Source organism: Dendronephthya gigantea, unplaced genomic scaffold (genome assembly GCF_004324835.1).
Source record: "Dendronephthya gigantea isolate DGI-Jeju-01 unplaced genomic scaffold, DenGig_1.0 000083F, whole genome shotgun sequence".
Lineage (NCBI taxonomy): Eukaryota > Metazoa > Cnidaria > Anthozoa > Malacalcyonacea > Nephtheidae > Dendronephthya > Dendronephthya gigantea.
The window spans coordinates 752,731-896,909 of record NW_021163093.1 but is presented as its reverse complement, the minus strand read 5'-3'; the positions used below and the strand labels follow the sequence as shown (position 1 = coordinate 896,909).

General features: G+C 36.3%; 11 protein-coding genes and 1 long non-coding RNA gene across 13 annotated transcripts; 1 reads left to right on the top strand and 11 right to left on the bottom strand.

Moving 5' to 3' along the window:
- The first annotated feature begins 5,413 nt into the window (after window positions 1-5,413).
- LOC114533044 (tetratricopeptide repeat protein 28-like) lies at window positions 5,414-12,632 on the top strand. Of its 2 annotated transcripts, none has more exons than XM_028554623.1 (2): window positions 5,414-5,428; window positions 7,836-12,632. In XM_028554623.1, the coding sequence occupies exon 2, from the start codon at window positions 8,114-8,116 to the stop codon at window positions 11,672-11,674; it is 3,561 nt and encodes a 1,186-aa protein (XP_028410424.1). In that variant the 5' UTR covers window positions 5,414-5,428; window positions 7,836-8,113; the 3' UTR covers window positions 11,675-12,632. The 2 variants fall into 2 exon arrangements, with proteins under 2 accessions (XP_028410424.1, XP_028410426.1); XM_028554625.1 differs by lacking the exon at window positions 5,414-5,428 and having other exon boundaries at window positions 7,851-7,899; window positions 8,052-12,632.
- Window positions 12,633-49,368: 36,736 nt separating this feature from the next.
- Window positions 49,369-59,657, bottom strand: LOC114533026 (latrophilin-like protein LAT-2). The gene is made up of 10 exons (XM_028554600.1): window positions 59,607-59,657; window positions 58,933-59,196; window positions 58,293-58,700; window positions 57,778-57,939; window positions 52,461-52,685; window positions 52,184-52,346; window positions 51,627-51,763; window positions 50,244-50,513; window positions 50,012-50,081; window positions 49,369-49,634 (listed from the first exon to the last, which is right to left on the bottom strand). The coding sequence occupies exons 1-10, from the start codon at window positions 59,655-59,657 to the stop codon at window positions 49,597-49,599; spliced, it is 1,788 nt and encodes a 595-aa protein (XP_028410401.1). The 3' UTR covers window positions 49,369-49,596.
- Window positions 59,658-65,139: 5,482 nt separating this feature from the next.
- On the bottom strand, window positions 65,140-71,314 carry LOC114533025 (adhesion G-protein coupled receptor D1-like; the record flags this gene model as incomplete). The annotated part of the gene is made up of 5 exons (XM_028554599.1): window positions 65,140-65,267; window positions 65,651-65,714; window positions 69,696-69,965; window positions 70,784-70,920; window positions 71,227-71,314. Coding segments are annotated over 5 exons (687 nt in total), but the record flags the coding sequence as incomplete, so codon positions are not given.
- Window positions 71,315-71,966: 652 nt separating this feature from the next.
- LOC114533024 (adhesion G protein-coupled receptor B3-like) lies at window positions 71,967-74,751 on the bottom strand. Its single transcript, XM_028554598.1, has 7 exons — window positions 74,679-74,751; window positions 74,471-74,596; window positions 74,120-74,172; window positions 73,186-73,449; window positions 72,571-72,978; window positions 72,065-72,226; window positions 71,967-72,008 (listed from the first exon to the last, which is right to left on the bottom strand). The coding sequence occupies exons 1-7, from the start codon at window positions 74,749-74,751 to the stop codon at window positions 71,967-71,969; spliced, it is 1,128 nt and encodes a 375-aa protein (XP_028410399.1).
- Window positions 74,752-76,110: 1,359 nt separating this feature from the next.
- Window positions 76,111-85,212, bottom strand: LOC114533021 (adhesion G protein-coupled receptor L3-like). Its single transcript, XM_028554597.1, has 12 exons — window positions 85,095-85,212; window positions 82,458-82,832; window positions 82,100-82,152; window positions 81,143-81,406; window positions 80,505-80,912; window positions 79,953-80,114; window positions 79,497-79,721; window positions 79,240-79,402; window positions 78,921-79,057; window positions 77,742-78,011; window positions 77,338-77,410; window positions 76,111-76,946 (listed from the first exon to the last, which is right to left on the bottom strand). Exons 1-12 carry the CDS (start codon window positions 85,165-85,167, stop codon window positions 76,819-76,821), a joined length of 2,331 nt encoding a protein of 776 aa, XP_028410398.1. The 5' UTR covers window positions 85,168-85,212; the 3' UTR covers window positions 76,111-76,818.
- Window positions 85,213-88,959: 3,747 nt separating this feature from the next.
- Window positions 88,960-92,251, bottom strand: LOC114533020 (latrophilin-like protein LAT-2). Its single transcript, XM_028554596.1, has 8 exons — window positions 91,976-92,251; window positions 91,423-91,584; window positions 90,968-91,192; window positions 90,710-90,872; window positions 90,243-90,379; window positions 89,860-90,129; window positions 89,472-89,529; window positions 88,960-89,087 (listed from the first exon to the last, which is right to left on the bottom strand). Exons 1-8 carry the CDS (start codon window positions 92,249-92,251, stop codon window positions 88,960-88,962), a joined length of 1,419 nt encoding a protein of 472 aa, XP_028410397.1.
- Window positions 92,252-93,868: 1,617 nt separating this feature from the next.
- On the bottom strand, window positions 93,869-106,017 carry LOC114533019 (adhesion G protein-coupled receptor L2-like). Its single transcript, XM_028554595.1, has 12 exons — window positions 105,818-106,017; window positions 104,072-104,452; window positions 103,627-103,679; window positions 103,042-103,305; window positions 102,347-102,754; window positions 101,538-101,699; window positions 101,161-101,385; window positions 100,590-100,752; window positions 100,202-100,338; window positions 99,821-100,090; window positions 99,441-99,519; window positions 93,869-94,257 (listed from the first exon to the last, which is right to left on the bottom strand). Exons 1-12 carry the CDS (start codon window positions 105,888-105,890, stop codon window positions 93,869-93,871), a joined length of 2,604 nt encoding a protein of 867 aa, XP_028410396.1. The 5' UTR covers window positions 105,891-106,017.
- Window positions 106,018-109,046: 3,029 nt separating this feature from the next.
- LOC114533018 (adhesion G-protein coupled receptor D1-like) lies at window positions 109,047-112,639 on the bottom strand (the record flags this gene model as incomplete). The annotated part of the gene is made up of 8 exons (XM_028554594.1): window positions 109,047-109,177; window positions 109,704-109,788; window positions 110,041-110,310; window positions 110,906-111,042; window positions 111,452-111,614; window positions 111,692-111,898; window positions 112,008-112,166; window positions 112,520-112,639. Coding segments are annotated over 8 exons (1,272 nt in total), but the record flags the coding sequence as incomplete, so codon positions are not given.
- Window positions 112,640-112,820: 181 nt separating this feature from the next.
- Window positions 112,821-114,350, bottom strand: LOC114533042. Its single transcript, XR_003688020.1, has 3 exons — window positions 114,302-114,350; window positions 113,362-113,618; window positions 112,821-112,927 (listed from the first exon to the last, which is right to left on the bottom strand). It is a non-coding gene; the product is annotated as an uncharacterized LOC114533042 (long non-coding RNA).
- Window positions 114,351-114,480: 130 nt separating this feature from the next.
- LOC114533017 (fibrillin-1-like) lies at window positions 114,481-116,696 on the bottom strand. Its single transcript, XM_028554593.1, has 6 exons — window positions 116,662-116,696; window positions 115,897-116,192; window positions 115,241-115,363; window positions 114,840-114,962; window positions 114,634-114,756; window positions 114,481-114,539 (listed from the first exon to the last, which is right to left on the bottom strand). The coding sequence occupies exons 1-6, from the start codon at window positions 116,694-116,696 to the stop codon at window positions 114,481-114,483; spliced, it is 759 nt and encodes a 252-aa protein (XP_028410394.1).
- Window positions 116,697-122,548: 5,852 nt separating this feature from the next.
- On the bottom strand, window positions 122,549-132,125 carry LOC114533016 (adhesion G protein-coupled receptor E1-like). Its single transcript, XM_028554592.1, has 21 exons — window positions 131,990-132,125; window positions 130,355-130,489; window positions 130,015-130,137; window positions 129,822-129,944; window positions 129,549-129,671; window positions 129,337-129,459; window positions 129,141-129,263; window positions 128,854-128,976; window positions 128,654-128,776; window positions 128,457-128,579; window positions 128,267-128,350; window positions 127,648-127,748; window positions 127,260-127,517; window positions 126,069-126,470; window positions 125,603-125,761; window positions 125,291-125,515; window positions 124,827-124,989; window positions 124,294-124,430; window positions 123,440-123,709; window positions 122,810-122,891; window positions 122,549-122,712 (listed from the first exon to the last, which is right to left on the bottom strand). Exons 1-21 carry the CDS (start codon window positions 132,123-132,125, stop codon window positions 122,549-122,551), a joined length of 3,300 nt encoding a protein of 1,099 aa, XP_028410393.1.
- A 1,083-nt stretch (window positions 132,126-133,208) lies between these two features.
- LOC114533015 (adhesion G protein-coupled receptor E2-like) lies at window positions 133,209-137,952 on the bottom strand. Its single transcript, XM_028554591.1, has 8 exons — window positions 137,871-137,952; window positions 136,367-136,735; window positions 135,468-135,599; window positions 134,997-135,119; window positions 134,492-134,614; window positions 134,129-134,251; window positions 133,434-133,556; window positions 133,209-133,363 (listed from the first exon to the last, which is right to left on the bottom strand). Exons 1-8 carry the CDS (start codon window positions 137,950-137,952, stop codon window positions 133,209-133,211), a joined length of 1,230 nt encoding a protein of 409 aa, XP_028410392.1.
- Window positions 137,953-144,179: the final 6,227 nt, after the last annotated feature.

The window sequence follows — 144,179 nt, the reverse complement described above, 5'->3', positions numbered from 1 at the left end:
TTAAAATATTTTTCTTTCGTAGAAAGGTAAGCATTCACGTTTTTTATTCTGTTGTCTGTGTGCCGGTTACAAAATTTGTACTTTAGTATACTTTAGTAATTCCTTTAGTTTTTTCTTCTGGTTTCTTAATTGTGATAGATTTTTAAATTTTTTTGTGAAATTGAAAGTTTGTTTATTGCCATCGCAGTCAAGGAGTTTAGATGCCTTGCTTAAGCACTATGTCTATGTCGTTGTAAAATCGTCTTGTAAAATCGTCTGTAATTTCTCCATTGTTTTGAATTCCGGTATGTGTCTGATGTTCAAAGGAGCATTTTCTCCCATGCAAGGATTTTCGGGAAATATAAACTCGTCAAATCTTATTAGGATATGAACTCGTTTCACAATTTCTCTGTGACACCTCGGTATGTTTGTATTCACAAAACAAGCCTTCAGAGCAGTATAGTATATGTCATGACAGAACAGTATATGCCATGAACTAGATTAAAAACAGTAGACACTCAGTGAAGTAGCCTCAAATATTTTCATAATTCGATCAAAACATTTGCAGAAAGTGATTCTGACGAACGAGTTTGCAATACGTGGGTACTATTCACAGTAAACTTCCTTGAGAATCTCCGTCCTCAAAAAACAGCTGTAGGGCAGTTGTAAGAGTGTTAATTGATAGGTATACGGTCAGCCTCGTACCTAGGCGCTTTATTGGAAAACATAAAGGCTGCATTCAGCGTAATATAGAGATCTGTGGCTAAAATGTGCGAGCGCGCAGGGGTGCTTGGGGAGGACGCGACGGGAGAACGAAGCGCCTGGCAGAATATGCAGATTTCCGGCTCCTTTTTTGCAAGAACAATTGAAAGATAGATTAGTCTATTCATCGAGGCGAGTTATTTGTTTTATACCACACCAAATAAAACACCAAAAAGATCGTTGTTTTTGAATAAAACGTTTGTGTTTATGAATAATTCCATGGGCCTTATTCGAGATTCGTGATCAAATGCGTGCAAGTACGATTCAATACTGTTACTGAATTTTGTGAAAACTCCTCTCGAGTAAACAAACTTTTCGTTGTTCGCATGCAGCAATGTGGATCACCCTATTTCTGCATACCTCGGGATGATCCTGGGGTGCAAAAACATGGATGTAATATGCATGAGAAGTATTACTCGTTATAAATTGTGAAAAAGCACAATACTTAGTTATTTTAAGTGAAAAACATTGACCTTTAACCAACACTCTATAGCCAGGTGGAAAAACAACATCTGGATTTTTCTTGGCATATCATCTGAATAAAAAGAAGAAGTATGATAATTATAATGATTCGAGTCTTCGTGCCTTGTACAGAAGACCACGTCCCAAATTAGCAAGCAGTCATGGTCTAACTTGTCACGCGAGAACATTCCGTATGCTTTGAAGAAATTTCAAACTTTAAAAAAATCAGTCAAAGAAACTTCAAAAGGAAACCACGAGTAACATAATCACGAGTTGCAAAAGAATGCAAAGTTGTCAAGTTTCTGTGGAAAACTTTGGGGATTTGCGCGTTTCAGCGGAAACGGGGCGCACGATTGTGTAAAATACAGAAAGACAAGGTGGAAGATGAAAGCCAAACATTATAATTATCAATATTACCATGTTGTTTACAGTGACTGAAGTAAAAGTTAATATTGATCTCTTGCACCTAAGATTATAACATGTTTCTTTCAAAGGATTGAAAATGACTTCTTATATCAAAGCAAAGGCAGTGCTATAAATGGACTCAAAAGGCATGAGTTTATTTCTTCAACTTGATTATCGTGATTATGTTCGAACTGTATTTCAAGTGGAAAAGGTGGTATATTGTCTCATGAACTTCACACCCTGAAGCGAACGAAACTAACAAAAAGGATGTACGTGGACAGTCCACACGATGGTTATAGGAATGTTGGTGATAATTTAAATAAAGATATACCGAGTTAAGCTTAGCCTTATCAAATGATACGAAAGTGGTGGAAACAGAAGTTTTCCTGATAAACTTTTTAGTTTATTTGCTTATTAAGTTACGATTTGACACCTCGCCGTACATTTGATAAACATCCTAATCATTCTAAAATCACCTATGATTTTGGTCTTAATTGAGATCTAAACTTATTTGAAGTGAGAAGTTGATCAATTAAATAAAAAGTAAAACAACACGAAACATATGCAACGAAGAAAAATGACAATATATCAGGAACACTTTTATTACATCAGCAGCTGCAATACCCCACGATCTTTAGCTTCCTAACACTATTGCTGAGCTCTACATTATCCTCCATTTGTTTCATATACGGAATTTTCCTTTTTTTTTATACTTCATTACGACATTACTTTTATTGAATACAAAAGTATAAAATAGTATAATCAAAAGTAGTTATTATCATTTAACAATTAGTAACTATCTTAGCATAAAATTGGGACTTTGGAAGACCAATGAATTAGATTCAATTTTAGTCGATGACTATAATTTAAATTAGTCCTAATTAAATCAGACCTGAAATCGATGAAAAATTGATTTATTTGCCACCGTAAAAAATGTAACCATGCATGCATAATTATAATATGATTTGAATAATTACAATATATTGTTGTTCCAAGAATCAAAATGGTTGCTTTGATGATTCAATATATCATGGTCTAATGAATCCCGACCCATTTACGATAAACACAGCCACTGTCTTCCATCCGACAAATCAGCCTTCCTATTATGTATGAGCCATCGATTGTTTAATTAAATGTTTCATATAATATTAATAGTGTTAAAATAAAGCCCACAATGCTGGCCCACTTAAACGGGATTTTCATTAAAATCTGTTCAAAAGGCAATGCTTTAGTTAACTACCCGTCATGTTCGACTTAACGTAGTTTTCACAGGCGAAATTTTTCAATTGAACGAATTTTTCGATTCTTTTCAATTGTGACCGGTCAAGGGGATCCGCTACGCTAGAATTCTTACAGCGCTTATGTAGTTTTTCAAATCGAATAAAGGCGATCCGTCATATTTTAAAATAATTCCTCATGAATACTAATTTCAAGGAAGTTCATAATTAATAACCAGGTTTTTTTGAATTTAAAAGTAGTTTGAATCCGCCTAGCTGTGATTATTATTGAAATAGGGGAAAAACTATTGGACATGATATTTACTGCACACATAGTAGCGTCAGTTAATAGAATCTCCATAGAAACTGTCTTCTCGCCAGCCGCAATCGCGACTCAAACAGATTGACACGTTTAACGCTTTATATCGATCTTACAACAAATTTTACGAAGACGGAAGGAAGATCTAAGGACGATCTGCAACCGCCCGCAACTGCATGCTAAAACACATTTGAAGGGTTTGGGTAAGAGTTGTGTATATGGAATCAAAGTGTGACACCAAGTATACGTTTTCAAAACTGCAAACTTGTGGACGCGATTTCCATTCTAATATTTTTTGCTTTTATGTAAGAAAAGGTGGGGGGAATGTTTTCCTGTTTCATCTAACTATTTCAAGATGAATTGCGTGAGTATAGTTATAAGCAGCATCTTAAATGTCTCATCAAGTGTCAGGTATGTTAATGGATCATCGCATTGAGCGTGAAACACCGTGTAGCGATGAAAATATTTTAAGATTAAACATTTATATATATAGTGGATCGAAAAGGTTGTCTGAAAATAATATATACATATATACAAATAGTTGTAACAAGTGACCACTGACTGTAACATGTCCGACAACTATTTGTATATATGTATATATTTTCAGACAACGTTATATCTATATAAATTCAAGAGGCAGGACCGTATCGTAGCCAACCGCGTAGCGTATTCCTTTGTTTCAAAGACATTAGTTCTACCGAGTGCCCAGCAAAGAATTATAATACGCTACATGCACAATTTCTAGGTTAGATATTCAAAAAATTCTGGCTATTCACTTCATTTTAACTCAAATTCACCTGCTTTAAAGGTAAGTTTTGACTGGATGTAATTAAAACTCACAGCAGGCGAGATTTGTCGTCGCAAAACAGCTCGCGCGAATAAGGGTCCATTATTGCTCAAACTTGTTTTCTATAGTAAATCTAGTTTTCCAAATCTTGTGATTTCGATATCATTATTCGTTCCCCACGTTCCGAACATGTACGTCGGTTCTCTTTCCCTTTGATTTGGTCGGTTAATGCGCAGGTTATTTGACTTATTTTGCTTTCTTTCAATATTTCATTTGAGCTATTTTTGAGTCCGCTAATTCTGACGTCCATGTGACATATAACCGACCGTGAATGTGTAACGCAAGTTCTCCAATCGTTCCTCTCGTTCGTTTTCAACATTCTATGAGCTCTCCGGCGGCAGCCATTAAGGTCTTTGTTAATAGTTTTACGCCCACCACAACAAGACTCCATATATAACCTAATGATGCTAAAGCATCTGTATTCAATGCATAATTTTCACTTGTCGAGCTCAAGCACGAATCGCCCAACTAGTTTCTCGTGAAATCTTGTTTCCAATTCTTGAAAGTTTTGTCATTCATTGTTTGCTATCATTCCAAGGATGCGCGTTGGTTCTAATTCCTTTTTTTGTCTTCTAACAGCATTGTCTGAATTTATCATCAGCTGCTTTGCTTCTAGTCCAATATTCATTTTGAAATCTTTCATCTCGACATCAGTAGACAAGGTCAATCTAACATGCGGAATTGTTCTCCAGAGACCGTGGGTAGGCAAGTGAGCACATGCCATCCGAATTAATAATTAATATAAGCTACACAACAAAAATATAAGAAAGCTAGCTAAATTAATGCCAAAAAAAATGTGAGCAAATTAATTGAAAAAAGAAGCTTCTTAGAATTTGATCGTTCAATGCTTGGCAATGCGAGATCAATAAGTCGGAAACTGAGCATATTGGCTTTCCCAACGTACATTCACTCGCACGAGCTCTTTTCTCCGAGCTCTCACACTGTACACCTGTCATTATCGACATCCAATGTGAATGATGTAACACTAGCCAGTTCTCTAATGGGTCTGTCGTTCGTTTCAACATTCTAACGATGCTTTCGACTGAAGCACAAACGTCTGCTTTTTCTAAGAATTCCTGTCTGATGAATCCCTTATTTCCTTTAATATAAAAACTTAATATAAACCATCTTAATATAAAAATTCTCATATATATACCGGATTGCAATCCTCGAGGATGGTAAAAGGCAAGTAGGATATTAAGTAAACCTTATTGTATCGTGGTTATGCTGAGGTAATCCTTTTTAAAGTTGAGACCGTATAAAAAGCGAATATGAAGCATTACGCTTTCGCATAGGGTGAAACCGCAGTACTATGGTACGTGTGCTAAAAAACCATCATGATAAATAAAAATCACTGAAACGAGCTGCACCGTTGCACGAATAAAGGTTGCGGAGCAATCCTATACAGATTGTAGGGATAACGAACTACCGCGACAGGTATGATAAGCAATATATATTCTACCTTTACAAAGAGCCTGCGTTCTGTGAATACTATTATATCTGCACGTATACAATGCATGATGCCGTGCATTGCCGTCTAAATTAATAATAGCCCAACTTATGATCTAGGTAAACAAGAAGGAAATTAATCACCACAGGCGGGTACAGCTGAAAAGAACATACGCGATTAGTGTAATTGCCAAGTTTGGCTGCAAAATGTCATGTAGTACGGAAAATATAGCGAAGTAGGCAATTTTAAATACTATGCTTGCAGTACAAAAGTGGCGGAAGTGTTAAATACACTCTTCTGACCATAATAGAAAAGTACACGTTGAATGTTGCTAACTTCGTTTAGCTTATCTTCGGTACTTATAAATTCAGGGCCGTAACTAGAACGATAATTGGGGGGGTGTTTATCATAATCAGTCTTGCCCAACGGATTTCTATTGTAAGCTATTGCACTTACAAAAGAAACCCGTCGGGCAGAACTGAATATATGAATAAACACCCCCCAATTATCGTTCAGTTAAGGCACTGTTTATAATATTTCGCAGCTAAACTAGCAAGTTTTGTACGCCCTTCTTGGATATTCCCTTCTTGCGCCTAAATCAAAAGTTGGTCTATTACGCAAGTGGTCTATTACACGATAACTTCTATCAGAATGCAAATATTTCGCTCCAACGAAACCATGTAATATGACACGCTTGCGGTTGGTGCCCAATGGAATGTGCTTGGTTATAAACTGTTGCTCAAACACTAGCTCATTGTTTAGTTTTAGAATATTAACGAATGTTTTGTGCAATTGTCTGCACTGTATTCGGTAGTAAAAACTTTCTTACTTGGAAAGGAAGGATAAATTTTGCCCAAGGTATCTTGGTCGCGTACATTCTTATTAAAGTGCAAGATTTCAAACCATAAGTTGCGGTCGGCCGGATTGGTACGAGTAAGACAATATGATAAACAATAAGCGTCTCTTGTATTAAACATGACAAACGATTGATGCAATTAAATTTTCATGTCGGTTCCCCCTCCGTATGAATGAAAAGCAATTTAGAATCAAAATAGTTTTGCTAAATTTTCTCCTTTCACTTTGTATGCCAGCGATTCTTTGAAATATTTCGACCAATAAATAATGATATGCATGCACTGTCTCGAAGACTAAAATAGCGAGCTTTAGCAGTGACTACGAGTACGACTACGAGTACGAGATTCGTCATTCTCGTGCGTTGTTTGCTTACGCTATCAGTCAAAACTCGTAATCGTTGGGCTTTCGAGTACGAAGTTCATCAAAAAACTCGTACTCGAAAGCCCAACGACTACGAGTTTTGACTGATGGCGTAAGCAAACAACGCACGAGAATGACGAATCTCGTACTCGTAGTCGTACTCGTAGTCACTGCTAAAGCTCTCTAAAAACAAGACGGTTGCTAAGCGTTGTACTCGAGCTAACGAGTTAATTCCTATCGATGTTTCGGCTATCGATCATATTGATTCTACTGCATACGTCAATTTTATGTGAAATCGTTTGAAATCTGTCTTGAAGATTTCTTCAATCTCAAAGTAAAGCAAACAATATTGATATCAAACTCGCGGTGAGTGGGTGAGAAGAACTTATGTTTGGCATGTTCTGCAAATTGCACTTTGTGCATAAATCCACGGTACTGCGTCATTAAAAATAAACATGGCACGACAGACTGTGCTTTCTCTTGCAATGGTTTGTTAAATATGTCGTACTCAATGTATCCATATTTCACACATTAATCTCTTCGTATTTAATCACAAACATTCCAAAATCCTTTTACGACTTTCGTCATGTGGTCTCATGTTACAACACATTATAATTATCGCATTGACGTCCCCAGCTCTTTTGGCTCAATTTTTTCGAACTTCAGTGTCCCTCAATTTACTATACAATTCTTCGTTGACTACATTTAATAAAGCCCGGGTCAAACGAGCATGAGAATTGATGAGAGTTGAGAAGCGAGAGTTGATCATGCAGATCATAGAGTAAAAAGAAGCGAGGCTACTATACCGGTGTCTAATCCTCTAGTTGTTAAGACAACTAACTTTGCTTGACTTAATGACTGATGAATAATGTTCAGATTTACTTCAAAATCCAAACGCGTTTAGACGAACTTTCCACCAACTAAACTGCAAAGGGCCCATCATAGCGAGGCTGCTATACCTAAGGCTAGTCTCAGAATAAAAGAGACCAAATACTTTAGGCCTGGTTAAATAAAATTCTTAACTTCGTTTGAGGTATTTTAGTCGCACGGTTTAAGGAACTTCCTTGACTAACTAACTGCCGCTAAAAGTTAACTACCTTTCTTCGGCTGGCGACAATCGTCGTAGGCATATGTTCACATGTAAAGACGTCCATCTTAATAAAAATTATATAATTTCAGACTGAGGAAGGCAACTTTATGCTGAAAAAGATAGAGCAGAAAAAGAATCCGAGCCACAATTAAGGTATTGAATATAAAAACCGTTCATAGAAAAAGTCACCACCAGTTGTAATCACGAAATATATAATTGCGTGCTAAAAAACACTACCTGATTGTTTTTTTCTTTGGTGTGATTATAAGAAGAGAAATCAGTATTATAAAATATTTCATATTCAGGACTTAGGAAAGATATAGAAAACACGCAAATGCATTAAATGCCAAAATAAGCTTGCTCAACAATGGCAGATCGTGCTTCAGGAAGAAATGAAGAGGTACTTCGCAGTATCGATTTGGGCCGTACTCAGGTGAATTTAGGTGACTATACCAAGGCAATCGATTATTTCCGAAAATCTTTACAGATGGCAACGGCGGTCGGTGACCAAGCAGGTTTGGCAGAAGCCAATTTCTATATGGGTGATGTTTACCAAAAATTAGAAGACTATGAAAATGCCGTCAGCTGTTTGAAAGACAGCTTAGATATTAGCACGACTATAGGCAATCAATTATTAATGGCAGAAAGCAATAGCGCTTTAGGTAGTATTTATGGGAGTTGTTTAAAAAAGTGGGAAATTGCAATTGAATATTATAATGCAGAATTAGGGTTGGGAGCAACCATTGGTGATCAAAAGCAGATAGCAAAGGTTAATTGCAATTTGGGCGTTTGTTACCATGAACTAGAAAGAAATGTAGATGCAGTTCAATGTTACAAAGAAATGTTAAGACTTATGAGTGCGATTGGCGACCAGAAAGGAATAGCTGAGAGTAATAGCCGTTTAGGCGAAATCTATCTTGGTTCCAGTGACTATGAAAAGGCATTTGTTTATTTTAAACAAGCATTAAACATATATAACGCTCTTGATGACAAAAATGGAATTAAAGATATCAGTATCAATTTGGGCCGTGTTCACCTAAACTTAGATCAATACAGCGAGACCATCGACTGTTACGGAAAATCTTTAGAGATGGCAAAGAGGGTTGGTGACCAAGCAGGTATTGCACGAGCCAATTGTCATTTGAATTGTGTTTACCAAAGATTAAGAGAGTATGAAAAGGCCAAAAGCTATTTGGAAGACAGCTTTATAATCGGCACGGCCATTGGTGATAAGTCAGTAATGGCACAAATCAATTTCAGTTCAGGTAATATTTTTAGTTCTTTCAAAAAGTATGAAACTGCAATTGATTATTATGAGAAAGCATTAGAATTTTACACAGCAGAAGGCGATCAAAGCTCAGTAGCCAGGATCAATAACAGCTTGGGATCTTGTTACATTTCACTAGGAAATTTTGATGCCGCTTTGATTTATCACAAAAAGAGTTTAAACTTAGCCAATACGACTAAAAATCCATCAGCGATAGCACAAGCCAATAGACACATCGGTGTTGTATATAGACTGTTGGGTGATAATGAAAAAGCGATTGAACATGGTAAAAAAAGTTTAGAAATAAGCACTGTTATTGGCGAGTCGCTTCTGATATCATATAGTTATCATGATCTTGCAGATGTTCATCGGGGTTTAGGAGAATATAAAGTTGCATCAACATATTTAGTAAAATCTATTAGAGTACTTGAAAAGCTGTTCCAAAATTCAGTTCCAGATGAAAACAAACTCTCCTTCACAGGAATATACTCTAGCACCCATAGAGATTTAACTAGTTGCTTTGTTTCTCTGGACCGCTATGAATCCGGACTATTAGTGACTGATCTGGGTAGAGCTAAAGAGCTCCATTTTTATATTGAAAGAAAACAAAATTATTTAGATACAGAATTGTTTCCTAACGCACAATCTGTATGGAATAAAATCGAGAACGGGGAGGAGAATCTAGAAATAGAGCGAATACAAAAGATTCTTCGCGTAAAAAGGGATGAAACATCAGTTGTGTTATTTTCCTTTGAAAGTGAAAGTTCTCTGAATGTTTGGGTTTTGAATAGTGATGTAACCTTTAAGCGCCTGATGTCAAATGAAGCATTGAATACATTGGAGTCCCTGATGACTCAGTTTTCCACAAATACAAGTGTCAATATCAATCGAGATTCTTCATTTTTTAAACTTGATTCACTTGCGAATGAACATAGTTTTCATAGTCACATGAGCTCACCGCCAACCAAGCCGTGTAAAAGAAAAAAGCTTAAAACCTTGCACGCAAAAAATCCGAGCGACGATCATTTCAGTGAAGCTATTTTAAAAAGACTTTTCGATCTTCTCATTCAACCAATAAGAGATGCCGTAAAAGGAAATAAGCTCATTATTGTTCCTGACATGCAATTGTTCTTTATTCCCTTTTCTTCATTGATTGATGAAAATGGGAGGTATTTATCTCAGACTTACAGCATTCAAGTAACGCCCTCATTACACACTCTGACGTTTACGAAAGAACAACCCCATGACTCTGAACTCGGTTTTGCGTTGTTTGTTGGCAATCCCAAAGTTAGGAATGCTTCTTTGCATGGCACAGATTTCACATCTGCTGACCTACCCAAAGCAACTGAGGAAGTTGCAAGTCTTTCGAAGCTCTTCACAGCAAGGCCTCTCGTAAAAGCTGAAGCAAAAAAACAGGTTATTCTCGGACTTTTAAGTGATGCTAGTATAATTCATATCGCTGCTCATGGTGAACCGAAGAGAGGTGAAATAATGCTTGCTCCTGACCTATCTGCAAATGAACCATCTTCTTCTCTTCCTAATTCAGATTCCTATCTCCTCACACAGAAGGATATTACGAGTATTTCATTGCGAGCTCGCTTGGTTGTCCTATGCTGTTGTCACACAGGGCAAGGTGAGATTTCTTCAGAAGGTATCATAGGTATAGCTCGGTCTTTTCTTGCTGCTGGAGCTCGCTCTGTTCTCGCCACACTCTGGCCCATTTGTGATGACGCAACAAAGGAGTTTATGGAAGCATTCTACAACGAACTGCTCCAGGAAACACCAGTTTGTGAAGCTTTAAGAAGGGTAATGAACCTCTTTCAGAAACACGAAAGAGAATATTACCGATCCTTTTTTATTTGGGCTCCATTTACTCTCTATGGAGAGGATGTGACGTTTAAAAAAGGCGACATTGAAAGGATCAGAGAGAAATCCAGTGAAACTCTACCCGAATGTGGTTTTGCGTTGTTTGTTGGTAATCCAACGTCAGACTTGCCTAAAGCCACTGAGGAGGTTAATTCTCTTTCAAAGCTTTTCAAAGCAAAGGCTCTCGTGGAAGGCGAAGCCAAAAAACAGGTTTTGCTGGGACTTTTGAGCGGGGCAAGTATTATCCATATTTCTGCACATATTGAACCTAAGCAATGTGCAATAATGCTTTCTCCATGTGTCTCCTCAAATGAAGGTTCTTCCACTCAGGATCTTTTAACGCAACAGGATGTTAAGGGTCTTTCTTTGAACCCTGGGTTGGTTGTTTTATGCCTATGTGATTCTGAGCAAGACGAAGTCTCTCCAGAAGGTGTTGAAACTTTAGCTCTGTCTTTTCTTGCAGCCGGAGCTCGCTCTGTTCTTTCCACACTAAGGCACAGTGACGATGACGCAACAACGGAGTTTATAAAAGAATTTTATAATCACTTACTGCATGAATCATCAGTCAGGGAGGCGCTAGAGAAGACAAAGAGAATCTTTGAAAAGCGCGATGATGAGGCGTACCGATCCTTTGTAGGTCGTTCTCCGTTTACAATCTACGGAGAAGATGTGGTGTTTCAAAAACATGACATTGAAACGATAAGAGAGAAATCTTTTTCTTCTGGTTTTGTTGTATTACCATCTGATGAGCTTACTGGTTCGTTTGAAAATCTTAACAAGCAAGATAAACCATAGTATAGGTGATGGTTGTCTATTCTGTAGTTCATGTTTAGGAAGGTTAATTTTACAGGTTCGGCTTAATATAATAATTTGTATGTTGTTTGATTCTTTTGTCCTCGCTTATACAAAAAAAGTCAGAAAGGGAGAGTATACCGGCTGCAAAATTTTATATAAAATTATATATTTTACTCAATCATGTAATCATGCGCTTAGGTTTGTATGAAATTCAAGATGTGAATTGCTAACGTATCCAAATAGTTCACAACCATAGTGTCATTACCTCAACCGGAGAATATGTAAGCATCTGGGTTTTATGTTTGTGTAAGTGACTTAAGTGTAAATGAATAAATACTAAGTGTATTTATTACAAATTTTGTGAGTGAATTTCTCTATCGGCCATTAAAGAATTGATTAAAATTTCGTTAAATTTGGTTATAGATTTTCTACCTTTCTACGGCTCTCCAAATGCCTTGTAGTACAAACAGAAATAGCTACTAAATTTATGTGAAATTTCTTCTGACCACAATTAACAGCTTTTTTCCAGAGTTTGGTGTGTGTTAGACAACAAGCGATTAATTCTTTGGATTAGGATCACAACGCAAAGATCTTTCTGGTTTGTTGTGTAAGTATATAATTCAACCTTCAACTCAGATTTAGTTTAGTAAACCTGCCTGAATGCAGGTGCATAGGCACTGCGCCCGCGAAACACTACTCTTGCGGTAAAGAGGAGAGGTTTTCTTGTTGCATCATCACATAGCTGATGAACCAATTCATGAATTGGAGAATCGAAGAGGCTGCCATGCTGCATGCTACTCCATCTGGATCATGTTTAACTACAATTCAATGCAATTTTCAAAAATGACCTAATGTCTTTTTCAACATTTCAAAGACAAACGAAATTGTTTCGTGCGTGAAATTTTTCCCTGAGTTTCTGCTCAATACCATACAATGGTATAAATAATAATGAATGTTTACGAGGGCAATGGTAAAGAATATTTTCACGAGGTGAAAGATGGATTATTCCATTCATTGAGGAGAATTATTTGTTTTATACAACACTAAAAAAACACCAAAAATATTTAATGTTATTGAAAAAACAGTTTGTGTTTATGAGTAATTCCATGTTCGGATTCGTGTGTTATCAAATGTGTGCAAGTACGATACGATTAATGCTGTGAGTGATTGAATTTTGTGAAAAAGCAACTGTGCATTGACAAATTAAAACTTGCACGCCTTGACGGTGCAATGGAAACATTCATTGCACCGTCAGCAGCTAAAATGGAAAAATTTTATCTAATGCCACGCAACCACAAACACTGAACCAATTGAAAGACATAAAATGAATGAGGTACTATTAAATAACTTTCAATGGAGGATAATGAAAAAATGCTCGTGAACAACGCTAGCTCTTCGCTTCTTCATATTAAGAAGAATTTGATTACTCGTTTTATAATCCCGGAAGTCAATACTCTTCTCGAGTAAACAAATTTTTCGTTGTTCATTTGAGCAGTGTTCTGCATACCTCGGGAAGGTCCTGGGGTGCAACTCCAAACATGGATCTAATATTAGTGAGAAGTAGCTATTACTCGCTATACATTGTGACAAAGCACAGTGCTTAGTTATCTTAAGTGAAAAAACATTGACCTTTAACACAATATCTATACCGGTGGAAAAACAAAATATTGATTCATTGGCATATACAAGAGAATAAGAAAGAAGAAGTATGATAATTATAATGATTCGAGTCTTCGTGCATTGTACAGAAGACCACGTCCCGAATTAGCAAGCAGTGATTTTCTAACTGGTCACGCGAAAACATTCCGTAAGATTTGAAGATATTTTAAACTTTAAGAAAATCAGTCAAAAGAACTTCGGAAGAAAATCACAAGTAACATAATCACGAGTTGCAAAGCAATGGAAAGTTGCCAAGTTTCTGTGGAAAACTTTGCGGATGTGTACGTTTTAACGGGATACAAAATAATGTGGACACCGAAACACCTAAATTAAGAACGACGAAGTTACATGAATTAAAAACAAGAACTAGACGTACGTAAAAAAGGAAAAGAGACGCGTGATTACGTAAAATACAGAAAGATAAGGTGGAAGATGAAAGCCAAACTATAATCATCAATATTTACCATGTCGTTTACAGTGACTGCAGTAAAAGTGTATACTGATCTCTTTCGCCCAAAATTATAACACGCCTCTTTTTAAAATTGAAAATGACGTACGTCTCATAGAAAAGCAATGGCAATACTATAAATTGATTAAAAGGATATGAGTTTACAACGTGTATATTTACAACTCGATCATCGTGATTATATTCGAACAGTATTTCTCGTGGAAAAGGTGGCATATTCTTTAATGAACTTCACACCCTGAAGCGATGGAAACTATCAAAAAGGATACGTACAGTCCACAAGATGGTTATAAGGAATGTTGGTCATAATCTAAGTAGACATATAGAAATTAGCATAGCCTATATTAATGATACGCAAGCCGTTGTAATGGAAGTGTTCTTATACATAAATCAATTAGTTTATTAATTTACTATTTTGAAACCTCACTATACATTTGATAAACGACCTCATCATGCTAATTAAGCCCTAAATTAAGCACTCGTCATGTCTAATTTAAGCACTCGTAATAAAGTTATTCGAAGTGAGAAGTTGATCAGTTAAACTAAAGGTAAAACGTCGCGATACAACCAAGAAAGAATATATCAATATATCAGGAACACTTTCATTACCACAGCAGCTGCAATACTTCACGATATTTAGCTTCCTATATAACACTACTGCTGAGCTCTGCATTATCCTCCATTATACGATATTTTCATTTTTTCATATTTCATAACCACATTACTTTTATTGAATACAAAAGTATGAAATAGTATAATCAAAAGTAGTTATTATCATTTAACAAATTAGTAATATCTTAGAATAAAATTGGGACTTTAGAAAACCAATGAATTAGATTCGATTTTAGCCGATTATTAAAATCTAAATTAGTCATAAATCGGTCGTAAATGAGTGAAAAAATAATTGATTTCTTTGTCTATTTTTAGTCGTATTGTAGATCGATATAGCATCACCGTAAAAAATGTAATCATCCATATAATATTATTCGAATAATTACAATATATTGTTCTTTCAAGAATCAAAATGGTTCCTTTGATTATTATATTTATCATGGACGAATGAATGCCGACCCATTTACGATATCTTCAAAACACAGCCACTGTTTTCCGTCCGACATATGCGCTTTGCATAAGCTATCGTTTGTTTGATTAACGTGTTTGATCATGCGATCAACGTGTTAGATTTCAGTTCCAACGTGACCAAATGTCGTGTTTAAAATGAGGCGCTATCAAATAAAGGAGCCGTGGGTACAAATAACACCAAAGATGCTGGCCTACTACGTTGAACGCGATTTTCATTAAAATCTGTTTTAAAAATGTGCTTTTTTATGGCTAATTAATAGCAATTGTTTAGATTAACTACACAACTGTGACCAAACAGTGTGAGGTTAAGCACTGATATTGATTGATCACAGGAAAATACAAACGATAAGGGGACAGCAGAAGCCATGCAGGTCTTGCATAAAATAAGTGTACTCTGATCCATCATTTTCAGATGTTTCATCACAAATCACAAATGAAAAGAATATTGTTGCAGAGAAATTACTGAATAATATCCCATTGACATATGCCATATGCACGCACGGCTTTCTATTTTTCAATACTTTCTCTTCCGATTCACTAAATTACTAATATTCGATTCCATACTTTATGAAGCGCAAAGTGGCTATTTTTTAACCTGGTAGTTTTTGGCGATCGCATCATTTTTGTTTTCGATTTATGCATGATATAAATACTGAATTCCCCCAGGGAGAAATAAAGTCTTTAATTGCGCATACATACAGTGTGTTAAAGAATGCGTACACCACTTGAGTTCGAGTTGCGCATGTATTCTTCGGTTGTTTTTTATTATTCTGTACGTGCAGCATTAAAACTATCTGTACAGCAGATAGTTTAAGGTTTATCGCTGCCGTTCACAGAGAAAAATTGCTGGTCAATAAATAAAGCGAGGGAGCATATACTTAGTATACCCGAGCAAACAAATTTTGAAATGACAAAATTTGACACCACCAGTCGAATAGTACATTTCGCAGATAACTTCGAAGAATTCGCTACTGCATTTTGCAAAGATTATTCTGTACCTGTACCAAGAATACCCGTTTAAATTGTTATGTACCTGTACCAAGAATACCCCGTTTAAATTGGTTGAAGGTTTCATCAGTTGGGATGAGTTCAGTCAGCCTCGTCATTGTGTAGAATTTCTTTATTCCATGCACCAGCGCATATGGAATGGTACCAAAGCAGTTTTGTTTCCTTCCAACGCCAAGGTTAGAATTAAACCACCTGTTAATTTTCAATATTCTTTATTTATTATGTAATTTCAGCTGCTGATGTGCTAAGCATCCAAAACTTTTTTGGATGGAACTTGCATTCAAAAAATGAATTATTATTTATTAGACTCTTGTGCCCAGACCTTGGCATGCCAGAAACTTGAAACCAAAAGAGTGCAAAAATAAAATGAAAAATGGTTATATGTACTCCTATAATGTTTTTAAATGTATAATAAGACAATTATATTGGATTTGGTTTTTCTATGAAATCAAGAATTATTCTGACATGGATCAATGTTATCAGCAAAATGATCTCGGTCAAATGTTATCTGCATCATTATTGGCATTAGGTAATTGACAATCACATATAGGAGTCCATTGTTAAATACAAAAAGTTGTGATTATGCAATCACATTATATAAAGGTTATTCTATAGCTATAAGACTAATCCTAATCCTGAAACAAATCCTAACCCTAATCTTATATCAGTATGTCTACTTTGTAAAGCCATTCCTTTATCCAGGAAAGGAAAACATTAATGACAAGATTTCTCTGTTGAAGGTAAATTTTGTAGTTTGAACATTCCAATGTGTTCCTAAGGTAGCTAATATATAGAACTCGTTTTTTATTATAAAAAAACACAGTAGAGAAAAGAAAGGTCCAGGTAATTTCCATATTTACAACCGAATAAGGCAGCCTAAGGTTGATTAAGCTCTGATAACTCCTCACCTAATTATTTTTAGGATAGATTGAATATATCCCTACTTAATTTTATCTGTGCTCAGCCTAGTGTAATATACAAAGCCGAGCACATACAATTTTACTAATGTGACTGAATTTAGCAGATCTGTGTCAATTAATTGATCAAGTGCAATGTAAGTAGGGCATATTGTTTATTAACTCTGGTTATGAGTACAAAAGAATTACACAAGAAAAGTATATATCATAAACAATACACCAACACAGTAATTTCATTGCCATTTATGCATGGGATTGGTGCATTTATTAAATATATTAATTGTGATAAAATAATTTAACTTTGGATTTTGCAATCGCAGGAGTATACTTAAATATAGGTCATTTAACAAATAATAAATTAAGTGCAAGACTAATTTGACAAAGACAAGAAGTGAAGAAGATTAGTGAACATACCTGTTAAAACAAGTTCTGACTGTCCTGCCCAGGCTGTTTGATCACATGAAAGGATAGCATTCTGTTTGTTGCATGTCTTTTGTATCTGAAGCTTGCATAATGATAAAAGATTCTATTTGCTGTTAGATTTCATTTCACATGCACGTGCGAGAATAAATTCAAAATTATGGCGGCAATCTCACTTCCACCTGCTTGAAATTCCTTAAAATGCAAGTCTAAAGTCTAAAGTTCCTTAGCTTCAGTAAAATTTGCCTAAAACTGTGGGCGGATCTAGGGGTTGTCTCGCCCATTTTAAGCTTTCCGATTAGCTGGTGAAGGCCAAATACTGATTTTTTATTAGTTTGCCTTATTTGTCTTAAAGGAAAAAAGTATCCTTTTCAGTAAATAACTAAAATAAGGAATATTAAAAATTTCTGGATGTTCGACAGCGGATGTTTTTTAAAATCTGTTGGATTCTACGGCTCGATCGCTCCACTTATACGAATTCATATTTTTATTTTACAAAATGGCATTTTATTTTAACGATTTGAGGTTCCTGCAAAGCCCAGTACAGATCTTTGTTAGGAAGCTCACGCTCAGGGCCTTTTTTAATAAATTTCGAGTGGGTGGGCCATTGGCAAAAAAGGGCTTCCCCACTAGCGGAAAGAAGCAGGAATGTCGATCATGGCCGAAAGCTAGGGGGCACCCGGGAGATTTTTGAAACCAGTATAGTCAAGAAACGCCGTTTCCTATATTCTGAGCCTTCAAATTTATTCTAAAAACTGTATTTGTATCTCAGATAAAAATATGGAAAACGCACAAAAAATACAAAGTTAACTTACGTCTTACCAAAAGTAATATCAAAGGTACAACATGTGTGTCAATATCAACAGGGAGTAATGGAGTGTATATTTGACAGTTTAGTGTATTTTCCAGTCTGAAGAATATTTTCTTTAAACTGGATAATCTCTGTACACTCAAATATCCATGTATATTTGTAAAGGTAAAGATGCATTTGAAATATTGTACATTACAACAGAAAAATGATTGATCATTGATGAATCTATTTGTCTATTTAAGCCGTTTTTGTGCTCGACTGTCTCGACAAATAACATTCGTCGAGTTACATTCGACAAAGGTTGGGTTACAGAATACAAGAGTGCTAATAGTAATACACTGTCGCAGAGCTAAATTATTCAATATTCTTCATTTTTTGTTAATATCTTTTAAAAAGGGGATTTTCACTGGGGGGCCAAAATAGTGAACTGGGGGGCCAACATGGAGGGTGGGGGGGCCTTGGCCCCCCCAGTATATATGTTAAAAAAGGCCCTGCAGTCACGCTACAAATAGCGAATATGTCCGCCCTAGAGGGCCATTCCAAAAAAAATCCACACACCCCCCGTTGACGAGGTTTTTAAAATTTCACCCCCACGGAAGGTTTTTTTTGCATCACCCCGATCGGAAATTCGAAAATTTTTTTTTACACCCTCGGAAATATTAAGAATTTTGAATTTTTATTCAATTTTTTTATCCCCCCTTGGAAATTCTCGTCAACGGGTAATGTTCCCTTGTATGGGTACATTACCCGTTGAGTAATGGGTACATTATTCCCTTGTATGGGTACATTACCCGTCGTTCCTTGGGTAATGTCCCCTCAGATATTCACGTCGAATGGTTAAAGCTCCCTCGGAATTTTGAAATTTCACAGCAAAACCCCTTGGAAATTATCGTAAACATATCCAACTTTTCGTACTTTTCGTATCACTCCTCGGGAAATTTATTCGAATTTTAAATTATTTTAAATATCTTTAATAACCCCTCGGAAAATTTATATTTCGTTTAAGCCCTCCGAATTTTCGTCAATATTTACTCTCTTTATAATTCTAAAATTTTCACCCCCTCGGAAAATCTCGTTAAGGGGGGGGGGTGGATATTAAATGAATGGCCCAGAATATGTCGAATGTCTTTCAGACTCAGTTGTCGAGTGTTGAAATATGGATAATTTTGTTGCTTCTTGTGCTCGTCAAAATGAGAAATCTACTGAGATAAGGTAAAGTTTCATGTCGATGTTCACGTAAACAATACTCCTTTAAGTTCATATAAGCTATAGTCCTATAATTTGCTATGTATATTTGAGCGTGCATGGCCTGTATTAGCATTTAATATACAATCTTCGTGCATTGGCCTACTCACGCGATTCGGCGATTGTTCAAAAACAATCACGTCGTTGCCTGGCGACAGATTATGGGTATCATAATTTACTCTATTCGCAATAGACCATGAAAATCATGGTTTATTAAAAAACGACAGCCTGCACTGGCTGCAGCGATCAATGAACTCAGATTGTATAATGTATATTAAAAGTGTTTAAAGGTGTATATTAAGAGAGTTTATGTTCGTATTTTCTTTACAAAGAAACGCACTTGCTGAGCATACAATGAACTCGAAATTTCAAGATCGATAAAGATATTTTGTAAAGAGCGAGCAAGCGAGGTTAATAAAAAGTTTATTATATGGCATAAGGTATGTATTTGCACTTGAAAGTTGAAACAAACAAGAAATGCCAACCTCGTTCCCGGGGTCTTCTGTGTTCAAGCCGCGGTACAACGCAACGAAGAGTTTCTTCGTTGAAGAGTTCATATTAGTAGCCCAGGTACGCATTTGATAAAAACAATAACAAAATATTTAATCATTTAGTGTACCAAAACTGTCTGGAGACGTCTTATTAATTCAAAATCCATTAAATTTTCTCTTGAGCATTTATTTGTGCTTTTTTCATTCAGAATTTCTTTGTTTTTCATCTCGTAATTGATCCCCGGTAACGCCGGTCCATTACGGGAGAGTAATGGACCACTGAAAATTCTTCTCAGCCAGTCACTGAGCTCCATTTCGATTCACCGGAAGTGACGCTTGCCATATAATAATACAGGATATTCGGTATACAGGATGTCGCAAAGAACATGCACACACGGCGAGGAAGCACAATTAATTGCAATTTTTCAACAGATTGGTTTAGTTAAATAATCACCTTTGCAATTTTATTACAACAATGTATATATTCGAACCAGCGAATTATTAGGTAATTTGGAGGAAGTATATTTTATCAGTGTGGAAGCATTACAATTAAAGTTCCATTGAACTCACAAACTTCCGCTTTGCGATGCTATTTGCATAAGTTACAACGAGTCATTGTAAATATTATAAAAGAAGCAATGGACGTGAGTTTCAGAACTTTGAAACGCTTGTTCCTATACATAATTCGCTATGGCGAGGAATGCGATTTGCCACTTGCCGATGTTGCGAAAATCTTGCGAAAGTACAGCGGAAATAAGGTATGAAACTGGGAATTTCAGAAATTTTCCAATTTCGTATGATATCAGTTGACATTTATTATTTACATTCGACTGCATTTCATATATATTGGTGTGTTATCCTGGTATTATTGAATAGGAATTCGTACGCGTGTTTTCACGAATTTGGTTTGTGTTATTTCTACATGCACATGCATTCTCGTGAAGTATATTTTTTATAATGCAATCCAGAATTTCTCACGAAGCCCAGTTCACATTACACTCAATTTGTCGACCCGACACGGCTAAAATATTATTGGTAGCCTGAAGTAAAATTGGGTACGGACACCAAATTTAGCCGTGCCGTGCCAATAAATTGAGTGTAGTGTTAATGGGGCTTGAGATGGACGATGAGGGGCGTCGCGTCTGCATGTAAAAAATCAAACTTCTCGATGCTCGATTCTCGATTCAAGTTCTTTATTAGTTATCTGTTAGTACGTGTAACCTGCTTTACAATACCCTGAATCATTGTTATTCCATGTGCTCTGTAAAATGTGCCTCATGCATCCGCTGTGCGCTGCCAGCGCTGGCTTCAAAGCAGTGGTGTAGCCAGGAACAGTTGATGGAAAAATGAGCCAACTATCGCAGTTCTCCGCTGCAATCGAACCTACGCTTTTGCGATGCAGGTGCAATGCTCCTAAGAATTTACCTGTATTTAAAAGCCCGTTTTCATGAACGAAAAACTGTTTTTTTTGTCATTTTACCTTCCCCTAAATATTTTATCTCATTTTTGTTGATTTGTTTTGAATCTCTGGGCACTGCACTTTAAAAAAGGGTTTTCACTTATTCTTCATCACTCCTGAGCAAAACTGTGGCCATTTTGTTTTTGCTACTCACTGTATATTGAGCTGATATAGCGTGGGTATCCCGACCAATCAGATTGTAGAATAGCCCATACACAGGGGTAGCGATATGTAATTGCTGTTGAATAAGTTCTCGCTCCGTTGGCGCCCGTGGGTCTGAAAAATTGGAGCTGGGGACGACGAATGATTGTCAAAATCGGCCGTGTTATCAACAAAACTTCCTCTGAAATAGCCAACTGCATGGAAAAATTCCTTGTAAGTCGCATTTCTCGCCGTTCCGTGGAAAATATTTATCTTGCCTAAATATTTATCACACCTAATAATTATAACGATCTTTTAATATTTTATATAGATTTACCTAGAGACTCTAACTAGAGACAGATTATCTGTCTGGACGAATGATCCGTCTGACAGATCATTTGTCTTAGCGTAAGCACACGACGAACTATTTAGAGGAATTATGTAGACAAATATCAGTGTCAAACGAAACAGAATCGCGCGTCTAGAAAGTGCACGGGAGCTGGAAAATTATTTGCTCGTGTTTACACACAAACGGACTAGAAAGCGAACTATCTTTCGCTTGCCCGAGTTCGTCACCGATTATTCGTATCTACAATTATATATATATATATATATATATATATATATATATATATATATATATATATATATATATATATATATATATATATATATATATAGTTAGTATAAATCGAGCCAACATTGCTGCCCCAAGCTTTCGATTGATTATCATAGTTTTTCTTGTTTGAATCTCGAGTGAATTGATTTGATAATTTCATTTAAGAGCTTCGACAATACGAAAACGTTGCAATTGCTGAAGTTTCATCGAAAGAAATTTACGGTAAGAAGAGTCGAAGGCGAATATTTCGTGGAAGCCAAATCTCCATTGAAGTTGTGCGATCGTTTCATGTTTTCGCTTACGAAAGGACGCTGTAATCGTCGTCCGTGCAACAAGTTACATATATGTCGTTGGTTTTTAGAAGGGTCGTGTCATTTGGGAAAGGAATGCACGAGACCCCATGGATTAAAACATGGTGTTAAGAAACATTTGTTGAAACAACACAACATGGATAATTTGACATCGGTTATTTTGAAGAAGTTGTTTCAAAGGGCTTTAAAAAAACTAAAAACTAAATATGCAGCAAAAATGTTGGGTCCCAGGAGTTGCGGGCTTTATCGCAAGGGTAATAGATGCAAAGAGGGAGATAAATGTAATTTTTTACATGTCTGTAAAGACTTTATTGATGGTATTTGTATGTCTGAAGATGATTGCGGTCTGTGCCACAGTTTCGAGACGAAACACGCTAGAAAAGTGTTGGCCTCTCATAATTTGAAGCATCTTCGCAATGAAGAGGAAATTATTTCTGTTCTAAGAAGCAACGTGAAGCCATCATCTGTAAAGACACCGCAGCCCAGAACGTCTAATAAAAAGCCAAAGCAAACTTCGCTGAATAAAAAACTATTTTCGCATTTGATTTCCCATGGTCATGAATGTCGTTTGCCATATCCTGACGTTGAAAATTTTTTGCGAGGATTAACCGAGGATAAGGTAAAGGGTTAGGTTTTTTGTAAGTTTAGGTTTATAGGTTTTTTTAGGTGTTTTTTGCCTTTTTCGTCTCTTTCGTCTTTTCTTTCGCTTGTCCGTTTCATCTCACACATGGGCTTTAAATTCTTTTCAATGCCAAGTGACAAACTCAAATATTGTCTTTAATAGCAAGGAGGAATTTCGTTTTAGACCAATTAGCAAATTTTTGTACATTTTCATAACCCAATCAGAATTCGTAAATATCGCGACTACATTATTTACCATTTTACGTGAAGGATAAAAATTTAGATTGATTCGCTGAATTATCCTAAAAATGTAAATAAATGTTTCGATTGGTTTAAAACAAAATTCCTTCATGTTGTTTTTAAACGAAATTCCTTCATGTTTTTTTTTCATCTTTCACCAGCTCAGTAAAACATATATATAGTTTCCGGTCTATATTTTACCTTGTCCTTATATTTTACCGTAAGACTGTAAACTCACGTGTTATGAATCTGTATATCACCCCCCAAATATCAAGGTCTATATGCCGGTACTTACGCCATATTACGCACGAAATATTTTCTCTTTGAACCCCTCTTAAGGCGGATTTCCGCTTACAGCGAAATCGTTCGCTAGCGAAATATTTTTATATTTTCTTTTGAATTTTCACAGCATAAATAAGCAGCGACTTGACTGTTCTCAATTCAAAAGAAAATATGCGAATATTTCGCTAGCGAATGATTTCGCTGTTAGTGGAAATCCGCCTTTAGTCCCTAATTTGTTAACCGGAAATCACGAAGTTCGTAACATAAATAACTCGCAACAGCGACTAGGAATTGATGATATTATTTCACTTAAGGGCTTTGACAGTATGAAAACGTTGCAGTTACTAAAGTCCCATCGAGAGGAATTCACACTAAAAAGAGTTGAAGACGAATATTTCGTGGAAACTAAATCATCATTAAAGTTATGCGATCGATTCATGTTTCCATCCCGGAATGGCCGTTGTGATCAGCGTCCATGCGACAAATTACATTTATGTCGTGGGTTTTTGGAAGACTCGTGTGATTCAGGAAGAGAATGTGAGAAACCTCATAGCTTCAGCAATTGTGAGACTAAAAACTTACTGATTCAGCACAATTTAGATAATTTGACATCGGTTAATTTGAAGAAGCTGTTTCAAAAGGCCTTGAAAAACGACAAAGATAGATATTCAGCTAAGAGGCTTGGTCCCAGAAGATGTGGGCTTTATCGCAAGGAAAGTACATGCCCAGCAGGAGATAAGTGTAATTTTTTACACGTCTGTACAGACTATATTAAAGGCGTCTGTATGTCTGAAGATGATTGCGGTCTGTGCCACAGTTTTGAGACGATGAATGCTAAAAGAGTCTTGGCCGCTCATGATTTAAAGCATCTTCGCAATGAAGAAGAAATTCTCTCTTTCCTAAGAAGAAATATGGAACCGTTAATGGGAAAAGAATCTCAGCCTCGAACGTCTAGTGCCAATGAAAACGTTGTGCAAACGCCCTTGGAAGTAAAACTGTTCTCGCATTTGATTTTAAATTGCGATAAATTTCGTTTACCATTCGCTGATGTGGTGAAATGCTTGCAAGAATATACCGGAGATGAGGTAACGCAGTTGAATTTTTCAAATAGAAATTTGAGTTATTGATGTATAGAATAAGACATTTATAGGTATTAAGTATATACTATATGTAATGTTTACAACACGACCGGCCGTGTTGTTTTGAATATAGGCTATATTTCTAATCAATAAGATTTGAATAAATATGCAAGTCAGTTACAAACACTGGTGGTTGTATTTTTCCGATACAACCACAAGTGTTTGTAACTGATTTGCGCTATTTTATTATACGCACTCTTACTAGTAAACACTTATCAAATTGTTCGTTACATATGCTATATCCATCCCAAACTCTCAGGGTAAACATTAAGATATGACTTAGGCCGCATTATGGTAAAGTTTGGGGTAAATATAGTTACTAGAAATGTATTAAAAGTATATCTAAGTTTGCGTTACTTTCCTTTGTCCCATAAAATTTGCATTTCTTAGTGTAACATTGTCACACTTTAGAAATTATTATCAATCAGTTCCAACACCCAAAAATTATATATTCCTGATGCTGCCAAATCTCAATTGATAAAAACGATAGTATTTGCTTTATAGAATAATGGATTTACAGAGGCATAGTTGACTAAAACGTTTTGAATTCATTCATTCACGTGCACCAATTGCAACTGTGATTTATTCTCTTCTATTTTAAGAAATACGACGCGGAGAAGACCCAGACGTTCGTCGACTCCAATTCTGAAAAGTTTACTGTTCAAACAATCAAGGGTAAGCAGTATATTGGAATCAAGACTTCACTAGAATTGTGCGACTCGTTCATGTTTCCACACACCAACCAAAAGTGTTCTCCTGATTCTTGCGCGAAGCTGCATGTATGTCGATTTTTCTTGGAAGAAAAATGTGATTTCGGGAAAAGATGTAGAAAACCGCACGGATTTGATAATAAAAAAGCTCTAGAATTGCTTATGCAGCACAAGTTGGATAACCTCTCTTCGGATGTCCTGAAAATGCTATTTCAAAAGGTTTTGAAACAACACAAGATTAATTACAGAAGAAGCCATCCTAGTGTTAATGCCAGTAAACAACCTGCAAGGCACAGTACCGAAACCACGCCTAAATTCCTTACTCCAAACAAACCCAATAAAGAACCACCAGAACGAGACAGACAGTGCAATCTTTGAGTGGATGGTAATTATACTTTTTACCCAATACTGTATCGATCTGGAATAGTGAGGAAATACCTCTTTATTCGAATATTTTGTTTTAGCGTTCTTTCTTTACAAGGTGCTTTCTTTACAAAGGTACACTCTTTTGAAATGTTTTTGTTCAAAAGGCTATAGTGGCTTGTGTGAAACGGTTCTGGGTATAACAATGGTAACCTGGTAGTAAATAAAGCGCTTTTTGCCAATTGAACACAACCTTCAGTTGATGTACTTCATAAGACGTCATAGATGTCAATATAGGTTCTGACAAGACACAGTTTGAGACTCTATTTAATAACTTTGTATTCCATTTACTTACTTAAGACGTAATAATGTATAGTATACTATATATTTTAATAGAAGCTGTCACAATATCCTTGAAAAGGACAGGTGGTCTGTTAGAGTCATGCTAAAAAGGAGGTTATATAGCCAGACTTTCCCGACTGCGCGTTAGCTACAATGCCGGTGGCATTCTATGTTTTTAAATTTGTCTTTCATCAAATAACATCGTCAATGTTTTTGTTTGTCATCTAAAATGGCACAAGCATATAAATACGCTATAAGGCGTTGAAGTAGTTGAACAGTATACGGGCGTTAAATAGTAAAAAAACTGTTCAATTATATCCTGTCGTCCCCTTTGAACAAATTTTCCAAAATTTTAGCAATTTTTTGTCTAATATTCCGTATATAAGAGGATTAATCGAGCACGATCCAACAACTCTTAAAATAATAGCTAAATGCCATGTCCACGGATGCTTCTGTAGTATACTAGCTTGCCCGGCAACATGGAAACCAAAATATACAGAGATGGGAAGATTTCCAACTGCATAGCAAAGAATGGTGCCGAAACAAACAAGGAAAGTTCGATGGTTTTTAATATAGTTCACAATTTTTAAGGACGCGCGAGAATTACTTTGTGCCACTGCATTCGAACCTAAGCTCTTCAAGTATTTGTTTTGGTTTACGAGTGTCCTATATACTTTAGAATACAACACAGCCATGACTACTGTCGGAACAGAATAAAGGAATATTAGGTACGCATGGTAGAGCCCTGTATAGATCGTATGAGCGGAGAAGTCCTTCCTCAGAAAACATAGCGTTGTACGTACTCCGTAGCCAGGGATGAAGCCAAGAAAGTATCCTAAAGCGCAAAAGGTTTTTAATTTCCCTCCGCTAATGTCTGGCTTTAATGGATATACTGTAGCGTAATAACGAAGAATTGAAATCATTAACATCATATATACTCCTGCGAGATGAAAGATAGATCTGATCTCAAAAGAAAGACAATAGGTTTTGGTATTAAGCTCTCTTTCACCAAGAAAGACCTGTTGTCTGACATAGGTGCAAATGAATACAACCAGCCATCCCAGATCACAGACAGCAAGGTGTAAAACAAGAAGGTAGTAGTTGTTCTTCAAAAGTCTTCTTTGTCTTAATATAGAGATGATGACCAACATGTTGCCGAGAATTCCAAATACAATAACTGAAGTCAAACAATATTTGTACGCAGCTGTAGTTTCCATCGTTTCAGTTTGTCATTAAAATTTTGAAATTATTCATTTGCGTACAGTACATTTGCGGTCATATACGGTGTTCATCATATATATATTAGGAAAACGACTTCCTGTGACCGTGTTTTCATTGACCAATCAATTTTTGCCTTTTTTTGGCAACTCGTATTGGGCAATGAGGAAGGAAGTCATTTATTGATGTGTCAAATTTAGGTTTGTTTCATGCATGAACCAACCTTACTGGTCAATGAACGAGGGTTAAGTAAACAACAGTCATGTTAGCTAATGAACTGCTTGCAGAAGAGCTTTCGCAACGCTTTTATTGTTGCTGCCGTAAACATCTTTAAGCAATATCAATGACGACATATTCCAGATGTATTCTACCAATAAGAAGTGAACACGTAATGCCCACACGAGATGCGGCACTCGTAAAAGTAAGCAAAGTTCTTTAAGTAATGCCACCGTTTATTAAACGCTGAAGGGAAATAAATTAATTATTACTCCGGCGTCAGCGACGGAGTTAAAAATTCGCCTCGGTTTTGTTTTGCAAGCGTGTAATGGCTCGAAATATACTAGTATTTGAAATGTGTATGTGATCGCATTTATCTACTCCCTGTCTTGTCTCTAAAGAATTGTGGTGCACAGCTTTGGCTAATTCTCCGATGCGCGATTCGATTTTGCTCGCATGATACGGCAATTCCTCCAAGAGGAACAAATAAACCGTTCTTTTGATGCTGTTCGAATAATTTTAGATTGAATTGGGGTAAGAACATATTTAGTACATGTAGATTCTGGTCCTATTTTAATAATACCGCTGCTATTTCGCCGTTTAACAAGATGTGGCCGTGTATGGGCGCGTTGACATGTCGTAGTTTGCACAGGATTGAAAATTTAATATATAAGCGCGAATTCCAAAGGCAAAGTGTAAGACAAAGTGAACGTATCATACGGCTTATTTACATTTTTGAACAATTGAACTTCTATACTTCTCAAAGTACGATGTGCTTCTGATTTTCGCGATCGAACAACATTTAGGTTCGCAAGGCATCTAAATGAAAATGAACTGTATTGTTTATGTTCAGAAGCTTTATATTGAAGACTGGTACGTGCGCGGCACGCCGGAGTTAATGCCAGAACAGGCGTCTTGTTTATACTATCATGTCTTACCCAAGTTTATATAGGCTATGGATGATTTAATGAACCGCCTTTTAAATGCTAGATTTGTTTTCAAAAATTTATAAGATTTCAAAGATAAAAACTCGCAACCGAAAAGAACTTTAAAACGAAGAGAAAGTGTAATATGCATTCGAAATGAACAATCCCTAGTACCTTGAGAACTGTTATAATAATGGTATAAAATGCTTATGTGGACTATCTTTAGCAATTTGTATTGGATTTCAAACTACGCATGAAAAAGATAATACGCATTCATAAATTTCTAAACTTATTTAAGAGTAATACGCGAACTATACTAACATGGCAGTCCCCATAACCAAAGCAGGTTGCCTGTGGGAGTCATGCAAAAAAGGAGTTTATTCAGATTTTCACTCCTAAATTTTCCCTCCTAAAGCGCTTTTTGCCGATTGCACACTACCTTCCATTGATATACTTGATAAGACGTCATGAGAGTCAGTATAGGATTCCGACAATAAGACACAGGTTGAAACTGTATTTAACAACTCTACTGATTCCATTTACTTATTTAAGACGTAATAATATACTATATTTTAATAGAGGCTCTCACGATCTCCTCAAAAAGGACAGGTGGTCTGTTAGACTCATGTTAAAAAGGAGGTTCTATAGTCAGACTTTCCCGGCTGCACGCCGGCTACAATGCCGGTAGCATTTTATGTTTTTGAATTTGTCTTTCAAATAACATCGTCAATGTTTTTGTTTGTCATCTAAATGGTACAAGCCAATAAACACGATATAAGGCGTTGAAGTAGTTCAACAGTATACAGAAGGCGGTAACAGAACTGCTCAATTATTCTCTCGTCCCCTTTGAATAAATTTTCCAAAATTTTAGCAATTTTTTTTCTAATATTCCGTATATAAGAGGATTAATCGAACACGATCCAGCAACTCTTAAAATACTAGCTAAATGCCAAGTCCACGGATGCTTCTGTAGTATACTAGCTTGCCCGGCAACATGGAAACTAAAATATACGGAGATGGGAAGATTTCCAACTCCATAACAAAGAGTGGTGCCCACACAAACAAGGAAAGTTCGATGGTTTTTAATATAGTTCACGATTTTTAAGGACGCGCGAGAATTACTATGTGCCACTGCATTCGAACCTAGGCTCTTCAAGTATTTGTTTTGATTCACGAGTGCCCGATATACTTTAGAATACAACACAGCCATGACTACTGTCGGAACAGAATAAGGGAATATTAGGTACGCAAAGTAGAGCTCTGTATACATCGTATGAGTGGAGAAGTCCTTATTTAGAAAACATAGCGCTGTACGTACTCCGTAGCCAGCGATGAAGCGCCAAGAAAATATCCTAAACTGCAAACAGTTTTTAATTTTCGTCCGCTAATGTCTGGCTTTAATGGATATACTGTAGCGTAATAACGAAGAATTGAAATCATTAACATCATATATACTGCTGCGATATTGAAGATAGATGTTATCTCAAAAGAAAGACAATAGGTCTTCGTATTAAGATCTTTTTCACCGCCATTAAGAATGACTTCTTGTCTGACATAAGTGCAAATGAATACTACCAGCCATCCCAGATCACAGACGGCAAGGTGTAAAACAAGAAAGTAGTAGTGGTTCTTCAAAAGTCTTCTTTGTCTTAATATAGAGATGATAACCAAAATGTTGCCGAGAATTCCAAATACAAGGACTGAAGTAAAAGAATATTTGTACGCAGCTGTAATCTCCATCGTTTTAGTTTGTCTTTCAAATTTGGAAATATTTATTTGCGTACATTTGCGGTTATACATACAGAGTTTATGATATACATATATATTAGGAAATCGACTTCCTGTATCCGTGTTTTCATTAACCAATCAATTTTTGCCCTTTTTTTGGCAATTCCTATTGGGCAATGAAGCAGGAAATCATTTACTGATCAGTTAAATTTAGATTTGTTTCATGAACCAACCTTATACTGTTCAATGAACAGGAATTAAGTAAACAACAGAGTGATGTTAGCTAATGGAGTGCTTGCTGAAGAGCTTTCGCGACGCTTCTATTGTTGCGACTGTAAACATCTTTAGGCAATATCAATGACGACATATTCCAGATGTATTCTACCAATTAGAAGTTAACACGTAATGCCCATAGCAGACTCGGCACTCGTAAAAGTAAGCAGAGTTCTTTCAGTAATGTCACTGCTTAAACGCTGAAGGCAAATAAATTAATTATTTATAATCATTATGATGTCTTGCGCACGTTTATATACGCTATGGATCATTTAATAAACCGCCTTTTGAATGTTAGATTTGTTTTCAAAAATTTATTACAAAATAAAAACTCGCAACCCAAAAGAACTTTAAAACGAAAAGAAAGTATAATATGCATGCGAAATGAACATTCCCTAGTTCCTTGAGAACTGTTATAATAATGTTATAAAATAATTATATGGACTATCTTTAACAATTTGCCGTATTGGATTTCAAACTACTCATGAAAAAGATAATACAAATAGTAATGTCCCGGACCTATAGTGGGATTTTTTGCCGACGTTATCATTTTTTATAGTAGGATGATGTCACATTCATAAAGACACGTGTTGTTTTGAATTTGAATTAATGATTTATAATGACGTCACACATAGTGATTAATGACGTCATTTAATAAGGAACGTGTTTTTAAATCATGTTATAAAACACGTGTTTTTAAAATTATATGTGGATAATATATGAGAGATCCTTTTTTTCAACCAGTAACCACGAAACGCAGTCGCTGGGTTTCGGGCATTCAAAAATTTCCAGGTTTATGCACGGGTTGTCGAGTTTTGTGAGTAGTTCTTTTTCAATACATCCCCCTTTGTATGCTATGGTGCTATTTTCCATCAAATTTAATGTTTTCGTAAAATGATTTTACGATTCCATCAATTTCATACGCTTCATGAATTGCGGTGCCGAGGGGTCCATTGAACGGAAGTTTATGAATAATTATGTTTTGTTAAATACCGACATTCCTTTTTTTCGTTTTCAGTCAAATTCCCCCATTTATATGGGATTTTAAAGAAGAACGATTGTGCGTTCTCATCTTTAATTTTCATGAGGCCTAATTCTTTGCAATAAAATTTTTGAATGCGAAAACGATCCATATCTATTAGACCAACGATTTTTTCCATCTTTATATTTACGTGTGTTTTTAAAAGTGGCTGTGCATGTCTTTATAAGTTTTACGATGAGATTATGACACATGTTTTTATTATTGGATTGCGATGGGATAATGACACGTGTTTTTATTATTCGAATGCGATGGAATAATGACACGTGTTTTTATTATTCGAATGCGATGGGATAATGACACGTGTTTTTATTATCCAATCACATATGCAGCTTTTAAAAAGTTGTTCTAAAAATTTTGTTCGTACGCAACGATTGGTTCATTTGTTATCCTGTTTTTTGCTATAAAAATTATCGATTCAGAGTGTACCAGATCAAACATCGACAAGTTATGGGGCGAAAAAGAAGCGACCTGGATAAAAATTATCGCGAGAGACTAAGAAAGAAAAGGATAAGAGACCAAGAGAAATTCAACGCACCGCTTAACTGCTGGGTTCGGAGAAGATATCCGAACATATTTTCCGAATATTCAAGAGTGTTTCATGAAATAACAGCTGCAAATCCGTCCGTCAGAGACATTACAAAAACACAAGACTGGAATTTGAAAGTGTCCCGCTTGGATATATTAAAAGGTTGGGGTTTTTTTATTTGTTTTTGTTTTTAAATGTTGTTGTTGTTTTATGAATGATATTTAATTTTGCTTTTGTTTTTACTTTTGCCTTTAGATATCACTTCAGTACAAAAAGCAATTGTGGAAGTCGACGGGACACTTAAGATCGAAGACGGGATTGCTCGCGAAATATCGCATCTTGAAGAGGACATTTGCGGAACTACATATATAGAAGAAGAGGTTATTCAAGAGTCGATAATTGAAGAGCCGGAACAAGTACCCGATCCTCTAGAAGACATTAAAAAGTATTGATGTTTTGAATTCGATTCGTAACATTACTTATACTCTCCATGATGTTATAATAAATAAAACCATAAATAAAAACACACGCTTTTATGATAGTATCTACATATAATTTTAAAAACACGTTTTTTATCACATGATGTCATTAACCATTATGATTTAAAAACACGTGCCTTATAACATGACGTCATAGCAAAAATCCTACTAGAGGTCCGGGGTGACGTCATCCCCCACTATAAAAATGATATGTCAGCAAAAAATCCCACTATAGGTCCGGGACATTACTACTAATACACATTCATAAATTTCTAAACTTATTTAAGAGTAATACGCACAAACGAACTAGAGGGCGAACTATCTTTCGTTGCCCGAGTTCGTCTAGACGGATTATTTGTCTCTATAGCTAGTTTAAATTGGGCCAACATTGCTGCCCCAAGCTTTCGATTGACTAAGAATGCTAGAAGTGTCTTGGCCGCTCATGCTTTAGCATCTTCGCAATGACGAAGAAATTTTCTCTATTCAAAGAACATGAAACCGTTAATTGTAAATGAATCTCAGCCTCGAACGTCTAATGCTAATGAAAACGTTGTGCAAACGCATTTGAAATTAAAACTGTTCTCCTTTTGATTTTACATCGCGATAAATTTCGTTCAACATTCGCTGATGTGGTGAAATGCTTGCAAGAATATACCATGTAGAGGTGAAGTAACGCAGTTGAATTTTTTCAAAATGAAATTAATATTTTACTTATTAAATGCATAGAATAGGACTTTTATAGGTATTAAGTATATACTATGTAATGTTTACAACACGATCGGCCGTGTTGTATTGAATATAGGCTATATTTGTAATCAATAAGATTTTAATAAATATGCAAGTCAGTTACAAACACTGGTGGTTGAATATTTCCGATACAACCAGTAGTGTTTGTAACTGATTTGCATATTATACGCATGCACTATTTGTATAAACACTTTGTACTAACGTATCAAATTGTTCGTTACATATGCTATATCCATCGCAAACCCTCACGTTAGATATTAAGATATGATTTAGGCTGCACTATGGTAAAGTTTGCGGTAAATATGGTTATTAGAAATATATTAAAAATAAATTTAAGTTTGCGTTACTTTCCTTTGTCCCATAAAATTTGCATGTCTAAGTGTAACATTGTCACACGTTTGGAAATTATTATCAATCAGTTGGAACACCCCAAAATTATATTATATTCCTGATGCTGCCAAATCTCAATTGATGAGAACGATAGTATTTGCTTTATGGAACTAATGGGATGTATAGAGGTACAGCTGACTTGAACGTTTGTTCAAAATGTTTGGAATTCATTCATTCACGTGCACTTATTGCAACTGTTATTTATTCTCTCTTATTTTAAGCAATACGACGTGGAGAAGACTTTCGTCGACTCCAATTCTGGAAAGTTTACTGTTCAAACAATCAAGGGTAAGCAGTATATTGGAGTCAAGACTTCGCTAGAATTGTGCGACTCGTTCATGTTTCCACACTCCAACCAAAAGTGCTCTCCTGATTCCTGCGCGAAGCTGCATGTATGTCGATTTTTCTTGGAAGAAAAATGTGATTTCGGGAAAAGATGTAAAAAACCGCATGGATTTGATAATCAAAAAGCTCTAGAATTATATATAAAATTTATTCGAACATTACTATAAATACATAATAAATCGATATCATATACTTTTTATAAAGCATGCACAATACAAGAGGAAAAATATAAAATTACGCATATAAACTTAAATATAAACTAGAGAAAACTACTTTATCTAATATTAGAGTTCCATTCCGACAACGAGATATCTGTAGTTGAAGGAATGTTTAGGGTTCTCCAGGAACGACTACCACGAAAACACACAACCCTAGCGCGAAGAAGAGCGAAAGCTATCTTCTTACGTAACCAGTTGAGAACGATAGAGGTGCTACAGTTCTTTTTCTCAGCCAGTTTGCCTGCTAGGAACGAGAGCAAGTGAGAAGTCTCCCTTCCACATCCCCCATAGGCACTAAAAACGACTGGGGTGAAGGAGCCATGTTCAACTTCAACAATTCTTTGATTATACAGACGTTTCTTCACACGTTCGTTGGCGTTAAACGAGCTGGTAAGAGTCTGGCGGCGATGTGTCGAAGCATAAGGATTAAACACCCTGACATCAAAAGCTCTAGAATTGCTTGTACAGCACAAGTTGGATGACCTCTCTTCGGATGTCCTGAAGATGCTATTTCAAAAGGTTTTGAAACAACACAAGATTAATTACAGAAGAAGCCATCCTAGTGTTAATGCCAGCAAACAACCTGCAAGGCGAAGTACTGAAACCACGCCTTTAATTCCTTATTCCGAACAAACCCATTGAAGAACAGGTGGAACGCACAGGTGGTCTTTTAGAGTCGTACTAAAAAGGAGGTTATAGTCAGACTTTCCCGGCTGAACGGCGGCTACAATCTCGATAGTATTATATGTTTTTAAATTTATCTTTCAAATAACATCGTCAATGCTTTACTTTGTGATCTAAAATGGTACAAGGCAATAAATACGATATAAGGCGTTGAAGTAGTTGAACAGTATAGAGAAGGCGTTGAACAGTATACAATTATTCAACATCTGCGACATGGTGATTTGCATATAAACTAATACGCATTTAACTTTCAACAATAATGGCCTTTGACTTTCGCTATAAAATACATATAGCAAAAGTACAACTCCTGAAATTGTCGTTACCCTGGATGTTGCCCACTGTCTGCCGACCTCTTGATCAATAGAACAGCCATTTTACAACGCTTTGATGATCGAATTACTTACCTTGGGGGATACTACATGGCGAGAAAATGTGGACATAAGTGGGAGGAGTTAAGTGTCTGACTTTCAAGGGTCATACACAAAGTATTCAGAAGATCAGCAAAAAAATTCCAAAGGAAGCTAAACGATGCGCGCAGCGCGCATAGTCCGGACGGATTCATCGGGAATTATCTCGACTCTCGTTGAGAAATCTATGTAATTTTCCTGCTTGGATTATGCGTTATGCCATTGTAGCAAAACGCTATTGCGAATAGCCACACAGTATATAACATGATCACCTGATATGGCTTGACGTAGAACAACATATTCGACGGCACATTTCCATTTATGAGCAGTTTAACATTCGCCAAAGAAATAGTTGCGTCAGACATTTAAGAGCTTGTTTCTATATGCTTTAAAAACATTAACCTAACTGCTATAGACGCTAAAATATACTGCGTTTGTTGTTATGAATATTGCGCGAAATTAATTTCAAAATTTCGCCGGTTTCAATATAATTATGTAATATTCCAGCCATAGACGGCAATGTTTATGAATATATTAAGTTTGCCTAAAGACCAAGGCTTGGTCACAAAGCTTGTACTAAAAACAAGCAAAATGGATGCATATTCGAGCAAGAAAGGCCGATATTTAGTTTGTTCCGTTAGCCATTTCAGTGCGCTTTTGCTCGGGGGGTCAAATTTCACGGCTGGAATATACCAATTTTGCACTAAAGTTAGTTCAAAATACCGAACTACGTAAAAATCGTACAGATTTGGGAAGATTTACCGATTGAAACACACTGTACTGGCAAGCTAAGGGAGATGCGACACTTAGTATTCGCCAATCACAATGGTTAGAAAATGGCATTTATTTGGGCCGCTTTGAGGTATTTACGTACTGGGCTATATATTTTATTTCACCCCTAGTTCATAGTTAAATGTCGTGATACCGAATGAAATTTGTATATGGTTATATTACAAATTTTCCGTCGATAAAAGTTGTCACCATGATCTACCAATTTTAGGTCCGACATTTTACGCTTCCCTTAAAGGTTTACGTTAAACACAATTTTATTCCTAACTCCAATACAATTCTATAATAACGCGTCGCCATTTTGTTTACAAAGAAAATTTAAAGTCCACACGATTAACACGCATGCGTGTCCACAATTTCTCGCCATGACGTTCCGCCAACTGACTGTGTTCAAATGTGTACATACGCTTCGTATGGTTCAACTGCCTGATGCGACTGATAATATTTTTTAAGGGTGATTGCAGAAAAAATCCGGACGGTACAGAAAAATTTATATCAGGAATACGAAAGACAATATCATTAACAAAATTTCATGGTATATTACACGTCAATTCATCAACAATCCGAATCGAAATGTTCCGGCGTATGAATGTGAACGATTTTATAAGTTCGTTGAGAGAACACGGCCAGATTTTAAGCAATATATTTTTAATTTCGCAGACTGCAGAAGTACCCAAGGTAAAAGATTCGGTTACTAAAACGTTTCTAAACAGCTGTTCTATCGATCTAGTGTTCGGCAAACAGTGCTCCATGCAAGTCTGTGCCTGTGGCTCTGACGTTACGACGTTTTATATTTTCACTCACAATGTATTTGTAGTAAACTGGAAGGCCATTAGGTATGGATTAAATGCAAATTAGCGCACAAGCTAGGACAGCCATTTTGTCACCAATTTCTGGTAATGGCCTCCTTTGTCTTTGAACAAATTTTCCAAAATTTTAGCAATTTTTTGTCTAATATTCCGTATATAAGAGGATTAATCGAACACGATCCAGCAACTCTTAAAATAACAGCCAAATGCCATGTCCACGGATGTTTCAGGAGTATACTTGTTTGCTCGGCAACCTCCAAAACGAAATACACAGAGATGGGAAGATTTCCAACTGCATAGCAAAGAATGGTGCCGACACAAACAAGAAAAGTTCGATGGTTTTTAATATAGTTAACGATTTTTAAGGACGCGCGAGAATTACTTTGTGCCACTGCATTCGAACCAATTAAGCTCTTCAAATATTTGTTTTGGTTCACGAGTGCCCGATATACTTTAGAATACAACACAGCCATGACTACTGTCGGAACATAATAGATGAATATTAGGTACGCATAGTAAAGCCCTGTATACATCGTCTGAGCGGGGAAGTTCTTCTTTAGAAAACATAGCGGTGTACGTACTCCGTAGCCAACGATGAAGCCAAGAAAATATCCTAAACCGCAAACAGTGTTTAATTTCCGTCCGCTGATGTCTGGTCTGAATGGATATACTGTAGCGTAATAACGAAGAATTGAAATCATTAACATCATATATACTCCTGCGATATGAAAGATAGATCTGATCTCAAAAGAAAAACAATAGGTTTTCGTATTAAGCTCTCCAAGAAAGATTTCTTGTCTGACATAAGTGCAAATGAATACAACCAGCCATCCCAGATCACAGACGGCAAGGTGTAAAACAAGAAGGTAGTAGTTGTTCTTCAAAAGTCTTCTTTGTTTTAATATAGAGATTATGACCAAAATGTTACCGAAAATTCCAAATACAGCAACTGAAATAAGAGAATATGTATACGCAGCTGTAGTCTCCATCGTTTTAGTTTGTCTTTAAAATTTTGAAATAATTATTTGCGTACATTTGCGGGTATAGACGCGGAGTACATGCTATAATGTTATATATATTAGAAAACCGACTTCCTGTAACCGTGTTTTCATTGCCCTTTTTTTGCAATTCGTATTTCGCAATAAAGCAGGAAGTCATTCATTGACCGGTTAAATATAGACCTGACTAGTCAATGAACAGGAAGTAAACAAAAGAGTGATGTTAGCTAATGAAGTGCTTGCTGAAGAACTTTCGCAACGCTTCTATTGTTGCTACTGTAAACATCTTTAAGCAATATCAATGACGACATATTTCAGATGTACTCTACTAATTAGAAATTAACACGTAATGACCATACCAGATGCGGCACTCGTAAAGGTAAAGGGAGTTCTTTAAGAAATGTCACCGTTTAAACGCTGAAGGCAAATCCATTAATTATATTTATATTATGTCTTACGGAAGTTTATATAGGCTGTGGATGACATACGAAATCACCTTAATTTGAATGTTAGATTTGTTTTCTAAAATTTACTACAAGATAAAAACTCTCAACCCAAAAGAACTTTAAAACGAATAGAAAGTATAATATGCATGGAAAATGAAGTATTCCGACAAGACACAGGTTGAAACTGTATTTAACAACTTTGTATTCCATTTACCTATTTAAGACGTAATCCCCGGTCTAGCAGGTGCGGAGCATAGTTCGAGGGTACTAATTCCGCCCGGAGATTAGGAATTACACCCGGGTATTGTCACGAAACATAGCGGATTCGAAAGTTGTCAAAATTCTTTGTCATGGACGTTGGATGATTTCGTTAGTTATGCGCATGCGCGAAATTTAAATGAATGGAAACAGTTAATAAGCTCAGCAACTTTCTGATTTGCAGCAGATACGTCAGCAATTTAACTGCAAAAAGCGTCAGCAATTTAGGTATGCATGAAAACACGGAGTCGGAGTTCCGGAGTACGGAGTCCCGGAGTGAAGTGTCCAAAACTTTAAAACACGGAGTGGTAAAAACACGCAGTCGACGTAAAAACACGGAGTGGACGTAAAAACACAGAGTCCACGTAAAAACACGGAGTCCACGTAAAAACACGGTTTTTACTCAATATTTTTATTCTACTATGTGGTTGCAGGTATTCAGATCCTGTGGAGATGGCTATGCCCTCATTGCAGGGGTGTTGGAGGGTGCCTTTTGAAGATGAGATGATTGGCAATGTGGCAATGATGATGATCATTTCCCCGACACGCTCCCATGCCGCGCTTTATATAATTTCACTGGAATACACGGGAATACACGTGGGATTGAATACCTCCCTTTCTCACAAAATCACCACACATTGCATGGGGATGTTTTATGGAACCAATCAATTCAGAGAACAGAAACCAATCGATTCAGAGATTAGCCCCCAATAGCAAACCAACAGCCCACTACATACGGATAAACAGCATGCTCATGTATATTTGGACTTCACCATCATCACCGATCTCGCCACGAATTAACGTCACACAATTTCCGCTCATTACCACAAATCACATATGCGAGCACGTCGTTCCAAGACCTACTAGCGGATTAGAAACGTGCTTTCCCTAGTTATGCTTGGAACCTGGTGAATTATAACTACAGTTTTCATCGAAAAACAAACGAAAGGTACTTGACCAGAATGGCAATAAGGCAAAAAACCGGCATTCATTCTGGCCAAGGCATCTCACGCGTTTCCATATTGCACCTGGGTTTTGCTAAACAACAAACACATATTCGTAGCATTTCATAAATATAATTTTCAAATCCACAATATTATGTATTCTACAACTCCTATAACGGAATCATATCAAATGTTACCAATCGTCAATCTTCATCATTGCCGCATTGCCAATCATCTCATCTTCAAAAGGCACCCTCCGTCACCCCTGCAATGAGGGCATAGGCATCGATGTAGCCATATTATTGCAGATAAGTTGGGGAAATGACGATAGTTTATATAGAAAGCTTTTTTAATTACGGATAGAGTATCCAACACAGGCCCTGCTTACTGGATTCTTATGATCACGACATCAAATCTAGACATGTCGAAGCGAGTTTTACCCAAAATACTTATATGATAGCATGACTGTTTCTTACATGATGTGCCAAATAAAAAAGTTTGGGAGACATATATATTGTAAAACAAATGACAAATTGTAAACTGATGACTGATGTCATGACCGTGTGACTCACGACATCATTTGTCATTTGATATCATCCTATGTATACATATGTCAGTGGACAAGAACTCTGCCCTGGTCAGTAAAACACTTCTACAGATCGAAATACTTCGTACTGAATCGCTCTATATATATATTTTAAAATTATATCTCAACTGCAAATCATCCAATCAGAAAGCTCGATTTGTACCACGTGATCAGTAAATTAATCATGGAGTTCCATCGAATTTTTTCACATTATGCTATAAAAGTCGAATACCCCGCTGCAGCGGGGTATTCGACTTCGAATACCCCGCTGCAGCGGGGTATTCGGGTTTGCGTGTACCACGCGTGGATGCCTCGCACACGACTCGAGGTTGTCAACAATTTCAAAATGGAGGCAAAAGAAGCCATTTCACCCAGCTTTTGCGCTGCCTACACGTTTTTTCGATATGATATATAATTTATAGACCTGAAGCGAGGGGAATTTGACGAAATATTACCCCCTCGGGAAGATATAATTCCCCTCCCTCCAGGTCTATAAATGATAAGTATCTCTCCAGTTTGTGTATGGTGGCTGTTATTTGTTCACGAACGTTTTTGTCATACATTTTCCAAATTGTGTTTAAACATAAATATTCGTTCGATTTCCAAGATTCGCAAGAATTTCAAAATTTTCCCGTATTCAAGCTATTGGCTATTCCACATAGAGTTTTATTTTCGCTTTTTTTTTTATACATGTTTTGAATGATCTGCTACTACATTAATTTGTACAAATTGTCTATTCAGTACTTGCCCTCTTCGACTTGCCCTCACTACCCTCATATTAGGGAGCTTTAGCAGCAAGTATGAGTACGAATACGAGATTAGATACACCCTGTATACATACTATTGGGATGTACAGATTAACTACATTTAAACCTCGTAAATGTCTACTACGGATCGGCATCTGATCGACAAAGCAGTCTTTGCAGACGGTACATGAACATAGATCCATCGTGATCCACATAGGAGGATACTAATACCGTATTTGAGTTTTGTACTTTATACTGGATTTGAGATAATTAATATGACAAATGTATTTGACCAATTAATAATAATAAGCATGAAAAATTTTTCATACACGGGTTAAAGAAGGAACTTTTGCATCTTTGCACATAGCTTGGGAGAGTAAAACTTGAAACCCATCTCCTTAAACAATATAACGATACTTTGGTTATAAATGTCAAAATTTTGACATAGATAACCACGCTGTTTTATGGTCCAATGCTTGTCCTATATGTAAATTTGCAAGCATATTTCGTGCTCATATGCAAACATTAAACAATATAACCATGCTTTTGTTATAAAATCAAATATTTAGACATGGATAGCCACCCAGGCTGTTTTAATAGTCAAATGCTTGTCCTATATAAAGCTACAAGCATGTTTCGTGCTCATATACAAACATTAACAACACAATCATGCTTTGATTAAGATGTCAAATATTTTGACATGACTAACCACGCTGTTTTAATGTCAAATGCTTATCCTATGTTGCTGTGAGCTTTAAACTTTCTAAACCTCAGTGAGTGAAAAAGGACACTTTACGATTATTAATCATACTTAAACGCTATTGGAAAACGATAAAAAGATAAATTTAGTATAAAGAAACCCCGCGCAGTCGCAGTGAACAAATATGAATCCCACAATCACCACATATACGCAATAAGCCTTCTGCTTTTGGAGTCGCATCCACTGAGTAACACACCAATCTATCGGTTCTCTCCTGTTCTGTTTCGAGAAAAGAGGCTCCTCTTCCAAGTCTGACTAGGGCGCCATAGTTTCTCGCCGCGGGCTTCTTGCATATCTTAAGCGGAAGGAATGTTTTTCATTATGAACGTGAAAAAAAGGTTTAAGTAAAATAAAAATACCGGCAATCATCCCTAGAGCAAAAAGTCTAGGGGTGACGAAAATGGTCTCGCAACTTGCAATGAATCCTTTATAGTAAAAGTGTTTTATCGTGACGTAAAAGAGAAGATTTAGATAAGTTAGAAAAATATGGCTGTTGATATCAATATCCGTTGGCCCAGTCGTGAAGACATCGTCGTGTTAATACGTCGCGAGCCGATAAATATCGTGCTAAATGTCGATTTACGTGACAATATTTTTTATGTTAACGGAGATTAGAGTTATTTAATATCTGTTGCCTGATATATTGGAGTACAATTTCAGCTGTTAAATTAGTTCCGAATTTGAAACATTCTAATGAATCAACCAAATGAAATACTTTTTACCTGAAATTTTAATTTGCGACCTGTGAAATCAGACTTTACTTCACTCATCGTAAACAATCGTACCGTGACCATTAGCTTCGCCTAAGCCACATATAACTATAGCTTATCGCGAGGTAAAACTCTTTTGCTCAAGGATTCCATACCTGTGATATTTTATCGTCGACACAAAATGATTGATATTAGGTTAAAGCTATGAATATAACTGATTGACATCATAAATAGTTTACATAAATTATGAATCCTTCGAAAAAAGGTTTAATAAAATGAAATAGTGTCGTTATTTGCCTCAAGTTCTGCTGGTCTAGTGGCGAGGCAATGTTCTCCCAGGCTCCAAACTGAAGGTTCGAATCCTACCATAACCATTTTTCATTATGAACTACCTGAAACACACAAAGTAAATTAAATAACCACAACCGTTCTGCGCAAGATATTGTAGTCTCGTGGAGAAGACAATGGTACCTCAATTGGTATATCGATGGTTCGAATCCTACCATGGCCTCCCAGGTGGTAAGTCGATGGTTCGAATCCGTATGTACTTGTTTTTCATTATATTCTTCGAAGAAAGGATAGATTAAATTAAATAACCATAGTCGTTCAACAAAAGATTCAGTGGGTCTAGTGGCGAAGACCATTGTCTCCCAAGTCGTAAATCGATGGTTCGAATCCTACCATAACCGTTTTCATTATGAATTTCGTGGAAAGGATAAAGTAAATGAAATAACCACAGCCGTTTAGCAGAAGATCTTGCAGTCTAGTGGTCAAGATGTTAGTCCCATGTGTCGACAGTCAAAGGTTCGAATCTCGTTTTAGATGAAAATTTTCGTTATTAATAAAATATGGTAAGGTTATGGTGAATAAGTTGGTGTAGGCTTCCAACAATCACCAGTTAGCCTTGTGGTAAAATCGTGGACTATCAAGCACAAGATCGAGGTACCAAAAACAGTATGGTACGTTCCTCATGGCGGTGAAAAGAAAAATAAAAAAAAATGGTAGGAATGTTGCTCGGGGGAGATTTGCATCCGATTAATCTTTGCAAATCAAAGTTAATCTTTAGAGAAATCAGGGGATAGATAGGGTGAATGAGGGGTATATTAGTACAAAAAGACTTAGTAATTGGGAGGCGGCCTCGGCTCCCGGGGGAAGGAAAGCGGCCTCGGCTCCCGGGGGAAGGAAAAGGGTATAGGTGAGAAAACAGTATATAAAATGTTTAAGTCTTTTTGTACTCATTTAAACCTCTTTACCCCTATTTATCCTCCTATTTACTCCTATCTATCCCTACTTTTTCCTATCCTCACATACCCCCAACTACCCCCTAACACAATTAAATGTTTGAAGAAAGCTTGCTTTGAAAGTCAGGAAAGCCGGGGGAAAGAGAACCCCCCTCAGTCTACTCCTCGCCCAAGGCGAGGGCATATTCGCCCTCTCGCACTACTCCTCTCACACTCACAAATTCTCACTTTATTACCTTGTTGTTCTTTTTCGGTTTATCCAGGGCTTGAACCATTGACTGTATACTTGGCAGATCACCGTCTTCACCACTACACCACCAGTTCTTGCGGTGAAAGCCTACAGTTTTTTATTTTACTTAATCCTTGTTTAGAAGGATGTTTGACGAAACTTAATACCTTTTGGTAGGATCTCAAATGAAATGATAATTTAAATGAGTTCACTTTAATTAATTTTCATAATTTATTTTCTCAAATTTCACACACTGTATCTTTACTATCTTATTCGTAGCTTGTAATTTAATATTAACCATTTGTGTTGTCGCTAAACTGATCACATACAAGTGTGCGGCGCCTTAAAGCACCATCTTTTCATAAGTTGGTTATATGCGACCCAAGTGAAGCTAATGGTCACGGTGCGATTGTTTTGTATTTTTAATGAAGTGAAGTCAAAGTAAAGTACAAGAATTAACAATGTATTTCAAAAAAGGTTTACAAGAAAGCCGTAAAAACGCGTCTGAATGTGAATTGGGTATGGAAAATTCATACGTATGATGGGTTGGGGTATGCGTTATCATTAGGATAATAATTGTGTTTATTTTCCTTAGCCTTGTTAAGTGATAAGTGAAAAAATCGAAGGAACTTAGTTTTCTGCATATTTTAGTATGCATTAGTTGACCTAGATGTTGAATAATAAAAATTTAAAAGCATTTAAAATTTTCCGTACGTGTACGTGTGTATGAAAAACGCGTAAGTGGAAAGCAACCTTTACCCGTCTCTTAATTTAGCGGACGGGAAAGTTAGACGGGAAAATTCGGACGAGAAACATGTGTGTGATTCACATGCATGCATCAGACGAGTCCCCCGTCTTCGATGAGTTTCCCGTCTCTAATATGAATCCGGCTAAAAGTATAGTCATGAGGCAACAAACATTACATCTGAAATGGCATCTGAAATCGCAAATATCCAGTTAAACAGACATTGACTATTTATTTCAAGACTGTATAAAGACTTGTTGTATAAATAGTCGAAACACTAGCTTGTATCGCTAGCAGGTTCGTCGAACATACAGGGTGTCCCAAAAAAAACGAAAACTATTGAAATCACTCATTGTTAAAATTTGAATGTCGTGTTCACGAATTTCAGCCCGTGGGGATTTAATGCAACTTATAAAATGCTAAATGCTTTGTGTTGCTAGAGAAAGGGGACATGTCGAAGGTCATGGTTTTTCAGTGTGATGCACATTTAAATATTGTTATCCATATTTGTAAATTTTAAATATCGTTAATAAATATCATTTTTGCGAACAAGCAAATTTGACTGCATCATATGCATGCATAAAAATGCTTATGGCAACCCCGATTTATACACTTGTGGGCCCAACAGAGTGCTTAGGCATTCAAACTCTAACAATGGCATTGTTATGGGTGATTTCAATAGTTTTCGGTTTTTTTGGGACACCCTGTAGAATACGCTAGTCTAATATTTGAACCTTTGTACAAAAGAGATCAACGTCTTAACAACTGCTTGACGACCACATCGTTTGTCGATAAGCTATTGTTCTCTATTTGACTTAATCGTTTCTTCGAAGGACTTTTAAATGAATAATTATGAATCGTTGCCGTAATATTGTTGAACCGCTGTTTGTTTGTTTGTTAAATGCGGAAATTGCGCTTTTGAACTGAACATCTTTTTTCTTAGCGTATTTTATATTCGACGAACCTGCTAGACAAGCTAGTGATTTCGACTCTTTATACAACAAAGTCTTGAGATAAATAGTTAATATCTGTTTAACTGGATATTTGCTTCAATTGCGATTTCAGATGTAATTTACGATAGTGCGAGGTGCATGCTTGTTGCCTCATGATTATACGTGTTATACACATTGAAATACATTCTTAATTCTTGTACTTTTTTCTTTTAAACCTATTTTAAAATGCATTGTTAAATCTTGTACGTTACTTCGACTTCACCTCATTAAAAATACAAAACAATCGCACCGTAACCATTAGCTTCACTTGCGCCGCATATAACTAAATGATGGAAACAATAGAGCTTTAAGGCACTTCATATATACTTGTATCTGACATTATAGCGAGAACACAAATGGCTAATATGATGTTACAAGCTACGAATAAGATACAGTTGTGTGCGTGTTTTAGACGAGAAAATAAATCATGAACATTAAAAAGAACTCCTTTAAATTGTTGTTTCATTTGAGATCCTACCCATAAGGTATTCGGTAATATAAAAAATACAGCCTTTCATCGCAAGATCGTGCGGTCTGCTGGTAAAAGTAGTACTCTCCGAGTTTAAAGGCAGAGGCTCGAGTCCCTTATGGGAACGTTTTTTTTCTTCTATTTCATCAAAGATCCTTCCAAAAAGGATTAAGTAAAATAAAAAACTGTAGGCTTTCACCACAAGAACTGGTGGTGTAGTGGTGAAGTCGATGATCTGCGAAGTATACAGTCGATGGTTCAAGCCCTGGATAAACCGAAAAAGAACAACAAGGTAATAAAGTGAGAATTTGTGAGTGTGAGAGGAGTAGTGCGAGAGGGCGAATATGCCCTCGCCTTGGGCGAGGAGTAGACTGAGGGGGGTTCCCTTTCCCCCGGCTTTCCTGACTTTCAAAGCAAGCTTTCTTCAAACATTTAATTGTGTTAGGGGATAGTTGGGGGTATGTGAGGATAGGAAAAAGTAGGGATAGATAGGAGTAAATAGGAGGATAAATAGGGGTAAAGAGGTTTAAATGAGTACAAAAAGACTTAAACATTTTATATACTGTTTTCTCACCTATACCCTTTTCCTTCCCCCGGGAGCCGAGGCCGCCTTCCTTCCCCCGGGAGCCGAGGCCGCCTCCCAATTACTAAGTCTTTTTGTACTAATATACCCCTCATTCACCCTATCTATCCCCTGATTTCTCTAAAGATTAACTTTGATTTGCAAAGATTAATCGGATGCAAATCTCCTCCGAGCAACATTCCTACCATTTTTTTTTATTTTTCTTTTCACCGCCATGAGGAACGTACCATACTGTTTTTGGTACCTCGATCTTGTGCTTGATAGTCCACGATTTTACCACAAGGCTAACTGGTGATTGTTGGAAGCCTACACCAACTTATTCACCATAACCTTACCATATTTTATTAATAACGAAAATTTTCATCTAAAACGAGATTCGAACCTTTGACTGTCGACACATGGGACTAACATCTTGACCACTAGACTGCAAGATCTTCTGCTAAACGGCTGTGGTTATTTCATTTACTTTATCCTTTCCACGAAATTCATAATGAAAACGGTTATGGTAGGATTCGAACCATCGATTTACGACTTGGGAGACAATGGTCTTCGCCACTAGACCCACTGAATCTTTTGTTGAACGACTATGGTTATTTAATTTACTGTATCCTTTCTTCGAAGAATATAATGAAAAACAAGTACACACGGATTCGAAACATCGATTTACCACCTGGGAAACCTTTGTCTATGCCACTGGACTATGTGATCTTGGGCTGAATTGCTATGGTTATTTAATTTACTTTATCCTTTTCACGAAGTTCGTAATGAAAAACGGTTATGGTAGGATTCGAACCATCGATATACCAATTGAGGGACCATTGTCTTCTCCACTAGACTACAATATCTTGTGCAGAACGGTTGTGGTTATTTAATTTACTTTATGTGTTTCAGGTAGTTCATAATGAAAAATGGTTATGGTAGGATTCGAACCTCCAGTTTGGAACCCGGGAGAACATTGCCTCACCACTAGACCAGCAGAACTTGAGGCGAATAACAACACTATTTCATTTTATTAAACCTTTTTTCGAAGGATTCATAATTTATGTAAACTATTTATGATGTCAATCAGTTTATTTTGACTCATTTATGCTCTTATCTAAAAGGCACATAACGGTACGTTATATTCGTAGCTTTAACCTAATATTAATCATTTTGTGTTGACGCTAAAATATCACAGGCATGAAATCCCTTGAGCAAAGGAATTTAATTTACCATAAGCTAGTTATATGTGGCTTAGGTGAAGCTAATGGTCATGGTACGATTGTTTACGATGAATGAAGTCAAGTCTGATTTCACAGGTCGCAAATTAAAATTTCAGGTAAAAAGTATTTCATTTGGTAGATTCATTAGAATGTTTCAAATTTGGAACTAATTTAACAGCAGAAATTGTACTCCATTATATCAGGCAACAGATATTAAATTACTCTAATCTCCGTTAACATAAAAAATATTGTCACGTAAATCGACATTTAGCACGATATTTATGGGCTCGCGATGTATTAACACGACGATGTCTTCACGACTGGGCCAACGGATATTGATATCAACAGCCATATTTTTCTAACTTATCTAAATCTTCTCTTTTACGTCACGATAAAACACTTTTACCATAAAGGATTCATTGCAAGTTGCGAGACCATTGTCGTCACCCCTAGACTTTTTGCTCGGGGGGTGATTGACGGTATTTTTATTTTACTTAAACCTTTTTTTCAAGTTCATAATAAAAAACATTCCTTTCATAATTTAATCCTTCCGCTTAAGCCCGCGGCGAGAAACTATGGCGCCCTAGTCAAACTTGCAAGACGAGCCTCTTTTCTCGAAACAGGACAGGAGAGAACCGATAGATTAGCGTGTTACACAGTGGATGCGACTCCAAAAGCAGAAGGCTTATTGCGTATATGATATTGCTCTTTTTAGTGATTGTGGGATTATTATTCGTTCACTGCGACTGCACGGGGTTTCTTATATATCTCTCCAATAACCTATCTTGATGTAAATACTCGAGAAGGCGAAAAAAGCTTTCGGAAATTCACTCCTCCGCAGGAATTAAACTTGAATATTATTTTTCTCTTTTGACACGATGATTGGGCATGCAGTGACCCAATATTAGTACTAACAGTTATCTGATACGAGAAATTATTATCGCCTAGGCCGTAACTTTGATTTATATACTGCATATTCCTTATAAAGTTTGTTCAACCGACTTTGAAAAACAATTTTTACACAGTCAGCCTGGCCGAAAAATGTAAACATTCAAATAAATTAGTTATAACTGGTTAAATTTTAAAATTAACGTTTAGTTTTGCTTACAAAAAAACCTTCACTATTGGGTGCATAAAAAAATTCAACACTAAATATTCATGATGGTCAATCTTTTGTGTTCGATAATAGAAAGCGGCAAAGGCGATATTAATAGACCTTTTTCATAATGACATCAACCGGGGAAAATCTTATGTTACACGAAGTTTAATTGGCTCCATAGTTTGTGGAGCCAATCAAATTTCGTGTAACACCAGACTTTCCGCGTTTGACGTCATTATAAGAAAGGTCTATTATTGCGTTTTTTTTATACTCCTGTTCTAGTCTGTTTCATCAGTAAAGGAATCTTCAAGTGGTAGACAAATAAATAACCAAAAAATGGTGCTGAAGTAGTTTTGGTCGAAACGTGATGCGTGGGCGTTTAACAATGCATAGATGCAAAATAAGTCATTTTAACTTGCCCTTTTCTGCAATCTGATTGGCTCGAGCAGCAGACGGAATTTGATTTCGGTTCCGATTCTGAGATCTAATCATGGAGCCCAAATTTCTTTTGTCTTGTTTTATTTTTTTAAAAACTTAAATACTTGACAAAACATATCGGTAGAATATTTGTCCCTACATTGAGAACTTATATTCGAGTGCGCGCATGGTGCGAATTAGGTTATATGAAACATACATATTGAAGCGTCACTATAACTATACATATAGTGTGCATCGAGTAGTAAATTGTTTTCACTGATTAATATTTTGAAGGCGTCCGAGTGAGAATGAACTTTTTGCCACCCAGTGATTTCTTGTCCTCATCCAGGAAAACAGACACTGTTGGAATTTTTTATTTGGTATGGCTGGTTTCAGTTGAAACAGTTAAAGCTACACAAAGTAATTAGAAAGAAATCAACGAATCAATAAACAAGCATTTGTTCATTCTTTAATATACATATTAAAACAAAATTAGAAATTCAACTATCTAGTTGTTATTAATTTTAGTAAGTTGTTATTCAGCTATATGAATAAGATTTTAAAATAAAATTTTCACTAAAACAGGGAAGTAGTTCTACTCTGAAGTATCCTATCATGTCCTGCACTCGGGAAAAGGGCCACGTTAAACTAAAAACTGTTTTATTGCCCCCAAAAAACTTAATATTTCCCATTCTTCTCTTGGATATTTCAGATTTTTGTCTTTTATCCCAATATCTTTCTTCTTAATCCATTTAAAAATTATTTTAATGAGTCGTTTTATCACTTACCGTTGGCATTCGTGCCCCTTGCATTTCTGGCATCACCTGCTTTCTTTACACTGCTGATTGCGTCATGAACCTGGGAAAAAGGAGCAAGTAATTTCTTCATGAGAAAAATATATAAACTATTCTTAGTTCGTGCAAGATAAGTTGAATGATTGGTTTTAGAAAATCTAACTGACACGATTCTCCACGGGTTTTAGAGTAAATAATGACTGTGTGATGATAATTCAAATCATACCTTTTTATTTATCAGCACGTGAAAAACGAATATCATTAGGCCTTGGAGAGAGTTAAATATCGCGAAAAGATATTTAAAGAAAATTGCATCACGATTGAACACCAACAAAGCAAACACCCAGGTTAGTCCAAGTATTGGAAGAAGGATGGCTGAACCTTTGACGCCAATTTTTGCTTTCCTCAGCTTTGTGTCAGCCTTTGAATGAGCGGTTCTTATTTGGCTGGATGATAAAGCATTTCTTAACGCCAAAATGAAAATAACCAAGTTGATCTAAAGAAAAAACCATCGCATTCTAAAAGATACAGCGAAAACCTGCATGTGTTAGGAAAGGGGCATAATCTAGAGAGTACTAAATGTGTCAATGGACCAATTTCTGTTCAGATTAATTTAAAACAAGGAATATTCATCATTACAGATGAAAAGAAAATCTCTAAAAGTTTGGTTGTTAAATATTACAAACTGTGAAAAATATAGCGATCAAAATTTAACCCAGGGTTAGCACTAACCTAGCTTTGAAATGAATGACTTGTATTGCGGTAAAGTAAAACGATAATATAACCATTGTGACCACTAGCATCCAATTCTGACAAAATTTCTCACTCATGCAAGTATTCAAGAAAGTAATTGTCGAACATCTTTTAATAGAGTTCACATTCACTTCCTTATAGGAGCAGTATACAAAATACCAATCTTCATCGTGTTGTACAGTTTTGTTGTGTTGACCACAACATAAGATTGAATCACATCACCAATAAAACAGCATTTTGCATTTAATAAGATCCAGTGAACTCTATATATATGGAAGGCTCGCTCCAGTTCAAAGTGTGAAGCCAAACATGGCGGATCATGAAGGCTGCTTGGGTACCGAACCAGTCCTCCACGAAGCATAAAATGCGCGAACCGCGCGTGGAAATTAAAAACACGAATTATAAAACTATGACGAAAAATAAAAAAGCTAACATTTCGGACGTTACAAAGTTTTAAAATTACGAAGTTTTTAAAAATGAATCCATACAATTTGTTACAACCTTACATGGCAATGTTATTCTTTCTAGAGAGGTAACTTATGCCGTATATTTGTGTTGTGTTTACAAAACTGACCGAGTTCAACTCCTACACGTTGCCGCCATTTTGAATTTTAACAGCTCGTGCGTGGAGGTCTGGTTCGGTACCCAAGCAGCCTTCATGATCCGCCATGTTTGGCTTCACTTTTTGATTACGCAATGTACTAGAGCGAGCCTTTCATATATATATAGAGTTCACTGATAAGATCTGTGAAAAGCATGGATAAGAATATCTTGCGAGTATACCTAAACGATGATTGTTTTTTAATCGTTTTTATCAGGAATATATACTGTGTGGAGAATTGCCTCTTATACTCACCAGTAAGACCACGACTATCGTACAGACAAATGTCCAAAACAACGGACCATCACCACGGCACCAGCAGGCATGATCGGTTATAAAATCTTTTCGATCATTTGCACCGACTAATACAGGAACAAGAACTATCGGAACTCCTAAACATGAATAACCAATAGCATTATTGAACAAAAGTATTCAGCAAAACGTAGTTTTGTTAGACTATACATATTAATTTATCTGAGGTCTAAAACCTAACCTTTTTTTGTAGGAGAGATCGCGAAATTTAAGATTAGAGTCCATTTCGGTGAAGGCCAAGACGAAAATTCTATTTTGCGATCAGATGACTACGTAACACTTTGAAATAAGTTTCAAAATTAGGGGGACGGCGATACACCCGTCGTTTTCAAACTGCCCATCATTTTTAAACCCGATTGGTCAAAACTAATGTCGTGTCAAATTGCCGCCCACCTCTAGACTGTCCGACACCTTTGACCGAGGTTAAAAGCGATAAAATTGCGTAAAATACATTTACCAATGAATTGGATTTTGAAAACAATAAAAAAACCACAGCTTACCCCAACCAATCGCGTAGAAGGCTTTCAGGTGTTTACCTCCCAAAGCCAAACCCGAATACACGTTTACGAGTTGTAGATAAATGATGAATCCTTCGCAAAACATCCAGCAAAAAATAGCGAGTATGAAGAAATAAAGTAGTATGGAGATAACTATACAAAATGTCTAAAAGTGAAAAAAACAGGATTGATGCATGATAGTTTACATTGCCTGCAAACAGGTTCTGCATAAATGCGCTCACTTTGCCAAATGAAAAAAAATATTTAGAACTGAAGGAACCTCATTTTTCTGCGCTGGTCCAGCCACGATAGCAAATATATCCGTCATTCCAATCGCAATACAGAGGTTTAAGAGAACATGGGATGGAATATTTGTCTTGGAGTTCTTATGAAGACTCTTCCAGAGTAAAGCGTATGTTGCTATTGTTAGCAACACTCCAACCAATGATATTGAACAGCCAATGGTGGATATTACCTCCAAAGCCTTTCTCTCAGCTTTGCTTAGCTTAAAGAGATAAATTTACATGATAAATATGTGACCTTCCACGGGAAAACGTACGTTAACGATATTTCGTTGAAACGGCAAAACGAACGGATAACGAACGGGTAGTGAACGATCTGTAATAACGTTTCAACGAACCCAAAAAACGTTTTGACGAATTCAGCTAAAAATGTGAACGTTTAAAGTCGAGAATACGAACGGATAAATAAACGTTCAATCTGAAGCCGTTTGAACGATTTATGTTTATGAACGGTTTTAACGAATTAGTCTGAACGCCTGTTGCGCGTATGATTGACGCAAGATATTATTGACTAATTAAAAGAATAGGAAATATTTTCAAACACATAACATGTGTTGGCGCAAGTATGCGTGTACATATAAATAGCTATACCTTCATTTGAATGTTTAACTAAATTTATTAGCTAAACTACCTAAATCACTTTATTTTATACTTTATATACATATATACATTTGCATTTTGCATCAAAATTCGGGTTTATTAATCGTTAGAAATTCTTCAGTTATTAGTACAAATTATCATCGTTACGTCAAATTAATCAATGCATCATCTGCAACTATACCCATCAAAATATTCAGCGCGTGTTTATTTGCAACAACGTAACAGATTTTGTAAATCTCTCCACGGACAAACTATATGTATGGGTGGTTAAGGACATATAAACACATCATGCATGCATCCGTTTTATTAACACGGCTCTAAACCGAGAGTAAACGAAGATTGCCATAAATGGCCTGCATGGCTTCGATAATAATATCATAGGCAATGTCATTGGTCACCGTCTAAGTTTCGTTGAGTTTCAGCTACTGGATACATATTTTATGTTAAACTAAACACAAGAGATTCCATTGTACACTATTGCTTATACTCTTTGACGCGCAAAAGACTAAATTAATTATCGCAAGGATCAAGTTGTTTACAGATGATAACCAGACATTAATAACAGTTATACAGAATATCGCATACGCAAAGCTCGTTTGTATACGAACCAGCGTAGTAACGTGTGCTTGCATGCTGTCAAAACTTATTTGGTATAAATAGCCTACTACATTAAATATCCCAACCATTTATGCACGTGAAAATCCACATTTCAATTTCAGCAATGCATTGCGCGGTAATAAAATATTTAAAATATAAGCTTGGATATTTACCTAGTGCTCACAATATGTTTCGTGCGGCAATAGCCTCTAGCTGCGGTCAAGCTTGTCGCGGAATGTCGCCTATACACAGTACTGTCAGTAGCAACTAAGGGCATCATTATACCTTAAGAATATTTAAAAATTTGATAATAATCTATTTTATCCACTGCATGCACCATCGCCATATTTTCTTCGCAAAGCTAAAGCTGCAATGTCCCTATTTCTGCCGCCATATTTTTTCATGTAAGTGATATGTTTTGTGACCATACGATCACATATGCATGTGTTATGACTTATGAACCAGTATATCGCTAATTAATACTTGTGATATTAAATTAGTTAACTAAATTCCTGGTGGTCATATTCATCAGGAAATATTTTATTTTCCCCAAATATTCGACCATCTACATAGGTAACTGTGTAAATACCTATGCTACCTGCATGAGCCTAACAATAGTGACCTAAAGAAATAGAACGCGCGTAAATTAATGGGATAATTTTCGAAATCTTCATTTCAAACCACCGCAATCCCGAAGGTCCGAATTCAGTTCCGCCCTGCAAAACAACTTAATACTCAACCCCGGCAGCAAGAAAAGATTGCACAGTATTTTCACTAAAGCATATAGCAATAGCAGACGCCCATATAGAACCGGGTTTTTAAATCACAAAGAGTGCAAATAATTTTTTCTGCAAAGCATATAGCAATGCTGCCGCCCATATAGAAACGACAATGCCAAATGCATGCACAGGGGAGTTTATACTCACCATTTTAAGAAACAAACGATCCTCAACATCTTCGAGACATCTACTTGTGACACAATTTGTGCCTCCTGCTTACAGTAAAATTAACTAATCAAGATTATTTAAGACATGCATGAAAGCATTAATCCATTTTGTCTGGCGAAATCTTTTTATATCATATAATTATATATATTTCGAGGTAGCATCTACCCCTTTTTTATGAAAAATGTCAGCAAAGTTTGTAAACAATTGTTGTTTCAATGTAAGTAAATGCATCCTATAAATTGTAACCACCACGGCCCAAGCTAACACTTTTCTAACCTCAGCCAAGCCTTTTCAAGGTCTGGCAACCTTTCATGTCATGTTTATTCGGAATGATTGGATGATCGTGGCCCAACTTGATTCCACCGGCCATGATAAGCAATCTAAAGAGTTATATTGCAGTGCGCATTTATATCCGAATACATTTTACTCGCGTTAACATATACATAAAATGCAATTGAGAACGTCTTGTTATATACAATTGCATGATCATCTATATATGAAATCTTACTTCGAATGCGTGTCATATTTCGATATATATGCATGGTCAATAGAGAGCTACAGTTTAGCCAAGCAAATACACTCAAGGGAAAAAAAACTTTAGTTTAAATCGAAGAACCGTTATACGAATTCTGTTGATGATTTCATCAATAAGCCTGATTTCAATGCTTGGAGGAAAATAATTGCAAGCGCGCCTAATAAAGTGGCCAAGTCATGACTTTTCTTATATCATAGCTAATGTTTCATTTAGTGTTCATACCTGGTATTAACCTTTATATATGCTTGCGTTAAAACGCCTTGACTTCTCCATAGATGCTAATATCCTGCAAATATTTGGGACAGTCTTCGCGAAATTATTGGTAAAGATCTTTACCCGCGCGCTCATGCACGCATAAACAGTTGACAGGCGCCATTTCAAATTTGCTCATTTTGCCGCTCTAGCTGGCAGGCTTCAAGGTGCAATGACCATGCATAATTGCAATTTAATATCCGGAATGTAATTTCTAATCAAGGGAGCCCAAATCAAAATTAGTGAAAATTTTCCTGTTGCCCAACAGCTGATATGTTGTCCAAGCAAGATAAATTCCAATGCTCCTTTTCTGATGAATTATATATAGCGAAATATATGTGGCAAAATATCTGAAAGGTCAAACTTAAATGTTTGTAAACGTTAGCTTGGCAACTTGCCCTTTGGGCTTGTGTCAGCCCAGTTGTGCGCAATGAAGGACTGCACGCACTTTAAAACATAGCGCAAAACTCAACCTCACAAAACACGGAATTTTTTTTGTAATAAAAAGTCACACAATGAACATCATTGATATAGGTTCATTACTCTCATACAGTCTCTATCATTTATACGATTTGAGCCTTTTCCGCGTTCCACGTTTCCGATTCGAGGAGCAAGTCGAGAGAAATCAAATTACAACCAAAATATACATGGGGAGTGAATTGTGCTGAATGTGCATATATCAATATATATATGAAGTTTTTTTTGTGAATTAAGAGTCGAAATAAATATTACAATGCATGAGTTATATTTATGCCATATATAAGTTATATTTATGCAATTGCCACCGTTCAACATGCCAGCAACGATCGAGCCAGATGGCTTAGATCTGGGGAGACAAAGATACCTTTTTAAGGAAATAAGACAATTTTGTAAGCGGGGCACTGAGGATCTTGTTGCTCCGGCTCTAGTTTTAGACTAGATGCACCTACATATTTAAATTGCTATATTCATGCAGTGGCGTAACGAACAGAGCCAAGGATGGGGTCTTGAAGTATACTTGGTACTGCGGGGTCCCTTAATTCGCTGTTTGTCATAAATCACGTTTTGCTTATACTATGATGTTTCGTTATCTATCCTGGCCTCCAATAAATGAGGATCTCTTAGTTCTTGTCGTAACCCTACCGAACGCGCGTTAGGTCACTGTATTTATGTCTTCAAATATTACCTAGGGTATTTCAATTGTTGTATAATTTGTAGCTATCTCAGACTGCATTAAAGACAACGAATTTCAAGCTGAAAGGTCTGTCCTAGGATGCGGTTCTTAATTTTGAATAGATTTTAATCAGTAGCTGCTTCGTACGGAGGCCAGATAAGTTTATCAGATGTAAATAAATTAGCTATATATACACATGGTTTAAAAGTACGATATTAATATGTAACACGCAAAATCCCTCAATTCATTTTAAAATCTGGTTTTGTCTGTTTACATACATTTAGAGACTTCCGACAATTATGCAACTTAATTAGCACCTTGCCAAGGCATATTATGGCTCGTAATGCTAATATATGGCTTGCGAGTTGTTTGGGTGCGCGGTGAAATTTGGCTTATGGAAGCTACAGAAGTATAGTAAAGCACAAATTGTAACCATTTAGTGCATTACCGAAATTCAAAAAACGATAATTTTTTGAAAGAAAGCTTAAGACGTGAAATTTGACGCTAATGGAATAATTGCATGCACTGAATCTTAATAGCCTTCTGTCTGCATGACGCTAAGCATAAACCATAACATGAAGCGCACAAAATAGCATTCGATTAGGCTAAATTGATAGAACCCCACTATTTCCTTTACAAGCCTTCTATACTAAGGAACTGAATACGTTTCTGGGAGTATTTCTGTGTAGCACATTCTGCGCTTCTTCTACAAAGTTGTAGCATTGCAAATGTTTAATCTAATATGTTGAACCAAATCCAATGCGATTGAACGAAATTCCGGCAAACGTTTCAACGAACAGTAAATCAAACGGTTGAACGCTTTCGGACCAATTTTCAAACGTTTTTTCCTAAGCGTTCGAACGGGCAATTTCGAACGATGAACGATCTCGAAAATCGTTTCAACGAACGCTTCAAGCGTTTGAACGGCAAACGAACGGATAACGAACGATATTTTCGAACGAACGAAATAGCGTTAACGTATGTTTTCCCGTGGAAGGTCACATATATGGAAAGAAATACACAATTTTAATGTTCATGAGTTGAATGCAAAGTCTAGGAAGATTCTGTGTGGATGTAATTTTTAACTTTAGGGAAAAATTGTTCACCGTTGCATCTGGTCAAATTCGTGCGCCAAATCTACAAATACTTAGGCGATAGGGCATCGGGGGCTGGGATTTCGAGTTAAATCTCTATATTCATTTGAATCTTACCAAATTTCTTGAAATGTCAATTGTAGCAAATGCTGTGAGGTGGTTACATTCACATATCGAGCGATTTCTGCCTGACTGGTCTTCGACTCTAATACAACCATCTGTCTTCCATCTATTTTCACGTGACTCTGGTATCCAGTATGCGCATTTTCCATCATCATTCTGAAAGTTAAAAATCAGGATCTCATCAAAAAGGTTATTTCCTGTGATTTTATTACGTCATATTATCTGGTTAATTACAAGTAATGACGATATATCGTTGAATTTTATATGGCTTTTCACAATCCTCCATTTCCATTGGTTGACGAGCGGACCGCCAAACCTATATGCGAACCATTGTCCGTATATTCTGTATCTGGACCAGTATCCCGGATGTCTCAAGCAGCTCAACCAAATAATAAACCGATTGTTAACCTCGCTTGTTCGGTCTGTACTGTGAAATATCAAACCGACTTAACCGAGGTTTTTTCGCAGGGATTTTGGCGACCATTTAACTTTAAAACTTATTTTTTCACCTTTCCATTTGTGTCCCAAATGATCTGCACAGGCTGGGTAAACTTTAGCATCTTTGACTGAGGTCGGACACTTGCAGTAATTATCTTACTGTCTACTTTCACATAATCATGGCTGGTGTAAAATTTCTCTCCAAGAAAGGAATTTAATGTATTGTACCAAACGACCACAGCAAGACTTCCAGATTCTTTAGGGATTGCATCAGACGAGATGATGAAGGATGCATTGGGGAAATTTGAACGTCTGTCCTCAAGCGACAATTTGCCTGTGTTTTCCATGTATCTGACTCGTAACTGCACGTTTGAAGCGTTTTGACTAATGGAACCATTCGTGTTGTTTCTTATTTCCTCTCCATATTGGAGTCCGTAATTTTCCAACGTTGTTACAAGATCTGGAATGACATTTCTATCCTAAAATAAGAATATTTACAGTTGAGAAGAAAAATCGACTTTCCACTAGGTGATAACGACGACAAAAGCAACCCTAAAATCTATCAGGAACAATCAGGATGGCGTGTATGACATTTGCATATAGAAGATGCTGCGAGAGCCTTGTTAACACAAAAAATACAAGTTCAAACTGGTATTGCTCGATAATAAAGTATTTTCGTTAATCTGTTGTCCATTTCAACAGCAAACTCACCGAAATATTTTTCCATGATTTATCATTTCTCTGATCCAATATATTGCTGGAAGGCTCTAATATTCTAAGGCTTCCATCAGAAATATGTAAGTTTACGATCTTTTGAAGTATTTCAACCGTGCCATTAAGAATTTGTTTGTCAGCGCCATTTTCTCCTCCCGCTACTTTATCAAGATCTGTGAATTTTGTCAGTTCGTTTATGATCTCTTGTGCACGTTCTCTCCGTACTTCATCTGATATATTCTTATTATAAAGTTCATCCGCCTAAAAAATTGAATTACATAGGTTAGAAAAAATGGGATTTTAGAGGATTTTACAGTACGTTTTACTTGTCTAACACAGTAATAGTACTTGCGTACCACTGCTTTCTTTCATAGTTAGTGCATGGCCGAAATATGGAAATTGCTGTCAAGTACGCACAGGGAACACGGGCCAAACCATGCAAAAAAGCAGATGACAGAATTCGACTACAATATTGTGTGTTGTCATTAGTGTGTGTTGTCATCTAAAAGACTTATTCAAAAAAGCGAAAGACTGAGAAAGGCGAGACTAAAAGTAAAACCGAAACTACAGTATGCATTAGCCATACAACCACAGAAGTGTGTAATAAAAAGGGAAATATGTGTCTAAATTAGCTTCCCCTACTACTGATTTATATAGAAAATACATCTTACCTGATTGTTTAGTTTTCCAATCTCAGCAATGATTTTCGATTGTGTTATCATGCCTAAATAGTTATATGTTGAACTCAGCACTTTAATAAAGATCACTTATTGACCTCATGCATTTGTTAGGCGGTGGAAATGATTTTTTTAGTCTCCGCGTATTTCGAGAGATCCTTCATTCTATGTTATACTTGAATCGAAATATGGAATTATTAACACATCACAAATTGGCTAAGAATAATTGTACAAAACTATTGCTTCTGCGGAAGTTGACAAATGGCAATAATTCCGATTAGTTAAAGTGGAAGTGAAGTCCGTATGACGGTTTGTTTACATTTTGAACTTCACTATTTTTTAAAATACGATGTGCTGTCTGAATATCTCAAACCATTTAGGTTCGTTACGCTTCTAAATCAATATGAACTAGAGTTTATGTTAAGAAAAAATAAGAAGCATGCGAAATTTAGGCAATTTTCACATCAGAGGGTCCTCACTTATTATGAGCAGAACCTATGCGCAGAACGGACTTGACCTCCACTTTAAGAGTGCCAACAAAATTCACTCCTATCAATGCATCTTACGTTTTTGACATACGAAGGGAAGCCTATTAGAACATGCCACATCATTCCACTTTCCATCTTTTTGCATTTCAACACAGTCTTCACTTCCTCCCAAATTATTTGGTTCGCCTTGGTCCCAATTCCTATAAGTTGCTGGGTGGTTATCAGGATAACACCACCAGCCACCACATCTCTTCAAACCAATCACAATTACTATTCCCTCTGAATGTTGAATCGATAAAATCGTTAACATCATCTCCGTCAATACGGAGAAATTGGGCGCCCATTTTTTTGCATTCATCATTTGCATCGTTCCAGTTCAACGAAAGGTAGGGTTCGGAAGGCCGAAAGTACGTGTAACAAAAATCAGAGTTTTCCTTCTCATCCGTACACACTATAGAGAAAAGAAGATCTTACACAATAATTTTGAGATAAAAAATTAGTAGATAAGTACAATCGCTAATTCCTATAACGCAGAACCTTTTTTCAGCAAGAAAATTTCAGAAAATTTCAGCGATTGAGTTTCAAATTTCTTGTAGAGAAAACTTTATGAAAGAAAGTGTGCGAGGAAAAGGGCAAATTGAGCAAATTACGACTGGTCGAACGTCTTTCATGATTTCATGATACATATGCCAATAAAACATCATATCCTTGGAATAAAATTACTAATACAAAGCTTTCTACATTATCAGACGGCTTCTATAACCGAACTTTTAGGTACGTGAAGACGCAAATGCCCAAGAGGTCTCGTTGTAAGCTATACAATTCGCGAAAAATATATGAAATGTTGCAAACATTAAAAATCGCAGGATTGGAAGCAGTAATATTTTTACAAATTAATACTGTTCGTCTTTTCTGCTGCAGTCAAAGGTAGTCTGTACACAGTACGTGTTTGAAAATATCTCCTGAAATTTGCATGAATATTCACAGACACTCTTTATATGCACATGCTGAGCTAATCATGTTGCTAAATATGGCTGGTTTTTATATCACATAATTTGCCGTTTTTCAGATGTCGTAATTCGTTGTAATTCGGTGTTGTATGAAAACCGAATTACAACAAATTGAAAACGAATGACGACATGTGAATTAAAATGGTATTTCCTTAATATTTGGCCAAGTTATCGTTTTTTACGCCTGTATTCAAAAAGCTCACTCACACTCATACTCATTGAGTGTGACATATAAATTTCGTTAATGCTGATGAGTGAGAAAGTTTTTTTCTGAATAGATGAAAGATACAAGGTAAATCACTGAAAATCAAGCCCTTACTTGGCAGGAAATACCGTTATTGAAATTTTATGAGAAGATTAAGATCTCCCACTCAATAAGTTTGAGTGTGAGTGAGCTTTTAGAATACAGGCGTTAGTGTCAAATAATTATTCATGCTTAGCATCAAGATCATGGAAATCGAATGTGTCATGCAGTTGCCTATTGACCCGTGTATCAAGACAGGGACGGGACACCAACGATATACTTACAAACAGGCAATCGGGATTAATAATTCAAGAACAACACTGAAATAGTTGCAGCTAGATCGATACGGCTTAAGAGGGTATAAAAATAATTACATAACAAATGAGATATATATGCGATTTAGTTACGCGAATAATTTATATCAAATATAGCGGATATTGACAGCAATGAAGCTTTGCCACACAACAACTGTCAATCAGTCTTACCTTGGCAGAAAAACGAGTTGAAACAAACTAGAAATATGATGAAAATTAGCAGAAATCGGTGTTTAACTCCCATTTTTCATCTGATGTGTGCAAACTTCCCTACTTTGCTTCAAACAAAGGCTGCTTGAGAGTCATCGAACCGAGACCAGAAGGTTTTTTAAATCACAAAGAAAACAATCTAGGACTCGAAATACTGCACAGCAATATTGATTGCAGGAAAGAAGTAATCGTTATAAAGGACATGTACAGTTGCCTGAATCTGATACTCAAGATTCTGTATATATTATACAGAATATTGTTATGAAACAGGAAGAGAATATTTAGGAATATTTCACTTCCTTTATACCCCCTGTATACAAACACATTCATTAATTTGTAGTCACGTATCTGCTATTGTCATTGAATGCTATTGTCTTCCATATACAGGAATCTTAAGAATGATCGAAAGGCACTTAAACGTAGCTAATATGCTAATCATACAGGGTGTCTAAAAAACGCAACCACTTAAATATGCAAGAATATTAATATTGTTCGGGTTTGCACCACAGTTCAGCTTAGGGGCTGTTTACATGAGCCTGGTTACCCGAGATTCAACGAAGCGTGAGATGATTTTGAGGTATTGAACTGAGCAGATAACATGATCCTGGCAGTCGTATAATGACCACAACAATAGCATGTGCGTTTTTGGTGTCATAAAGACTTTTTTCAATACCTCAAAGTCCTCTGCCGCTTCGTTGAATCTCGGGTAACCGGGCTCATGTAAACAGCCCCTAAAATGACTTTTAGCATTTTAAATGAAAGATTAAGAGCCATTTTCAATTCCCAGAGGTGCACTTTAGAGCTGTATTAATGTTCTTGCATATTTAAGTGGTTATGTTTTTTTTGAGACACCCTGTAGAACTGTATTAATGTCTTGCATATTTAAGGTTGCGTTTCTTTTGAGACACCCTGTATATGTATACTACGTAGAAGGCGACTAAGTGGTTCCGTAAAACCCCCAATAGGCTGGTATTCAAGGTGTTTATGGGCCTCCACAGACTAGGCATTTAGTTGTCGACAACTATTTATGATCGACAACTAAAAGCTATCAACAACCAAATAAGTCCGATAAAGGATTCCACACACTGGAGCTCAAATGCTGATTTAGCAAACAAAATAGCGTGGAGATTGAAAGTATAGTCGACAACTAAAACAAAAATTTTCACACACTGGAAAAATGCCATAAAGTGAGACCGTCGACAACTATTAGTTGTTCGAAAGGGAAACTGCTTAGTTGTCGACAGCTAATAACAACTTGCGCGACAGACTTCGTTTTTTAGTTGTCGATAACTTTTAGTTGCCGATCACAAATAGTTGTCGGCAACTAAATCCGTAGTCTGTGGAGGCCCTGTAACAATTTCACAACGACGCACTTTTCAAATATAAAAATACATTCCAGGCTTGAATCTTGATTTCACTATTTATTAAGCCCCCTACACTCAAACAAGTTTTCCTTGTCAATTTTTGTTTGCTCGCGTGCACGAAAAAAATGAAAAACTTTCCTTGACGAAATGTGTCTTGTTTAAAAGCTACCCATGCTAACTTTTCTACAAGGATTAAGCATCTACGTCGTTTCAGTTCAAGCGAAGTTTGTGATCGGAAGGCGGGATACTGAAGGAAAAGAAAAGCTACACTTAGGGCGCTGTCTTTTAGAGCAGCCAAAATTATCAAACCGATTATATGTAAGGGTCCTTTCGCCCCGAGTAGCCTTTTATCTAATGCGAGGGATTGTATACCTTGTAACTATACTAAAACAATCATTCGCCTTAGGCTCGCTGAATAAAAACCTTGGAATAAGCAGCAATATTCGACACGCCTCCCTTAGCTGAATAATTATTAAATAAATATTCGTCAGATATGTCAAGGTGAACTTTCATTTTTTGAAGCAAATAAATTCAATCCTGAAATGACATTGTGAGAACTATAGGCCTCAGATATGTTAAAATGTGCTATCCTTCAGTAACTAATATCAATAATATCATAACATGGTCAAACCTAGTTGCTTTTGAAAAATCAAAAATTCGTAAAAATCGCCCGCGTTGGCGACGGTGTGTCTCGGCGTTGATGCTTAAAAGGTAAACATTTTGTTCGCGGCGCCCGTTTAATTATTGAAAGCTTTTTTCGCCATTGAGAGGGAGGGGAGAAAACTACGTGATCTGTTAAAAAACATGCATCGGCTTTCATCGTTATTACATAATCTTTCAAACTATGTAGCTAAAGAAACTAAAAAAACTAAATTAGTGTTTAGTTTCATTTTTAGGGTCCAGATTCGGGTATAATTTAAAGGATAAAAGCAAAGTCTCAGCGGGTATAATTACAAATGGCGTAAATTCTATATTAAAGTATTGCATATCAAACATATTTAATTATTTTAACAACTGACTGAAATCCTGCCTTGGCAGACGCATCTTTCCAAACGCATTTTTTTTTGCTTTGTGACAGGGCTTGCTTGTACGGCTTCTTCGTAGACCAATGGATTTCTATGCAATAAAATCTTAAACGCACTAAAACCACAAAGGACTCGACATAATTGTGTTGCAGGAAAACCGGCGGTTATTGGTTCGAAAATTAGTTAATTGTTCTTCTGAGAGACTGAGAGTTGTGTACAGCTGTACTGTAAAATGCAACGCAGCTTTTCAGGTTTAGTTTTAAAACGTGTCACGTTTCATTCCACTGTATAAAAATTATTAACTTTTTTTTAGTTATACAATAAACTTGACACTCATAAACGTAGCTAACCTATCTTAATGTAAATACTCGAGAAGGCTAAAAGGGCTTTCGGAAATTCACTCACAATATTATTATTTTCTTCTCTTTTTATACACCATTGCATGATTGGGAATGCAGTGACCCAATATTAAGGCTAAATGTTTCATTGCTTCGAGAAATTATTATCGCCTAGGCTGTAACTTTGGTTTATAGCTATACTGCTCATTGCCTATAAAGTTTGTTAAACCACTTTGAAAAACAATTTTTACACAGCTAGCCTGGCCGATCGACAAATGTAAACATTCAAATAGGGTTTGTTATAACTGGTTAAATTGTAAAATTACATTTAGTCTTGCTTAGAGAAAATCTTTTACTACTGGGTGCATAAAAAATCACAACACTGAATATTCATGAAGATCAATCGTTTGTGCTTGTCGCTATTTAGACCTTCCTGTGCGCGCAGGGTGCGAATTAGGTTATATGAAACATACATATTAAAACGTCAACATAACTATATAAAATGTGCATCGAGTAATAAATTGTTTCCACTGACTAAGATTTTAAAGGAGTGAGAATAAACTTTTCGCCATCCAGTGATTTGTTGTCCTGTTCCACGAAAACAGAAACTGTTGGAATTTTTGATTTGGTAGGGCTGGTTTCAGTTGTTGCAACAGTTAAAGCTACACAAAGTAATGAGAAAGAAATGACCGAATCAATAACGAAGCATCTGTTCATTCATTAATACATCTATTGAAACAAAATTTAAAATTTAACTGTCTATAGTTGTAATTAATTTTAGCAAGTTGGTATTCAGCTATATATGAATAAGAGTTTAAAAAAAACGCGTTTAATTAAAAAACGAAGTAGTTCCATCCTGAAGTATCCTATCATGTCCTGCACTCAAAAAACTGTTATCCCGTTATCCAAAAAACTGTTTATTGCCCGAAAAAGCTTAATTAATGTTACTTATTCTTCTCTTTGTATTTCAGATTTTTTCTCTTATCCCAATATCTTTCTTCTTAGTTCATTTAAATTTATTTTAATGCGTCGTTTTATTACTTACCGACATTGGCATTGGTGTCCCTTGCATTTCTGGCTTTCTTTACACTGCTAATTGCGTCATGAACCTGGAAAAAAGTAGCAAGTAATTTCTTCATGCGAAAAAGGTATAAATTATTTTTATTTTTAGGTTGAACGCACGCGCACTATGGCGTAAAGACGCTAAAAAAATAGTGCTCCGTGACATTTGAAATTTTTACACAATTACTGCTAAATTTTTAGAAACATTATTGCGTTATTACTTAAGTAAGGATATCTTTAAAACAACGTTGGTGTTATTTTTTGTTAACTTGGTGTTTTCGCGCATTTTGTGACTTTATCAAGATTTGGACATCGAACATTGGTCATTGGAGTGGTTACGCGTTCATTGCTTTTAGCGTGAATAATTTCCAGGGCTACTTCAACTGTGAATTCTGTGAGTTCGAATTGGTTATATTATATATATTTTTGGAACTTTTACGCAAATATTTTGCTATTTCTCGAGTTTGGACCGTTAAATTATATTTGCGAACGTTATTCCGTTAACCGCGTGCTACGTGATTTGGTAAATTGGTTGGTGACGAAGCACGCTAATTAGAAACTATGCCGCAAGAAAGCAAAGACGGAGAGCGCGCATTTCAATGTAATTTGTGCCCGAGACAATTTGGTTCGGAACGAGGACGGTCGCTACATTTAAATTCATGCAGGAAAAAACACGCAACTGGTGGAGCGAGTCAACAAGATGGACAAACATCAAGTATGCCTGGTTCTATTGTTGTCGATCCGGTTACTCCCTCAAGTTCTCAAAATAGCGGATCACCATGTGTTTGGGGCAGCCTCACTAAAGACGATCTAAAGCAAGTTGTTAACGCAGCCTATGAAGAGGTGGTTTTTTGGCGCAAAAATCTGTTTATGTTGCCGAGTGGAGCTGCTGGAAAGTCATACGTCAGGGAACTGGAGAGACTTGTTAACGCTTGGAACAGTAACTCGGAGATCTTGCATGATATTTCTTTAAAACTTACTATGATCATGCCTGCTCTTCTCTTACAAAAACCGAGTTTCAAATCGAGATCGAAAGACCATGTGACTTGTCTGTCTCGGCGCATGGCTTTGTGGCAACAAGGTAACTTTGATGGGTTACTTCGGGAATGCAGAACCATCCAGTCGACACTACTGGCTACTAGAAAGGTTTCGAATGAACAGCTTTCCAAGACCTTCGCTAGTCTCATGTTTCGTGGCAAAGTGAACGCAGCTCTACGTTTGTTGGATGAACAATCATGTGGTGGAGTTCTTCCTCTTAATGACGCTGTGTACAAGGACCTCTTGCAGAAACATCCACCTGCACAACCTGAGGATCATTCCGTCATGATTGATGGTGAAATTCCATATGTCGATCCATCGTTATTCGCCAACATCGACGAGGCAGCCATAGCAAAAGCAGCATTGAGGACTCAAGGTGCTGCTGGTCCTTCAGGTCTTGACGCACTTGGATGGCGGCATATTTTGGTGTCTCGCAACTATGGAGATGCTGGCAAAGATCTACGATCCGCAATAGCGTTAATGGCGAGAACACTTGCAACCCAGAAGGTCGTTATTGGAGCAGATCAGACCACCAGCTTAGAGACCTTCTTAGCGTGTCGCTTAATACCTCTGGACAAGAACCCTGGTGTCAGACCGATTGGGATTGGAGAGGTTCTACGACGGATAATTGGAAAATCAATTGTCTTTGCCATTAAACCACAAATCATGGATAGCGCAGGAGACTTGCAGCTATGTGCAGGACAACAATCAGGCTGCGAGGCTGCTGTTCACGCCATGTCGAAGATTTTTGAAGAAGAAGAAACAGACGCTGTCTTACTGGTAGACGCCACCAATGCGTTCAATTCCATCAACCGCAAGATCATGTTACATAACATTCAGTACATTTGTCCTGCAATGGCTGTTTATACGTTCAATTGTTATGTAACAGCTTCAAGATTGTTCGTGCAAGGTGGTAAAGAAATTGCATCAGCTGAAGGTACCACGCAAGGTGATCCGTTAGCCATGCCGTTATACGCCGTCGCCATTACTCCACTCCTGCTCATGATTAAATCTGGTGAAGCTAGTGATGTAAGGCATGTTGCGTACGCGGATGACCTTAGTGGGGCAGGTAAGCTAATGCAACTGCGTGCCTGGTGGGAGAAGATTGCCGTGCATGGTCCGAGTCTTGGTTACTACCCGCGAGCTGATAAATCCTGGTTGATTGTGAAGCCACACCTGGAGCAGACTGCCATTGAGATCTTCGCGGAACTATGTACGAATTTCAAGTGAAGGGATAAGTACTTGGAGGATATCTTGGATCGGATGACGGAAAAGATAAGTATATTAGTTCTTTAGTTAGTAATGGTGCCAGCAAACTTCACGTTTTGAGTGAAATTGCCAAATTCCAACCCCAAGCAGCATACACGGCGTTTGTCTCGGGTTTTCGGCACAGATTTACTTACCACATTCGTGCCGTTCCAGGTATCAAGACCGCGATGCAGCTTGTTGACGACACCATCAACCTGAAGCTCCTTCCTGCGCCCTCGATAACCGTAACTTGTCCATCCATGAGCGACAATTGGTTTCGCTTCCAGCTCGTATGGGAGGTCTTGGTATTCCGATCTTTAACGACATCTGTGATGAAGAACATTTGAACTCCACAACCATCTGTCATCTTCTCTCAAGTAGAATCATCCACCAGAATGGTACACCATCAGCAGAACATGGAGATTCCATCCACGATCTTCGCCGTGAGATTGCAAAACAACGACAAGCTAGGAACTCGTTGCTGCTACAGAACTTGAGATCGAGCATGAGTGAAGAGCAGATTCGAGCAAATGACCTCGCCCAGTTGAAAGGATCCTCAGCTTGGCTAACTGCTCTGCCACTTGCTGAAGAGGGCTACATCTTGACCAAGCGTGAGTTCTTTGATGCAATCTACATGCGTTATCGATGGCCTTTGAAACGCCTTCCATCTTTCTGCGCTTGTGGAAAATCGTTCACGGTAGATCATGCCCTGTCGTGCCTGAAAGGAGGTTTTATCCATCGAAGACATAATGAGATCCGTGATCTACTTGCTGCTGCTATCGATGACGTTGCTTACGATGTTTCAATTGAACCTGCTCTTGCTCCTTTGACTGGCGAGGTTCTTCCATCCAGTGCTAACTCAGCCGATGACGCCAGAGTGGACATTGCTGCGAGAGGTTTCTGGCAGAGATGTGAAAAGGCATTTTTTGATGTAAGGGTGTTTAACCCATACGCCTCTACACATCGACGCCAGACGTTGAGCAGCTCGTTTAAAGCCAACGAACGGGAAAAGAAGCGACATTACAACCAACGGATTGTTGAGGTCGAGCATGGCTCCTTCACACCGGTCGTCTTCAGCGCCTTTGGCGGATGCGGAAGAGAGACCCAACATTTTCTTTCCTTCCTGGGTGCGAAGCTGGCTGACAAGAAGAATCATTCTCCATCTATGGTGGTTAGCTGGTTACGACGAAAGATCGCCTTTGCTTTGCTTAGAGCTCGCGTGGTGTGTGTTCGTGGCAGTCGAAGTTGGAGGACTGCGTCCATCACATCAACTAACGACATTACGTTGTCGGAATGGAACTCCAACATTAGCGAGTAGTCTAGTTAAATTGTTTTTGTAAATAGTCTGTAGAACTATTATACTTAATTTTAATGTATGATTGATTATTGTAAATTTCCCTAGTACTAATAATGTGAATAAATTATTATTTATTGTTGTCAAAAAAAAAAAAAAAAAAAAAAAAATTTTGCACGATAAGTTGAATAAGTGGTTTCAGAAAATCCAATTCACAAGATTTTCTACGGGTCCTATGGGGACGCACGAAAATTCAAATTCAAATGCCTGAATACAGTTCAGTCTATATAAGGTGAATGCAGTTATTAAAGAATGTTATTTATCACAGTGGTATCAAATACAAAAAGCCTGCTACTAATTTATCATTGATTTGAGTTCTGAGTATATAAAACTTTAAGGTTCAAACCTTGTGTAAAATATTACTGTATGGTGATAATTCAAATCATACCTTTTTATTTATCAGCACATGAAAAACGAATATCATTAGGCCTTGGAGAGAGTTAAATATCGCGAAAAGATATTTAAAGAAAATTGCATCACGATTGAACACCAACAAAGCAAACACCCAGGTTAGTCCAAGTATTGGAAGAAGGATGGCCGAACCTTTGACACCAATTTTTGCTTTTCTCAGCTTTGTGTCAGCTTCTGAATGAGGGGTTCTTATTTGGCTGGAGGATAAAGCATTTCTTAACGCCAAAACGAAAATAACCAAGTTGATCTAGAGAAAAAAACTATCATTAATAGGACGTAAATGGTATCCAGAATTATTACCATCGCATTCTAAAAGAAACAGGGAATACCTGTATTTATTAGGGAGGGGTCATACCTAGAGAGTATTAGTTGTGTCAATGGACCAATTTCCTGTTCAGATTAATTTAAAACAAGGAATATTCATCAGTACAGATGGAAAAAAATCCATAAAATTTTGGTTGTGAAATATTGTGAAAAATATAGTGATGCAGATTTGGCTCACTTTGGAACGCGGTAACGCTTTTCACCAGCAATATTAGTAGCCTATATAAAATTTAACTACGACGGTGATATTTTTCGTATTGTTGAACATTCAGCGATAAATTTTGGGATGGTTTTGGACCGAATAATTCGCCCAGTTCACTCTTTCCGCATAGGAAAATTTGTATTTTTATGCTTCAGAAATGAATGACCAACGACTTGCATAGCGGTAATAAAACGTGCCCCATTATGATATCACTGGCATCTAATTCTGACACAATTTCTCAAGCATGCATGTATTCAAGAAAGTAATTGTCAAACATCTTTTAATACAGTTCACGTTTGGTTCCGTATAGGAGTATAGTATACAAAATACCAATCTTCATTCTGTTGAACAGTTTTGTTACATTTTGTTTGACCACGCGATAAGATTGAATTATATCACCAATAAAGCAGCATTGTGCATTTAATAAGATCTGGGAAAAGCATGGATAACGATATCTTGCGAGATTCCTAAACGATGACTTTCTTTTAATCGTCTTTTATCAGGAATATACTGTGTGGAGAATTGCCTCTTACACTCACCAGTAAGACCACGATTATTGTACAGACAAATGTCCAAAACAACGCACCATCACCACGGCACCAGCAGGCACGATCGGTTATAAAATCTTTTCGATCATTTGCACCGACTAATATAGGGACAAGGACAACCGGAACTCCTATACAAGAATAACTAATGGCATTATTAAGCAAAAGTATTGAGGAAAACAGTTTCGTTAGACTATATAGACTATATAAGACGAAAATTCTAATTCGTGATCAGATGACTAGGTAACACTTTGGAATAACATTCAAAATTCGGGGGACAGCGATACACCCGTCATTTTTTAAACACGATTGGTCAAAACTAATGTCGTGTCAAATTGCCGCCCACCTCTAGACTTTCCGACACCTTTGACCGAGATTGCGTAAAATACTTCTACCAATGAATAGGATTTTTAAAAAAATTGGAAACTACAGCTTACCCCAACCAATCACGTAGAAGGCTTTCAGGTGTTTACCTCCCAAAGCCAAGCCCGAGTACACGTTTACGAGTTGTAAATAAATGATAATTCCTTCGCAAAACATCCAGCCAAAAATAGCGAGTATGAAGAAATAAAGTAGTATGGAGATAACTATGCAAAATGTCTAAAAGTGAATAAAAAACAGGATTGGTGCATGATATTTTACATTGCCTGCATGCAAACAGGCCAAATGAAAAAAAAATATATAGAACTAAAAGAACCTCATTTTCCTGCGCTGGTCCAGCTATGATAGCAAATATATCCGTCATTCCAATCGCAACACAGAGGTTTAAGAGGACCTGGGATGGAATGTTGGTCTTGACTTTCTTATGAAGACTCTTCCAGAGTAAAGCGTATGTTGCTATGGTTAGCAACACTCCAACCAATGATATTGAACAGCCTATGGTAGATATTACCTCCAAAGCCTTTCTCTCAGCTTTGCTTAGCTTAAACAAATAGATTTACATGATATATATACGGAAAGAAATACGCAATTTTAATGGTGATGAGTGGAGTGCAAAGTCTAGGAAGATCTTGTATGAATGTAATTTTCAATTTTTAACTTCGGGAAAAAATCGTTGCATCTGGTCAAATTCGTGAGCCGATTCTACAAATTATTAGGGGGTGGGGCGAGGGGAGAATTTTTATTTATTTATTTATTTATACTCTTCGCCATGTTTGGCTGGTGAGCCCTACAGAGTTTAACTCCAGTTATAGGGCCCCTTGCTTACAATACAATTATACTAAATAGTAATAACATTATTCAAATTAACAATCTTCACATTTATTTGAATCTTACCAAATTTCTTGAAATGTCTATTGTAGCAAATGCTGTGAGGTGGTTACATTCACATATCGAGCGATTTCTGCCTGACTGGTGTTCGACTCTAATACAACCATCTGTCTTCCATCTATTTTCACGTGACTCTGGTATCCAGTATGCGCATTTTCCATCGTCATTCTGAAAGTTAAAAATCAGGATCTCATCAAAAAGGTTATTTCCCGTGATTTTATTACGTCATAATATCTGGTTAATTACAAGTAATGACGATATATCGTTGAATTTTATATGGCTTTTCACAATCCTCCATTTCCATTGGTTGACGAGCGGACCGCCAAACCTATATGCGAGCCATTGTCCGTATATTTTTTATCTGGACCAGTATCCCGGATGTCTCAAGCAGCTCACCCAAATAATAAACCGATTGTTAACCTCGCTTGTTCGGTCTGTACTGGGAAATATCAAACCGAGGTTTTTTCGCAGGGATTTTTGCGACCATTTAACTTTAAAAAATATTTTTTCACCTTTCCATTTGTGTCCCAAATGATCTGCACAGGCTGGGTAAACTTTAGCATCTTTGACTGAGGTCGGACACTTGCAGTGATTATCGTACTGTTTACTATCGCATAATTATTGCTGGTGTAAAATTTCTCTCCAAGAAGGGAATTTAATGTATTGTACCAAACGACCACAGCAAGACTGCCAGATTCTTTAGGGATTGCATCAGACGAGATGATGAAGGATGCATTGGGGAAATTTGAACGTCTGTCCTCAAGTGACAATTTGCCTGTGTTTTCCATGTATCTGACACGTAACTGCACGTTTGAAGCGTTTTGACTTATGGAACCATTTGTGTTGTTTCTTATTTCTTCTCCATATTGGTGTCCGTAATTTTCCAACGTTGTTACAAGATCTGGAATGACATTTCTATCCTAGAATAAGAATATTATTTTACAGTTGAGAAGAAAAATCGACTTTCGACGAGCTAAAATCTATGAAAAACAATCAGGATGGCGCGTGTATGACCTTTCAATATAGAAGATGCTGTGAGAACTTTGTAAGCACAAAAGTTCAAACTGGTATTGCTCGATAATAAGTATTTTCGTTAGTCTGTTGATCCATTTCAACAGCAAACTCACCGAAATATTTTTCCATGATTTATCATTTCTCTCATCCAATATATTGCTGGCAGGATCTAATACTTTAAGGCTGCCATTAGAAATATTTAAGTTTACGATCTTTTGAAGTATTTTAACCGTGTCACTAAGAATATGTTTGTCAGCGCCATTTTCTCCTCCCGCCACTTTATCAAGATCTGTGATCTTTGTCAGTTCCTTTATAATCTCTTGTGCATCTTCTCTCCGTACTTCATCTGATATATTCTTATTATAAAGTTCGTTCACCTAAAAATTGAAATACCCAGTTTAGAAAAAGTGGGATTTTCGAGGATTTTACAGAACGCTTTACTTGTCTAAGACAGTAATAGGTATTGCGTATCACTGATTTCTTCCACAATTTAGTGCAGGGTCGAAGTATTGAAATTATGCAGAGGAAACATGGGCCGAACCGTGAAAAAGAGCAGACGACGGAATTTGACTACAATATTTCTTTCTATCTGCAACCCAGGGGAATGTCTTTTAAGAGCAATCAAAATGCATAAATATTGACTACTTCGCGTAAAAGGTACCTTATTTAGCATTTTGCATGAAGTATTTAACATTCAATCATTCTGATTGACTTAGCCAGAAAAATAATAACAAATATCCTGATTAGTTTAAATCCTTGTTCGCAACCCTAATTCAGTAATCTGTCAGCCATCTTGGAACATTGTATTCGCCAAGATGACAAGGGAGGGTCGCCAGTGAAGACGGTGTAGTTTCATTGGTTCGTGTTGTGATCTAAAAGACTTATTCCAGAAAGCGAAAGACTGAACAAAAAGGAGACTAAAAGTAAAACTGAAACTACAGCATGTATTTGCCATAAAACTACAGAAGTCTGTAATAAAAAATGAAGAATATCTGTAAATTAGTTTCCTCTACTACGTTTATCGGTTTATATCAAAATACATCTTACCAGATTGTTTAGTTTCCCAATCTCAGCCATGATTTTCGATTTTGTTAACATTCCTAAATAGTTATATGTTAAACTCAGCACTTTAATAAAGATCACCGTATATCAATTATATTGTTCTCATGTATTTGTTAGGCGGGGGAATTGATTTTTTTAGTCTCCGCATATTTCAAGAGATCCTTCGTTCTATGTTATACTTGAATTGAAATACCGAATTAATTGCTTATCACAAATTGGCTAAGAATAATTGTACAAAACTATTGCTTGTGCGGAAGTTGACCAATGGCATTAATTCCGATTAGTTAAGTTTAAAGAAAAGTGCCATCAAAATTCACTCCTATCAATGCATCTTACGTTTTTGACATACGAAGGGAAGCCTATTAGAACATGTCACATCATTCCACTTTCCATCTTTTTGCATTTCAACACAGTCTTCACTTCCTCCCAAATTATTTATTTGGTTCGCTTTGGTCCCAATTCCTATAAGTTGCTGGGTAATTATCAGGATAACACCACGATCGCGAGCTACTACCACATCTCTTCAAACCAACCCACAATTTACCATTCCCTCTGAATGTTGAATCGATAAAATCGTTAACATCATCTCCATCAATACGGAGAAGTTGGGCGCCCATTTTTTTGCATTCATCATTTGCATCGTTCCAGTTCAACGAAAGGTAGGGTTCGGAAGGCCGAAAGTACGTGTAACAAAAATCAGAGTTTCCCTTCTCATCCGAACACACTATAGAGAAAAGAAGATCTTACACAATAATTTTGGGATAAAAAATTAATAGATAAGTACAATCGCTTATTCCTATAACGCAGAACCTTTTTTCAGCAAAAAAATTTCAGAAAATTTCAGCGATTGAATTTCAAATTTCTTGGAGAGAAAACTTTATGAAAGAAAGGTGTGCGAGAAGGGCAAATTGAGCAAATTATGACTGGTCGAACGTCTTTCATGATTTCATGATACATATGCAATAAAAAATCATATCCTTGGAATTAAAATCAATTACTAATACAAAACTTTCTTCACTATCAGACGGCTTTTATAACCGAACTTCTAGGTACGTGAAGACGCAAATACCCAAGAGGTCTCGTTGTAAGCTATACAATTCGCCAAAAATATGTAAAATGTAGCAAACAACAAAAAATCGGATGATTGGAAGCAGTAATATTTTTATAAAATCAATACTGTTCGTCTTTTCTGCCGCTGTCGAAGGTAGTCTGTAAACAGTACGTGTTTGAAAACATCTCCGCTCCGTGGGTGGTCGTTGAGTGGTCGTAAAATTTGCATGAATATTCTCAGACACTCCTTATGCACATGCTGAGCTAATCATGTTGCTAAATATGGCTGGTTTTTATATCACATAATTTACCGTTTCTCAGATGTCGTAATTCGTTGTAATTCGGTGTTGTATGAAAACCGAATTACAACAAATTGAAAACGAATGACGACATGTGAATTACAATGGTATTTGTTTAATATTTGACCAAGTTATCGTTTTTTAGTGTCAAATAATTATTCATGCTTCGAGCTTAGCATCAAGATCATAGAAATCGAGTGCAGTTCCCTATTGACCCGGGTATCAAGCCATATGACAGGAACGGAACACCAACGATATACTTACAAACAGGCAATCGTGATTAATAATTCAAGAACAACACTGAAATGGTGGCAGCTAGATTGATACGGCTTAAGAACGTATAAAAATAATTACATAACAAATGAATATACATGCGATTTAGTTACGCGAGTAAATTATATCAAATATAGCGGATATTGACAGCAATGAAGTTTTGTCACACAACAACTGTCAATCGAAGTCTTACCTTGGCAGATGCACGAGTTGAGACGAACTAAAAATATCATGAAAACTAGAAGAAATCGGTGTCTTTCAAACATCTTTTGTGGCCTAAACTTCGCTACTTTGCTTCTAACAAAGACTGCTTGAGAGTCATCGAACCGAGACAAGAAGGTATTTTAAATCACAAAGGAAACAATCTAGGACTTGAAATACTGCATAACAACATCGATTGCAGGAAAGCAGTAATTGTTTTAAAGGACATGTACAGCTGCCTGACTCTGATACTCAAAATTCTGTATATTTTATACAGAATATTGTTATGAAACAGGAAGGGGATATTTAGGAATATTTCACTTCTTTTATACACCCTATATACAAACACGTTCATTAATTTGTCGTCACGTATCTGCTATTGCCATTGAATGCTATTGTCTTCTACGTACAGAAATCTTAACAATCATCGAGAGGCACTTAAACGTAGCTAATGCTCTCATCATATATGTATACTAGAAGGCGACTAAGTGGTTCCGTGAAACCACTAATAGGCTGGTATTCAACGTGTTTATGGGCCTCAACAGACTAGGCATTTAGTTGTCGATTTATTTATGATCGACAACTAAAAGCTATCAACAACCAAATAAGTCCGATAAAGGATTCCACACACTGACTGGCGCTCAAAATAATGCTGATTTAGCAACCAAAATAGCGTGGAGATTGAAAGTAGTCGACATCTAAGACAAAAGTTTTCACACACTAGAAAAACGTGTTTGTGTTTGTCGCTATTTAGACCTTCCTGTGCGCGCAGGGTGCGAATTAGGTTATATAAAACATACATATTAAAACGTCAACATAAGTAAATATAATTTGCATCGAGTAATAAATTGTTTCCACTGACTAAGATTTTGAAGGAGTGAGAATAAACTTTTCGCCATCCAGTGATTTGTTGTCCTCTTCCACGAAAACAGAAACTGTTGGAATTTTTGATTTGGTAGGGCTGGTTTCAGTTGTCGCAACAGTTAAAGCTACACAAAGTAAATAGAAAGAAATGACCGAATCAATAACGAAGCATCTGTTCATTCATCAATATACCTATTCAAACAAAATTTAAAATTTCACTTTCTAGTTGTTATTAATTTTAGTAAGTTGGTATTCAACTATATGAATAAGAGTTTAAATAAAACGCGTTTCATTAAAACACGTTTCATTAAAACACGAAGTAGTTCCATCCTGAAGTATCCTATTATGTCCTGAACTCGAAAAACGGCCACGTTATCCAAAAAACTGTTAATTGCCCGAAAAAGCTTAATTAATGTTACTCGTTCTTCTCCTGGTATTTCAGATTTTTTCTCTTATCCCAATATCTTTCTTCCTAATTCATTTAAATTTATTTTAATGCGTCGTTTTATTACTTACCGACATTGGCATTGGTGTCTCTTGCATTTCTGGCATCACGTGATTTCTTTACCCTGCTGATTGCGTCATGAACCTGAAAAAAAAGAAAGTAATTTCTTCACGCGAAAAAGGTATAAATTATTCTTAGTTTTTGCAAGTTGAATAAGTGGTTTCAGAAAATCCAACTCACAAGATTTTCTACGGGTCCTACAAAAGGACACACGAAAATTTAAAATCAAATGCCTGAATGCAGTGCAGTCTAAGGTGAATGCAGTTACTATAAAAAGTGTTATTTAACACAGTCAGTGGTATTAATTCAAAAAGCCTGCTACTAATTTATCATTGAGTTGAGTTCTGAGTATATAAAACTTTAAGGTTCAAACCTTGTGTAAAATATGACTGTATGGTGATAATTCAAACCATACCTTTTTATTTATCAGCACGTGAAAAACGAATATCATTAGGCCTTGGAGAGAGTTAAATATCGCGAAAAGATATTTAAAGAAAATTGCATCACGATTGAACACCAACAAAGCAAACACCCAGGTTAGTCCAAGTATTGGAAGAAGGATGGCTGAACCTTTGACGCCAATTTTTGCTTTCCTCAGCTTTGAGTCACCTTCTGAATGAGCGGTTCTTATTTGGCTGGAGGATAAAGCATTTCTTAACGCCAAAACGAAAATAACCAAGTTGATCTAGAGAAAAAAAACTATCATTAATACCAACGGCGTAGCCAGCCTGACGATTTAGTCATGCGATGCAAATTTCATGATATTATCATTATTAATACGAAATAAATAGTATCTAGAACTATCATCGCATCACCATCGCATTCTAAAAGAAACAGGGAATACCTCTATTTATTAGGGAGGGGTCATACCTAGAGAGCATTAGTTGTGTCAATAGACCAATTTCCTATTCAGATTAATTTAAAACAAGGAATATTCATCAGTACAGATGGAAAGAGAATCCATAAAAGTTTGGTTGTGAAATAGTGTGAAAAATATAGCGGTGCAAATTTGGAACGTGGTAACGCTTTTCAACGGCAATATTAGTAGCCTATACAAAATTTAACTTTCCATGGCGATGTTTTTCGTATTGGTGAACATTCCGCAACAAAATTAAAACTTTCAGATTTCACGATAAATTTTGGGATGGTTTTGGACCGAATAATTCGCCCAGTTTACACTTTATAGGGAAATTTGTATTTTTATGCTTCAGAAATGAACGACTAACGACTTGCATAGCGGTAATAAAACGTGCGCCATTTTGATATCACTGGCATCTAATTCTGACACAATTTCTCAATCATGCATGTATTCAAGAAAGTAATTGTCAAACATCTTTTAATACAGTTCTTGTTTGGTTCCGTATAGAAGTAGTATACAAAATACCAATCTTCATTGTGTTGTACAGTTTTGTTACATTTTGTTTGACCACGCGATAAGATTGAATTTTATCACCAATAAAGCAGCATTGTGCATTTAATAAGATCTGTGAAAAGCATGGATAAGGATATCTTGCGAGTAATCCTAAACGATGATTTTGTTTTAATCGTCTTTTATCAGGAATATACTGTGTGGAGAATTGCCTCTTACACTCACCAGTAAGACCACGATTATTGTACAGACAAATGTCCAAAACAACGCACCATCACCACGGCACCAGCAGGCACGATCGGTTATAAAATCTTTTCGATCATTTGCACCGACTAATATAGGGACAAGGACAACCGGAATTCCTATACAAGAATAACTAATGGCATTATTGAGCAAAAGTATTGAGGAAAACAGTTTCGTTAGACTATATAGACTATATAAGACGAAAATTCTATTTCTCGATCAGATGACTAGGTTGCCTAGATTGCGTGAATACTTCTACCAATGAATAGGATTTTTAAAAAATTTGGAAACTACAGCTTACCCCAACCAATCACGTAGAAGGCTTTCAGGTGTTTACCTCCCAAAGCCAAGCCCGAGTACACGTTTACGAGTTGTAAATAAATGATGATTCCTTCGCAAAACATCCAGCCAAAAATAGCGAGTATGAAGAAATAAAGTAGTATGGAGATAACTATGCAAAATGTCTAAAAGTGAATAAAAAACAGGATTGATGCATGATAGTTTACATTGCCTGCATGCAAACAGGCCAAATGAAAAAAAAATTAGAACTAAAAGAACCTCATTTTTTTGCGCTGGTCCAGCTATGATAGCAAATATATCCGTCATTCCAATCGCAACACAGAGGTTTAAGAGGACCTGGGATGGAATATTTGTCTTGACATTCTTATGAAGACTCTTCCAGAGTAAAGCGTATGTTGCTATGGTTAGCAACACTCCAACCAACGATATTGAACAGCCTATGGTAGATATTACCTCCAAAGCCTTTCTCTCAGCTTTGCTTAGCTTAAAGAATTAGATTTACATGATAAGTATATGGAAAGAAATACGCAATTTTAATGGTCATGAGTGGAGTGCAAAGTCTGCGAAGATCCTGTTTGAATGTAATTTTCAATTTTTATCTTTAGGAAAAAATTGTTCACCGGTTGCATCTAGTCAAATTCGTGAGCCGAATCTATAAATCATTAGGGGAGGGGGATTTCGAGTTAACAATCTCCACATTTATTTGAATCTTACCAAATTTCTTGAAATGTCGATTGTAGCAAATGCTGTGAGGTGGTTGCACTCACATATCGAGCGATTTCTGCCTGACTGATCTTTGATTTTAATACAACCATCTGTCTTCCACCTATTTTCACCTGACTCTGGTATCCAGTATGCGCATTTTTCATCGTCATTCTGAAAGTTAAAATCAAGATGCCATCGAAAGGTTTATTTCTCGTGATTTGATTACGTCATATATGTGGTTAATTACTGGTAATGACGATCGCCATGAAATGACAAATTTATGGGCGTGAGTATTGGCGTAAATATGGTTGATTTTTATATGGCTTTTCAAAGTCCTCCATTCTCATTGGTTGATGAGCGTTCTGCAAAACCCATATTCGCACTGTGGTCGGTATTTTCCGTATCTGGACCAGAGTCCCGAATGTCTCAAGCAGTTTAGCCATATAATAAACCGATTGATTGTTGACCTCCCTTGTTCGATCGGTACGGTGAAATATCAACCGAGATTTTTTCGCAGGCATTTTAGCGACCATTTAACTTTAAAAAATAGATTTTTTTTACCTTTCCATTTGTGTCCCAAATGATCTGCACAGGCTGGGTAAAATTTGGCATCTTTGACTGAGGTCGGACACTTGCAGTGATTATCTTACTGTTTACTTTCACATAATCATGACTGGTGTGAAATTTCTCTCCAAGAAAGGAATTTAATGTATTGTACCAAATGACCACAGCAAGACTGCCAGACTTATTAGGAAATGCATCAGACGAGATGATGAAGGATGCATTGGGGAAATTTGAACGTCTGTCCTCAAGCGAAAGATTTCCTGTGTTTTCCATGTATTTGACTCGTAACTGTACGTTTGAAGCGTTTTGACTTATGGAACCATTCGTGTTGTTTCTTATTTCCTCTCCATATTGGTGTCCGTAATTTTCCAACGTTGTTACCAGATTTGGAATTACATTTCTATCCTAGAATAAGAATATTTACGGTTGAGAGGAAAATCTACCAGGTAATAACGACGACTCATTTAACTCTAAAATGAATCGACAGTTAGAATAACCAGGATAGCGTGCATGACCTTTGTATACAGATGCTGCGAGAAGTTTAAAAACACTGAAAATACAAGTTCTGAAACTGTTATTGCTCGATAACAAAGTACTTTCGTTAGTCTGGTGATCTCTTTCAACAGCAAACTCACCAAAATATTTTCCCATGATTTATCATTTCTCTCATCCAATATATTGCTGGCAGGCTCTAATATTTTAAGGCTGCCATCAGAAATATTTAAGTTTACGATTTTTCGCAGTATTTCAACAGTGTTACTAAGAATTTGTTTGTCAGCGCCATTTTCTCCTCCCGCCACTTTATCAAGATCTGTGAGCTCTGTCAGATCCTTTATAATCTTTTGTGCACCTTCTCTCCGTACTTCATCTGATAGTTTCTTATTATAAAGTTCGTCCACCTAAAAATTGAATTACCCAGTTTAGAAAAGTGGGATTTTAGAGGATTTTACAGTACGCTTCACTTGTCTAAGACAGTAATAGTTATTGCGTATCACTGATTTCTTCCATAGTTTAGTGCAGGGTCGAACGAAGTATTGAAATTATGCATAGGAAACATGGGCCGAACCGTGAAAAAGAGCAGATGACGGAATTTGACTACAATATTTATTTCTATCTGCAGATAATATTAAGACCAATTAGCAAATTTGTTTACATTTTTAGAAAACAGTCAAAATGCATAAATATTGACTACTTCCCGTAAAAAGTACCTTATTTAACATTTTACAAGAAGTATTTAACATTCAAGCATTCTGATTGGCTTAGCCTAAAAAAATAGTAACAAATATTCTGATTAGTTTAAATCCCTGTTCGCAACCCTAATTCAGTAATCTGTCAGCAAACTTGGATCATTGTATTTGCCAAAATGACGAGGGTCGCCAGTGAAGACGGTGTAGTTTTATTAGTTTGTGTTGTGATCTAAAAGACTTATTAAAGAAAGCGAAAGACTAACAAAAACGAGACTAAAAGTAAAACCGAAATTCCAGTATGCATTAGCCATACAACCACAGACGTTTATAGTAAATAGGGGAATATATGTCTAAATTAGCTTCCCCTACTACGTCTAACTGATTCATATAAAATATACATCTTACCTGATCGTTTAGTTTCCTAATCTTCACAATGATTTCCGATTGTGTTATCATGTCTAAATAGTTATATGTTGAACCAGCACTTTAATAAAGATCACTTATTGTCCTCATGCATTTGTTAGGCGGTGGAAATGATTTTTTTAGTCTCCGCGTATTTCGAGAGATCCTTCATTCTATGTTATAGTTAAATTGAAATATCGAAATAATTGCACATCAAAAATTGGCTAAGAATAATTGTACAAAACTATTATTTGTGCGGAAGTTGACCAATGCCATTAATTCGCATTAGTTAAGTGTAAAGAAATTTAAATTTCCAATTGCCAAAGTGCCATCAAAATTCACTCCCATCAATGCATCTTACGTTTTTCACATACGAAGGATTTCTCATGATAACATGGTACATCATTCCACTTTCCATCTTTTTGCATTGCAACACAGTCTTCAATTCCTCCGAAATTATTTGGTTTGTCTTCCTCCCAATTGCTATAGGCTGCCGTGTAATTATTAAAAAAACACCACGACATATTACATCTCTTCAAACCAATCCACAATTCAGCATTTACAGACTTTCTGAATGTTGAATTGATAAAATCGTTAAGATCATCTCCGTCAATACTGACAAGTTGCGCGCCCATATTTTTGCACTCAGCATCTGCATCGTTCCAGTTCAACCGAAGTTTGGAAGGCGAAATGTACGTGTAGCAAAAGTCAGATCCTTCGTTGTCACCCAGACACACTATAGAAAGGAATAGCTTACACAATAATATTGGAATTTTATTCAAAATATAATTAAGCAGAATTGCTTATTCCTTATCGCAGAACCTGTGAAATTTCAGCAATCAAATTTCAAATTTCTTGGAGAGAAAATTTTATGAAAGAAAGATGTGTGAGGTAGTTTTTCAGAAAGGGGTTGGAGCAAATAACTGGTCGAACTTCTTCAAGTACTTTTGTACATTAATCGCGGGCTCCTTTTGTAGGATAGCACTATTTTCCATCTAGCAAACCACTCTTTCATTTTTGGAGAGTGGCATGGGCCGAGTAATTGAATAATTAGAAGCTACCTTTGGCGGTAAAATTTGGGGTGAATTTTCAAATTTGGCGGGTTCATTATCCGCATAATATTCTGGCTGATTGACAGCATATCACTCAGCATATAAGTTTTATACACAAACTTATAATTTACGTCTATAAATCTATAATTACAAGACGTTTTGAACAGTCCTTCATTATTGTAATTTTTGGTTCATTCAAAATATGTAGTGTAAACATGTGACGCTTTGATAATATATTACGCCTGTGAATGTGTTAGATTTGGATTCTTCAACTCTTTTTCTCCAAAACAGTATCAGTCTATCAGAGAGCTCTATATATAAAGACATTCTACCGGGTGTCCCAAAAGAAACTTTGCATGTTTGAAATCATACAACGTAAAAATTATAAAAGCTGTAGTGCTAGAATAAATCTCATTGAATGTAGTAAGGGCTAACTTAGATTTTGGTATGTTACATTTAATTTTCGGTGATCTATTGTTGGCTCAATCGAAATTCAAAGTTGAATCCTTCTTATATGTACAAAAATACCCCTTTTATACGTACAAAAAAATTGACTAATTTATTCATCAGGAAAAACGTGTCTTTGGGCCTGAATGTACTTACGTGCTCTAGAGAGCATGGCATCAAAAGGGTTTTGGATCATTTCTTGATCCAAGGATTCGCAGGCAGAATTCGCAGAAACGATTGCTCCGTGGAATTGTATAAGAATAAATAATGAAACCTGAATAATTATTTTAGTATTTTACTTTATTCCCGAGAATAATTTTAGTGTCATTTTTTAGACTAAGTTTGCAATGGAAAAGGCTACAATTAAATTTAAAATCACTGAAGTAAAAATCTTCCAAGAGAAGTGGCAATATATAGAGCTCGCTGTAGTAATTGTCCGCCATCTTTAATTTATATTACGATCATTCAGCATATTTATACGTAATATATGGCATATATGCGAAATATTAATATAGGGCGGAAAATATTAATATATTAATATATATATTAATAGGGCGGTTTGCTAGATGGAAAATAGTGCTAACATTCTACACTATCAGATGGCTTCTATAACCGAGGTCTCGTGGTGGTAAGCTATACAATTCCCCCAAAATATATGAAATGTAGCAAACCATAAAAAATTGCATGACAGGATCCGAAACAGCAATATTTTTATAGAATTAAGACTGTTCGTCTTTCACGTCGCAGTCAAGGGCAGTCTTCTGTACACGGTACGTGTTTGAAAAAAAATCTCAGCTTCGTGGGTGGTCGTTAAGCGGTCGTGAAATTTGACCGATTGCCTGTATGCATGCCAAGATAATTTTGCTAAATATGGCTGGGTTTTATATGACATAATTTACCGTTATTCACATGTCGTAATTCGTTGTAACTCCGTGTTGTGCGAAATCCGATACATGAAAACCGAATTACAAAAAATTGACCATCAATGACGACATGTGAATTACTATTATGTCATATTAAGGCAGCCATAATTACGCGTGAAGCGGAACGAACTAATCAAAATGACTCTGTAGAAGAATAAATGATCGTGATATTCAGAACAGCGCTAAAAAAATTATCACAACCCTGACCAGGATTTGTTCAGAAATAGTTCACCAAGTTATCGCTTTCTAGTGCCAAATAATTATTCATGCTTAGACTGCTTGGTATCAAGATTATAGAAATCAAAGTGTCATGCTGTTCCGCAGTCATTCAGTTGAGCCGTGTGCCCTATCGTAGGAACGGAACGACAATGATACTTACAAACATGCAATCCAGATCAATAATTTAAGAACAACATTGATATGGTGGCAGCTAGATCGATACGGCTTGCGTGTATAAAAATAATTACATAACAAATGAGATATACATGCGACGTAGCCATGCGAATAAATTATATCATATATAGCGAATATTTACAGGTATGAAGCTTTGTCACACAACAACTGTCAATCCCTTACCTTGGCAGATGCACGAGTTGAAACTAAGTAAACAAGCTATGAAGACAAACAGGAATCGGTGTTTAACTACCATTTTTGATTTATTGTGTGCCAATTAAACTTCTGTACTTTGCTTCTATAGACTATACACAGACTGCTTGACAGCTTGAGACTCATCGAACCGAGACCCGAAGGTATTGTATACAAATCACAAAGAAAAGAATGTCTCGGTCCTTTACTTGCGATGCACTGCGCAAAAATATCGATTCCAGGAAAACAGTCTTCGTTTCAAAGGACGTGTACAGTTGTCTGAATCTGATATCCAAAATTCTGTATATATTGCAGCAACTCCTGCTTATACATAATATTATTATGAAACAGAAAGCGAATATTCATAAATATTTCACTTCGTTTACACTCCCGGCCGATCTTGTCTAAAAGTACATACGAGTGACCACGAGTGACCACGAGTGACCACGGATGACCACGAGTGACCACGGATGACCACGAATCGTGGTCACTCGTGGTCACTCGTGGTCACTCGTATGTACTTTTAGACAAGATCCTCCCGGCCTGTATGCAACACGTTCATTAACTTGTCATCACCTCTCTGCTATTGTCATTGAATACTATAATGAATGTTTAGGAGTGGTAAGAATATTTTCACGAGGTGAGAAATGTTAATAAATTGCGGCCACGGTCCACGGTTGTGAGAAGCATTTTGACGGATGGGATTCATTTAAAGCTTAAAGACTAAAGAGTGCTATGGAAAATTGTGTAGTACAATTGCACTCTGGAGAGTGCACAATGGAACGCACATTTCTATTCAATATCACATGGCCATCATCAACCAATTTTAGACCACGTTGTATCAACGTTGGTTGAACGTTGGATTCATCCTGGCAATCACGTTTATCTGATCGTTATATTCTGACGTTGCAGTAACGTTTGTGTTAACGTTTGACCTACAGGTGATATTGTTCGTTGTAACAACGTTACATTGCCACGTTGTGGCAACGTTGGTTGAAAGTTGAGATTAACGTTCGCATATAATATGATGTCAATTATAAGTGTATTGCATCGTATTATTGTATTATTACCTAATTAATTATAGAAAAATTTACATCATTCAATAATAGAACAGGCTAGTTACTAAAGTCGCTGACGCAGCCTTGTTTCGAAACACGTTTATAGTTTAACAACTTCGTTTTCCGATTTTTCAGGCTTTCAAAGGTTGGTCTTAACGACGCTAGTCAGCTAGCACCTTTCTTAGGTGTTTATAACTATTTCACAACGACACGCTTTTTAAATATAGCAATAGCATTTCATACATTTTTGAATAATGAGCCCTATAAAAGTATATACGAGGGGAAAAGGTCACGACTTATTTTTCCTCGTATATAAATAAATGGCTTGCACGTCAAGCCATTCACGTGCACGTCTTTTCTATGTGTTTACGATGACGTGTTGTGTTTCTCTCACTCAGGGGTAGAATTGCATTGCAAGTTGCAAGGAAAGTTTCATAGCGTAACACCGTATTTCGGCTACGTTCACACGAGACAGGACGAACTTGGCACCGTGCTCGAATTAGTCTGTTTGAAGTGTTTACTGACGCAAATACCCAAGAGGTCTCGTTGTAAGCTATGCAATTCGCGAAAAATATATGAAATGTTGCAAACAATAAAATATCGCGGGATTAGAAGCAGTAATATTTTTAGCAAATTAATACTGTTCGTCTTTTCCGCTGCAGTCAAAGGTAGTCTGTACACAGTACGTGTTTGAAAACATCTCCGCTCCGTGGGTGGTCGTTGAGTGGTTGTGAAATTTGCATGAATATTCGCAGACACTCCTTATATGCACATGCTGAGCGAATCATGTTGCTAAATATGGCTGGTTTTTATATCACATATTGCCGTTTTTCAGATGTCGTAATTCGTTGTAATTCGGTGTTGTATGAAAACCGAATTACAACAAATAGAAAACGAATGACGACATGTGAATTACAATGGTATTTGTTTAATATTTGACCAAGTTATCGTTTTTTAGTGTCAAAAAATTATTCATGCTTAGCATCAAGATCATAGAAATCGAAAGTGTCATGCAGTTCTCTATTGACCCGTGTATCAAGACATATGACAGGAACGGGACACCAACGATATACTTACAAACTGAAATAGTTGCAGCACTGAAATAGTTGCAGCTAGATCGATACGGCTTAAGAGCGTATAAAAATAATTACATAACAAATGAGATATACATGCGATTTAGTTACGCGAATAATTTATATCAAATGTGGCGGATATTGACAGCTAGCAATGAGGCTTTGCCCCACAACAACTGTCAATCAGTCTTACCTTGGCAGATAAATGAGTTGAAACGAACTAGAAATATCATAAAAACTAGCAGAAATCGGTGTTCAACTCCCATTTTTCATCTATTGTGTGAAAAACTTCCCTACTTTGCTTAAAACAAAGGCGCTCGCGTTGGCGACGGTGTGTCTCGGCGTTGATGCTTAAAATGTAAACATTTTGTTCGCGACGCCCGTTTAATTATTGAAAGCTTTTTTCCGCCATTGAGAGGGAGGGGAGCAAACTACGTGATCTGTTAAAAAACATGCATCGGCTTTCATCGTTATTACATAATCTTTCAAACTATGTGGCTAAAGAAACTAAAAAAAACTAAATTCGTGTTTAGTTTCATCTTTAGGGTCCAGATTTGGGTATAATTTAACGGATAAAAGCAAATTCTCAGCGGGTATGTTTACAAATGGCGCAACACAACATTTATTATGTCCACACGACATTTATTTTGAACAACCAGCTAACAATATTTTGCTTTCTATGTCTCTATAAACATCTCTTAACTTCAAGATATAGTTCGTACTAGTTTCGAAATGAAGAAAAACGTTATAATGTTTTGCATCTTTATTACCATGCTTATGTCAAATCTAGCGCGTACTATATCAAACATATTTGTTTATTTTAACAGCTGACTGAAATCCTACCTTGGCAGACGCATCTTTCCAAACGCATTTTTTTTGCTTTGTGACAGGGTTTGCTTGTACAGCTTCTTCGTAGACCAATGGATTTCTATGCAATAAAATCTTAAACGCATTAAAACCACAAAGGACTCGACATAATTGCATGTGTTGCAGGAAAACCGGCGGTTATTGGTTCGAAAATTACTTAATTGTTCTTCTGAGAGACCGAGAGTTGTGTACAGCTGTACTTTAAAATACAACGCAGCTTTTCAGGTTTACTTTTAAAACGTGTCACGTTTCATTCCACTGTATAAAATTATTAACTTTTTTTTAGTTATACAATAAACTTGACACTCATGCATAAACGTAACTAACCTATCTTAATGTAAATGACTCGAGAAGGCGAAAAGGTCTTTCGGAAATTCACTCACAATATTATTATTTTCTTCTCTTTTTATACACCATTGCATGATTGGGAATGCAGTGACCCAATATTAAGGCTAAATGTTTCATTGTTGCGAGAAATTATTATCGCCTAGGCTGTAACTTTGATTTATATACTGCTCATTGCCTATAATTATAAAGTTTGTTAAACCACTTTGAAAAACAATTTTTACACAGGTAGCCTGGCCGATCGACAAATGTAAACATTCAAATAGGATTTGTTATAACTGGTTAAATTGTAAAACTAACGTTTAGTTTTACTTACAAAAAATCTTTTTACTCTATAGGTTGCATAAAAAACACTACACTGAATATTCATGATGATCAATAATCGTTTGTGTTTGTCGCTATTTAGACCTTCCTGTGCGCGCAGGGTGCGAATTAGGTTATATGAAACATACATATTAAAACGTCAACATAACTATATAAAATGTGCATCGAGTAATAAATTGTTTCCACTCACTAAGATCTTAAAGGAGTGAGAATGAACTTTTCGCCATTCAGTGATTTGTTGTCCTGTTCCACGAAAACAGAAACTGTTGGAATTTTTGATTTGGTAGAGCTGGTTACAGTTGTTGCAACAGTTAAAGCTACACAAAGTAATTAGAAAGAAATGACGGAATCAATACCGAAGCATCTGTTCATTCATTAATATACTCATTCAAACACAATTTAAAATCTAAATATCTAGTTGCTATTAATTTTATTAAAAGTTGCTATTCAGCTATTATATGAATAAGAGTTTAAATAAAACGCGTTTCATTAAAACACGAAGTAGTTCCATCCTAAAGTATCCTATCAGATCCTGCACTCGGAAAAAGGGCCACGTTAAACTAAAAACTGTTTTATTGCCGAAAAAGCTTAACTATTGCTACTCATTCTTCTCTTGGTATTTCAGATTTTTTCTTTTATCCCAATATCTTTCTTCTTAATCTGCTTAAAAATTTATTTTAATGAGTCGTTTTATTACTTACCGACTTTGGCATTTCTGGCATCACGTGATTTCTTTACACTGCTGATTGCGTCATGAACCTGAAAAAAAGTAGCAAGTAATTTCTTCATGCGAAAAAGGCATTAATTATTCTTAGTTTTTGCAAGTTGAAAAAGTGGTTTCAGAAAATCCAACTCACAAGATTTTTTACGGGTCCTATGGGGACGCACAAAAATTCAAATTCAAATGCCTGAATACAGTTCAGTCTATATAAGGTGAATGCAGTTACCAAGGAATGTTATTTATCACAGTGGTATCAAATACAAAAAGCCTGCTACTAATTTATCATTGATTTGAGTTCTGAGTATATAAAACTTTAAGGTTCAAACCTTGTGTAAAATGTGACTGTATGGTGATAATTCAAGCCATACCTTTTTATTTATCAGCACGTGAAAAACGAATATCATTAGGCCTTGGAGAGAGTTAAATATCGCGAAAAGATATTTAAAGAAAATTGCATCACGATTGAACACCAACAAAGCAAACACCCAGGTTAGTCCAAGTATTGGAAGAAGGATGGCTGAACCTTTGACGCCAATTTTTGCTTTTCTCAGCTTTGTGTCAGCTTCTGAATGAGCGGTTCTTATTTGGCTGGAGGATAAAGCACTTCTTAACGCCAGAATGAAAATAACAAAGTTGATCTAGAGAAAAAAAACTATCAAAGGATATCTTGCGAGTAATCCTAAACGATGATTTTCTTTTAATCGTCTTTTATCAGGAATATACTGTGTGGAGAATTGCCTCTTACACTCACCAGTAAGACCAGGATTATTGTACAGACAAATGTCCAAAACAACGCACCATCACCACGGCACCAGCAGGCACGATCGGTTATAAAATCTTTTCGATCATTTGCACCGACTAATATAGGGACAAGGACAACCGGAACTCCTATACAAGAATAACTAATGGCATTATTGAGCAAAAGTATTGAGCAAAACAGTTTTGTTAGACTATATCGACTATATAAGACGAAAATTCTAATTCGCGATCAGATGACTAGGTAACACTTTGAAATAAATTAGGGGGACGCCGATACACCCGTCATTTTGAAACTGCAAGTCATTTGTAAAGGCGATTGGTCAAAACTAATGTCGTGTCAAATTACCGCCCACCTATAGACTTTCCGACACCTTTGACCGAGGTAATGAGAGATAAAATTGAATAAAATACTTCTACAAAAGAATAGGATTTTTTAAAAAATTGGAAACTACAGCTTACCCCAACCAATCACGTAGAAGGCTTTCAGGTGTTTACCTCCCAAAGCCAAGCCTGAATACACGTTTACGAGTTGCAAATAAATGACGATTCCTTCGCAAAACATCCAGCCAAAAATAGTGAGTATGAAGAAATAAAGTAGTATGGAGATAACTATGCAAAATGTCTAAAAGCGAAAAAAAAACCAGGATTGGTGCATGATACTTTACATTGCGTATGCAAACAGGCCAAATGAAAAAAAATATTTAGAATTAAAAGAACCTCATTTTTCTGCGCTGGTCCAGCAATGATAGCAAATATATCCGTCATTCCAATCGCAACGCAGAGGTTTAAGAGGACCTGGGATGGAATATTTGTGTTGACATTCTTATGCAGACTCTTCCAGAGTAAAGCGTATGTTGCTATGGTTAGCAACACTCCAACCAACGATATTGAACAGCCTATGGTAGATATTACCTCCAAAGCCTTTCTCTCAGCTTTGCTTAGCTTAAACAAATAGATTTACATGATAAATATACGGAAACAAATACGCAATTTTAATGGTCATGAGTGGAGTGCAAAGTCTGGGAAGATCCTGTTTGAATGTTATTTTCAATTTTTATCTGTAGGAGAAAATTGTTCACCGTTGCATCTGGTCAAATTCGTGAGCCGAATCTATAAATCATTAGGGGAGGGGGATTTCGAGTTAACAATCTCTATATTTATTTGAACCTTACCAAATTTCTTGAAATGCCGATTGTAGCAAATGCTGTGAGGTGGTTGCACTCACATATCAAGCGATTTCTGCCTGACTGGTCTTCGACTTTGATACAACCATCTGTCTTCCACCTATTTTCACCCGACTCTGGTATCCAGTATGCGCATTTTTCATCGTTATTCTAAAAGTTAAAATCAGGATGCCATCGAAAAGTTTATTTCCCGTGATCTTATTACGTCATATATCTGGTTAATTACCAGGAATGACAATTGCCATGAAATGACAAATTTATGGGCGTGAATATTGGCGTAAGTATGGTTGATTTTTATATGGCTTTTCGAAATCCTCCATCCTCATTGGTTGACGAGCGTTCCGCAAAACCCATATTCGCACTGTGGTCCGTATATTCCGTATCTGGACCAGAGTCCCAAATGTGTCAAGCAGTTCAGCCATATAATAAACCGGTTAATTGTTGACCAGCCGACTGTTCGGTCTGTACTGTGAAATATCAAACCGAGTTTTTTTCGCAGGGATTTTAGCGACCATCTAACTTTAGAAAAATATTTTTTTACCTTTCCATTTCCGTCCCAAATGATCTGCACAGGCTGTGTAAATTGCAGTATCTTTGACTGAGGTCGAACACTTGCAGTAATTATCTTATTGTTTACTTTCACATAATCATCGCTGGTGTGAAATTTCTCTCCAAGAAAGGAATTTAATGTCTTGTACCAGACGACAACAGCAAGACTTCCAGACTTCTCAGGGATTGCATCAGACGAGATGATGAAGGATGCATTCGGGAAATTTGAACGTCTGTCCACAAGCGTAAAATTCCCTGTGTTTTCCATGTATCTGACTCGTAACTGTACGTTTGAACTGTTTTGACTTATGGAACCATTCGTTTTGTTTCTTATTCCCCTTCCATATTGGTGTCCGTAATTTTCCAACGTTGTTACCAGATCTGGAATTACATTTCTTTCCTAGAATAAGGATATTTACGGTTGAGAGGAAAATCTACCAGGTAATAACGACGACTCAATTAACTCTAAAATCAATCGACAGTTAGAATAACCAGGATAGCGTGCATGACCTTTGCATACAGATGCTGCGAGAACTTTGAAAACACCGAAAACACAAGTTCTCAAACTGTTATTGCTCGATAATAAAGTATTTTTGTTAGTCTGTTGATCTCTTTCAACAGCAAACTCACCGAAATATTTTTCCATGATTTATCATTTCTCTCATCCAATATATTGCTGGCAGGCTCTAATATTTTAAGGCTGCCATCAGAAATATTTAAGTTTACGATTTTTCGAAGTATATCAACTGTGTAACTAAGAATTTTTGTATCAGCGCCATTCTCTCCTACCGCCACTTTATCAAGATCTGTGAACTCTGTCAGTTCGTTTATAATCTCATGTGCACGTTCTTTTCGTACTTCATCTGATACTTCCTCACTATAAAGTTCGTCAACCTAAAAAATTGAATTACCCAGTTTAGAAAAAGTGGGATTTTAGAGGATTTTACAGTACGCTTAACTTGTTTAAAACAGTAATAGTTCTTGCGTTCCACTGATTTCCTCCATAGTTTAGTGCAGGGTCGATCGAAGTATTGGAAATGAGTAGAGGGAACACGGGCCGAACCGTGAAAAAGAGCAGATGACAGAATTCGACTACAATATTTATTTCTATCGGAAACCCAGGGGATATTCTTTTAAGACCAATTAGCAAATTTGTTTATATTTTTAGGAAACAGTCAAAATGCTTAAATATTTACTACTTCCCGTAAAAGGTACCTTATTTAACATTTTACAGGACGTATTTAACACTTAACCATTCTGATTGACTTAGCCTGAAAAATAGCGACAAATATAATTCAGTAATCTGTCAGCCAACTTGGATCCTTGTATTTGCCAAGATGACGAGGGTCGCCAGTGAAGACGGTGTAGTTTCATTAGTTTGTATTGTGATCTAAAAGACTTATTCGAAAAATTGAAAGACTGAACAAAAACGAGACTAAAAGTAAAACCGAAACTGCAGTATGCATTTGCCATAAAATCACAGAAGTCTGTATTAAAAAATGAAGTATATGTCTAAATTAGCTTCCCCTACTACGTTTAACTGATTTATAATTATGAAAAATACATCTTACCTTATTGTTTAGTTTCCCAATCTTAGCGATTATTTTTGATTGCGTTATCATATCTAAATAGTTATATGTTTAACTGAGCATTTGCTATTGTCGTCGATAGCTGTATGCACTTGTTAGGCGGTGGAAATGATTTTTTTAGTTTCCACATATTTCGAGAGATCCTTCATTTTATGTTATACTTGAATTGAAATATCGAATTAAATGCACAAATTGACTAAGAATAATTGTACAAAACTATTGTTTGTGCGGAAGTTGACAATTAGTTAAGGTTAAGTTTAAAGAAAATTTCAAAGTGCCTTCAAAATTAACTCCTATCAATGCATCTTACGTTTTTCACATACAAAGGATTTCTTATGAGAACATGGTACATCATTCCACCTTCCATCTTTGCGCATTTCAACACAGTCTTCCCTTCCTCCCAAATTATTTGGTTCGTCTTTCTGCCAATTGCTATAAGTTGCGTTGTAATTATTCAAATAACACCACAACATATTACATCTCTTCAAACCAATCCACAATTTAGCATTTGGAGACTCTCTGAATGTTAAATTGATAAAACCGTTAAGTTCATCTCCATCAATACTGACAAGTTGCGCGCCCATTTTTTTGCATTCAGCATCTGCATCGTTCCAGTCCAACTGAGTTTTGGGATACGAAATGTACGTGTAGCAAAAGTCAGATTCTTCCTTGTCACCCGGGCACACTATAGAAAGGAACAGCTTACGCAATAATATTGGAACTTTAATCAAAATATAATTTAGTAGAATTGCTTATTCCTTATCGCTGGACATGTGAAATTTCAGCAATCAAATTTCTTGGAGAGAAAATTTTATGAAAGAGAGATGTGTGAGGTAATTTTTGAGAAAAGGGATTGAGCAAATAACTGATCGAGCTTCTTTCATGAATTCATGAGACCAATATTACTAATACACAGCCTTCTACACTATCAGATGGCTTCCAACAGAACAGAGGACTCGTGGTGGTAAGCTAAACAATTCCCCCAAAGTATATGAATTCCCCAAATTTGCATGACAGGATCCGAAACAGCAATATTTTTATAAAATGAGTACTGTTCGTCTTTCATGTCGCAGTCAAGGGCATAGTCTTCTGTACACGGTACGTATTTGAAAAAAATCTCAGCTTCGTGGGTGGTCGTTGAGTGGTCGTGAAGTTTTACATATTAGATGTATGCATGCCGAGATAATGTTGCTAAATATGGCTGGTTTTTATATGACATAATTTGCCGTTATTCACAAGTCGTAATTCGTTGTAACTCGGTGCTGTGCGAAATCCGATATATGAAAACCGAATTACGAAAAATTGACAATCAATGACGACATGTGAGTTACTATTATGTCATATTAAGACTACGTTTACACTACTCCGGATCGGTCTGAAAACGGTGCAAAAAACGGGGTTGCGTTTAAACTGCACCGGGGCGGGTTTTTTTCCAAAAAGTCACCTTTGCCGTAGCGACACGACCACACTTTCTAAGACTACAGTTTACACAGCTCCGGAGCGAGAAAGTGACGGCAGAATTTGACTGCGTTTACACTGCTCCGTTTGAATTCCGATACTGTCTCGTAAGCGTTTACACACAAGCGTTCTTCGCTGTCAACAATGAACAATCGTAAATTCTTCGCGGGAAATTGCGCCATTTCTTTCTGAAACATTTCTTGACGTTTATATCTGTAGTCGTGGGTCGCAAAAACAATGAAAACAATACCGCCGATAGCGAGAAAGGTGCTTGTTGATAAATTGTTCGAGAATTGTTCGCTATATTGAATTGCGGCAACAACGCGCCAGGCATTGTGGCGGAATGGTATCAAAAGTGTGGCGAAATATTAACGGTGTAGTGTTTACACAAAGCCGTGTAGCGCTCCGTTTTCGTTCGACCACGTTTAGAAAGTGTGGTCGTGTCGCTACGGCAAACGTGACGTTTTCGAACAAATCCGCTCCGGTGCAGTGTAAACACAACCCCGTTTTGATACTTTTTTGCACCGTTTTCAGACCGATCCGGAGTAGTGTAAACGTAGTCTAACTGATCGTGATATTCAGAACAGTACTAAAAAAATTATCCCAACTTAACCGACATTTGTTCAGTAATACTTCACCAAGTTATCGCTTTCTAATGTTCCTAGGAATAATATTACTGATATTACACAGCCTTCTACACTATCAGATGGCTTCCAACCAAACAGAGGTCTCGTGGTGGTAAGCTATACAATTCTCCCAAAATATATGAAATATATTCCCAAAAAAAATAATTATTCATGCTTTAGACTGCTTAGTATCTTAGTATCAAGATTATAGAAATCAGTCATGCTGTTCCGCAGTTATTCAGTTCAGCCGTGTGCCAAGCCATATCGCAGGAACGGAACACCAACGATACTTACAAACATGCAATCGTGATTAATAATTGAAGAACAACAATGATATGGTGGCAGCTAGATCGATACGGCTTGAGATATATACATGCGATTTAGCCATGCGAAAAAATTATATCAAATATAGCGAATATTTACAGTTACGAAGCTTTGTCACACAACAACTGTAAATCAAAGTCTTACCTTGGCAGATGAACGAGTTGAAACGAACTAAAAATATCACGAACACTAGCAGAAAACGGTGTTTAACTACCATTATTCATCTATTGTGTGCTAAACGTCCTTACTTTGCTTCTATTGACTATGCACAGGCTGCTTGAGAGTCGAAGAAGAAGGTATTGTAAATCACAAAGAAAACAATGTCTCGGTTCTTTTCTCGCGAAGTACTGAATAATATCGATTCCAGGAAAGCAGTCTTCGTTTCAAAGGACGTGTACGGTTTTCGGACTCTGATATGCAAAATTCTGTATATATTGCAGCCAATCCTGCTTATATATAGAATAAATTATTGTAATGAAACAGAAAGCGAATATTCATGTATGCAACACGTTCATTAATTTGTCGTCACGTCTCCGCTATTGTCATTGAATGCAATACTGTACAGTGTGAGTCAATAAAAACTGACACCTTTGAGATTCAAGTTAGCCGCGAACTTATGGCTGGAATTTGACATTTCCCATTGTGTACAATCAACAAGACATGGTTAATTAATGCGAAAGTGTTTAAACCAATTGAACTAATTCCACGTTCTTTTTTATCACAGAGCTTAGAATGCATTTTAACTCCCAAAGGGAACAAACTTTATGTTCAAGGTTAATTAATGGGTTCACTTGTTTGATATGCTTCGTATACCCATAAGATATTTTAGGCAACTTCTGTCTCATTACAGCCGATTACATGCAGACACATTGCAGCTAATTTGAATTTCAGTTTTTTTTACTCACCCTGTACAAATAACGAATGTTTATTAGTGCAGTGGTAGGAATATTTTCACGGTCCACGGTTGCGAGAAGCATTTTGACGGATGCGCTTCGCTTAAACCATTAAGAGTGCAATGCACAATTGCACTCTGGAGACAGCAATAGAACACACTACAGGGTGTCCCAAAAAAAGAAAACTATTGAAATCACTCATTGTTAAAATTTGAATGCCGTGTTCACGAATTACAGCCCGTAGGGATTTAATGCAACTTATAAAGTGCTAAATGCTTTGTGTTGCTAGAGAAAGGGGACTTGTCGAAGGTCATGGTGATTGAGATCCACATTTAAATAATGTTATCCATATTTGTAAGTTGTAAATATTGTTAATAAATATCATTTTGCGAACAAGCAAATTTTACTGCATCATATGCATGCATAAAAATGAGTATACATGGCAAACATTTATACACTTATGGGTCCCAACAGAGTGCTTAGGCATTCAAACTCTAACAATTGCATTGTTATGGGTGATTTCAATAGTTTTCGGTTTTTTTGGGACACCCTGTATATCACATGACCATGCATAATCAACCAATTCAACGATCTAATAGTATACAGCATAACTCCCAGCTAACACACAACGTTATCTCAACGTTTGCCAAAGGTTATATTTTGGTGGTTAAGTCGTGACTAAACCGTAATACAACGTTCTCACAACGTTGTTTGTCCTAATTCATTTTAGACGACGTTGTATCAACGTTGGTTGAACCTTGGATTCATCCTGGCAATCACGTTTATCTGATCGTTATAATTATTCTGACGTTGCAGTAACGTTTGTGTTAACGTTTTGTTTGTGTTAACGGCATGTTTTACTGTAGAAAACGAAAATGCCAATATATACACATGCTCCAAATGTATGTTTATCGCGAATCATCCCGGCCAAGCGGGATGGAGTGTTTATATGGCAATTTTCCATCCCGTCTAAGCGAAATCCCGGCACTTCTTGCGGGATCCCGCCTACGCGGGATGGAAAAGTGGTCATATAAACACTAATTAGTGTTGATATTACAAGCGGGATCTCGGAAACTGCCCCGTCCCGGCTAGACGGGATCATATAAACAGGCCCTAAATTATAAAACAATTATATTATTCAATAATAAAACAGGCTAGTTACTAAAGTAGCTGACGCAGCCTTGCTTAGAACCACGTTTATAATTTAATAATTTCATTTTCGGATTTTCTAAGCTTTCAAAGGTCGGTCTTAACGAAGCTAGTCAGCTAGACACCTTTCTTAGGTGTTTATAACTATTTCACAACGACACGCTTTTTAAATATAGGGCTAATTGTATACGAGGGAAAAAGGTCGCCACTTCTTTTTCCTTGTATAAATAAATGGCTTTAAAACCCCGGCCTACAGTCAAGAAAGTTTTCTTCCACATGTTTTCCTTGACACTTTTTGATTGCTCGCGTCCACGAGAAAAAATTGGCGAATTTTCCTTGACAAGATGTCTTGTTCAAAAGCTAGTCATGCTAACTTTGAAACAAGGAAAATTATTCATGTCTACGGCCGTCAAGGAAAAATTGAAAAGGAATTGTGCAGCGGGGAATTGAGCGAATACCTGTATATATTCCAGGAAATCGGGCGGGTTTTATTGTAGCTATATATAGTTTATTAAAAATGCAGGCTCGACTGCTCGTAAAACTAAAAAAATTGCCCGGCAGTTTCCATATAGTTGGAAACACGTGTAAACGGCTTGAACTTAATTGTTTCTCTCACTGAGCAGTAGAATTGCATTGCAAGTTGCAAGGAAAGTTTCATAGCGTATAACACCGTCTTTCGGCAACGTTACATGCACGAGACCGGACGAACTTGGCGAAAGGATGAAAAATATGACCTGTTTTTTGCATTAAAACAAGGAAACTGGACGAATTTGAGCACCATCCCAAATTCGTTTCTGGTTCCTTGGTACGAGGTTGGGCCTTAGCTAGATGGCTTAATGCAAGGGGGGAGGTGTATAATCATATATTCATGTTTACATACGTATTATATGAACAATATCAGATGAGTATAGGACGAATATATGGATACATAAAAAGTACGAATTTCATGCAAGTTCAAAATACGTATAGTCTCAATATATGAATAGTGTACGCTTGAGTCGTCGCATGTCAAAAATCAAAACCTGTTATGTTGTTTTTCCTTGTTTTCTGTCTTTTTCCTCTGCTGATTTGCTGTAGAAAACTTTTGCCGAGATTACTGATGCCATTGGAATTTTGGATTTTGTTGGACTAGTTGCACTTGTTGAAAAAGTAGAATCTGTACAAAAAATAAGGAAGCAGTAAATTTTTTATGCATAATCATAAATATTAACTCATCCTTTCCATATCAACCCAACTCTTTTTTTTCATACTTTTCATTTCTTTTTCGTGAAACAGACCGTAGTGGATGGTTTTTGGTAAGTAAACTTCTACATCTTCGATCTTTATCTATAATCTGTATGGTACTGAGAACTCACTAGTATTTCGCGAATATGTAAATATTAAACGAAAGCTAATGTCCGCCAGTTTATATCACTAACCTGCACTGCTACTGGCATTTACGTTGTTCATTTTCTTTGCATCTCGAGCTTTCTTTACGCTGCTAATTGCTCCGTAAACCTGGAAGAATATTAAACAGCGTTTTTTTGTACGAAATGTTAGCCTAGGTGAAATTAGGAAAGTAAAAGAGAATCCAATATGAGAAAGGGTATAAAAGAAAGTGCAAAAGAGATGAAACTGTATGTTGCTACTCTAACTTGTTAACTCTACTGGTTAAAATTTGAGTATTAATGACTAAAGTACTGTAAATGGTGTGATCATTGCTGTTAAGTTACTGTTAACTGAGTTACTAATCAATAAATGAAATTATTTGAGGAATTCGAAAGAAAATTTTTCCGTTTGCAACACATGCACAAACTACCTTTTTATTTATCAGCACATGAAAAACGAATATCATTAGTCCTTGGAGAGAGTTAAATATCGCGAAAAGATATTTAAAGGCAATCGCATCACGATTGAACACAAGCAAACCAAACACCCAGGTTAGTCCAAGTATTGGAAGCAGAACAGCGGAACCTTTGACACCAATTTTTGCTTTTCTTAGCTTTGTGTCAGTTTCTGAACGAGTTGTGCCCACGTGGCTGGAGGATAAAGCATTTCTTAACGCCAGAACAAAGATTACCAAGTTGATCTGGTGAAAATTCATACATACGAATACGATAAGACTACAGAGAAAGCATTTAGAAACAGGGGTGCGGAAATGTGAAGAATTGTCCAGTGCGCACACTATATGCACACTTACCAGCAAAATTATTACGATAGTACAAACAAATATCCAGAACAACGCACCATCACCACGGCACCAGCAGGCATGATCCGTTATGAAATCTTTTCGATCATTTGCACCGACTAAAACTGGCACAAGAACAACTGGGATTCCTATATAAAAAATTGATTGAACCAAATTGAGTCTTTGAATCATCGTTTTTTCCATTCCTGATTACTAACTTGAAACACCGGCTGCAAGTGCAGATCTCCAACTTTTACACAAATTCACTGCATGTTTTTTTAATGAATGTTTGGTTTTGGGAAAAGTGAACATGCAAAGTTTTAAAAAGATTACACTGCTTCACAATAGTTTCATCTTCATTATAATATTAAGACAATAATAAAAATTAAACAATACTTACCCCAACCAATAACGTAAAATGCTTTCAGGTGTTTACCTCCCAAAGCCAAACCCGAATAAACATTCACCAGTTGAAGATAAATTATGATTCCCTCACAAAACATCCAGCCAAATATAGCAAGGATAGAGAAGTAAAGTAGTATGGAGATAACTATACAAGTGGTCTAAAAAATAAAACAAGGAAAACTGCAATAGTTATGCCTTATGTAGCTAAACAACGGTTTCTTAGAGTGGATTAGAGCAAGTTTCTCTGTGATGCAGTCTTGAATATATCTAAATTTTCCAAATATGAATGTCTCTTCAAATGTATGCCGTTAATAATCCAGGTGCTCTCGCGCCAAGTTCGCAAAGCATTAATTTGCAAGCAAATAGAACCATACCAGAGATCAGTGAGCGCGTTTTGTTTTTTAAATTTTCACAGCGAAATTCCTCAGGCAACAATAATCCTCAGCTATATTTTTGCCCCTCGCTGCTTGTTTTTAAAGCGCACGAAGCAGATCGGTTTGATCTTGCTCTGATTGGCTAAATTTCCGATTCAGATCACCTGGATATAGCGTAAAACGTATAGGAACCTCGTGTTTTTGTGCAGGTCCAGCTATGATAGCAAATATATCCGTCATTCCAATGGCAACACAGAGGTTTAAGAGGACTTGGGATGGAATATTGGTCTTGACATTCTTATGAAGACTTTTCCAGAGTAATGCGTATGTTGCAATCGTTAGAAATACACCAATCAGCGACAGAGAACAGCCAATGGTGGATATCACCTCCAAAGCTTTTCTTTCACCTTTACTTAACTTAAAAAATATCATAACGCAATAAAATTGGAATCGAAAGGCAAATTCTCCGACGAAGTGACAACTGGGTCAAAATTTTCGAAAAAGAGTATGTTGAAAAGCGTTTCCATAATCAAAATAAGAAGAACCTTCGTAAATTCATTGAGTCTTACCAGATTTCTTGAAATATCGATTGTAGCAAATGCTGTGAGGTGGTTGCATTCACATATCGAGCGATTTCTGCCTGACTGATCTTCGACTCTAATACAACCATCTGTCTTCCACCTATTTTCACCTGACTCTGGTATCCAGTATGCGCATTGTCCATCGTCATTCTAAAAGGATTTAGTGCAAGTCTAAATAATTACACAGCCTATAATTACCAATTCAAAATACCTTAATAACGCTGATGGTTATTCATTTCTCAAAAATATTTTTACATTAGTTAAATGGTCAAAAGTTATTTCCTAATAAAGCTATGGGGCTATTGCATAGTATATTCGGTTAATTTACAGTAGTGCGAATAGTTGAATAGTTGAATGGTTGAATACTATGAATATAGCTTATTGCTTTCATCATTCGTTTCCTCGCCATATGAGTTGGAATACAATTTTAACAGGTTCGAAATTAAATGTAGATGCAATTAACATGCTTTAGTTTGAATTACATGCAATTCATATCGAAGTTTCTAAACTGCGAAATCGTTCGAGTTGTTTTGGCTTGTGAAACGAAAGAATTAAGCTACTCCACCAATAAGGTAAAATAATATCATGACTTTTATAATTATTATGACCTTATACTAGCTAAAATTTTGAAACCGAACAAAACAATGTCAAAGTTTCAAAAGGATCACGCGAAGCGACTGTCAACAGTCCAAAAACAAGAATTTGAAGATGTTAGCATTTAATTACACGAATATTTAGTCTCCAAGGGGCTCAACCAGATTTTGACGACTATTTGTATTTAAAAAAGGCATAACTACCTTTCCATTTGTGTCCCAGATGATCTGCACAGGCTGTGTAAATTGCAGTATCTTTGACTGAGGTCGAACACTTGCAGTAATTATCTTACTGTTTACTTTCACATAATCATCGCTGGTGTGAAATTTCTCTCCAAGAAAGGAATTTAATGTCTTGTACCAGACGACAACAGCAAGACTTCCAGACTCCTCAGGGATTGCATCAGACGAGATGATGAAGGATGCATTGGGGAAATTTGTACGTCTGTCCACAAGCGTAAAATTCCCTGTGTTTTCAATGTATCTGACTCGTAACTGTACGTTTGAACTGTTTTGACTGATGAAACCATTCGTGTTGTTTTTTATCTCCTCTCCATATTGGAGTCCGTAATTTTCTAACGTTGTTACCAAATCTGGAATGACATTTATTTCCTAGAATAAGAATAGTGCCGGTTAAGAAGGAAATGGGCTGATAAAGACTGCTTGAGTAAATCTGAAATCAATCGACAATTGACTAAAAAAATCTTATGTCATAATTTATAGTACAGTTCTTAAGGCCCTGGACATACTATTCTTCAATGCGAGAACCATATTTTAGGTGGACAAATAATAGGAAAATCTTATTTAAATAATATTTAAAAAGTAAACAAAACACGTCAAATATTTCACGTTTTGTACTTGAAAGCAAAATGTTATTGCAGTTTAATCACCAAACTCACTGAAATATTTCTCCATGATTCGTTATTTCTCTCATCTAGTATATTGTTGGCAGGATCTAATACTTTAAGGCTGCCATCAGAAATATTTAAGTTTACGATCTTTTGAAGTATTTCAACTGTGTCGCTAAGAATTTGTTTGTCAGCGCCATTTTCTCCTCCCGCCACTTTATCAAGATCTGTAAACTCTGTCAGTTCCTTTATAATCTCTTGTGCACGTTCTCTCCGTACTTCGTCTGATATATTCTTACTATAAAGGTCATCCGCCTAAAAAAGTATAAATTATCAAATGATAAGCGTAAATTGTGTGTACATGTATGCATGTGGTAAATACAAATAATCTATTCACTTTTTTAAAGAAAACACCATAAATCCAGAGGTTTTTTAAAAATAAGATATGTTTTCGCGATTAACCTAATTAACACCTTTCAGGCACTCTTACATTAAAGCACGCTCCAATATTTCAAAATACTGGTAACTTAACAAATTTTCCACCCATTTCCGTCAACAAATTTATCAAAATGTTAGCAAAATAATTTATGTTATAAGTGCCTCTTCTTACGTGCAACAATAATTCGATAAACTTACCTCTTTTTTCAGACTTTGAAGCTCAGCAATGATCTTTCTTTGCGTTATTACATCTGCAATCAATAAATGTGTAATTGAACTCATTAAAAAATATTCTTCGATTTATATAATATTATTCTTCTGTTAGAATAATAAGCACGCTAATTAATGAAGAAACCCAAAAGAACGCCTGCATGGAAATAAATAATTTAAATCCTTTGGCTTCTTCTCGTTTATTATACTCAATGTAAAATGGAATTTAATGATTTCGCCCTTTATTCTATTAGTTGAAAGAACGGGGACAAACGACTTCAGGCGAGTGATGACACACAGTTATGTCGAGACGTCTCACGTCTTCTGACGTCATAATCTCAAACCAGCTGGCTGAAGCATGATTTGCTTTGCAAGACTATTTGGATGAGAGGGAAGAAATATTCAAATTCATATACAAGCCGATAAGCCTTACGTTTTTCGCAAATGAAAGGATATGTTTCAAAACAAGGTGCGTCATTCCACACTCCATCAGGCCACATTTCAACACAGTTTTCATTTCCGTTGCTATTTGATGGCTGTCCTGTGTACCAGTTGGTGTACGATGTTGGGTAACCATTAGGATAACACCACGACCCACCGCATTTTGACATGCCTATCCACCAGCGATCATTCACAAACTTGCTGAATGTCGATTTAAGAAGATCGTTAAGCTCGGTTCCGTCAATACTAACAAGTTGCGCCCCCATTTTTTTGCATTCAGCATCTGCGTCGTTCCAGCTAAGGCGAAGTGCTCCACTGGAAGGCAGAATATATGCGTAGCAAAAGTCCGACTCCACTTCGTTGCCTTGGCATACTATTGGAAAATAAAAACTATATTATATAAAATATTTAAAAGTGGAAAAAGAAATATCTGGATTATATTTGTGGATTCTGGACGTAAAATTATTACCAAGATTAACCTAATGATCTCATATTATGTGTTTAGTGTAGGGTTAAAAATCACGGCACTTTTAGGCGTTAAATAAGAAAATGATGACTTTCCCGAATGACTTTATATTAATCTGACTCATTACTTGTGTCTGGTATATTTGAAAGTACAGTAAACGTGGGAGTGAGATCAACGGATGATAATTAATTAATAATCGCGGTGGGGACTGTTGACATTAAGCTAACAGGCACACCATGCAGGATACATACATGCGGGGTGTCTAAAAAAACGCAACCACTTAAATATGCGAGAATACTAATATTCTTCGGGTTTGCACCGTAGTTCAGGTAAAATGACTTTTGGCATTTTAAATGAAGGACTTAGACTCCCAGAGGTGCTTATCCAGTGGCGCAGCTAGCCTGACGATTTCATCCCGCTATGTAAATTTCGAGTTATTATAATTATTCATGTCTTTAGAAATCTATTGTTTTCACAGTCAGTGAATATTAAAATATTAGCATAGCGGGACAAATCGACAGGCTGGCTACGCTACTGTGCTTATCTATTGCGCTTTAGAGCTGCATTAATGTTCTCGCATATTTAAGTGGTTGCGTTTTTTTTGAGACACCCTGTACTGCACTAGTGTTTTTCATTGAGGTCCTGGGGTCAGTTGTATACAAGTCTAGTTAATTACTTTTAAGTGTAGTTAAGGACAGAATTGGCCAATCACAGTTGTGTATTTCTGAGGTAACTACGATTTGACTATGCAACGTGTAGTTAAATAGTTTTATACTAATAGTTTTATACAACCGGCCCCTGCGTGATACAAGTTTCTTCTAGATATACAGGGTGTCTCAAAAAAACGAAATAGAATAATAGACCTTTACGAAGCGTATATTGAATTTAATGATTTAATCTATATAATTTTGCGGTATGAAAGAGCAAGCACTCAGGTTTCTTCAGTTCATTACCACAAGAAACGATCAGATATTTTTCAAGGCAAAACAAGGCAAATTTGATTTTATTACGAGCTTTAACGCGTGTAAGCCCTTATAAGATTGTCTATTCAATTTCCAGCGGTAAAAGAATATGGTTTTCATCGTCAATTCATAACACAAGATTGTTTGGTTATTTCTAGCCATTATGGCGTAAAAAGATATTGTTAGAATGCCAATTAACCCCTTCTTTTACGAAGTCAAAATTAAATCGTTGGACTCAAGTAACTCAACAATTATAATGCCTTACGGTATTACGATAACTTTTGTACATAACAACTGCTAAACGAAGTACCTTGGCCAATACACGATTCCATACGAAGTAAAAACATCAAAATAACAAACGGAAAACGGTATTTCACAGCCATCAAGCTTCGTCAGTCAATTGCAGCAAACTCTTCTTTGGCTACTTGAAGTATATACGCGGCCAGAGCATATAACGCATTAAAAAGACAAAGAAGACGCTTTCTGTTCTTGACACGACAGAATCTATTGCTAGAGAGCAACGCAATGATTATCATTACGAAAGATAGTTGTGCTTCAGTACACCTGCACTGTCTATGTATCGCAATTATCCGCCTGTTTATATGTAAATGCAGGCCTTCGCTTTTTTTTGTCACGTCTTATGTTATTATCTCAAATCCACAGGGAACTTAGACAATATCACCATTAACATGCTTTACATTGCTAAAGCTTGGTTTTCACAATAGCATTTATATCATAAGCGTAAGACAACAATGGCCGTTTTGAATACAGAGATAAGGACAAAACTAATTTAAATCTCGGCTATTTCTTATCCTTAAAAAATGACTGTGCAAACGTCACGACATTTACGACAAAATAGAAACCAGGCTTTATGCTATATATACAGGGGCGCCGGAATATCGTTAATAACGGGGCTGGGCAGATATTCATAATTATATTAGTGTTCGCAGATCGTAAAAACAATCGATTTCAAAAGGAGTTAATAATGCAGAACACGAATATATGAATATCTGACTAAGTGATTGCCAAAAATTCACCGCTCTGCAAGGGCTTGCTCTCGAAGTGCTTTCTTAGTAGACCTAGTACTTGAGAGTTTATGTCTTTTCTCGCTAATACGAAGCGGTTTAATCCGCTATGGGAAGAATATAAGTAATACATAAACATTAAAGTTCAGCAAATCCCTTTGTACAAGACATTCACTTTATAATGAATAATTTTTAATTGATCAGAAGAATTTACAGATATTTCTGTTGATGTTTGTTTGTTATAAACACAAAGCACGCAAGAGAAAAGTGAATTTGCTTCTAAGTATATATAAGAACACACAACGTGAAAAATCATCTTCTATGCATATACCTAACCAGCAATTATGATTATGATCATGGTACAGACAAATGCCCAGTCTGACCACTCACCATAAAATCTGATATCCGACTATAGCACTGACACAAAAATAACAGGGATTCCTGTATAAAACTGAACCAGTTAAGAACATGAGCTGGGTTGGGAGAAGCTGGAGCACATAGGTCTCTGAATTACCCAGGAATTGAGAGATCGAGAGTGGTTTGTTCTATAGTGCCAGCGGAGAGAAGTGGAGATCTTTCCCATATTCTTCTGCCCGTGGCAGTGACAGTTACGAAGAGGGTACATTGTTCGAGTTAATAGCCGAATTTCATATTAGGGACAGGAAAGTCCTCTCAGACAGGAAAATTTGATTGCAAAAACCAGTCTGAATACGAACGGATAGAAAAATTGCTGGGTGCTAAAAGGTTATTGTAATTATTACGATAATTACTGTCACTTCAGTACAGTCTTTAAATAAATTTTTGCTAGTCTATATGCTAGTCTAGAAATATATGCATGGCCGTTCTTAGTTGGTGAAGTGATTTGTCTGGTTAATTCCGTTAACGAACAAGACCTTGACCTGCTAAATAGTCAGACGATTCGCGAATCGTTCTCGACTTCTTAGAGGGAAATATTTGCTAGTCTAATATTGCATCGACGGGTATATTTATATCAACGCATATTTACAGATGGAAACAACAGTGACGTAGCCAGCCCGACCGACAATTTAGTCATGCTATTGGTGTTCTTGACTGCGAAAACAATGAATTTCTAAGACCCTATTTACACTAGAACGAAAGTCCAGATTTGTAAAATTTTCCGGATTCATTGTTACACACATGTATCGGACTTGTCCGTTTACACTCTGTATGCGGATTTGTCCGTTTACACTCACATTACTTGTTCTTAGAGAATTGTTTGGTCGTCATATTGAATTTCTTCGGATTCGTCGTGCAAAGCGTTTACACAAGAAATTTTCCGGATTCAATGTTTCTGATACGAAGTTTCCACAAACTTTTACGATTCAAAGTTTCCGGATACGGCTTAAACCGAGTACATTTTCTATCGGATTCGTTGCTGCGTGTGTAAACAGCAACATGAATCCGGTACTAAAACATTCCGCTTTCGTGATGAATCTGGAAACTTTCGTTCTAGTGTAAACGGGGTCGAAAAAAATGAATAGTGATGGTAACATAAAATTTGCATAGCATGCATGACTAAATCGTCAGGCTGGGCTACGCACTGGGAAACAATTAATTCTAGGTTGTTCAAAATATTAATACCACTACAGGCGGGTTTACACTACGAATCTAGGGATTGCTAGGATTAACTTTTAACTATACTTTCTTTGCGCATATAGCTGCATAGTCCGATGCGACTGCCCCCTGGCTTGAATGATGAATTATCAATAGAGGTAACAGCTCTGTCCCCCTGATTATGTACTATGATTAGTATAATTATGCTGACATTACCAGCTGGGGCTTGGCAAGCAAGTTTTGTGAGCGGAGGTAATATAATATGGTCCCAACTGAAATACCCAACTTTTTTTCCACATGCAGAGCCCCTAGTGAACGTTTTGGCTTTCCTATTCACTCAACACAAGCAGAGTCGATGTTTAACGCTGAACAAGGGCATGCATGGTCGCGCATAACACCCCAATGATTAGCATCTAGCGAAGAAAATCTCATTAATAATTCATATGCATTTTAGTGTGCAAATTCATAAGCAAGTCAATGTGGTGGTTTCATACCTGATATAAAGTACCATGAATGCTGTCTAATTAGGATGCAACATTATATAATTTGTAACGTTCATTAGCATTCTTTATGAAATGTGGTTTCATCCAAATTACCTTTTGCATACATGGTGCAAATTTATTTCTCGACAACAATGCGCGCGGCTTTTTTGAAGTAATTTATTTTGACCTCGCGTTTTAAATACGACAAGACTCCTTCGCATGTTTTAAATAATACTTAATTCAGCTAATGCGAAACAAAAAGTCTGATCCGAAACTGAGCCAGATCTATCTCATAAAATACTGTACACTATACACTGTATGGTCAGGCCTTCAAGATGTCATGTCTAAACACAGTCAGTACCGTCAGACCAGCAGGCAGGGAGAATTATCTTCAAAAAGGCGATTCTTTTTTACTCGGTATTGTACAGTCAGCATTGTCATTTCTTATTTTCGAATTTTAAGCTGTCATTGAATCAATCTTCTCTGTAGAATTATTTTTTCGGCTCATCATTGGCGAGGAGCGGCTCAACGTTTCGCTCAAAGTTACCCCTGGAGCAGGACCATAGTAGTTTCCATTGCTAGGACTGCCTATATTCACAAAAATAATAAAAGCGTCATGATGAGACTTACAGATTATTTAACTTTAAAGAGCGCAATCTAGGGATCCATAGAGTTTTAAAAAACCATACATGTAAGTTCTCATAAATGTTTTTATTCGAAATGTGAAGATTCATGATTATCACAGCAAAGATTGAAACTCGGAGAAGACTAGAAGAAGGGCATGCCTCCCCTATCGGGGAGAGGATCTCGAGAGCTTGCATGCTTTGTTTCTCAACAAGGTATTTAATTTTTCTATATTTGTCGTTATTCTCCTTTACCAAGAGATGAAATAATATAGGATAGCGAGTGGGATACCGTCGTTTCTATAGCAACAATTAGCCTTCGAAGTTTGTTTGAGAGAAAAAAACACAATGTTTATAATTATTTTGTCGCCAGAGCTATTTATGACAGGATGTCTTTTCTATTGATGAAGATAATTATTATTTTATTAACTTTCTGCACAATTATAACCCCCAACTTTCTTTAATAAAGGCCTATTTTGAGTTAAACTTACTGTAGGTATTATTTTTTCGGACCATAGCGTAGTTGTGGCTTCTTTCAGTGTAACTCCTATCTTCTTTAGAGAAAGCATTGCGGAACTATAAACAATTCAGAATTTGGTACATGTAATAAAATAGATTTGAAAGTTATGTCTTAGAACGTACTTTCTCAATTTTTAAAATATCCTATAAATTGTGAAAAATTGCAGAATTTTTCATTGAAAGAACTCTCCAATGCGGCATGTTTATCGTTACTTAAATTTAAAAGATTTTCACCTGTGGTACGCGAGACCGCGTTTGACTGCTTATTAAGTGACTAGTATTTGGAAAAATGTAAAATTAAAAACGTACCTTTACATTTAAAAGCACATGGAAAACGAATATCATCAGTCCTTGTAGAGAGTTAAATATTGCGAATAAATATTTAAACACAATCGTTTCTCGATTGAATACCAGCAAACCAAACACCCAGGTTAGACCAAGTATTGGAAGCAGAACAGCAGAACCTTTGAGAACGATTTCTGCTTTCCTTAACTTGCTATCAGCATCAGTGTGGTTTATGCTTACTGCCCTGGACGATAAAGTATTTCGTAAAGCCAGAACGAATATAGAAATGTTGATCTAAAAATATAAAAAGTTTAATGTTTAAGTATCTATCGACATCATTATGGAAATATTCAAAGTGCAAGGCATTTCTCTATTGCAAACATACAGTTTGTACACATTTTTATGCAGGAACGTTTATACTTTTTAAAACACGATGCCCGTCTAACACCATTCAGGTATATATAATTGATACGCTTTTAAATGAGTACGTGTTTGACTATAGGGCAACTTTGTTACAAGCAGAACCGGTTTGAACGGGCTTAACTTCCACGTTGAAGTGCTACCGTATTGAAAAAAGATGAAAGCGAAGTTTCATGCATGTTTTCAAGCATGTATATTGGCTAAATTGTCTATCAGCACACGGCTGGATGAGATGAAGAATCGTATTAATTCCTTTCTGGTTTCGAGAGTTATTTAGCTAAGGGAAATATGGACAATACAATGCATCTTCCGCCCCCCCCCCCCCGCAACACACACACAATACTTCACACAGGATCCATGTTCATGTGAAAGCTTTAGCAAAAGGTTTGGGAATGAGGTCAACAAAAAGCGAAAATGCTCGTTATGTAAAAGGTTTTTCTTTGAGGAACGTTTGAACAAAGTTTATTACCAGAAATATTAGTCCAATGGTAGCGACAAAAGTCCAAAACAGCGCACCTCCGGCACGGCACCAACATGAGTGTTCTGATATAAAATCATCTGGGCGATTTATTCCGACTAACACAGCGACAATCATCACTGGAAGTCCTACATAAGAATCAACACTGCTAAATACACATGCATCTCTAGACAAATTCTTGCCTCTCCTTATTCAGGCAACGAGAAGAGGTTGTAAAAAAGCGACAAACAGTGCCCGATTATAGAAAAATTGATAGCTTTCCAGCAGTGTTTAGTCTTCACTGTTGTCCAAACTGGTAAGCTTATTAATTTTATCGAAAGAATCTGGGACTCTACTTCCGAGTAATCATCGAATAACAGACTTGATATCAATTACTTATAGGAAAAGCGTGGTGTAGGTTTACGATTATATTTTTACCTGGTTGAATTCAAGTAATGCGTGTTACTAGTGCCTCTTATGACCCTCTTATGCTCTGCTTCAAATCATTTTCAAATTAATTTTGGCGCAAAAATTCCGGCCCTATGCCGTTGTACTCACCCCAGCCAATGGCGTAAAAGGCCTTCATATACTTTCCCCCCAGGCTCAAACTTGCATACACATTGACAAGTTGCCGGTGGATCACAACTCCCTCGCATAACATCCATCCAAATGACGCGAGTACAGAAAAGTACAATAAAATAGAGGTGACTATGCAGAATGTCTAGAAGAAAAAATCAATAACATATTTTATCGACACAGTGTGGTGTTGAAAAAGTTGGCAGTTAAAGGTATCCAAACCTCTTCATTACGTGCGGGTCCTGCAAGAATAGCAAATACATTTGTCATTCCGATAGCAACACAGAGATTCATGAGAACTTTAGAAGGAACTTTGCTTGTGACATTTCTGTGGATTTTTTTCCACTGCAACACGTGGGCAAATATCGTCAATATCACACCAGCCAATGATAGCGAACAACCAACTGTAGATATTATCTCCAAAGCGCCCTGCTCAGCTTTGCTTAACTAAGGAAAATAAACATTGGGTCATTTTTAGACAGTAAATTATGTTGAATATATAATGCTATGTACTGAATATGCTGGCGTCAAATCTTACCCAGCGTTTCCCCGAAATGTCCATAGTAGCGAAGGCAGTGAGATGGTCGCATTCACAAATCAAGCGGTTAGAATCTGAGTATTTCCTTTTACACCCATCTGACTTCCACAAATTTACAGTTAATTCTGGTTTCCAGTACACACATTGACTTTGCTCGTCCTAAGATGAAAAAATTTATTTTCTAGGATTTAAATTTTTCGAATCATATTTAATCGCATCCGTTATTTCAGACATTAAAATGGCATTAAAAATAGCATTTACAGCAGTACTCGATTGAGATTGTCCCTCAAATTGAATGAAATGGAATACGATGGAATAGTTTGGAATTGTTTGACCTTCAACCCTATACGCAAACCCAAACATTTCACACAGTTGAGCATACCATTCGAAATTATTCCATACTACATCGTACTATTCAATTCAATACATATTCTACAATTTTTAAACAATCCCACACCATTCTATTGTCCTCCCATTTTCTCTTATCACTCTACACATTTCTTTTTCATTACCGGTTTTTTTTCGTTCCAGGTGATGCGAACAGGTTCTTCAAATGGTATTCTAGGCTCAGGGGGCGGATGAACAATGACACTGACGATTTTGCTGTTTATTGTATGATTATTGCCATCATAATAATTGCCCCTCCGGAGTGAATTTAGTGTCTTATACCACACGACAACTACCACAGCTCCAGAATTCTTCGGAAGAGCGTCGTTTGATATAGTGAACGATGTATTTGGAAAATCAAAAGTTCTAACCTGAAGTGGCAATTCTAGACCCTTTAGGTATTTTACACCTATCTGTACGTTAGAATGATTGTTGAATATAGTCGAGATAGATTGGTTGTTCTTCAAATTCTCTCCATATTGCAGTCCATACTTTTGCAACATTATCGCCAGATTACGGATCAACTTCCCGTCCTAACGGAGGAAAGAAACGAATCGGTTTGATCATAAGATTGTCAGAATATCAAAAAATAGAGATCATAATACAGACATGCTTATATAGTCCGATCGAGCATGAAAGATCATGAAAATGTTGCTAATTAAGTTACACGTTTTCACGTGTGAATCTAGTTCGCAGTTTCGTTTGGGATCAGCTGGTTGCCAAAGAATCATCTGTGCCTGTCCCACTCCATAATAGCCAACGACTCTGCACCTCCATGGATGTAAATTAGAGCCCGCGTATGATCATCGTGAAATCGATTTCCAATTCCAATTTCCAATCATTAGGTCTTATCGGGAAAGCACTTTTTTCCCAAATAAAGACCATAGTGGGAATTTTCTTTGTTGGAACAATTTTTGACAGAAATAAAAATTAAACGGTACGCATTCGCAGTGACGTGAAAACTCACCGTCAATTTTCTCCACGATTTCCTATTTACGTCATCCAATATATTACTTGCAGGACCCAATATCTTGATACTGCCATCAGAAATATTCAAATTAATGATTTTCCGAAGTATTTCAACGGTCTGATTTAGAATGTGAGGACTCAAAATTTGTTTCTCTCCATTTTCGTTGGAACTATCCGTTAAATTGGAGAGTTCTTCTATGATATCTTGCGCGATTTTTTTTGAACTGTTGTATTCTTACGGTGCAGTTCATTTACCTGAAAATAGGATAGTAAACTAATGCGTTAGTGATATTTCTCTTTTAAAGGAAGTTGACAATAAAAAATATGTTTTATTTAAGGTTTTTTTAAAGGAACTCCAAAAACTGTGGTTTATCTTGAGTTTTTTATACTTGTTTTATAATTAGATCTGAGTAAATGGCGTCACAACTGGAGAAAGAGTTGAGTGCACAAATCTTTTTAATACAAATGGAAACAAGGATGAATTTCGTTTTAGACCAATCAGCAAGTTTGTTTACATTTTCAACAACCTAATCAGAATGCAAAATTTTGATGAAAGTACAATATATACCATTTTATATGAAGTATTCAAAATTTAGGCATTCTGATTGGCTTTGCCTAAAAATGTATACAAATATAGCGATTAGTTTAAAACGAAATTTCTCCATGTTACAAGTTGAAGGCTCCTGTATAGAAAACGTATAAGTAAATTTAAGCATTATAGACGAAAAAGTATTTCGAATAAAAATCTGTCGTAGCATATAACGAAAAATGGAGAAAACCATAGAATGACAATGGTGGAAAGAATAACTTAAATTAACTGGCCAGCCTTCCCGGAAAATTGTATGAACAAATTGAAAAAGTATAACTACATGAATTATAATTCATACGTGGGTAAAATTGTAGTTAGTATTTTAGAAGTAGAGTAGCAATTAACTTACTTCTTTTGCGAGACTGCTAAATCGATTTGTTTCGATGGAACTTTTCTCTAGACAAAAAGCGCATTCACATCTAAATTTATCATTTATGTACGTCACCTTCACTTCAAACTGTAGTTACCTTCACAACTCATTCCATTTCCTGTGAATCCTTCATAACAAGTACAGGTGTAGATCCAATGTTATTCTTGCACGTGGCTGAGAATGACATTGTGATTGTTTAACTCACATTCATTCTTATCTAAGAAATAATACAGATTGGAAAATAGTACTTTCCACAGCAACCATTCGAATGAAAATGAATGTTATATCGCAGGTTGTATGATTTTCTTCACCTTCGCAAACACTTCCATTTCCTGAAAATCCCTCTTTACAAGTACAGGTGTACGATCCATTGGTATTCTTGCACGTGGCTTGAAAATGACATCCGAGATGGTCAAACACACACTCATCTATGTCTGAGATATAATATACATAGTTTGAAAAAAAATTACCAACAAACTCTTGCATACAACATTGACTTATGTTATAGTTACTGAACCTTTGCAAACTTTCCCATTTCCAGTAAATCCTTCATTACAAGTACAGGTGTATGATCCATAGGTATTACTGCACGAGGCTTGAGAGTGACATCTGTAAGTTTTCACATCACACTCATTCATATCTGAGATATAATATAGATTGCAAAAAAATTACCAACAAAATCTTTAATGAACATTGACTTATGTTATCGTTACGGCACCTTCGCAAGCTTTCCCATTTCCAGTAAGCCCTTCATTACAAGTACAGGTGTATGATCCATAGGTATTGTTGCACGAGGCTTGAGAGTGACATCTGTGAGTTTTCACATCACACTCATCATATCTGAGATATAATATAGATTGCAAAAAATTTACCAACAAAATCTTTAATGAACATTGACTTATGTTATCGTTACGGCACCTTCGCAAACTTTCCCATTCCCCGTAAATCCTTCACTACAAGTACAGGTGTATGATCCAATGGTGTTGTTGCACGTGGCTTGAGAGTGACATCTGTGAGCTTTCGAAGCACACTCATCCATCTCTAAGATATAATTTAGATTGCAAAAAAATGACTAACAAATATTTTATTAGGCAATCACGTATGATATTTTTCCCTGTACCTTTGCAAATTCCCACGTAAATCGTTTATAACATGGTTGGAAAGTGATTGAATGTACGCAAACCGGAGAAATTTTTTCTTGGTATTAGTATTTGAAAACAGTCGAATTAACACTTTCCAACCTTGCATATATTATATATATAGGAAAGATCATCAATGTTATTTTAATGATGATTGCATAAGCTCGGGCTCGCAATGTTGGATTACTTGTAGTTTTAAATACAGTATGAAATATCGATTATTTTGTTTTGTTTGTTAATTATTCATGTTTTTAGAATTTCATTGTTTTCACAGTCAATGAACACCAAAATATTATAATAGCGGGACAAATCGTCAGGCTGGCTACGCTATGATAGTTTAAAAATATCAAATTCATAATTACTGAGTTGCAGACAGGGTTACTTCATGTGGAATTTTCTAGTAGATATTGCATAGTGTATTAAATTATGACATACCCTTTTCACAGATAAATGGCCACGGAGTGTTGCATGTATGGTCATTCCACTTTCCCTTTGTTAGATATTCAACACAATATTCATTTCCCTGTGCATTATTTGGCTCGTTATCATCCCAATTGAAATAGGTCGATAGGCTATCATCAGGATAACGCCATTTACCATTACGAAATGTCAAGCCAATCCACACAGTACTTTTTATTCCATCTTTAAATTCTCTCAGCAGGAAATCATTAAGACGTTTTCCCGTAACCCTGGCGAGCTGTCCACCGTTGGTTTTACAATTGTCGTTCGCACTTTCCCACGATAAAGATTTAGAATTTAAGAAGTAACAAAAACGTTAAAAGTTTTCGACGATGACGGACATTTAACTGCAAAAGAAGAAAAGATTCACAATAACAATTAACATATAGCGACGGTTGTTGGATTAACTAATTTCCAGATGATGAGCTCAAGGAGCTCATTCCTTATTTAAACTAAATTTTAAACAATGAAACTTCATCAAAAAACACCCAATTATTGGTAAGATTGATAATATATACAATCATGCATACTGTATATACAACCTCCTGGTATTGTGTAATTTTGACGCCTACCTACAGATAAAGTTTCTACGTTTATTCAAGTGTTGACGCTAGAAAAGCCGGTTTTAAAAAATGCAATAATGGTAAGACTACACTAACACCGTTTACACTACACTCAATTTATTGGCAAGGTACGGTTAAAATGGGTATTCGTTCCCAATTTTACTAGTGCTCAGGTTACCAAATCAAAGGCAGGGTATGCATATGGGTACCCATTTTAGCCGTACCGTGTCAATAAATTGAGTGTAGTGTAAACGGAGCTATAAAATAATTTTTAAATAAAATGATAATGACTACTATTTAATAACTATTTTTTAGTAATTTAAGGTAAATAGTATAATAATTATTGGTTTCGTCAGTCACGTGATATCGGGAATTATCACGGTCTCTGTTGGCGATAGCACTATGACCTCTGCCTTGATAATTCTAGAAATCACGCTCAATCGATATCTCATCTAATAATTATTCATTATTGTCATCGTCGAAATCTTGTTTGTGCGTTGATTCTAAATGAATAAACAATGTTGATTTTCGCCCAATTAACCGCTTATAAGCTGCTCAGTGTTGCCAGCAAATTGGAATTCAGAATTCTAATAAAAATTCTAATAAATCCATAAATCCTATTGTCACTCTCAGCCAATATATGTTGCCTAAATATTAATTCGCATAAGTATGATCGACACCCCCGCACGCTTTCATGATAATTTAAAGGCATCGTTTTCGAATAACCTTGTTTTTGAATTTACTTAGTTTACTTTTGCCTAAAACGTCCGATATAACATATCACTACACATAATATATAATATTTATGTACACTTGACAGGAAGCAGGCTACAGCTTCCACGATTTAGAGCGCCAGAATCTATAGCATTCTTGCATCACACAATTGATGCGATCGCACAGACAAAAAAAATCTATTGTTTTTCAACTACAAACATTTTTACATGCACTTTCATATCAAATGTAGTAAAAATACAATAACATAAAATAGACGAAGAACTTCTCGATCTAATAGTCTTTGTTAGGGCCCGCACTTACGTCGAGAGTTTTTTGTCTGTTTAGGACTGGGCGGTACATTAGTATATTTACTTCAAACCTACCTTCTCCTCTGACGTTGAAGACCGCAAGCGATATGAGGAAAGCTCGAAACAACAAAAACAAAAAGTGTTTAAATGAAGCCATTTTAAATGTGTAATAAACGTTGAAGTCAACGTTAAGTTCTTTTAAGTAGAACGTTTGCGTCCTATAGTGTTCTTTTATTTCCGCGTTGGTCTGATATATGACACCAACTCAGACAAAACGGTCAATGACCTAAGTGCTCATGCCTTTCTATTGTCCCAAGTCACGTCCGTAGTAAAACGCTCAAATTTTGTGTCATAGCAAAACTTTGTATGGAAATTTTAACATTGCACACATCGAAATATAAGGTGCATGATGGAGGCCACGGCTTGCTGCCATTGGTTAAAATTTTGAGATCTCGACTCCACTCAATTATCATTATTTGCCTTGTGTAACTGACATACTATGATGTTATATTCAAACGGCAGACACGGATCTTTGTAAACATAGCAATTTTGCCGCGATGTTCAAAGTTTATTTTTTTGTATAGTCGTTTTAACCGGATTTTGAAGACAATATTTTCTAACATCATACGTTTACATTAAAACTTCCACTGAAATACTGACACAGTCACCAGTCTGCGCGGGCTAAGCGCGCTTTGTTTATCAGACCCGTCACGGTCGCGTGGACGGCAGATTTTCAAAGGCCGCTCTGCTTGCACCGGTGAAGCGGACGGTAATGGGTGAAACACCTTTAGGTTTGGCAAGTGAAAAGTTCGACGTCTGAAACAGTCTGAAGTTATCCCCATCAGTACTATACAAAGTTTGCATTGCTGCAGAAGAATAGGCCCTGTGTCGTAGATTATTGATAGTTTTTAAGGAAGTGTACCAAACACGAAAGTCAATCACTGTTCGATATTGTGGCCTTTGTGCCAGGATCGACTTATAGTGAAAATAAAATATATGATGCATCATTTATGTCATTTCAGTCAGGCAACTTGAAGACGATACGAAAACTCAGCCACTAACGCGAGACTATTGTTTATGACACGCAATGGCGGTGTTCTATTTTTTATATTGGATTAAATAATTGCAGTTCAGGGGCCGGGTTTTTTTTTCGAAAGGCGTTTAGCTTAACCGGTGGATATAAGTAACACTGCCATACATGTGCATTTATGTGCCAATATGTACTTGCATTGAGAGTAAAGCTATTTACATCGAAATATCAGTTCAACTGGCTCAGTTCAATGTTCAATAAATAGATAAATTCGTTTTTTATTTTGTTTATCTACCGCCGGTCTAAGCTAAACACGCATTTCAAACAACCGGGGCCCTGCCTTTAATATAATCATTATATAAGTATAATACGTGGTTCTGAACTTCTGATTTCAATCATTTCATGCATAATAACTAGGATAATTTGTTGTAACTAGCCTGTACAAGCCTGCTAGACAAATTTGATATAGCTACATATGTTTAAAAGATTTATACACTCGTCAGGTTTCGATATATTGGGCACTTCAAATTTTTATAACGTTGACGGAAACCGAACAAACTTAAATTCGTATCATTGCGTTGGACGAAGGAGAACGCTTCCTAGCCGTGTCATATCGAGATTTGCGATGTCAGATTTGCCTCGTTCTGACGTGTCGTCATAGTAACTGGAGACTATGTGCTCGCTCTATTTTGACATTTTATTGTTAATTAAAGCATATGAGCCATCACTGTTGTCAAATTACTCATTTTGCGGGTAACCTTTCAATCACGTACGATGTGACGTTATAATGTTAACATTTTTGTTAATGATCGGTAACCGAAATCAACACATTCCGAACGCACATCACTAATCTGTGATTACTGCTAGTATACTTTTAGTAAGGTATATATTACTAGGAAAAAAGACATTGAACACTTGTTTTCACATACGGGCAATGAGATGCTTGTCGAACATTGACGGCAACTGGGTCACACCAAACAGAATAGTGTATTTGTATCTAAAATTAGATCCTGCGGACGTGCTGCTACTAGGTAACCATATGCTTCTCCCACACGTGTTTTGTATTGACTGAAAGACTATTAGTTTCCGTTCAAACCACACCTCACAAGTGGCGGCATATATTTCGAGTGTTACTTAATTAGCATATGCAACACGATATGGTACAACGTGATCAGTGTAAACACACAAATGTAAACAGAAGTTAAATTTTCATTTTGAACTGCTATACTGCGAAACGTTATGTACAGGTGACTTTTTGCGTCGAATGTCATATTAAAGTAATATATGAGATGATATTCATGATAGTACTCCTCAGGTAAACGAATTGATCATTAATTTTATTATCTATTAGTGAAATTACATTCGACGAGAGCAAGGTTTGACGTATAAACAAGGTCAACTATCGTTTTTGGCCAGAAAAGGGTTTATAAGGAATGATTAATTTTTTAAAGTTTACATATGAACAAATTAATCTTAAGCACAAGTTGAACTGATATCAAAGAATTACAGAAAATATTTTTCTACAACAAATCATGTGCGAAATTATAATTTGAACAACTAGACACGGGTCTGCTTTGAGTTAGGGGCAGTCTACATGAGCCTGGTTACCCGAGATTGAACGAAGCGTGAGATGATTTTGAGCTATTAAACTGAGCAGTTAACAAGATCCTGGCAGTCGTATAATCACCAAAAAATAGCATGTGCTAGTTGTGTGTCAAGACTTATTTCAATACCTCAATGTTGTCAGTTTCACGCTTTGTTGAATCTCGGGTAACTGGGCTCATGTAAACAGCCCCTTAATTTGATCTTTTCGGCATTTAACTTGAACATCCTGCATGATGAAATATAGGGTCGTTTATATAAAAAATGAATTTTTAGGGTATCTTCAAACAGGGAAGGCATAGTACTTAATAATTCGTAATTAAGACATGCATGTATACTAACTACGAAAGCAACACGTAAGTTTACGTGTCTATAGCATTGTGTTAAGCATATATTCATATAACAAAACGAAAGAACAGCGACTGGCTGTTTCTTGGCTACTGCCTAACTGCCGCTAAATGGAAATTTGACATCAAATGTGTTTAACTTTGTCGCTAAATAATCAGACATTCAAAGTGTCAACTGCAAGGTTATTTGTAATTGCAAATCAAGGCTTTGTTAAGTGAGTGTTGAAGCAGGATGTTTTCCATCTGCACGTAGCGTTCGTTTGCGTGGCGCTCGCGCGTGTTACACGATCAGATAACGAGAATCAGATTATTATTTTGAAAGCGTTAGCAAGCTAAGATTTTTTACTAAAATGTAGTCTGCTAAAGCCTGAATGTCATGCGAATTTTATTTCATATAACGGTAGCCTCAACTTGAAATATTTATTTTAAAGATGCTAAAAGCGAATGAGATTTGGACAGAGTTTTGTGAAACTGACTATGCAGGGATCACCTACGATATATTATATGCTATAATGACGTATTTTTTTGAATTGCTGCTAAAACGCCAATTGACAGTCGTTTTTCCAGCTGGAGACTTTGCATTGTAGGAAGGGATACTCTAAAAATGTTGTACCATACATGCAACTGTGCAGCCTTATTTCGATTACATGTAGCGCGTTATGGTAAAATTCATAATTGTGAAATTGGCCTGAAGGACAGGTTACAAAAATATCAAAATCAAGTCGCAAGAGTAATGGAACTGACAACCTCTGGAAGTAAGACAAAATTACAAAAGACCTTTTTTTATCTATAAGATTTTAAATGGCCACACCGCCTGCACCCAACCTTAAAAAAATTCATCTGAAGTATGAAAGAGATATTATATGTACGAAACAGGGAAACTGATCAAGCACCATGCATGCCGAAAAAATAATTTAGTAAAAGGTGCTTCAATTATAGTGCAGCCCTACATTAGAACAATCTTTCCCATGAGGCAAAAATTGCTGAATCTGTCATTTCCTTCAAATCGATTTTAAGGCCCTGTTTAGATGATGCCGGAAGAATTTGAAAACGCAAAAATATTTATCCGTTAAAATATTTATCCGCGTCCACATGTAAACACAAAAACGATCCGAGAACGCTAAAGTTATTTGATCCCGCAATACACCTGCATGTTTTCCACCCGCGTGTCACAGGTGGGATATCGAAATGAAAGCAGAAATCTACCAAATCCAAAGTGAAAAATAAGCCATGAGGACTTGGACAGATGACAGCCCGAATTTCTAAATATTGTTGTTGAGTATCTATTAAATGCATGTCGTGTATAAGAAATTGTGTATAACCATACTCAAACATTTTAGACACGTTCTCTCGTAAAATACTTCTGCAAATGCTAAAAGAATTGGCGAGGATTTTACTCAACATGAAAATAACCTAAATAAGACTTATTTGATGTTGATATAGCAATATAAAGTTGTGCTTAAATCACAAGACGTGAAACAAGCCTCATTAATATGGAAACGATTTGATGCCTGACGTCATCGTTTTCAATTTTATGCGGCAAAGCTGTCCACGCACGTATAAAACGCCGGATACGTGTGGACGGTACGCGTAACAGTGGGAATATTCTTGTGTTTTCAAATTCATCTGGCATCGTGTGGACAGGGCTAATATTCTTCCGTTTTCAGTGGGCGAAAACGCCGGATACGTGTGGACGGTACGCCTAACCGGCGGAATATTCGTGCGTTTTCAAATTCTTCCAGCATCGTGTGGAATGCAATAAAATTACCGACTAATAACATTACTTTAAATTTTTTTATTGTTTTCATTGGCAAACTTTAACAAACGAAGCACTATGTTTTAGTAAAAAAATGCCAATCTTGTCATTATAATAGATGTAACACGCGCGAGCGCCAATACAATGAAAACCCTATAGCTTGCAGAAGTACACGCTGTATAAAAACAAGCCTTAGTTTCACTCCTCGCTTATGGAATGGTTTTTTGTCTTGCCTAGCACGGACTATGAATAACTACTACCTTCCACTGAGTGAACTCTCTGGCCATCATTATGGAACACTCATTCCTCTATATAGCTAGATCTTGGACTAAACCGTCTGTAATTCTTTCTGGGGTGCATTTTTTCTCCACTTTTATTGCTGATCTGTCAAAAGTTCCTCTCAAGAATACTGGTTGAGGTGAGACACTGAATTTTCTACTGCTATATTCACTTGTTGTTTGTAATATACTGCCTAAATATACGAAAATTAAAAAGGAATTGTTCCTAATGGTCTGTAAACATGAATATGTTTTGTACAAATTTATGTAAATATTTAAAGTTAAACTTACTGGAAGTATTGTTTTTTATCATAGCATAGGTATTGCGTCTTTCATTACGATTTCTCTTTTCTTGCAAGAAGGCGTCGTGAAACTATAAGAAATAAGAAACAGCGTTCGCAATTGACCATAACAAAAAAGATGGCGGATGTACATTTTACCAGAATGCATTGCGGTCGGAAATCGTTTAAAAAAGCGAACCGACATCTTTTAAAGGACAGGCATGAAACAGGAAGTTATTTTCTTCGCTGTGTTAAAATTTCACGTCATTAGGAGTTTTTCTTGCCATCTTTTTTCAGTCAATCATTCTTAAAGCCAGAAATGCATTCTGGTAAAATGTGCATGCCGCCATCTTTTTCGTTACGGTCAATTTAGAAGGAGCAGGCGAAATATTTCGCCATTTGCTTAAAAGTTGGACTGCCCATGGTTTTTGAGAAATTTCGTACCTTCAAAATTACGGTCCAACGAGTTTCGAGAGATTGCGCAGGCAAAAGAAGCGAATTTAACACGAAAATGACGCGAAAATACTACAGGTATTCATAGTCACAGTTAAAGCTCCATAATATCTAAACAACATCGCATTTTTAAGACAGCGAGACAGTTTAGCTAGTGAAGTCACAACTAGCACTAAGAGGTGATTACCTTTGTATTTAAAAGCACATGGGAAGCAAATATCATCATTCCTTGTAGCGAGTTAAATATTGCGAATAAATATTTAAACACAACTGTATCTCGATTGAATACCAGCAATCCAAACACCCAGGTTAGTCCAAGTATTGGAAGAAGCACAGCGGAACCTTTCAAGCCGATTTTTGCTTTTCTTAACACGGTATCAGCTTCACTACGGATTGTGCTCACTTCGCTGGATGACAAAGCTTTTCGTAAAGCCAGAAAAAAGATAACGATGTTGATCTGAAATTGTAAACATTTTATTATTATACATATCCAAGGTATAACCTCGAAATCAATGATTTTCATGCACCAAAAAAGGAGACACATGCAGGACATTTCTTCCTGTAATGTTGGATCGATTGCGTTTTTAACAAAGTTTGCCAGGTGCGATTATAAGTGAAACCTTGATCATGTGTTATACGAAGTAACTTCCACTTGTCCTGATATCCGGGAAACCGAAGCTACATTGATATGTAGTTATGAAAGAGCTGGAATTGAACACATTAAGGCCTTTCGTGACAATAAATTCCAATTTGGAAAAAAAAGTTTAGTGCATGTATCATTTCACTTTTGGATAATTTTTTCTACTTTTCGGGCATTTTTCTTACTTTTTACCACAAAAGATGATATTCTTTTAAAGTTTGTGCTTGTGCGTTTCGACACGGTCCAGTAAATACCGACAGGTTTCGAACATGGGTCCGGCAAATGGCAAATATCCGCCGAATTGGGAAACTTTACATTTCCGTAAACGGAATTTTATAATCAAAGCAATATGAAAATAATTTTTTGCATTCTACAGATCATTTAAATAATATATACTTTACCAGCAATATCAGCCCCATCGTGCCCACAAAAATCCAAAAAAGCACACCGCCAACCGGGCACCAACATGAGTGGTCTGAGATAAAGTCAAATGGTTGATATACCACAACTAACAGTACGACAATGGTCAATGGAAATCCTACATAAGATTCAAAGACAGCATTTCAGTAAAGACGTTCTTCGAAGAGAGCGTAAATTAAAAGCAGGTGAAGCCTGTATGCACTGGGAAGGCAGACTGCTGAAAATTCCGAATTGCGTATTCGCGTACACACGTCCGAAAAGCCTAGGTTGAATCGTGTCCGTAGTGATTAGCAAATTGAATCGTATCCATAGTGATTAGCAAACAAAATCTTACGTTGGAAAATAATACGAAGGGCTGCTTCAGGCAGGGACAAGTGTGAAGTAAGCTTTAGTTTTGATTTGAAGCATCGTTCTCTTTGGTAGTTATTTTCAATACTATTATCTTATTATTATTATAACACTAACTATCAAACAAAATTTTCCGCATCCTGTAAAGTTTGATAGCTGCACTCACCCCAACCAATAGCATAGAATGTCTTCATATATTTGCCTCCCAAGCTCAAACCGGCATAAACATTAACCAGTTGTAAATAAATTACTATCCCTTCGCATAACATCCATCCAAATAAAGCGAGCACCGAAAGATATAACAAGATTGAAACGGTTATGCAAAATAACTGAAAGAAAAAGAAAAATCAATGATGAAGGTAAATAGATGAATAAGTTTCGAAACAAAGACAAAAGACTTCTCGACGTTTCGACCTGAGGCCCTTCGTCAGGAGAGTTAGTAGGACTAACTCTACTAACTCTCCTGACGAAGGCCCTCGGGTCGAAACGTCGAGAATTTTATTGTCTATTTTAGGTGTTGTTATACAACATTTGATGCTAAGTTAAATAGATAAATAGTTTTATGGGAAGATGAAGGCAAAAAGAAAATTAATTGGTGTTAAAAGAATTTGCAGTTAAAGGTATCCAAACCTCTTCATCACGTCCAGGTCCTGCAAGGATAGCAAGGACATTTGTCATTCCAATGGCAACGCAGAGATTCATGAGAACTTTAGAAGGAACTTTGCTTTTGGCATTTCTGTGGATTCTTTTCCACTGCAACACGTGGGCTAATATCGTCAATATCACACCAGCCAATGATAGAACACAACCAACTGTTGTTATTTTCTCCAAAGCGCCCCGCTCAGCTTTACTTAACTTAGAAAAATGAATATATTGAATTACCTTTAGTGAATAAAGAAATTCCTATGCAATATATTACACTTTGTAGCTTTCAAATCTTACCAAACTTGTCTCCGAAATGTCCATATTAGCGAAAGCAGTGAGATGGTCACATTCACATAGTAAACGGTCACTATTTAACTCCCCTCTTTTGCATCCGTCGGATTTCCACTCATTCTCATTTAATTCCGGGTTCCAATACACGCAACGTTTTGGTTTGTCCTAAGCACGAAGAATCAATTTTTAGGATTCGCATTTTTTTATTCTGTGTTTATTAAATGCAGCTAATGTATAATTAATACTATAATAAAATTCCATGGAACAGGTGGAATAGTATACGTATAATTTAATTTTTTTAGGTGGAATGTATCGCATATTTTTATGACGTGAAGTTGGATCGTTGCATTCAACATTTAAGGTGAAACCGAAATCGTTGAATATTCCACAAAATGAAAACATTCTTACCATTACAAGAATGAAAAGATTCATTATATTTCTAAGCTTCATGCAGAATATCTACCGCACATACCAATCCTTTTCCGTCCCAGATGATACGAACAGGTTCTTTAAACGACATTTTTGGTTCAGGTCGGACGCTAGCAGTAATGATTTTGCTGTTTATTGTATGGTTACTGCCATCATAATCAATGTTTGTGAGGAATAAGTTCAGTGTCTTATACCACACGACAACTACCACAGCTCCGGAAGTGTTCCGAATTGCGTCCGGTGATAAAATGAACGATGTATTTGGGAAATTGAAAACCCTTTCCTGAGGTGGAAATTCTGAGGGCTTTTGGTATTTGACACGTATCTGAACGTTAGAATGATTGCGAAATATGGGCAAGGTACTTTTGTTGTTCTTTAATTTCTCCCCACATTGAAATCCATAATTTTGCAATGTTATCGCCAGATCACGGACCAAATTCCGGTTCTAACAGAGGAATAAAAGGAAGAATTTTTAAAAGAAAGTGAAGAGAAAATTCTAAAATGTAATGGACATCCTACAGAGCGTGGGAGATTTATGTTAACAAAGAAATGAATTAAACAATATTTTTTGGAGGATTTAGAAAGAAAGAAAGAAAGAAAGAAAGAAAGAAAGAAAGAAAGAAAGAAAGAAAGAAAGAAAGAAAGAAAGAAAGAAAGAAAGAAAGAAAGAGAGAAAGAAAGAAAGAAAGAAAGAAAGAAAGAAAGAAAGAAAGAAAGAAAGAAAGAAAGAAAGAAAGAAAGAAAGAAAGAAAAGTCTTGGTTAGGAAACGCAAAGATGGCAAGTAGAAATACGATGAACAATTCTAAGATTAGATGTAAAAACCGACAGGGGGTAGGAAAGGTGCGTCTTGCGAGAAGCACAATATAGTAAAGTGAGTAAAAGTAAATGGCCTTGTTCTTCTGTGTGTGCCACATAAATCAGTGCAATTATTTTCATGGGACAAACCTAAGAACTGGACCGAGAATTTTGCTAGTCTTTATGAGTGAACAAAGAAAACTTGTCACATAATGTGAGCACTTGTATGTGGTTGGCCAGCGTACTATAGTATTTTGAAATGGCGCACTCACATTGTCCGCTGCACGATTCTTCGCTGAATGCAAACTAAATTCTCAAAGTAAACTCGTTGGCACGTTATCACGAGCAAAACAAGAAGAATGAGAAGAAAAGCGTGCGTACTTTTGCGGCAGGAAAAGCGATAAGAAATGGAGGAAAATGGAAAATATGAGAACTCACCGTCATATTTCTCCACGATTTTCTGTTTCTATCATCCAATATATTATTTGCGGGACCCAATATGTTAAAGCAATCATCAGAAATATTTAAATTAACAATTTTCTGGATTATTTTAACGGTGCCATAAAGATATTCGGAACGTAGCATTTCTTCCTTTTCATTTCCAGGATAACGTCCAGTAAGATTAGACAGTTCTTGGATGATATTTTGCGCGGATCTTTCTCGAGCAGTTGCATTCTTTTTATATAATTCATCGACCTAAAAGTTGAATAATTAACTTCTTATGGGCGGAAAAACTTTTGTGCTGATTGATGATTGATCAGTCCAACGTGGCATTACTGCACAATTATTGGGATTTATAGTATGAACGTCCATAATTCTAATTTACCTCCTTCATGAGTTTTCTAAACTTGTCTTTCTTGCTGAAGTTCACTTTACCAGAAACCAAGACTAAAGAAACGAACCTGTTTTTTCGTTGGGGAATTAAGACTAGTAGAATATGAAAAAATTAATAAATTAATAAAATAACATTGAAATAAATAAAATAAATTAAATAAAGTTAATTTTTGTATCTACTTCTCGTTCGGTTTAAAAACTTGCACGATGAGTGGAGCGTATCATTTGTTCATCTACGCATTCGTGTTTTTCTAGGAATCCTTCGCGGAATGCTTTTTTTTCAATTTTCAACAGAAAAAATGGCATTTCCGAGTATGAAGTGTATTATCAAATCATAGATTTAAAATGGATTGTAATTCATGTGGTATATGTTATGCTCTTAAATTTTTCATTATCTGCATTTCTCATATTTGCACTTTCAGGTTGGATCGGCGTGGCAAATATTGCATAGTCTATTTTGTTCATTTTCCCACGCATTATCTATCTTTTTTTACGCTTGTCACGCCTGACGAAAGGTTAACAGTTTGTGTTGTGTGTAATTTGCACACCCGAAACATCTTTAGTAATTGATTAAAGTTGTGTATATTATTCTATTTTTGCAATAAACATACATGTATCTTTACAAATCAAACACTTTGTTACAGGTACAAGTGTATCGCCCAGCAGCGTTGCTGCACTTGGCTCGAGGATGATACCTGTGAGTTTTCAAGGCACATTCATTCTCGTTTTACATTGAATACAAATTCCAAGATATTCGGTAAACAACATGCCATGAAAGCACGTATGCTAACGCAACCATACCTTCACAAATGGTACCATTTCCTTTTAATCCTCTGTTGCAAGTACAGCTGTATGATCCAATAGTATTGTTGCAAGTGGCTTGAGAATGACATCTGTGAGTTTTCAAGGAACATTCATCCATGTCTAAGAATACAGACTCACAAGCATTTGATATTCAGCAATGCATTAACAAAACGCTAATGCTAACGTAACCATACCTTCACAAACGGTCCCATTTCCTTTGAGTCCTTTATTACAAGTACAAGTATATGATCCATTGGTATTGTTGCACGAGGCATGAGGATGACATTGGTGAGTTTTCAAAGTACATTCATCACGGTCTTTAGTAAAAATATTTAGTACTCAGCATGTAATTAAAAATAACGACCCCGATTTTCTACTCTATGACTTATTGTACCTTTACAAATGGTCCCATTTCCTTCAAATCCTTCATTACAAGAACAAGTATATGATCCAAGAGTATTGTTACACGAGGCTCGAGAAGGACATTTGTGACTTTCCAATGTACATTCATCAGCGTCTATGGTTGATTCCAAAAATACAATATCCAGTAAAAAGTAAGCATAATAGCCATCATTCCTTACTGTCAGACTTATGATGCTTTTGAAAACATTCCTGTACTCCAAAATATTCGGTAAACAGCAAGTCATTAATACTTCACGTATGATGATAACGCAAACATACCTTCGCAAACGATCCCATTTCCAATAAATCCTCCATTACAAGTACAGTTGTATGATCCAATGGTATTGCTGCACGTAGCTTGAGAATGGCATGTGTGAGTTTTCAAGACACATTCATCCAAGTCTACATTATACATTCCAAAATATTCAGCACTCAGCATGTCAAAAATAAAAAGGGAAGGTTACCACGTCCATACCTTTGCAAACGATCCCATTTCCAATAAATCCTTTATTACAAGAACAGGTGTATGATCCAATGGAATTGTTGCACGAGGCTTGAGGATGACATTTGTGAGTTTTCAGAGTACATTCATCACTGTCTATATAGTTGATTCCATAAAGTATTATTTATAACCCGGCATGCAAGTAAATAAGTTACCCTGATTTCCTACTCTCAGACTTATTGTACCTTGGCAAAAGGTCCCATTTCCTGAAAACCCTCCATTACAAGAACAGGTGTATGATCCAATAGTATTCTTGCACGAGGCTTGCAAATGACAACTGCGAGTTTCGAAGGAACATTCATCCTCGTCTAGCATGAATATACACATATTCCAAAATATTTCGTAATAGGCGTGTCATTAACAAAGAACATTTGCTAGTATACATAGCCACACGTTCACAAACGGTCCCATTTCCTATAAACCCTAGAGCACGTACGCATCTGCTAACGCAACCATACCTTGGCAAACGGTCCCATTTCCGTTAAATCCTCGATTACACGTACATGTGTATGTTCCAATAGAATTGCTGCACGTAGCGTGAGAATCACATATGTGAGTTTCCAAGGCACATTCATTCTCGTCTGCGTTATAGATTCCAAAATATTCAGTATTCAGCGTGACAAAAATAAAGCACGTATGCTACATTCATACCTTTGCAAATGGTCCCATTTCCAATAAATCCTTTGTTACAAGAGCAGGTGTATGATCCAATGGAATTGTTGCACAAGGCTTGTGGATGACACTTTTTCGTTTTCAAAGTGCATTCATCAATGTCTATAGTAGTTTTCAAAATAAAAATATTTATTACCTTGTGTGCAAATGAAACTTATGTGCACCTTTTTGCCACCGTTTTGTTTACGGTAGCCTTGCAAACGTTTTCATTTCCTGAAAACACCTCATTACAAGTACATGTGTATCATCCTATAGTATTGTGGCGGCTTTGTTCTGACATTGAAGATGCCAAAAAATTAGGTGTCCATACATTCTATACCTTTGCAAACGTTGCCATTTCCTATAAATCCTTCGTTACAAGTACATGTGTATGATCCAACAGCATCATTGTTGCACGTGGCTTGAGAATGACACCTGTGTGTTCCCAACAAACACTCATCAACGTCGTCTACTGCTGTTATAGTGTTAAAAAATTTGTAAAAGTTGGAAAAATTAGCTGAATTTTTGAAATAGAAAATCATATTATTATTCGTATTATTATTCATCAATGCAAATTAATCCATGAAAAAATTTAATCTAATCTTAAGCTTTCTAAATCTATGAGGAGATTTAAGATAAAAGGTATGTGAAGTGATTGAGATCTCCCTCCATGAGTTTAAGCTTAAGTGAGCTTTTGGAATACAGGCGTAAGTGGCTAAGCGGACTTGTCGAAATTGTAGTATATAAATTACGTAAATTGATTTGTGGATCCGTACAGAATATTCTCGTAATTTTGTAATGCTTTTTAACCCTTTGTGAATATTACCCTATAATATTTGTACCAAAGCTACGGCGAATTGATAGTCTAGCGACAAGGAATAATTTGTCTCTAAAAATATTTCTATAGGTATTGTATTCTGGCATTATATATACCGACTGGATTGATATTCATATATTCATAGTATAAATTAGTCAACAAAGTAGAACATACATATCTCGCAGATAGATGCCCTGGGGGATGCACATCGTTCGTCACTGAATCGTGTGTTCTGGAACATTTCTACACAATATTCATATCTTCTTTTATTATCTGGCTGATTTCTATTCCAATTGTAATAAAATGATGTTTTTCTATCGGGGTAACACCATTTCCCTTGGCACCTTGTTAATCCAATCCAAGCCCTTTCAACTCTGAATGTTTGCGCAAGAAATGTGTTAAGAGCACCACTGGTCACTCTGGCAAGCTGGCCACCCATTTTGTTACATTGCATATTCGCATAAGTCCAACTGAAACGTTTACTATTCGCGAAGTAACAAAATTTACCAAAATATTTCCCCGACGTCGGACATCCACTTCCACCTGGAAGAGAGACAACGTCAACTGAACGCGCTGTTACACTAAGCAGTTTCCCTTCCAACTTGCAAAGCAATCATAATTTTGAGGAATGCTTAATTTGTAAAGAGTGTTGCAGATCGTAAAAAATGTTCATATTTGACCACTATAGAAGCCTCGGGAGTAGAATTGCATTGTAATACGAGAGGTGTATGATGCAATAGTATTCTTGCACGAGGCTTGCAAATGACAACTGCGAGTTTTCAAGGAACATTCATCTTCGTCTAGCATGAATATACATATATTCTAAAATATTTCGTAATAGGCGTGTCATTAATAAAGAACATTTGCTACATAGCCAAACCTTCACAAACGGTCCCATTTCCTATAAACCCTTTATTACAAGAACAGGTGTATGATCCAATGGTATTGTTGCACGAGGCTCGAAAATGACATTTGTGACTTTCCAAAGTACATTCATCAGTGTCTATTGTTGATTCCAAAAAATATATATTGATTACAAGTAGGCAGATAAAATTAAGAGCGATAATTTCATACTCTCTGATGCAAACTGTTTTGCACTCCAAAATATTCGGTAAACAGCATGACATTAATGAAGTGCGTATGCTGAGGCAACCATACCTTCGCAAACGGTCCCATTTCCGTTAAATCCTCGATTACACGTACATGTGTATGTTCCAATAGTATTGCTGCACGTGGCGTGAGAATCACATCTGTGAGTTTCCAAGGCACATTCATTCTCGTCTGCGTTATACATTCCAAAATATTCAGTATTCAGCGTGACAAAAATAAAGCACGTATGCTACATTCATACCTTTGCAAATGGTCCCATTTCCAATAAATCCTTTATTACAAGAGCAGGTGTATGATCCAATGGAATTGTTGCACAAGGCTTGTGGATGACACTTTTTCGTTTTCAAAGTACATTCATCAATGTCTATAGTTGATTCCAAAATAAAAATATTTATTATCTAGTTTGCAAATGAAACTTATGTGCACTTATTTGCCACCGTTTTCTTTACGGCACCCTTGCAAACGTTTTCATTTCAATAAATCCTTCATTACAAGTACAGGTGTATCATCCTATAGTATTGACGCGGCTCTGTTCTGACATTGAAGATTCCAAAAATATTGTTTCAGCATGCAAATGAAAACGCCTTCATACATTCTATACCTTTGCAAACGGTCCCATCTCCTGTAAATCCTTCATTACAAGTACAGGTGTATGATCCAATGGTATTGTAGCATGAGGCTTGAGAATGACATTTGTGATTTCTCAGCGAACACTCATCTTTGTCTAAGTGATTGATATAGATTGAAACATAGTAAGGTTTACTATCGGCATTTACATAAACATGAACTCATGTTATGCAATAATTTTCTGTGTATTCGCAAACTTTTCCATCTCCTGATAATCCGTTATAACAAGTACAAGTATATATCATTCAATTGCATTGTTGCACAAAACAAAAAAATCACCACCCAGTATGCAAATATAATTCAGGGCCCTTATTTCTTACTATCTGACTTGTTGTACCTTTGCAAACGTTGCCATTTCCTGAAAATCCTTCATTACAAGTACAGGTGAATGATCCAATAGTATTCGTGCAAGAGGCTTGAGAATGACAACTGTGTGTTTCCAAACGACATTCATCATTATCTATGATCGTTGATTTCAAACAAATAATATTAATTGCACTTTTCATTAGCATGAAAAAATTAGTGAATGCTAATTGGTTGATAAACGCACAATCTGTTTATTAATGATTTACTGATGATTTTAATGAATAAACATGCAAAGTGGTGGTACGTTATTTGCATGCAAACTGGCCGCACTTAATTAATAAAGTTCGTATGCTAACGCAACAATACCTTCGCAAACGGTCCCATTTCCGTTAAATCCTCGATTACACGTACATGTGTATGTTCCAAAAGTATTGCTGCACGTCGCGTGAGAATCACATCTGTGAGTTTCCAAGGCACATTCATTCTCGTCTGCGTTATGCATTCCAAAATATTCAGTATTCAGCGTGACAAAAATAAAGCACGTATGCTACATTCATACCTTTGCAAATGGTCCCATTTCCAATAAATCCTTTGTTACAAGAGCAGGTGTATGATCCAATGGAATTGTTGCATGAGGCTTGAGGATGACACTTTTTCGTTTTCAAAGTACATTCATCAATGTCTATAGTAGATTCCAAAATAAAAATATTTACTACCTAGTTTGCAAATAAAACTTATGTGCACTAATTTCGTGAAAACCCTTCATGTACAAGTACAGTTGTATCATCCTATATTATAATATAACATTTATAGTACGCGCGTGCTGATTGGTCGAGAAGCATGTTTCTATAACTGTATAGAAACACGGGAATTTTCCCGCCGAACTTGACAAACGAAACGATGTAATGAGAATTTGTAATAGAATCGAATTATAATATTTGTACAAATTCTTTTTATCGAGTTATATTATAAAAGAAATAGAAAACGTTTTTCCTGTGTTTCTATACAGTTATAGAAACACTTGTGGGAGTTTGGGAGAACTCGAAATATCGGGGAAAAACTCGCCCTACGGGCTCGTTTTCCCACTGATTATTTCTCGTTCTCCCAAACTCCCACGCGTGTTTCTATAACTGTATAAAAACACGGAAAATGTTTTCTATTTCTTAAGTATTGTGGCGGCTCTGTTCTTAAATTGAAGATTCCAAAAAATATAACGTCAGCATGCAAATGAAAACGCCTCCATACATTCTATACCTTTGCAGACGGTCCCATTTCCTGTAAATCCGTCATTACAAGTACAGGTGTATGATCCAATGGCATTGTTGCACGAGGCTTTAAAATGACATTTGTGATTTTTCAGCGAACACTCATCTTTGTCTAAGTGATTGATATAGATTGAAACATAATAAGGTTTACTATCGGCATTTACATAAACATGAACACATGTTATGCAATAATTTTCTGCGCATTCGCAAACTTTTCCATCTCCTGATAATCCGTTATAACAAGTACAAGTATATATCATTCAATTGCATTGTTGCACAAAATAAAAAAATCACCACCCAGTATGCAAATATAATTCAGAGCCCTTTTTTCTTACTATCTGACTTGTTGTACCTTTGCAAACGTTACCATTTCCTGAAAATCCTTCATTACAAGTACAGGTGAATGATCCAATAGTATTGGTGCAAGAGGCTTGAGAATGACAGCTCTGTGTTTCCAAACGACATTCATCATTGTCTATGATCGTTGATTTCCAAAAAATTATATTAATTGCAATTTTCATTAGCGAGAATGAGAAATGAGAAAATGAGAATAAGAAAATTAGTGATGGTACGTTATTTGCATGCGAACAAGCCGCACTGAATGGAGGAACTACTAAAAGCCAAAAGAAGAAAATCCTTGCAAAAGCATGAAATAATGGATAAAAGTGTGACAAGACAGTATTTTGATAAGAAAGGATCATTCATGACGCTTGCCCTGAAATCATGTCCTAAAAGATCTGGATGAAGCGCTTCAAAACTTTTATCATAAAAAAATATTATCATGGTAGTGTTAAAATATATTTGCATTTTAGCATTTCAAAAAGCCCATGCTATCGTACCAGTACCATTAACTATACCTTTACAAATGTTTCCGCTCCCTGTAAACCCTTCTTTACAAGTACAGCTATATGATCCAATCGCATTGTTGCACAGCGCTTGATAATGACATCTGTGAGTTTCCAAAGCGCATTCATCCTTGTCTAAATTAGTAAAATGCAAAAAACATGGGTTCATTACCTAGGTAAATGTGACTAAGCATAAATGCACTTTTTATATAGGGGGTATAAAATCGTTCACCACTTAAGTAAATGTCTTCTCGGAACCCGTATCGTTAGGAAATTTTCTTGGTATGCGTGGATAGTTTGAGACCTTCGCACTGCTACTGTACACAAAAAGTGTGCGAAAATAGCGTTTTTGCGAATAAGAGACGTGTTTTTAGAAATGAATTCAAAAACGAAGTTTATGGACGACTGAAAATAAAGTATAAGACATTTACCAAGCGGAAACTCTTTTTAATACAACTTGAAGTGTAGTGTAATGTAATGTACCATTGCAAACGTTGCCATTTCCTATAAATCCTTCGTTACAAGTACATGTGTATGATCCAATGGTATTGTTGCACGTGGCTTGGGAATGACACCTGTGTGTTCCCAACAAACATTCATCAACGTCGTCTACTGCTGTTATAGTGTTAAAAATTTGTACCAGTTAGTACATTATCACGTTGGCAAAATTAGCTGAATTTTTTGAAATAGAAAATTATATTATTATTCGTATTATTATTCATCAATGCAAATTAATCCATGAAAAAATTTAATCTAATCTTAAGCTTTCTAAATCTATGAGGAGATTTAAGATAAAGGCTATATGAAGTGATTGAGATCTCCCTCCATGAGTTTGAGTGAGCTTAAGTGCACTTGTCGAAATTATAGTGTATAAATTACGTAAATTAATTTGTGGATTGCCGTACAGAATATTCTCGAAATTTTATAGTGCTTTTAACCCTTTGATAGTCGGGTGGAAAGGATTAATTTGTCCTAAAAATATTTCTATTGGTATTCTGCCATTAAAAGAGGGTGAGAAAAAAACCCAACACCTTTGAAATTCAAATTAGCTGCAATGTGTCTGTAATCGGCTGTAATGTGACAGAAGTTGCCTAAAATATCTCATGGGTATACGAAGCATATCAACTAAGTGAACCATTAATTAAAAAATGCATTCTAAGCCCTGTAATACAAAAGAAATTCGAATTAGTTCAATTGGTTTAAATACTTTCGCATTAATTAACCACGTCTTGTTGATTGTACACAATGGGAATTGTCAAATTCCAGCCATAAGTTCGCGGCTAATTTGAATTTCAAAGGTGTCAGGTTTTTTAACTCACCTTGTATATACCGACTGGATTGATGTATTCATAGTATAAATTAATAAATAAAGTAGAACATACGTATTTCGCAGATAGATGCCCTGGGGGATGCACATCGTTCGTCACTGAATCGTGTGTTCTGGAACATTTCTACACAATATTCATATCTTCTTTTATTATCTGGCTGATTCGTATCCCAATTGTAATAAAATGATGTTTTTCTATCGGGGTAACACCATTTCCCTCGGCACTTTGTTAATCCAATCCAAGCCCTTTCAACTCTGAATGTTTGCGCAAGAAATGTGTTAAGAGCACCACTGGTCACCCTGGCAAGCTGGCCACCCATTTTGGTACATTGTATATTCGCATAAGTCCAACTGAAACGTTTACTATTCGCGAAGTAACAAAATTTACCAAAATATTTTCCCAACATCGGACATCCACTTCCACCTGGAAGAGAGACAACGTCAACTGAAGGCGCTGTTGCACTAAGCACTTTCCCTTCCAACTTGCAAATCAACCACAATTTTGAGCGATGTTTCATTTGTAAAGAGTGTTCAAATGCTAAGAAAAGTTAGCAGATCGTACGAAATGTTCGTATTTGACTATAGAAGCCTCAAGAGTACAATTACATTGCACGTTGCAAGGAAAGTTGCCTAGGGTAACGGTAGTTGGCAGACACCTGCCCACCCAAGACTAGAAAATACAAAGGCTAAAAATACTGTTCATGCAAAGTACAGAATACTCAGGTTCAAATTCATTATAAATCGAGTGCGATCACTTTAGTTGTAGACTGATTATTGATTATTAAAAAGCGTCTAATTGGGACAGACATCTTTTTCGAAAATCTAAGTGCCTGTATATTGAAACGGTGCGTTGTTTGGTAAACAATTTATTTGATTAAAACAAGGTCAACTGAAGATCTTTTTTAAAAAGCATGTAAAATCCCTGTTTTTGTTAAAATGTACTTACGCGACTTTGCTTATGGTTGCGTTATATAGTTTGAATTTTTACTGCTAGCAGCTAGCTAAATGTATGACCTTGGCCGATTTTATTAGCCAAGTAATCCGAAGTTTCAACATTTACTGAAACAGATTGGGTGAAACAAGGTGGATTTTATTTAATTAAGGGGATTTTTGCTCTCTTGAACGCTTATAACCACTTCATTCATCATCAGTAAAATTAGACCAAATAACTGAATCTCAAAATACCAATACATGTACAAAATTGACACTCACTTCTCAGCATTATATAATATTGGGTTGAATAAAATTGCTGGATTTCAAGTTAATCCTCGGCAGGCAGCAGTAAAATATAATAGTGTATTTCATGATGGTGATGAAGTTGGAAAACGTGGCGATACTTGAGGGAAAGTAGTTGAAATCAAGTTCTAATTTTTTAATGTTCCAAGTGACAAACAAGTGGGGGGAGTTTCCATAGAGTTGGAAGAATAACGATAAAAACGATATAAGATTTGGGTAAATCAACACTCGCTACAACATTATAGCAAAACAATCCATTGGTTACTGGAAAACGGGAAAAATAAAAGTAAAAATAAGGTTACTGTTCAACTAAAAACTTATACCTGCTTCTGTGACGCTGTAGAACGCATGTGATATGATCAGGATTGGATATAGAACAAATAAGTTGTGTTTTGTTGCAGTCATTTTTCCACACTTCCGTCTTGGAGCTGCGTTTATTACTGAACCCACCGTTCAGTGCGATGTATTTCTGAAAATATTCCCGTTTTATTGGTGATATAGTTCTGTGTTTATTTTTGTAAATCAGTGTAGCTATATATTTCATATCATTCAAGATATTGTTGACATATGTAAACGAAACTGATGTCACACACGCACGTGGAGGTTCATTTAGCCCTCAAGGCTTCAACGATAAACGACAAGTGCCCTTTCGAAGTAAATGACTATGGCTAGTGTTAATACCAATAATCTGACTTTCAAGCGCGTTTGCAAACCAAATATAAGATTAAACGTGTCACCGGCCATTTGTATTGGCTTATTTTGTTACCAAGTATAGTAAAAAGTTCTGATTGTCAATTTTGATTGCCCTATTTTGTTACTAACTATAAGTTTACTATATTGCATGTCTTTCTGCCAACGTAGTAAAGGCTTATAATAGAATAAAATAAAATGCTTTGAAGTTAGAATCAATACTGACAAGCAATTTGAAAATATGATAAGAACTTAGCAACTTTTGGCATAAGTCCACGGAAAGAGATAGAAAAATACACTCATACGCTAAGGAATTAGACGATTCTATTAAAATGAAACGATGCGCGATTAAAGTCAATATAAGACTACTTGAAATATGACTCAGCCAATTCTGGCAATTCTCCATAGAAACTAGTAGATTAGGACTCGAGTAAAAATAAATAAATTCCTTGAATTCAAAGTCACCTTCTGAAAGCTACAATGAGCGTGAAAACATGTCAGATATAGCTCTGCTCACAAAATTTTTGACCATATAAGTCGCTATGAATTAAGACGACGCTTTCAATTAAAAAGTTGGCGATTTTCAGTAGTTTCGATTTCATAAAGGTCGCTAAGGGAGGACTTAAAGTATTAATTATATATAGCTTGTTACATGCAATGATATAAAAAATACGCAAGAATTTCATGAAACTGGATTTTCGAGAGGGCAAGATGAATGAAAATTACTATATCACTCATTCACGGAGTAGAGAATATACGCCAATTTTAATATAGACTACAACCAGTTTGAGACCCTCTCGCTAATGGATGATTTACATGGCCTAAAACATTGCAGCGCAAACGGCTGATCCAACGAAGAAGCTTTGCAAAACTCATGAAATAAAACAAAAGCATTTTCAAAGTAAAAAATCGCTTAAAATATTGAATATTAGTTAAAATTATAAAAAAGATCAAATTAAAGCCATAATGTTCATTTTGATTGATAATTTAATTTTTTTATAATATATAGATAAATTTTTTGTAATACATTTATGATTTAAATTAAATTCAAGGCTATTATTGTTATCTTTCTTATAAGGCAGGGAGGTGTGAACTTTAAGGAGAGCTTTTAAAAACCCTAAGAATTTTGAAATAAGTTGATCATTCAAACACTCGATTTTTTTAAAACGTGTCAGGTGGCACATCGGTAACGAGACCTTTCCATCTGAGACCTTTCTATTGACTAAGAAATAACTTTCTCTTTGATCATTCAATGAGTTTGAGCGAGCTCTTTCAATACAGGCGTATTCTCATGTTTCTGCAGCTTGATTGTGCTATCCCTCAAGACCGTTAAATGCATTTCTCACATCGTTCCAAGCATTTATGTCAAAGAGTTAAGCTTTACGTTACACGTCAAACGACAAACAGCAAAGAAAAAAAAACAATTAGCTAGGTAAAAGGCATTCAAGTGGAAATTGACTCAATATTTTAAAACTCTAGGTACTATCAACAATTTGACATAAGATAAGAAAGTAGCTGAACGGAAATTTTGCTGAGAATGTTCGATCTTGTTGTTTGCCGTTTTCCACAAAGCTCATAAACTTCCTACATTAACAAACTGCAGTACCATCTTTTGAATCTTCGCCGCCTAGGAGGGGCAGCAGTAAGGTGCCTACCCGGCGCCAATTTAGGCATCTGTGAGATGTCATGATACTAGGCAGTCAACATTATGAATATAGCACTAAAAGGTAAAACAGCAAGATATATCTACCCCTAGCATTCCAACACGATTAATGATGATCGGGAGATATGGCCAGTTGGGAGCCGCATTGTCGGAACTACAATTGAAAGCGGGAAAAGTTAAATAATGGAAGAAAGTGAATCTCATGGAAATATAAGCAAAAGATGCAACATAGTTTGGGACACATTAACTGTAAGCATATGTAAGCATATAAAAAAATACCGCATTCGAATGATACCAACATTCCGTGATACCAACTTGTATAAAATTATTAAATTATGCCCAACAGCTCATATTTGTAAATACGGTCATTCCACTGCGAGTTTGTTATACAAGCATTTATGTTTTTTCGACTATACAAAAGTCGGTTTTTATGAAAAAAATAAAATAAAGACGGCTTTTTGGATGTCATATTCATTCGAATTCTACTTTTTAATTCGTATGTTGAAGATGCTCTTATAGTAATCAGTTGTAAAAGAATTGTTCAGTCAATCCAACTTACGAGGGTTCAGGGAAAAAGTGGAAATCACAAGCATCAGTGAACTGTGCCAATTGGCTGCACGATACTTTTAAATATCATTTGAACTTCCGATAGTATTCTGAAAATGTTTACTGGCAGTTTTACAGATGTTTGAATAATAATAAAAAAAAACTAGTAACTATAGTTTTCCATTAGCGAGTATATTCGTGCGAAATGAATTTTGCCTTGAGGCAATTTCTTCTCGATATGGGAAGCAGACAGTCCTGACAAAATCAAAATATTATGGCTTTGCCTTTAGGCAAAAGATATTGTTATTGGCGGGTTTAATTCTCAAACCGGCGATAATTTTTGTTCATTTTAGAAATATTCATAGAAGAAATATGAAATACTATTTGTCTGCATCACTTGATGAACTTTTATCCACATTTCCGGCTATTTTTCAAACGAGTTGGAAATATTTTTGCTTTAAAATGCTATTATTTCTTTGAAATATGTATTTATTCGGTAAAAAATTGCGGTCAATGAAGTTCCAGACACTCTCCGACTCTACTTGATGCAAATGCCAATTACCCCTTGGCTAAAGCTAATTAAATCCAAAGTTGTTCTACTAAAAAACGGTAGGCATAACAAATGAATAATATACTTTCCAAAAAAAAACTCTGAAACTATTGGATAAAAAAGTAAATGCTTCGGGGAGATGTTTTTCCCCTTTTGTTCGTTTTTTTTTAGTTTGTTTTTGAAAACATGGTTAGTAGGTTGCTGTAGCAAAGACGACTTGTCGAAGGAACGTTGTATTAAGGCTGTTCAGGCTAGTTAATAAATCAGTAAAGCGCATATCGTAGGTATACGTAAACATGTAAAGTCAGCATAGTATAAAGTCAGCATAGTATATAGAATCATACTAAGATTGCGTTCCTATGACACAAAATGTTCTTGATAAAACTTGGAAGGCGAGGTCGCGGTAAGCGGGAGAATATCTATATCTTCCTTATAATATATGAACATAATTTTCCCGTTTGTCGGGGCGACTGTCTGGGGCCGGTTATACAAAACTCTCCGATTGCCCAATTCTATCTTTAACTAAAGTTTTTTGAAAGTTAACTACTCTTTTACAGTGAACTCTATATACATGGAAGGCTCGCTCCAGTTCAAAGTGTGAAGCCAAACATGGCGGATCATGAAGGCTGCTTGGGTACCGAACCAGTCCTCCACGAAGCGTAAAATGCGCGAAGCGCGCGTGGAAATTAAAAACACGAATTATAAAACTATGACGAAAAATAAAAAAGGTAGCTTTTCGGACGTTACAAAGTTTTTAAAATACAAAGATTTTAATAATGAATACATACAATTTGTCACAACCTTACCTGGCAATGTTATTCTTTCTAGAGAGGTAACTTATGGCCTATATTTGTGTTGTGTTTACAAAACTGACCGAGTTCCACTCCTACACGTTGCCGCCATATTGAATTCAACTGCTCGTGCGTGGAGGTCTGGTTCGGTACCCAAGCAGCCTTCATGATCCGCCATGTTTGGCTTCACTTTTAGATCATTACGCGATGTATACTACAGCGAGCCTTCAATATATATAGAGTTCACTGTTCTTTTATACAACTGGCCCCTGCATTTGTCGCCAACTTCGCCCAACCCGGAATAGTAACGTCAGAGCTGAAAACTTTACCCGGTTTGCGGGGGAATGCGGGATAAAGTTTCGACATTAAATGAACAGAAAAAAACAATTTGGTTTGTCGCAAACTTTAATTTGCCAATGAAAAATGCCCTATAACTCTCCTGACGAAGGTATTTACGTCGAAACGTCAAAAAAATGTCGTTGCTTATTTTAGACAAATTTTATTACAATATTACAATATTTTAGTATAAAATTTTGTTACTACATTTGATACGAAAGATATGAATAATGAATTAAATAATTGTTTATTGACTTTATTGACATACGTTTTTATTTAGAAGCACATGAAAAAGAAATATCATCAGTCCTTGTAGGGAGTTGAATATTGCGAAGAGATATTTAAACACGACCGTGTCGTGATTAAATACCAGGAAACCAAACACCCACGTTAATCCAAGTATTGGAAGCAGGATAGCTGAACCTTTGAGACCAATTATTGCCTTTCTTGACGTCGTTATAGCCGTTGTACGAGTTCTGTTTATGTTCGTGGAGTATAAAATTTTTCGAAAGGCCAGAATAAATATAACGCTGTTTATCTAAAAGAAAAAGAAATAATGTTTCCATTTGCGTTCAAGTACGAAGCGTGAACTATTTTACGAGTTGTTGACGGTATAAACATGAAATTTGTTTCTATGCTTGCATTTCGATAACAGTTCACTTCTTGAGTTTAAAGAACAAAGTTCAGGCATAGAAACAAATTTCTCTTAAGCAATATAATTACTTGATATAATCTGTATATATTTATATGTAATTTAACACTAGAGCTTTCCGTTTACGTCAAACATGTATATAGTATATATAACCTTTGCAATAACATAGCGCGACATTTAAATTCACCTGATGAGTGTGGCAAGCGTTGCTTGTCATACGAAACAAGTTTGTAGTGAATAAAATCTTATGAAGTAAACCAAGTTTATTTTATTTTATCTTTATACTAGCTCTATACTTTGGTATATCGAGCACTCTACTCATATATGATTCTAAATACATATTTGATATATATATATATATATATATATATATATATATATATATATATATATATATATATATATATATATATGCTTCTTTAGAAATAAAATAAATAAATAATACATTCCTAGGCTAATGTTTAAAACGTAAACAAACCGTGATACTTAATTCCCAATCTGCTTGCTTACCTTACGAATGTTTTAATGATCTGGGTCCAGGGGCCGGTTGTATAAGAACCACATTTTGCACAGTTAAATCCTAGTTAACTCAGAAATTCACGACTCTGATTGGCCAATTCTGCCTTTGTCTACTGTTAAAAGTTAACTATTGTCTTTTATACAACTCCCAGTGCTTACCCTGATGCTGGTTGCCAAGGAAGGCAACCCCGCGCAAGTATGGTAAATTTTGTGGGTGTTGAATGTTTAAGTCAGGCCCGGTTTATACAGCGTAATTCTCTGTGTTTGAGTGGCAGTTTAAAGCGGCAAATCCTAAGTTTAAATACTTATAGCCATTATTGTCTGACGTTCTGACTTGTCCCTGAAGATGACGACATTATCATGCCTAAATTGTCAAATATGTGTGGTGCTATCTTACCAACAATATTAATCCAACAGTAACCAAAAAGCTCCAAAACATCACACCACCAGCACGGCACCAACATGCATGCTCGGATGTAACATCAATTAAACCATTCACCGCGATTTGAAGCGAGACAATGATAACTGGAAAACCTGCATGAATACCAAAGAAAGGGCAAACGCAAGTTCAAATCACTAATAATTTCATTTGACACACAACGATTTCATTCATTCAAATTCATCCAAAATACTAATCACTCTCATGCTTCAAATCATTATCACAATAATTATTACATAGCATGTTCTAATTACTGGATTCTGATTGGTCGGAGTACAGTTATTTTACGAATAGCATACTGCATTAGAGAAGATAATTTTTCCAAAGTAAATGCACCATTCACTGACAAAAATGTGTGTTCCAATTTTTGCGAAAAACATTATTAAAGTGGTATTTGCGAACATTAGTGTAGCCAGACTGAAGATTTGTCCTTTGCTAATATTTTG

Excerpts from the sequence above, each read along its gene's own strand:
- LOC114533044 (XM_028554623.1), top strand. The coding sequence starts at position 8,114 with ATGGCAGATCGTGCTTCAGGAAGAAATGAAGAGGTACTTCGCAGTATC.
- LOC114533026 (XM_028554600.1), bottom strand. The coding sequence starts at position 59,657 with ATGATAACACAATCGAAAATCATTGCTGAGATTGGAAAACTAAACAAT. Across the intron at positions 58,701-58,932 it reads AATCATGGAAAAATATTTCG|GATAGAAATGTCATTCCAGA; the intron begins GTGAGTTTGCTG and ends TTCTTATTTTAG. Across the intron at positions 51,764-52,183 it reads CTTCTACGCGATTGGTTGGG|GAGTTCCGATAGTTCTTGTT; the intron begins GTAAGCTGTGGT and ends ATTCATGTTTAG.
- LOC114533024 (XM_028554598.1), bottom strand. The coding sequence starts at position 74,751 with ATGGGCGCCCAACTTCTCCGTATTGATGGAGATGATGTTAACGATTTT. Across the intron at positions 74,597-74,678 it reads TTCAACATTCAGAGGGAATG|GAATTGGGACCAAAGCGAAC; the intron begins GTAAATTGTGGG and ends AGCAACTTATAG. Across the intron at positions 72,979-73,185 it reads AATCATGGAAAAATATTTCG|GATAGAAATGTCATTCCAGA; the intron begins GTGAGTTTGCTG and ends TTCTTATTCTAG.
- LOC114533021 (XM_028554597.1), bottom strand. The coding sequence starts at position 85,167 with ATGGTAGTTAAACACCGATTCCTGTTTGTCTTCATAGCTTGTTTACTT. Across the intron at positions 80,115-80,504 it reads TTTGGGACACAAATGGAAAG|AATGACGATGAAAAATGCGC; the intron begins GTAAAAAAAATC and ends TTTAACTTTCAG. Across the intron at positions 78,012-78,920 it reads CAATAATCGTGGTCTTACTG|ATCAACTTGGTTATTTTCGT; the intron begins GTGAGTGTAAGA and ends TTTTTTCTCTAG.
- LOC114533020 (XM_028554596.1), bottom strand. The coding sequence starts at position 92,251 with ATGGAAAACACAGGGAATTTTACGCTTGTGGACAGACGTTCAAATTTC. Across the intron at positions 90,380-90,709 it reads CTTCTACGTGATTGGTTGGG|GAGTTCCGGTTGTCCTTGTC; the intron begins GTAAGCTGTAGT and ends ATTCTTGTATAG. Across the intron at positions 89,088-89,471 it reads TGCCAGAAATGCCAAAGTCG|CTTTAACTGTTGCAACAACT; the intron begins GTAAGTAATAAA and ends TACTTTGTGTAG.
- LOC114533019 (XM_028554595.1), bottom strand. The coding sequence starts at position 105,890 with ATGGCTGTGAAATACCGTTTTCCGTTTGTTATTTTGATGTTTTTACTT. Across the intron at positions 103,680-104,071 it reads TCCTTTCATTTGCGAAAAAC|ATGTAATAACGCAAAGAAAG; the intron begins GTAAGGCTTATC and ends TATTGATTGCAG. Across the intron at positions 102,755-103,041 it reads AATCATGGAGAAATATTTCA|GAAATAAATGTCATTCCAGA; the intron begins GTGAGTTTGGTG and ends TTCTTATTCTAG.
- LOC114533017 (XM_028554593.1), bottom strand. The coding sequence starts at position 116,696 with ATGGGTACCCATATGCATACCCTGCCTTTGATTTG. Across the intron at positions 115,364-115,896 it reads GCCATTTATCTGTGAAAAGG|AGATGGATGAGTGTGCTTCG; the intron begins GTATGTCATAAT and ends ATTATATCTTAG. Across the intron at positions 114,963-115,240 it reads GAATGGGAAAGTTTGCGAAG|ATATGAATGAGTGTGATGTG; the intron begins GTGCCGTAACGA and ends ATTATATCTCAG.
- LOC114533016 (XM_028554592.1), bottom strand. The coding sequence starts at position 132,125 with ATGTATAACGCAGACGAGAATGAATGTGCCTTGGAAACTCACAGATGT. Across the intron at positions 125,762-126,068 it reads TCTGGGACGGAAAAGGATTG|GACAAACCAAAACGTTGCGT; the intron begins GTATGTGCGGTA and ends CTTCGTGCTTAG. Across the intron at positions 122,892-123,439 it reads ATGTGCTTTTAAATACAAAG|TTTCACGACGCCTTCTTGCA; the intron begins GTAATCACCTCT and ends TATTTCTTATAG.
- LOC114533015 (XM_028554591.1), bottom strand. The coding sequence starts at position 137,952 with ATGACTGCAACAAAACACAACTTATTTGTTCTATATCCAATCCTGATC. Across the intron at positions 134,252-134,491 it reads AAATGGTAACGTTTGCAAAG|ACAAAGATGAGTGTTCGCTG; the intron begins GTACAACAAGTC and ends TCAATCACTTAG. Across the intron at positions 133,557-134,128 it reads AAATGGGACCGTCTGCAAAG|ACATTGATGAATGTACTTTG; the intron begins GTATAGAATGTA and ends AATCTACTATAG.